Raw genomic sequence first — 144179 nt, 5'->3', positions numbered from 1 at the left:
CAGGGATTTATCCCGCTACCACCACTTAGTGGAACCGAACTCGCAGGACCTAGTGGTGAAAATCAGAACTACACACACCACCCCCGGGGGTGGCAATCACCTAGCGGCCAAAATCAGAACTCCGTCAATCTCTTACACCGCACAGCGAATTCCCACGGGATTTTTTTTCCCACCAGAGACACGCGGGACACCTAGCGGCCAAAATCAAAACTCCGTCACCCCTCTGGTGGCCAAAATCAAAACCAAACACACCTAGCGGACAAAATCAGAACTCCCATCACCCCTCTGGAGGCCAAAGTCAAAACCAGACACATTAGCTGCGGCGGCGGCGGCGGATTGAGCTACCGCGGCAGCTATCGCCTCCATATACTCCCTTACACTCTTGTCTTATTAACTGCCGTTGTAGCCGAGAGGATAGCGTACTCGCCTCTCATCCAGGCAGACCGTGTTCGATCCCCCGAGCCGCCAAGTACTTTTTATCCTATGTCCAAATATGGAGCTCCCATAAGAGCCCATGTAAGTTATATCTTCGCCCACATACTACTCATGGGCCCCACGGCACTAAGGTATCTGTAAATGTCCCATCCGAAATGTTACAGGATAATTTTGTCCCCCCTCTGTTTCCCTTCCCTTTTACGGATCTGTCACAGTTAGTACCATGATGGCCCACGTCTGCCGCACTTTCAAATAGCCGGAAACATCATTCAAGGTCTGATTTGTGCCATTACCCCGGAAAGGCTCCAGAAGGTTCGCTACCGATAAATCATACAAACGACCTGGCCTCGGTTGCTCTATTTGAACGGATTGAACGGCCGGATGTGGTTGCGTGGCAGGTCCCGCACCAGCATTTTATGCTTGAATAGCATTATTTGCTATGTTAGGAGGCAAAGGCAAGGGAGAGGTGGAGTGTTGACATTTTTTTATTCTAATATTTATTCCGGTCTATTGAGAGTAAAATGGATAAAAAAAGCACCACATTAGGCGACGATAACCACTCCACGCCACTATACTAACGACAAGCAAAATCACCGTTGCTATAACCCCATACAGGAAACAAAGTAAACTACTAAGTACCAATACACTCCATACATCTACTTACTCCACTAGTAAAACTACCAAAAAATTCTCCCTTAACTCAATTGTCCTAATTGATAATCGTGTATCACTAAATTCACTAGTCAGTAAACTTAATACATTTTTCAATGGTATTTTCCCTGGAATGACCTCTTTACGCCTCACCTCTGCGTTTCTCAACCCCAATTTTAGGTTCTCCCACAGTAACACAGTTTTTAGAGTGCCTCGTAAAATAGCTAGGAAAAGCCACGTGTTTAGAATCTTTTATGGATTAAACACTACTAGTACCTATAGAGTATAAGTATATAATTATTTGTGCAATTCATTTACAATTTATTCTTTAACCAAGAAAATATATGAAAATTTGTATAACCTTAACCCTTATGACATTAGTCACATCTGTGTAATTAATTCTACCCCCATTGATATAGTTTTCTATGATTCTTTCTACTCCAGACTTCAGCAATGTCTCGCAACCCTCCAGGATCAGATCTGGATTTAGGATGGGTAAATAATATTCTGTCCTATCTTGATACATAATTTTCAATTACACATTCCCAAAAATCGATCAAAAATTACAAAGATTCTCACGCTTCTTTGTACTGTTTCCGAAAATTCAGGATAATTTCAAAGCAATACGGAATATTCTTCTGCTAATTCAACCCTAATCTGGTCTAGATCTACCCTTCCGAATCTCTCTGCAGCTTCTAACACATCCTCTTCGGTTATAACTAAATTAACTAATTGTTTAACTAAAATATTTACAAGTATATAATTATTTGTGCAATTCATTTACAATTTATTCTTTAACCAAGAAAATCAATGACAATTTATATAACCTTAACCCTTATGACATTAGTCTCATCTGTGTAATTAATTCTACCCCATTGATATAGTTTTCTATGATCCTTTCTACTCTAGACTTCAGCAAAGTCTCGCAACCCTCCAGGATCAGATCTGAATTTAGGATGGGTAAATAATATTCTGTCCTATCTTGATACATAATTTTCAATTACACATTCCCAAAAATCGATCAAAAATTAAAAAAAATTCTCACGCTTCTTTGTACTGTTTCTGAAAATTCAGGATTATTTCGAAGCAATACGGAATATTCTTCTACTAATTCAACCCTAATCTGGTCTAGATCTACCCTTCCGAATCTCTCTGCAGCTTCTAACACATCCTCTTCGGTTATCACTAAATTAACTAATTGTTTAACTAAAATATTAACATTGGGCAAGTCATAGAACGAGGTTGCTTCTACTTCCGCTATAATTTTGCTTAGCTCATCTAACACATTCCCCGACATTTAAACCATTGGTCTGATTACTTACAAGTCAGTTAATTTACCATGTTTCGGAACATCATAAATATGTTCTACTTTATCATTAAAAAATGAGACTTGTTTCAATTTAAATGGCTCTGCTACTTTGACTATTATTTTGACTAGAACCTTGATTTACAGGATAAACATGTTCGTAACGAGCAGTTATCACAGCTGAACGTGTCCCTATCATAGTAAGTAATTCTCATTTTGTTGGTTCTTTACTGTCTATACTTGAACCACAAAAAGGTGGCTTCCCAAAAGAACGTTTTTCCATACAGGCTGACTCGTCAAATGTTTTACTTGACTTAGACCCCAGCTTATATCTTATAGTCTCTACTTAGTGTAATACAAGTACACACAGTACCCTATTACATACAAAGCTGTTACCAAAAATACAACCATTAAACATTGCTATTAAAAAATATTTAAGGCACCATCCGAATATCAATCCCACTTCTGACACGAAAATTGTCGTGCGCCAGGATTTCAGGGCAAAACGTTGTAAATTAAAACATGTCAACAAGTTTAGAGAAATATTTATTTAACACATCTTTGGAAAAATATTAAAGCTTTATATATATTTTTCAAAACTAAAAATACTTTAGATACCAGTACTGCCAGGAAATGGGATTGACATAACAGATGGTCTCAGCCCTAACAGGAGTAATTTGGAAAATACTTAGTCATCTGAGTTGGAGGAATAGGGGGCTACTTAAAAGACCATGGTGCCCTGCTCGATGTCTGATGATGGAATGAATTATGTTACTGACGAAAAGCCTGAGAATCGCAAAATCCCCGTCCTGTCAATTTGACATGACCACAATTCCATATGTGGTAAAAACCTTTAAATAAGAGCTTACTATTGCCCAGTTTATTTTGAGCACAGATAAGGACAACTCAGGATGCGCATATCTAAAGAGTGACGCTGATAGCAAACCACGATGAGCTGAATCTTCCATCCGCAGGAGTCTTATTAAGGCAAAACGCAATAAATCCATAAAATTATTATAATAGTGTTGAAAAATAAACAAATATATTATATATTAATGTCAGTTGATGGATATATTAGTGGCAGCATCACAGTTTGCTTAAGATTTCCACGTGGGGGGTGCAAGTTTTAGTTTTGTTTTTAAGGTTAAGTAGGAGTTTTATTTTTCGTTTTCACTTTTCTCGTTTCGTTTCTCACAGTCAACTTAAGCCAAATTACTTTTAGTAAACCCAGACTCTGGGGGAACTAGGCTAGGCCTATTTAAGGCTAACCCTTGTTTGTTGCATGTTATCACGAGCACCGTAACTTTGTAGGTAAGCAGGGTGAACTACTTGGTTTATTGCTTGTCTAATTAACTAGTTACAGAAGTAGCGTTTCAAGTAGTCTTTACAAACACTCCCGACTAGAGCGGTGATTACAAGTGTGGTGTCTGGTGACGACATGTATTTCAGTGTTAGATGTACACATTATTTATAAACTGTGCCTGCGTTTGACATATGGACAATAAAAAATACGTGTTTCCTGCTGGTAAGAGCTCTTCCCTCGAGCACGAACTTGCAGTCCATTCGGGGGAATACCATTCTTACCAATGATCATGTATTCCTGTATATTTCAATCTGAATAATGTGATTTTTTATTTAATATGACACTGTAGGGATGTTCTGAACTCTGATTAACCGACGCTATCGACATTGAGGCTATCGTAATCACTATGGACTCCTGGGAAAATCCCCGCAACCCGACTCGTGCGATTCCCAGGACTTCGGCTATCGTTGTCATACAAGTTTCGTCGGCAGGGAGTTTGCGTCACATTGTGCGGCAAAAAGGATCCAACCTTTTTGAAATAATGCCTAACCTAGGCAGGACTTCCCGTTCTCACGCCAAAGGCCTCAAGCCCTACCTACCTTATACACTTCTCCTTAATCCTGTCGCTCCCACGGTACTGGTCAGTAAATTTATAGTGACTAGTTATAACTTGTAACGGACAAAATTACTTTATACAAGTTTCAAAGTATTTTCTTATTTTTCAGACTGTCACGTATACTAAAAGAAGCGGATTTGGCTAATCTCAACGATGATGGGGATTTGAATGACAAGGTCATAAACCATTTCCTAGGCTTGCTTCAAGGCCGTAGCAAACGTGAGCTAGGCTCCAAACGGGTATTTGCTTATCCCAAGTGGTTAGGATTTACCATCAATTCTTTCTTAAATCATATGTTTCTAATTATTAAAAAATGTTAGTGTTTCTTTATGATCCGGCTCGAAGGACCATTAAGAAATTATAGATATTAACTCAGAAAAAGTGGACTTGGCTTTCACATTGATTTACTCACTCAACTCATATTGTATTTACATTTTTGAAAGTAAACACTAAAATTTTTTAATAAATATAAACATATGATTTAAGAAAGAATTGATGGTAAAGTCTAACTATTTTTTTTTTATTAAAGTTCCCTTCTTTCTTTATCCGCAGATATCTAGTGCAGCTATCAAAAAGGTGATGGCTTGCTCGATGCTACCGCATCCATATATCTCTCCTACAAACTTGTTTGTTTCCAAGCTGTGTCTTTGAATCACGGACCACTGTGGACCAGTGCGATTGAGAAAATCAGGCAAATCGTACCCTTTTGCCTTATAGGACTGCATATTGTCTATAATATTCTTCAGTACTTTCTTTCCTATCTTATTAATAGCAGTAGGATTGTCAACATAATACATGATGTTAGAGCCAGCTTTCTTTGCAGCTTTAATCGAGGGGTAGTCTCCGATCTCCACTTCTTGCTTCTCTTGGATTGTAACTGTTTTGATAGGGGCCATGTTGGGCAGATCTAAGCCTCTTGGAATTTTTGGAGTTGAAGACCCAGACACTGATTCCGGAAGAGTAGTGAAATCTGGAATAGATTTTGTAGGCGCTTGAGCTCCTGCTCCCACGTCTCTTCCTGTGGGTTGCAATGAAGAAAGATTTTTACGGGCTCGGTCATATCGTGAAACTTTCTTTCCTTTCCCTGATGGTTGAGCCATAGAAGGGACCACATCTCGAGCTTGGACCTCCTCCTGCTGTAGGTCTCTGGGAAGATCATGATACTTGGATCCAACATTAGGGGCAGGATGACACATATATACTCTCTGTCCCTCTTGCTTCCCAATTTTTTCCGACATCAATTCCATTTTTGTCATTAAGGAATTGACTTTTTTGTCAGTGGCTGAGACTTGTGCCAAGATCAATACAATATGAGTTGAGTGAGTAAATCAATGTGAAAACCAAGTCCGATTTTTCTGAGTTAATATCTATAATTTCTTTTCCAAGCATGTTTTCCAGCGATTGTGCTTAAATAACGTGGAGAATACTGGAATCAAATCGTGGGTTGAAGAAAATCCTCTAATTCAAGACTATTTACTATTCCCATCCACATTCAGACAGAAAATGGACATTGGGCCTTAATAGTGGTCCGACCAAAGTATAATACAAGGAAACTAATTTTTCAGTCAAAAAACAAATGTTTATAATGGGGAGATGAACTCTGAAATCTTTAAGGCTTGTTTTCAATGTTTTGATTCCAGCAATCCCTTCTTGGAGAACCACAATAATGGATAATGCGCCCCATCATTCACGCGTCAAAGACAACAATATATATATAATTATTTTAGGAAGTAATCGAAAATTAAATCCAAATGTTATATTTTAACTCATTGCGCAAGGCCACAAAAGTAAAATATTTTATTGCATTTCAAACAATAGTAGTATTCCAAACAGATTTTTCGCTGTATGCATATTATACAGTTCAACCTATTATCACAAATATAATAATCATAAAATGTCAAAGAACAACATAAACCCACATTTAAAATAGCTTTTAAATTTGATAATAACTTATTTTTGGTTTTTGTAGTCGGTTGAAGGGTGTAAAATCAAGTGATTTGAAATTATAACCATAATCAAAGCGTTTCACATTAGTAGTATATATATCTGTGTCCTACTTGGGGTGAGGGAGTTTATATGGGCTCTTATAGGAATACCTCCACAAACATCCGGAGGTTCCCACTATTTCACCATCCGGGATCCCCCCACCACCACCTTGGTGAAAAGTAATTAACGATTAATTGTTGGTGAGTTATGTAAGATAATTAAACTAACTAAATTATCTATATTAAGCTTATATATTTATTGAAAAAATAGATCAATTATGTAGGTTTTATGATGGAAAAAAATTATAATAAATATTTAAATTTAATAACTGGAAATATGATCAGTATTTTTTTGTAAGTTTTGACTAAAATAAATTTATAAGGGTTTTAGGTGAGAATAGTATCATCCAATTCAGAATCCTCTACACACTCTCAGTACACAACAGTAGTGTAATATTAGGGGTTTCTTGCCATCAGCTGTTTTGACCATATGGTATGGTAGGGGCGGAAATGACGTAGTTATAGCGGATAGGAGCTGACGTCATAATGAGGATGATCATATGATGTCCAAGGTAATTTGTTTTTGTTAAAAAAAAGGAAGCTACCCTTAACTTATAGTGTAGGATAGCTTCCTTAACTTGTAGGATAGCTTCCTTCTTTTGTTTATTCATTATTAATAGAAAACACAATGGCAATATGGAATGGCAATAAGTTATATAGGTTTACTATTACGATACAGAATACTGCAATTTATCTTTGACCGTACCATCTGTTGCAATTGAGGGTGGTAATGGTTTTATGTTACAAATAGTAATTATAAGTAGGATTGGAATTATAAGTCAAAACTGCAGACTTTAAATGTATGCTTACCCTAATACAGTGTACCAGCAGTGAAGAAGAATAGACAACAGAATCTTACACGAAAAAGTATCAAAAACACGAAGCAATTAGTTTTTCATATTACGTTGTACAGTCGGAAAATGATTATACAAGACCTGTAACATGTGTTTTGGCGAAGATGTACTCCAGTTTGAAGTCCTAATTTCTATGTGATGTAGTCCTGAGCTTGCCCGCCGTTGCTGTTTGTTGTTTATATGTAAAATGTGGTACTTTTAAATAATTTCCAAGTTCAAAATACGGCTTCCATGTCAGTTTAGTAAGTACAGTATTGAGAAATTTGACCACCTGTCGGTTTTAATTGAGGGTTATAATGGTTTTACGTCACAAGTATGACGTAGGATTGCCTCCCCCACCTGTCAGGCAGCTGTGGAGCTGAACAATGAAGTGGGGTCGAATTGATGTCCAATGAGATATACGGGAAGACAATGGAACAAGTTCAAAACAGACTCGATATAAAACTGGTGTAAGATAAAAAAGCTGAAAAATTGATTTCCAAACCAAATTTTATAGATCGAATTTTATAGGCTTCTTTACGCCTCACCTCTGCGTTTCTCAGCCCCAATTTTAAGTCCTCCCACAGTAACACAGTGTGAGACCGACTCGTAAAATAGCTAGTAAAAGCCACGTGTTTAGAATCTTTTATGGATAGACCACTACTAACATAGAGTATAAGTATATAATTATTTGTGCAATTCATTTACAATTTATTAATTGTGCATTTCTGCACAATTTGTTAGTTTAAGCCTTAATAGAATTAAGTTAAGCAGAGATCGATTTCTTAAAAATGAGGTGTTTGAACTATATGCCTAACCCATTTAATCTGTTAATGTGTAGAACCTATACTATACACCTAAGCTATTTATGCCAATATTCTTTTCTTTCTGAAAGAGAGGTTCCAGAACTCCGTTCCGCTGCGCCCCCCTCCCCCCAAATCTAGCATTGGAATTAAGCATGGGTCGATCTTGTGAAGGAAGTTTACTTTTTCATTCAAGTTTTAAAACGTTTTAATAATAATTCATTAACATATCCAACCTTAATAATGTTATTAAGTTAGTTACTGATTTGAAAAGAAAATAAAAATAAACAAAGTGTATGTATTTTAAAACTAATCAAAAAACCATTAGCCTAATAAAATTAAATCAAATTTTGTTAAAAATTCCTGAGTTTGGCTTATTTTTTTAGCTTTTTCATTACCGTACCTCTCCTAGGTTCAATGGATGCTTAATTGGAAAACTACTGTAAGTCACTTTATATTTTTGGAATAAGTTAGTATGTATGTACACAGTTTATGAGGTAGGTGTACTTTTACTAACCTTTCCAAAATAAAATCTGACTATCTACCCTTATTTAAAAGCCTATGTACTTGATTAAATTGTGTCTACTTTAGTTTTACTGAAAATATTGGTTAGCCTACATTGGATATCCAAATCTATATTATAATGAAGTCTTAAATGTTTACTAACTATTCAGAAATATTACTGTTACTGTAACTGTAATAGTCGGCCTCTTCCCACTATTGAAAACTGTAAATATATTGTTTTGGAAAATGTGAATGAAATGGTTAATTCCTTAACGAATGCTCTTGAAGTAAATACCTATGAAAATGATAAAGCGATAGAGACTATGTCCACAAATAGAGTTTTGGACAACATAAATAATATTTTTTTGCCTGAACCGAATGCTCAGGAAGTAAATTGCTTTGAGAAGGAAAATGTAACGGAGAATATTGGACATGTAATAGGTCCTATGCCTCAACAACATTTATAACTTAGATTCAACTCCACTGAATGATGCTACAGTAAATGACAGTGGAAATGAAAAATTGACAGAGGCAATGGAAAATACTGAATACCCTATGCCTACATATATTGTTTTGGAAAATGTGAATGAAATGGTTAATTCCGTAACGAATGCTCTTGAAGTAAATACCTATGAAAATGAAAAAGCGACAGAGACTACGCCCACAAATAGAGTTTTGTACAACATAAATAATATTTTTTTGTCTGTACCGAATACTCAGAAAGCACAAGGCTTTGAAATGGAAAATTTAACAGTGGCTATGCCTACAAGTCCTTCAAACAATGTTGGTAACATTATTTCACCTATACAGTATGATTCTGATATAGAGAACTTAGAAAATGAAAATGAAACAGACACTATGCCAACATGCGTTTTAGTGAAACCGGTATGTAAAACTGACGATGGTTTCATTTTGAGGAATAAAGGACATTGCTGCTTCTATTGTAATAAAGTAATGGTAAACCTACCAAAACATTTTGAAAGTATACATAAAAACGAAATAGGTGTAGCAAAACTATCAGCTATTCCTAAATGCTCCCAACAACGTCAAAGAGGATTTGTAGAGGTAGCAAGGCTCAGCGACTACTATCATAACTGTGAGGTCATTACGAAACAAAGGTGAATTAATTGTTGCAAGAAGACCAGGTAAAGATGACGAGACATCCTTTAACAAATTTGGCCAATGTCCAGACTGCTTAGGGGTTTTCAAAAAGAAAAGTTTGAGGCATCATGCCAAGTATAATTGCATCAATAAAGATGTTGATGAAACTGATATACAAAAACAAAGAAGAATGTTGAGAGAAAGTCAAATTCTATTGACATGTTCTTTAATGAATAAGCTACCAGAAGAGGTTACCAAAAACATTGTTTCAAGATTGAGAGATGATGATATATCAAAAATTTTCAGACAAGATCCGCTCATAATGAAATTGGGGGTTATGCAATTTGAGAAGTATGGATTATCACAAAATGAAATGACACGTCAATATATGTGACAAGTTGGTAGACTACTTGATACGCTTAACAAACATGTTTGTACTGAGGTGTGCAACACCGTCAAACAGTAGGCCTGGATAGTGTGGAAGAGGAAATAGGTAAACCTAAAGGATTAAATACTTGGCTGGATCCAATTTATTTTGATTGTATCATTTCAGAAGTTAAGACTGTTTGTTCAGTTGAAATTCCTGAAAAATGTTTGTCAAGACCTACTTTTAAAATTCCCTCCCTTGCACTTAAGCCAGGACACATTTTGAAAAAAAATGTGGCAATATTGAAAGAGGCATAACATTGAGAAGTTGTGACGAGGAAAAGATTGGCAAACTAAAGAACTTTATTCATTTACTAAAACCGAATGGAGTAACAAAATATCGTCAAATGCCTTGGATGCCATTTATCTCAGAAAAATGAATCAACCAAAGTTGTTACCAGTAACAGAGGAATTACTAAAGCTCAACGAGTTCCTGACAGATAAAATCAATGAGTATGTGCCTGACCTTGTTAAGAATTGGCGAGAACTGTCAGAGGTAACGTTATGTAGACTAGTTTTATTTAACAAAAGAAGGCCTGGCGAAACTTCAAAAATCTACATTAGTACTTACCAGTCCCGGGCTAATGCAAACGAATCTTCCACTCAAGAATTGAAACCTACTTTATCAGACTTAGAAAAAAACTAAGTGAACATGTTGAGCTTGTTCAGATTGTTGGCAAAAGGGATAAAATAGTACCCGTATTGTTGACCCCTGATTTGATCCACAGTATTGACTTGCTGATAGACAAAGGAATGAGGCTGGTATTGAGAAAGAAAATCCGTTTGTTTTTGCTTGTGGCAATAGTTCAATGGGACATATTAGAGGACATGATCGTTTGGCCAAAATGTCTTCGCAGGTAAATTTGAAAGCTCCTCATTTGATCAACTCAACTAACTTACGGAAGTATGTAGCAACTGTTGTTCAATTATTCAACTTAACAGAAAATGAAACGGACTGGCTGGCCAGGCACTTGGGCCATGATATAAGAATTCATAGAGAGTTTTACAGGAAACAGGAGGGGATAGTTGAGACAACAAAAATAAGCCCAATGCTATTGGCTATAGAGCAAGATAAAGCTCACCTTTTCGCTGGCAAAAAACTTGACGAAATTGATGTTGACTGTAAGTATATTGTTATTTTAGCTTACAGTTATTATAATACAAATGAAATCATTTATAGAGTTAACTTAATTGTTTCTATAACTTAACCTAACAAGCAGTATTTAAAAATCTCAAAATGCTTCCCATTTAATTGTATAACTAATTAGGCTATTGTAATAAAAAAATGTTATATATGTTATTTTATGTTTCCTTAGGGCATTTTACTTTGAAAAGGCAGCTTTCAATGCTTGCTATTGGTTGTTGGATTTGGTTAATAATTGTTTTCTGCACCAGGCTAGTAGTCTTGATAAAAAGGATGAATTTATAATAGATAACAGATAAGGGCAACTGTACGGTGATCCTCAATAGGCCCGAGTACGTCAACAAAGTATGTGAATTTATCGACACTAACAACATAGAATTATTAAGTCAAGATCCCTCTGCAACCTGTTCTAAGGGAATAAACTAACTAAATTCAACCTGCACCAATCTCCTATCTAAAGACGAAATAAAATATAGTAAAGTAACTAATCCTCAGTCACCCATCTTCAGAGGATTACCGATTATTCACAAACCCAACACACCGATTGGGCCATTAGTAAATTTTAGACCATCTCCCACTTACAAGATCGCTAAAAAGCTCGAACACATAATCAGAAAAGGAACTGTTTTAGAGAATGACCATAGTGTAAAAAACACTGTAGACTTAGTCAACAAAATACCAAAAATAAAATAAATGACTCTTATATATTAGCATCCTTTGATGTAGTGAACTTGTTTACAAACGTGCCTATTAATGAGACCATTGACATATTGCAATCTAATTTGGAGAAAAATTCGTCTTTTTCAAATGAAGCCAAACACGAATTAGTCAACTTAACCAGATGCATCCTTCAACAAAACTATTGAAAACAAATACTATCTACAGCATGACGGTTTAACCATGGGTTCGCCCCTATCCAGCATTCTCTCAGAACTGTTCGTAAACCACATTGCAAATAAATTCTTGTGGCCAGACTCCAATCGCCACAAAAACAAAATAATACATTACAGTCGATATTTGGATGGCACATTCATTATATTAAATGGAAATGAAAGACAAATCCCGTTACTAAAAACTTATCTGAACAGTGTCCACCCGAAATTAAAATTCACCCTTGAAACTGAGATAAACACGTCCTTGAAATTTTTGGATGTCACAATTACACGAACATTGCCTGGATTTTAGAATTTACTCGTACTTGACGAACCTTCCACACGCTGGTGAGAAGCAGTTGTTTGTCTCTCTTGATTACTAATTACTTCTACTTCATTTCAGTTCTGTTTTTTTAATAAAAAGGTTTTCGTAAGAATTAACGATAGTTGGTTGTTTTATGAACTGTCACAGTCTGCTTGGGTATTTTTTTTTTGCAAATTGTGCTGGCAGTTGTAACTCAAGGGACTTTCTATTTTTCCAATTACTGCCATAAGTCTGTAAGTCAACGGTATTTATCATGTTTACTCCGCGGCTCGGTTTTATTTGTAGGTTTCAGCGTGGTTTTGTGTATACACGCGTTTTTGTAAACAAAAAGCTGAAGCATGTTTTTTACGATATGGGTTTTGTGAGTTTGACTATTGTACTTTTATGATGCATGCTAAACTTTATTTGGTTTACAGACCTCTTGTTTTCTGATTTGGTTACTCTAGCTACACTACACTACTTTTGGGTTGCGAAAGTAACAATAACAGTAAACAACAGTACATTTATTTTTATTTAAATAAATCTATTATTTCATTGTCATCTAAACTGTTATATCCTGACGACGATGATAATGACGACATCAATTCGTCTAGCTCTTCTGTCAATTCATCATCGTCATCAGGTATGACAATTGGCGAGGGCATACGTGGTGGTGCTGTAGAGGTTGACGGCTCGGCAGTGTCTGGGCGTGGCTTCAGTGGGGGGTAAGTGAGTAGAGAGCAGAGCGTCGTACACTGTTTTTTTGGAGGCGGGCCCTGTATTATAATGTTATATTCACATATTATCATATGTTTAATGTATCATATGTTAGTTGGAGGTAAACAATATCAGTCATGTTTATGTTTCAGTCGTGAGTGGAATGGTAAATAAACTTCTGAGCTTTAAATGTCAAAGCTTCTAATTTTATTTATATTTTAAAAATTAAAACATGGTGTCAGGTGTATTTTGAAACCTAGAAGAAATAATGGAAGTATCTGGATTGTTTAGGTTGCCTGAACCTATGAGTTTTGAAGGAAATGTGAGTGAAAATTGGAAAAGATTTCGTCAGAAGTTTGAACTGTACTTAATAGCAACTGGTCATGGTAAGAAACTTAAAGATGAAGTTAAGATTGCGCAGCTGCTTAATCTGTTAGGCGATGATGGTCTAGATGTATATAATACTTTTAAATTTGAAGATAATGACAAAGATAGTTTTGATTGCGTACTTGATAAGTTTGAATCTTACTGTTGTCCTCTGAAAAATGTCATATTTGAGCGGTTTAAATTCTATAGAATGAAGCAGGAAGAAGGTCAAGACTTCAGTAAGTTTGTTATGCAGTTAAAAATAGCAGCTAAATCATGCGAGTTTCTTGAACCTGACAATATGATTAGAGATAGAATTGTCTTAGGTATAAGAGATAAAAGTACTCAAGAGCGTCTACTAAGAGATACAAAACTTGACTTGAAAAAATCTATTGATTTCTGTATGATTGTAGAGAGTAGCAAGGATCAATGTGGGACTATTGTAGAGCACAATGAAACCAAGCTTACGGGGATTAAGTCGGATCCATACTGTGTATGTGTTGTTAATAATGTGCCATATCAAGAACTTTCGCGGAGTGCTGCAAAAGAAAAACAGAATGATCTATGTAGCTTTTGCGGCTATAAACATGTACGGGGTAAATGTCCTGCATATGGCAAAACATGCTCGAAATGTGATGGTAAAAATCATTTTGCAAAGGTTTGTAGGAGCAAAACTATAAAATCTCATGCTGTTACAAACGAGGAACAACACGATGAAGACTCTTGTGTGAGCGATGTTAGTTTAGGCTCGGTAAGCTTAAACATTAGTGGAGTGAAAGGTCAAAGTGAAAAATCGTGGACGGAAAACTTGACTGTTGGTGGTACACAAGTTAAATTTAAACTAGATACAGGTGCAGAGATCAGTGTTTTACCTGCTAGTTATGTACGGAAAATGAACATTACACACGTAAAACGTAGTTCTTATGTACTCTCAGTTGCCTGGGGAGATGAAAAATTCAAAATCAAACCTCTAGGTCTTGTGATATTACAATGTAAAACAATTACAGGTGTAACTGCAAATGTGAATTTTGCTGTAGTGAATGTCGAACATGAACTGCCGATTTTAGGACTGAAAGATTGTGTCAATTTCGGACTCATTAAGAGAGTGTCATCGATATGTTTGAATTTTAAGGATAAGGACGATGTTTTAACCGGCTACAAGCCAGCTTTTGAAGGATTGGGACAGTTTCCAAGCACTCATCATATTCAGCTTAAGGAGGGTGCTATCCCACAACGCAGGTGTAAAACAACGATCCCGGTCACTGAGGAACTGCTGAAACCAACGCTAAATGATGGATTACAAGACAGGTTAAATACAAGACAACACCTGCAGAAAAAATATTATGATCGGTCAGCCAAAGACTTAAGGGTTGTAAGAAATAACGAAAGAGTTGTCTTCAGAAATGAAGGAAGGTGGGAGCAGGGAAAGATTGTTAATCAAGGACCAACTCCAAGAAGTTACTGGGTAGAAGGTGACAACGGGGCTACATTAAGAAGAAATCGCCGCCATCTGAAACCATCACTCACTCAACAAAACAATTCCCAGTCAGTTCCAAGGCAAGACGAGCCAGTACAACTAAGACCTCGTAGAGAAATCAAGCTACCATCAAGATTTCAGAATACAATATAATGGTCTCAAAAGAAGGGAGAAGTTTGGTTGGTTATTGTTTTTAGTTAATTCTTTCTTTTCTTTCGTAACTTTCTCTGTCACTTTCTTTGGTAGAGGTAAAGGAAGCCCACCACTAGCGGTGTCTTCCTCGTTGTCAGACCCACTCTCCTCTTCATCGCGCTCCCGAGCTTGACGAATTTCATCTCGTAAATCGGGACGTGCACGATTCAGAGCTCCTCGTCCCCGTGTGCTCGTTCCTCTACCCCTTTGACCTCCTCTCTTAAGCCGATCGAAATGCGCATCCACTTCATTACGAGACATTGGCTCGAAATCTGAATCACTGTTATCACTCTGATTCTCTTGCTGAGTTTGAACGAAAGGAGCGACATGATCTTTAGGCCTGAATAATTGCATCATCTTAGACGTACGTTTATCTTTCCCCATCATACTTCGATCACATATAACGTGTTCGTATCTACTAGCCGATTTAGCTGGACATATCGAAATAGTACATTCATCCGCCATGACCAGTATCTCTAAACGCTTCAGCAGCACCGAATTCGGAGTTTTCATTTTCAATTTCCGGATTAACATACTATCATCATACTTGAACGTTCTTGTTGAAATCCGTTCAATCCTCCCATCGTAGTAATCAATGAACACAATTCTATTCTCAGACGATTCAGCTAAAAATGATCTCTCAAGTAACAAACTTCCTCCCTTTGCGGCAGACATTATGATAAATTTGTCTCTCTGTGCGTCTCTTTGCCCCGCGGTAACGAGTCAAAGATTCGTAGCGCATAGCTGCCGCCATTCTTCCAGCTGTAACAGATTATTTTGTTGTTAAGTTTAGAGTACAGTTTGTCCCTGAGGATCGGCGTTTTTATTACTGTGGATATTTTTGAACATATTTTAAATCATTTTGTGATAATCCAACAAAATATCCGCAGTATGAGGAAAAACTTTGAAGAATTTATTCTTTATCTCCAGTCACTAGATAAACTGCCTGATATCATCATTCTTACCGAAATATGGATTTCAGATAGCGAGGTTAATCAATACAAGCTGCCTAAATATAATATGTTTTCAAAATGTAACTATTTAAATCGAGCTAGAGGAACTGTGGTATTCGTGGCCGAACAGTTCTTTTGTTCGGTGTTTCCGGACCTAGGCATTGATACGGCAGACAGCCTCTACTTACAGATTAATATAGCGGATAATGTTTATTTTGATTTTATTGCCATTTATCGTTTACAGGAATTTAGTACTGACACATTTTTAAATGAACTTGAAAATGGTTTAGCTAAAGTAAAAAATAGGAACCTTATTATAATTGGGGATATGAATTTGAATATTTTAGATAATTCTCAAATAACAGACCTATAAAAGCTTAAATTAGCGAGTTTTGGTTTAATTTCACTTGTTAACCAACCAACCAGAGTTACAATAAATTCAAGTACCTATATTGACCACGTACTTGCGAGTTGCGATATAAAACTACATTTAGAATGTGTTAGCGGGGTGGTCGATGTGGCAATAACTGACCACAGAATGTCCGTGACTGGTCTTAAATTTAATAATTTAGTAAATAAGAGCAACTCTAGTAAGCAGTGTTTAAAAATATTTGATTTCAACCTATTCAAAAGTAAAGTGGAAAATGTGTCTTGGGAAGAAGTTTATTCGGCAGATAATGTCTCTATTGCCTTTAGTAGATTTATAAAAATATTTAAAAATTGTATCATTACTTCATATAGAGATAATAATATCAAGCGAGATAAAGTTCAAATGAAACCTTGGATGGATACAAGAATGTTGGATATGATTAATTCTAAAAATAAACTATATAAACGTAGTAAAAATAGCCCTCACAACTTGGAATTAAAACGTAATTACAACCAGTATAGAAATAGACTTCTTAATATGATTAGGGAAACAAAAAATAGGTATTATAGTGAGTTATTAGTGAGGAATAGCCCCACGCCCCAAAAGCAATGGGACACTATCAAAGAGATCATAGGCGAGAAAAGTAAAGCTAACCCATGCATATCCTTAAAAGATCGAAATGGTGAACTAATCACTGATCCGATAAGTGTAGCTAATGAATTCAATACATTCTTTTGTTCAATAGCGTCTGAGCTAAGATTAGGTATTGCAGGAGATAAAATGCATTCCGATAGAGAAAACGAATATCTAGAATTATTCCGAGTTCAGCCTATTGCTAATACTATTTTCTTCTATCCTACTGTAAATCAGGAAGTGCGTGATATAGTAAAGAATTTAAGTAATCGAAAAGCTCCTGGGTATGACGATGTATCACCTTTAGTTGTTAAGTTAGTTATTGATAGTATTATTGATGTGTTAGTGTATTTAATTAATTCTAGTATGAGTTCAGGAGAGTTTCCAAACGAGTTAAAAACTGCTATAGTAAAACCTTTATTTAAAAAACTTGGTAAATTGGACCCTAGCAATTATAGACCAATATCATTGTTGTCAATATTTTCAAAAATATTTGAAAAAATTATTAAAGTTAGGCTAGTTGGCTTTCTAGAACGGAAGAATTTTTTTAGCAAGAATCAATATGGGTTCAGGCAAAAGTTAAGTACTAATTCAGCTTTGTTAAATTTTATGGGGCAAGTTTATTGTGGAATAAATGAAGGCAAGCAATGTGCTGGTATTTTTGTCGATGTTATGAAGGCCTTTGATACCGTTGACCACGAGATTTTGCTGGGCAGAATGCAAGAAGCTGGAGTTAGAGGGGTACCACTGGCTTGGTTTGCCTCATACCTAAGTGGCAGGACTCAACAAACTAGGATAGGTGAAGTAACAAGTGAGCGAGGTTCTATCAAATATGGAATCCCCCAAGGTTCAGTTCTCTCTGGACCATTGTTTTTAATATATGTAAATAGTTTGTGTAACGGTCGTTTCAGAGGGAAATTGGTAGCATTTGCCGATGATACAGCTTTGTTTTACAAGGCTGACTCAATTGATTTACTTAAAATTGATATGCAATATGATTTAGACACTCTGAGGTGGTGGTTTACCAATAATTTTATGATAATGAGTCCTAAAACTAAATACATATTATTTAATCTTACAAGGCATGTAAGTTTTCCTAGCTCGATGAAATATCATGATATGAAATGTATCATTACTAATAGTGTTTGTAGATGTTTAGATATCGAACAAGTTCAAGAAATAAAGTATTTGGGATTGGTTGTAGATGAAAAAGTTAATTGGAAAAGTCACATTGGCCACTTGGAGAATAAATTAATTAAGTATATTAGAGTTTTTTATATGTTATCTTTTGTTTGTAATAGACAGCTACTCAGAACAGTTTATTATGCATTAGTGAATTCTAAGATAGAATATGGTTTAACCATATGGGGAGGAACTTATTCCATAAACTTAAAGCCAATAATAAATATTCAAAAAACATTTGTTAGAATAATTATGCACAAGAAAAAAACCGAACACACTTGGCCATTATTCAAATCGTTAAGGATTTTACCCCTTAAAAACTTGTTCGTATTTAAAGTGTTACGTCTGTTTTTTGAAAGAAGTGGAAATAGAAATGATCAGGAAACTTATAGATCTGTGAATTTACGAAACCGTTATGACATAGCAATCCCCAGACCAAATTTAACTCATTTTAAAAAGTTTTACTTGTACTTAGCCCCGAAATTTTTTAATAGTTTGCCTACAAGACTTACAAAATGTGAAAATAAAAACAAGTTTATTGGTGATTTATGGAATTATCTTTTAGAAATAGAAAATATTGATTATTTCTTTTACTCTGTTGTGTAGGACCTAATAGAATAAATAGTTTTAATAATATGTAGTTAGAAATATTTATAAATCTTGGAAATGTTAACAATAGTGTTTATGTTTAAAAAATCAGATAATGTGCAGAAGTTTTCATGTTTTTTTTGTGTGTTTATAAAATAAATAGAATAATATTTGACCGGTGTGCCACCCACCATTACTCTTTGAGTTTATTGTATCAAAGTAGATTGTGCAAATCCACCAAATCAGGTTGATTAACCTTGGTGGTTATTGTTTCGTGTACTGTAATATTTCTGAATTGTACAGTTCTATGTAATATTGAAACAATAAAGATTTTTCTAATATATATATATTGGTGTGTCTAGGTTTACAAGTGTTGTATGAGTTTTTACATCAACTATAGCATTTCATTGACAAAATAGTTTATCTGGTTTACAAAGAATACCGTTCACTGCCTAGTTGTTAATTTACAGAGTATTTTTTACATCAAATACTTTTGTGGTTTTGGCTGGTATCGGAGTTGTTTATTGACAGTCTGTGGGAAAATATAGAGTAGTTACGCCTTGTAACATTATCCCGAGATATCAGATTTATAATATTACTACTGTCATTCGTCTGTTTAAAGTGAGTTTACCGTAGTGCTGGATCTAGGTCGCAGGCTGTATTGGTTTCTTAGGAAGGTTGTTATTTTCTCATGTTTAATTTGACTACGTTTGTTAATCTTTTAACAAATGCTCAAGTGTTATTCGGACAATACTACAAAGCTCATTTAGCATTCGTTCGTACTAGATAAATAAAAACCCGGTCTCCAAACACAAAGCAGTGGCAGGTGATACGATCGCGGCATTCACTCTAACAGGATTATATGTTTCAGAACCATGTCTGCTGATCTCCGTGCAAAACTAAACAAGCTGGAGGTTGTCGAGGGACCCTCTAGAATCGCAATGACCGAGCTTACCAACCCTGCTGGCTACATAATCACGGCGGCACGGTTACACAGCCACGCACAATACGGGATTAGCGTTATTCTAGAGATATTAGTGGACAACATTGTGAGGATGGTCTACCAAAACGGTTCGGACAAACTCTGTCCCAATCGGATGTAGATACGCTGGCTAACGGGACGTACAAAGTAAAATGTACCGGCGTCACCAACCGCTCTCCAATATTGTAATTCTTCAATGAGAAAAAATATATACACATATTAACAGACATTTGTTATTATTCCACTACCTTATTTACCTGGTGAATAGCTGGTGACGTCTTCTACCACTTCGTACGTCCTCGATGGTACGACCTCAAAGTGGCGTCGAAGCGTCGCCAGAGCTTCTCTCCCCTCGGCGATGGACTCGAACTCAAACAAGACGTTAAAGATCATGTTTGAAACTGATGTTGAGTTTTGGAGTACTTAGTCTTTATACTATCGGCTCCACTCACCGGCTATAACCCAAATTGCAGTTTTTGGTTACCTTGAACTGCACACGCCTTGGATTAATAACCGCATTGCAACTGCACTTGACATTTTACAACGGACCCGCTAACCCACTGACTACACAAGGTCGCCACACCGGTTTGCTGCCACTGCAACACACGAGATCGCCGTCTCCGCGCCAGATCACTTTTATTGCTAACATACCCTGATGTTACCTCTAGTAGGAGGAAATATTAACTACTTCTATTGGCTGAGGGAACAACATTACCGCAACGATACAGCTTGTAGCCATCGGCCTCGGTGGTCTAATGGATAAAGAACTGGTCTGAGAAGCTAAAGGTACCAGGTTCGAAACCTATCGGTGCCATTAACTTTTTATCTAAGATTTTTGTATTTTCATCAAGTTTAGTTAGTTTGGTTAGGTTATGACAGTTTAATTTTATAATAAAAAAAATTTAAATTGAATTTGAGTCATTTATAGTTTTATTTTATGAACAGAACTATTTTTTTGATAAGTAAACCTTCATTCAATTTTTTCATTATCAGCAAGTTTGGTTAGTTTGGTTAGGTTATAACATTTTAATTTTATACTTAAAAAATTAATTTTAAATTTTTTTAGTTTTATAATTTTTTGTTTATTTCTAATTTTTAAACTCTCATGTTGTCCGTATTAAAAAACTGCAGCTGAAATAAAAATTGTGCGACCCAACTCCCGACACGGGTCAGTCATGACTCATCATCTACCGGTTACGCAACTCTCGTGTTCGGACTACTTGGCCAAGTTTTTTATTGTAAATACTTAAATGTTTCGTATGTGTTTCGTGTTATGTGTCCTAAATGTGCTGACGACTCCATCCACGGATGAAAAGGCCGTGTTTTAACGTTCATAGACAACCTGAAGATGTACTCGCTTAGCAGAACGAAACGCACTTATTTCCGTAGTTATTTCATAACTTAAGGATCAATTGACGCAACAGGTAAATTAAACTTTTTATATTTTAATATAAAGAGTTATAAATGATTTATAAATTTGACGATAAAATAATATTACAGGCTCTTTTCACACCAGTAAGCAAATGCAAATGAAACTTATATAAAAAAAACTCTAATAATTATAATTCTTGCTGACACGTTCTAATATCAAAACAGGAATTTAATGGTTACTATTGTTATTCAAACAAATGATAAATGAAATCGATTATGATAAAAAATGATTAGGATTAACGTCAATCAATCAGTGACTCGAAAACGTTAGCTAACCTGGACAATCACAAAAAATATACAGTGTGAATATTAATATAGTAGTCGCCTTACAAAAAAAAAACCGATGACAGGCGAAGTGTTTCCCTGGAACAGTCTGGGACCAAGTCTCTTCCTTTCGATCAACTCCAACATCAGTCCCTCCAAAGTACAATTGCTGTGTCTACGGCTTTAATGGGTCGATCGATTGAGTAGGGTACGAGCCATCAAGAATTCATTCTACTAAATGTCAATGGTATGACACTGGTATATGAATTGTGAAATCCATTTACCAGGTCTTTGAAAACATAATGTCAAAATTTAGAAATTAATTTTTGGCGACAACTCGTCACATTTGCTTACTGATTTTAATAGTGGTAATAATAATGATGGTGCTCGTAGTGGTGGTGCTCGTAGTGGTGTTCAAATGAAGACACAGGAACCTCTACCTCCTCCTCCTCCAACATTTCAAAAACCCTTTCTATGGGTGTCTCGGTATCCACCATCATTAGGCCAAGTGCTCTATCTAAAAAATATATAAAAAATTAACATTTGTTGTTTGTTAAATAGCTAAACACCTATCCATACACAATATTTTTAACAAGATGCTACGTTATATATTTGGTAAATAGTTCAGGTTTGGAATCAACTTAAAAAAACATGGAGTTAATCCTTACCAATTTATTTGTTTCATGGTAACTGTAGAAAAAATATAATGTGCAAATCTAAAACAAAATGCAATTGTCTCACGTAATAAACCATTCCCCACTTGCCGTACAGTTAACTCCCTATGCTATACTAAACCTTATAGTTACCAGAAATGGTAACAATCGAACCCTAGGCTTGTACACAAAACAGTTAACTACAATACAACATTAAAATCACCCCGATTGGATATGATACAAGGGGTAGCTGGTGAGGATCGAACCCGTAAACCTTTGGGGATTAAGGACTCGTTCTACTCCCACTAAAATACAATACCATAACAAAAATCAACATATCACCCCAACCGGAAATGAAACGTTTAGTAATTAGTTAGGATTGAACCCGCAAACCTCTAGGATCAATGACTAATGCTATTCCCACTACGATTCAATACCATACCAAAAACACCTCAACAAGAAACCGATTTGTGATTGGTTAAAATGGAACCCATGAACCTCTGGGACCATAGGTTCATATACAAACGGATAACTATAATACAATACTATACCAACAATAACAAAAAACACCCCTTCCGGAAATTAAAAGTTTAGTAGATAGCCTAGTTAGGATTGAACCCATGAACCTCTAAGATCAAGGACTCATGCTACTACCACAATGATAGATCACCATACCAAAAAATCAGTATATCGACCCAGCCAGAAATGATACAAACAGTATCTGGTAAGGATTGAACCTGCAAACCTCTAGGATCATAGGTTTACATTCTAGACAAGTTAACTACTCCTACTTCAATACTGAAACTTAAAATATCACCCAAACCAGAAGTGAAACATTTGGTGGTTGGCAAGCATCGAACCCGTATGACTCTGAGATCAAGGACACACTACTACCACTACGACACAACACCATACTGAAACTCAAAATATCACTCTGACCACAAATTAAACGTTTAGTGATTGGTTTATAATGTAAAATATTCTTGTATTGGCCTAAGGAACAATCCTGTGATTTTTTAGAGAGTTCACAAACACCTTGTATTATATCAGGCGTAAGGTACCAGTTAAACCAACTCTTATGTAATTGAGAATATTTTTTACCCAAGTGGCTTTTGGTGTTAGTTTTAAGATCATAGACAAAGTCTAGCGCAATGATTGAAACAATAATCAGTTGCAAAAGAATTAAAAATCAGCCGATGATTAGACCTAATTTGATTAAAACACAAAATTTTCTCCAGTCCTTTGTAAATAGCTTAAAAAACAAATTATTTAGTATATTATAAAAATGTCCTTATAAAATATTTTTTTTACCATAATTTACCATCAAATGAGGTTATGTGTTTTTTTTCTAGATGGTTAATTGTATACATTTAATTTTTTTACTAACCTTTAAAGGCTGAAAGTCGAAAATGTTATTTAATAACATGTACTCCTGCCTCGCTTCTTCCCTCGTCATTAGGCGAGAAATATATGCGATGAAGTGTTGTTGTTGTGTATAGGCTGATGGCGCTTGCTGGACAAAGGGTATGATGACAAGGTTGGAGAACTATCGTCGGCAGAGCATCCTAACAGATTTGGCATGCGATGGTTCGTTGAGGCTCGGTATGGGTCTCTTCACCTCGAACGATGTTGTCGGTCCATCTGTTGTCCCGTCATCACGAGGAACCGCTCCAAGTACTCGTTCCAGATGACTGGAGCAACTTCTGCCATCTCTGTTCGGCTGGCCATTCCAATTACGGAATCTGCCAATGTCAGCACCTCCCTCAGTCCCGTCCTTGTGGTGTTGAGGTGGCCGATAGCTCTCCACGACGCTCTGTCGCCACTGTCGGCATCGATATCCTGAAAACAAATCAAGTTTTATTTTTCTGTTTAGGTATGGTTGTGAAGGGTAAGAGAAATAAAATTAGGTGATGAAAACCCACTCTTAGAAAATTTCCATCCTTTGACGTAGGATTCTATCTTCCCGTTGGCAGCTCTGGCAGAGAGGGCGGGCCTCTGGCGGTGTGCGGGGAGAAGAGGAGGTCCCTGGCGAAGGACTACGAGGTGAAGATGGTAGTACTTCGTAAGAGAGAAGCTCGCCCCCCTGTGCCTGTGACGGGTCGAAGTCATCCAAGGGCTAAAAAATGTTATTAAAATATATCAATATTCTATCTAACATATATATTATAGATACTTACTAAAGATTTATTCTAATCTTACTAAAGGGTTTATTCTATTCTTACCAAAGGATTTATCCTTCTGGATGGTCCAGCTACAGGGTCAGAAGGTCCCGGTCAAAGGCCTGAAACGGCATCCATCAGGTGCTGGTTATGCTCTTCGATCCGACTTAGAAGTCCGGGGGTCGCTCTAAATATATGGGGAATGTAGGACCCTTCACCGGTCAATCGTAGTATAACCAGCGTGTTCCTTCAGGAATTCTGCCGTCATCCTGAAAAACAAAATTAACTGTAAGTTTAGTGCAAATTATGAAATATATATTTTCATAGTTATCTATGTAATAATGAACAATGATACTAGTCTTACCTCATGTGTAATGAGTATCCAAAATGGATTGAATGGCCTTCTGTGGTAATCCTCGTACGTGGAGCTGAATTGTACAATTAAATGACGCCCACTCGCAGATCTTAATATTTAGACAAAACGGTCTGCTGCCTCTGACTGTAAAAGAAAAAAAGATAAACCAACATTTTATTATATACTTAAAGTGAAAATATACAATATTTTGCTAGTTATATTAACTTACATAGGTTATGTGATTATAACCTTGTGACGTACTTTCACGAAGGTCGTCTCAATCGTTGCCACGGATGACTCAGTCGTCGCTGGGTTGGTTATTCCAGGGGTCTATGGGAAGGAGAAGGATAAACTCAGATATATGGCTATAAGTTCTAAGACTTCAGGGGTGCCAGTATCATCACCGTTTGTGGGTGGGGAAGTAGGGATTGCTCGGATTGCTCTAGCACTGTAGTAAAGAAACAAATTATAGCTAAAACTACTCTAGCACTGGAGTCGGATGCTTAGATCACTCTAGCACTGGGATGGGATGCTAAGATTGCTCTAGCACTGGGGTCAGATGCGTAGATTGCTCTAGCACTTGTGTCGGATGCTAAGATTTCTCTAGCACTGAGTATCGGATGCTAAGATTGCTCTAGCACTGGGGTTGGATGCTAAGATTTCTCTAGCACTGGGTATCGGATGCTAAGATCGCTCTAGCACTGGGGATGAATGCATAGATCGCTCTAGCACAGGAGTCGGATGCTTAGATTGCTCTAGCGCTGGTGTCGGATGCTTAGATTGCTCTAGCACTGGTGTCGGATGCTAAGATTTCTCTAGCACTGGGTATCGGATGCTAAGATTGCTCTAGCACTGGGTTGGATGCATAGATCGCTCTAGCAAAGGAGTCGGATGCTTAGATTGCTCTAGCACTGTGGATCGGATGCTAAGATTTCTCTAGCACTGGGTATCGGATGCTAAGATTGCTCTAGCACTGGGTATCGGATGCTAAGATTGCTCTAGCCCTGGGGTTGGTTGCATAGATTGCTCTAGCACAGGAGTCGGATGCTTAGATTGCTCTAGCACTGTGGATCGGATGCTAAGATTTCTCTAGCACTGGGTATCGGATGCTAAGATTGCTCTATCACTGGGTATCGGATGCTAAGATTGCTCTAGCACTGGGGTTGGATGCATAGATTGCTCTAGCACAGGAGTCGGATGCTTAGATTGCTCTAGCACTGTGGATCGGATGCTTAGATTGCTCTAGCACTGGTGTCGGATGCTAAGATTTCTCTAGCACTGGGTATCGGATGCTAAGATTGCTCTAGCACTGGGGTTGGATGCATAGATTGCTCTAGCACAGGAGTCGGATGCTTAGATTGCTCTAGCACTGTGGATCGGATGCTTAGATTGCTCTAGCACTGGTGTCGGATGCTAAGATTGCTCTAGCACTGGGTATCGGATGCTAAGATCGCTCTAGCACTGGGGTTGGATGCATAGATTGCTCTAGCACAGAAGTCGGATGCTTAGATTGCTCTAGCACTGTGGATCGGATGCTTAGATTGCTCTAGCACTGGTGTCGGATGCTAAGATTTCTCTAGCACTGGGTATCGGATGCTAAGATTACTCTAGCACTGTTAGGGCGATGCTCACCTTACAATCGAAGTGTACTGGTCAGCTGCCCGGGAGCGAATGAGAATGATGTCCCGAGCAGCCCTCCTTTTATGCGAAAACCTGGTCAGCCTGGTGGGGGTAGTCCGCGCATGCGCAGTAGTCCTGAAATGGTTAGTCATGTCTTGGACTTTTAGGGGTGAGGATCGGACAATCTATTTGCATTGGAAAATTGATATTTGGGAACATTTTGAGGTTATGTTTGGCTGAACAGGTTTGGACAGGATTGGAAACTGTTGAATGGTATCGGTGGTATCAGGGGGCGACGTAGGGCGATAGAAGGTGACGTAGGATAGGAGAAGGAGACGTGGGGGTAGGGGGAGGTCGAGGGATGTAGCGGAAGGAGACGTGACGTGTTGGAAGGCGACGTGGGGCTACGGAAGGAGACGTGGAGTGTTGGAAGGAGACGTGGGGTAAGGGGAAGGTCACAGGATGTAGCGGAAGGAGACGCTGGGTCGGGGAAGGTGACGTGAGGCTGCGGAAGGAGACGTGGCGTGTTGGAAGGAGACGTGTGGTAAGGGGAAGGTCGGACGATGTAGCGGAAGGAGACGCTGGGTCGGGGAAGGCGACGTGGGACTGCGGAAGGAGACGTGGAGTGTTGGAAGGAGACGTGGGGTAAGGGGAAGGTCGGAAGATGTAGCGGAAGGCGACGCTGGTTCGGGGAAGGCGACGTGGGACTGCGGAAGGAGACGTGGAGTGTTGGAAGGAGACGTGGGGTAAGGGGAAGGTCGGAGGATGTAGCGGAAGGTGACGCTGGTTCGGGGAAGGCGACGTGGGACTGCGGAAGGTGACGTGGAGTGTTGGAAGGAGACGTGGGGTAAGGGGAAGGTCGGAGGATGTAGCGGAAGGTGACGCTGGGTCGGGGAAGGCGACGTGGGACTGCGGAAGGAGACGTGAAGTGTTGGAAGGAGACGTGTGGTAAGGGGAAGGTCGGACGTTGTAGCGGAAGGAGACGCTGGTTCGGGGAAGGCGACGTGGGACTGCGGAAGGTGACGTGGAGTGTTGGAAGGAGACGTGGGGTAAGGGGAAGGTCGGAGGATGTAGCGGAAGGTGACGCTGGGTCGGGGAAGGCGACGTGGGACTGCGGAAGGAGACGTGAAGTGTTGGAAGGAGACGTGGGGTAAGGGGAAGGTCGGAGGATGTAGCGGAAGGAGACGCTGGGTCGGGGAAGGCGACGTGAGGCTGCGGAAGGAGACGTGGAGTGTTGGAAGGAGACGTGGGGTAAGGGGAAGGTCGGACGATGTAGCGGAAGGAGACGCTGGGTCGGGGAAGGCGACGTGATGCTGCGGACGGAAACGTGGCGTGTTGGAAGGAGACGTGAGGTAAGGGGAAGGTCGGAGGATGTAGCGGAAGGAGATATGGGTGAGGCTAAATAGAAAACAAAAACAGTTAAAATAAAGGTCGTTACAACCTATTGGAGGCAGTGGAGCCGTTCTAGCTAAATATATGAGAATATTTCCTCTTGTGTTTGTGAAGTGGGAGTCAGTATTTATCAGAAGTGGAGGCTCAAGCTGAAATAAATTAAAAGTTATTAGTAATCGTATTAATTATTTATTAAGATGGGATGCTATTAGGAATAAATGATTATAAAAATGATTTATGATTAAGTAAATAAATGATTATATGGGTATATTAATTACCATAATGATGTGTTCCATCTGCGTTCGCCGCACTTCAGACTCTAAATATTCTGAGGTTTCAGTTACGGTATGGTTGGAGGTCATATCTCCTTGCCATAACTGAAGGTCTTCCTGGTCAATCGGTTAACCACCTCTCTGTAAATGTCTGTAAGTTATAAAAATAGTTATTTCTACTAGTAAAAGTAATTAATGTAAATACATATAGAATTTATACTGACCATCAGTGTCGTTAGAGTTCACTCAATGGAGTTAACAGTCGCAACCCTGGTACAGGGGTAAATCCCAGTTTCAGGGGTTGGATAGCTGTATCTCCTTATGTTTTGAATCTCAACGTTGGCACAGGACTGAAAAATGCATATGAATTAATACGACAAATTAACAAACATGGAAAATTGAAAAATGTTGGTTTTTTTAAACGTACTCTATTATTGTTTACCTATCTGGGAAACGTGAACAAACCCGTCCAGAGGAAATAAATTGAGGGCAGTGTTGTCATTTAACTGAAGTCTGTATGATAATACATCCCCTCTAATATTGGTGAAAAATTCGTCCCCGGCGCTATTATGGTTGAATGGAACTAAGAGGTCTATTATTTTGTTATAACCAATCAGGGACAAGCTTATTTTCAACTAATCAGAGAACACCCATATTTTTGTACAAATTAATTTCAATACCGTAAAAGATAATTCATAGGACATAGAGGAATGCCCAATAAAAAAAGTTATTAAATAACATATATAATTACAAATTACATTTATATTAACATAAGAGTACAACCACAGTCTTCAACCCCTCCAAAAAAGCAACCCTCAAACAACCCCTTACACATAAACCACCCCTAAACCAACTCCCAACACTAAAACCATCTCCAAACTCTAAATCCACCCCTAACACTAAACCACCCCTAAATCCAACCCTTAAATCCACCCCTAGGCAGCAACCAACACACCAAAACTATTCCTGCTAGATCGCTGCGACTTCTACTCCCCGATAAAGAAATCTTTCAAAATATTGGATCCATATTCTGAAAGATTTCTTTTCTTTAGCTTAGGATGTAGAGGCATGTTAAGTGTATAGAAGCATGTTGTGTGTATGAGCATGTTGGGTTTATATTTTTATTCTGTTAACTAATAGTTGTTATTTCAGGATGATCTTCTTTCAGCAATCCAACACCTACCCTTTATAGTGTGAGATTGGCAAGTCCACATTTCCCTATCGTAAGCCAAACAAGGCTACGATACCCAATACCCAACAAACATTAAGTAACGAACGAAAAACTATTCTCTTAAAGAGCTTTTGATAACACATCAAACCATATCTCTTTTCTACTCAAAGATAAAGTAACTAAAATCTATTTCTCCATATAAAGAGACTGGAAATTTTGTAATACAAAGATTAGAAACGATCTGATTTACGTATTTTTAAAACCAAACACCTATCCTTTATAGTGTGAGATTCGCAAGTCCACATTTGCCTATCGTAAGCCAGGCAAGGCTACGATATCCAATACCCAACAAACACTATATCCAATATCCTATTAACAAAACAATCATAATCACTCATAGAGACTTACAATTATAACACTACATATTACATACAATCCTTTGAACATCAATGCGCATGCGTAATTTAAACACCCTAACGCCACTCATTACCTGAGTTATATGTAGCTAGCTAGACTTCATTAACTTACAAGTAAATACAGTTCTCATCAAACTAACATCAAAGACACGGTTGCACGCTTGTGGATAATTGCGCCACCGTATCATTATTTTTAATACATACGTGACCTTGATCCATATAATTGTCTAATTCCCAATTGGTCACAATATTACTTCAGTGTATACAGACTTATGACTAAACTTTAGCTACAATAACTGTATCCAACAAATGTAGTCTTCCTCCACCCTACTTGCCTCGAGTATAACCTTGGTGAGTACTAAAAAAGAGGTGCATTCGTTTGCGAGATTCACTTTTGCTCAGTTATTCACATCACCACCAGCTAGACACCTTTACTACCGTTACTCTTTTCAACTATGGATCAGCTAAATACTTTATTACTTCTACCACTCACTGTTCTCCAAGTTGCAGATTTCTTCATCATGCTTCCATGGGTGCGAAAATCTTCTCAACCAACCAAAATGGGTGTTAGAAACCCCATGTCCAGCGAGGAAGAAACCGCTGGGGGAGTCAACGCCATTCTCTCTGTGAACGACCACTTAAACACAACAACCGCTTCACGAGACCTTGCTGGACCAAGTTTGTTAGCACCCAACACTCTTTAAGACGCTCATACACCACCACAGACTACCGACACAACCCATCACATCGAAGATCTTCCGCCATCAGAGACATTTACTACACGACCTGACGCCCTTCTACCACTAGACACATCTGTACTGGACGACACTGTACTTCCAACTACACCAAAACGTAAGTCGTCTCCGTCCGCCATGACATTTTTAAACACTTTAATTACTGGCATGATGACTATTCCTACCCTTTTGAGCCCCCTCCAAAAAACTCGGTCTGACAGCCCCGTTAAAAACACCTACAACCCCCCGTCACTGAATTCCTCTAGGTCATCAATCCCGATTTTACTTGACGATACGAAACCACTACCAAACAAAAGATAATTACGAAAACTAAAACGTGACAGGACACAGTGTACTTACATTTACAAACGTGGACAAAAGAAAAATACACGGTGTACAAAACTATCAAAAATTAACTCTACTGTGTGTTGTGTTGTTGTATTAATAGTCAAAGGTTGTATGCACGATAACAATACTGACAAAAACAAAAACCTAAATGACTCTCTGCTGACAACGTTACTTAGTACTCCACTACCAATGCCTGGTCCAAATACTTAAAAAAAACTAGCAGACACAAACCACCATCCACTAACAGTGAGAAAACACCATCCGCTAACAGTGGGAAACCACCATCAACATTGTTTCCCAGACCTACTAACACTAACATTCAGACACCTAAAACTAACGCTGGTATCATACCCTTGAAAATTAACACATCACTACCAGGTTCTAGCTCGCTGATTCCTAGACCGACTAAAACTAACAGTCCGATACCTAAAACTAATATTAAACCATTAAACATTGACAAACGTCATCTAAACGAAAAATACCACTACATTAAGAGATCAACATTCCATCACAGAGTTGTTGTACGTAACAAAGGGAAAAACTTTATACTGACAGTACCACACAATATGATCTTACCTAAAGCAAAAGGTAATTTAATTAGACGACTCACAAACAAAAGGCAGCAGAGAACGACATTTGTACCATGTAAATAGTTGTAAATAGTATATTAATAAACAATACTTTACATAACATAACGGAGTAATTATTTAAAACCGTAACCTGCCCAACTAGTATTATATGTTAACTGTGAAGTCATGGGATGAATAATAAAAAACCAAAAAAACTAATTATATTGTATTTTAGCCTCCTGATCGCATTTAAATACTATAAATTGGTGTTAAATACCAGCATTTATGCGATCTTGTTTGTAGCCGAGTTGCTACCGGTTTCAACTCACATTGGAGTCATCTTCAGGCAGTTAAGATGTCTTCTCGCTTCATTCGAAGGTCGTTAATAGATAGTAAATAAATAAACAAAAAAAAAAACACGTACACGGACATAAAAAAAGAACATTTAAGGCTATAAAATACTCAAAACGGTAGGCCTACGGGACACGACACGACGAGATCGGGCGAAAGTTAATAATTTAAATTTATTAATTTTAATTTATTAACATTAATTTTAATTATTAATGTTATTAATAATTTTTATTCATATCTTATTTTGATATTAATACAAATTATTCAGAAGAGATGCTCATAAAAAATATAAAAAAATTAGACTATTCTATATAATAATAACTACGTATTAATAATAACGAGGTGTTAGCCCGTCCTACGTACGGGAATTCAGTATTCAGTTAAAACCGTGTACAATTCAGATCAGCTAGTTTACACATATAAAGACAAAGTTTCTTGCAGTTTTAATGTGAAAAATCATCCTGTAAACAAATGTTGTGTGACTAAATATGTTTTTATTCCATTTTTGCTTTGTAAGCGTCTTTGTAGCTACTGGTAGGGCCACCCTTGCCAGACAGGTCTTCGTGAGGTAGGAGCTAGATGAAAAGTGATACCCTGGTCCTCCAGGTTGGACATAAGGCTGACAACCTTATCCCATAAAACTCTTTGGGCCACTGAGTTTATGTGGCCTATTCTGTTTAAAAATGTAAATATCTGCAGTTTAAATAATGTGTTCACCATTGAGATTTTAAAAGGTAATTCTACCATATATTATTAGGGAGATTACTATAATATAAGTGTTCAACAAATTCTTGAATCTGAAAAGAAGCTAAAAGCTATTAGCATGGTAAAGGATTATTCCTCTATATAAAATTGTGTACCTCTTAGTGAAATGTTTAACTCAATTTTAGTTCAAATTTTAAACATCAAGCTTTGTTAGTATTGGCGTACATCGGTGGTTATATATGTAAAACTGTTGGTAAATATGTTACCTGTGAAACGTGTAGGAATAACCTTATTATAAGTAACGGCATTTCATCTAATGTAAATCCACCATAATCAACGTAATATTTGTGTCTGATGTAAGCTCAATGACACTGGACAACAGCTAGTTCGGCATATAAAAAGCGACTTGCCAAGACTTCTTCAAGATTTAAACGATAGAAGGCTCCCACCAGAAACTCAAGACCATTGGTATGAACACACACCTGTGCGAACTTCGTTAATGCTCTGGGTCGACTCTGAAGTTCGTTGTTTTTGTGGCTCAAACATAACTGAATCTGTTTTGAACAATTTGAAGTATGTAGCTAAATAGTAATTATGTATTGTTGTTCAATAAAATTTAACTCTTGTAAATAAATTCACGTATGACTTTATTTTCCTTTACATAATCAATAAAAATCACCTATTTCCATAGAAGTCACCCTGGAGAGTTGTGTGGAAATAAGTTCCACAGTTTCATGTTTGATCTCCCATTGTTTCACACACTACAAGGTGATAACTTTGCCACTTTATACTTCTTTAATGCTATAACTGTGTGAAGTGAGTTAGTTTTATGTTCCCAATATCATTGACTCTGGTAAGCTTGAAATATGTACCTAGGTGGTATAGTATTAATAAAATTAGGTTTATTTTAAAAATTAACTTACCCCTTATTACTTTACTTAAGTTATTAGAGAGTATAACAAGTGTTTGCATAAACATGGTATAGCAACTCAAAATAAAAATAAAAAACCCTTGGTTATACATATTAGAACATATGAGTTATTCACCAGCTCACTGCTTTTACACAAAGAATATCACTGTGGGATTTGTTTTGTAATTACAAGTAAACATACAAGTTTTGTATCATAAATTAGCTTTTTTATAACATTACATACGTTAGCTTATTGTTAAACAGTTTAAAAACTAGAATTTTTTTAATGTAATTGATATCGATATCACTTGTGTTTATGTGTTGTCTGCACATGCTCTAAGAATCAAATATATCTAATACTTGAAAGTCTATAAAATACTCACTTAAAAATAAAACATGAATATCACAAGAGGACTAATATTGATAGTTTATTAAAATATAAATATTTAAGAAGCAAACCCTAAGAATTGTATAATCTAAAGTTTAAATAATCACTAGGTTTAAGAGACAAAAAGTTCCTCTGGTTGTTCAAGAGTAACTTATTATTTTGCATAAGCTCAAAACTTCTTCAAGTAAATGGGTACAAAAATAGGGTAGGAGTTTAAAATAAAAATACTTTTTTAATCTATACATTTACATTTATTATGACACATAAATTATCCTTTTTACACGTCTTTGTTTTTTGACACTTTTTATTTTCCACGAGACAGTTTCGGTTTCCTCTGAGTATTTTTTGGGCTTACGCCTCGCTCTTGAAGAGCGTCTACACGACTGTTCAGAGCTGTTCTCAGTACTTCCATCTAATTGAGTGTGTGCAGATAGAGAAGACAGCGGCACACTTGGCTCGTCATGTTCACTGGATGGTGGTGTAGGTAGAGTAGATAGTGCACTCTCATGTTTCTCAAAGGGAACCTTAACACAGGAGGTTTCTGCAATACAACATAAAGAATACTCATACTATGTTTATTATGAATGTTATTTTTCTAGCAACAATATAAATAACAAACAAGCAAATAACACTACACCTATCACCTACTGATAATTTTCCATGTTTGCGTATTTCAAAAGAATTACTAAAAAACACTGTTTTATTGTTTTAGCAATATAGTTATTAGAGTGTAAGGGTTTTATCTTTAGAAGGACGTTATTTTAATTCGATTTTATTTTATTTAGAAAACGATTTTATTTGATTTTGAAGAAAATGTTATTCTACTTAAGGAGATAGTTGTTATTTTTGTAAATATAAATCTAATTTGAACCCAAAGGTATGTTTATTATTTCGTCAAGTAAAAATACTTAATTTAAATCAATAGAATATTTTGTGTTTTAAAGCCGAGACGGGCTTTGTTGTCGTCGGGTCGTATCAGTTGTTAGGAGCGATAAGGCGCGGACGAGCACGTACCGTCGAGTTACCCGTCCAAGCGCGTTGCAACCTACAGAAACATACAAAAAAGATTGGAACTTCTTAACAAGTTCTAAAACTGTACAGTTTGTTCTTCTTTTCTTTACAACCTTCACAGTGATTTCTTTTTTTGTTTTACTACTTATCCTTTTTTCAGTTTCTGATATCCATTCGTTATATTCTGTTAATTCTTCTGAGTCAAAATTTGAATAACATATGTTATTATTTTTACATTTATAGCATTGGTTCTTATAGCATTTGTCTTTTCTTTCTTTCCATGAACATGTCAAGTTGTTGACTATTTCAAATGGTGTGTTTTCTTTAATGACGTTCAAGGAATGCAACTTTGAAATTAATAGTTGCATATTCTTGTGTCGTTGACACAAACAAGTGTCACGAGCATTGACATTTTTTTTGACGATCCAAAGTGGTCTTAGTTTACAAAATAGGGATAGACTCACATTTAATTTGCTTAAAACAAATTTACTATGCAGATCCCGTAGAGTACCATTTAAGTATCGCTTTTGATAACAAACACCATCTTTTTTATTACGTCTCTTTTACCTGGACAGAGTGTAGAATTAACATCACTTTCTAAAAATGTTTTAATTTGGTTTTTAACAAACTGTTGGGTACCAGATTTCATCCGCTCGTAAGAGAAAGTGGTTAGTCTATTTGCATTTGATTTTGACATTTTGTGGTGGAGAAACCCCGTACACTGGTTTACAACCCTGTATTTTTTCAAAACTTTACCTCCTACTACTTTGGAAAAAATTTGTCTTCCTTTTTGTGACCTCAAGTTTTTATATTTTTCTTTCAAATTAAATTTCATTGTAGCACTCCACAGCAATTCTTTTCTTACTTCTGTGTTCACACTTCCATTCCTTTTTATGATTTATTTCACTTTTTTCCTTGGTGTTGTATCTTCGTTTGGAGTAGCCCTACGTTTGTTTTCAGCTCTGTAAAACCTTTTCTTATACTTCTCTTTTGATTTCTTAAGTCTTTTTATCTCAATTTTTAATTTGCTTATTTCCCTGAATGCTGCTGATCTATCCCTACGAACTCTCTTTCTACCACTGTTGTTCTGTCTACTGCATTGTCCTCGTAGCTCTGGAGAATGATCTTGAATTGGCCCAGCTACCAACTTATTATTATCACGTGTAGGTTCCTGAAGGTTTATTACTACATCTGGGTTATCCTCATTGTCAGTTTCTGGAGGGGTATTCCATCCCTCAGCTTCTTGTGCAGCTTTAATTCTGGTACGTCTATTTTGTGTGTTTATATTCCAACGTTTACGTCTTTCTTTCTTCTCTCTTCTGGTCATCTGATTAATCATTTTGACTTTTCCCTGATTCTTTAATCTTACATAAATGTCATGTTTTTGTTTTTTCAACGCTTCAGTAGCTTCAGCACTTAATTTAATCCTTTCTCTTCTTCTCTTTTCACACTCTTTTTTTCTCCATAACCTCTCTTCATTACTCATAGGTTTTTTCTTCGCCATTTTTGGTAATTAAACTGAAAAATTACAAAACTGCATTAACAGCTTATAAAGGTTTTGGTTCATTTCAACACATCATCTGTGTTAGAAATCTATCTGTATTAATTTTTTTAACAAGAAGTTTCCTGATATAAAAGTGCAAAACAGACCAAAGATTTAGTGTTAAAATTATCGTAGTAATAAGCTGAAGGTATGTAGTTTTGTGGGTTTGTTTTTTTGACAGAGAATCATACGGCAATAAGTTACATGGTCTAGGCCCATTCACATTTCAGATTGTTTGTAAACCCATAGCTAGAATCTTTGTGTATTGAACCATATCCAAAACCATAGCCAAAATCTTTACTACAACCATAAGAAAATAAGTCAAGAAAAATTAATTTAAAACCACCACATAAATTGCTATAAAATCATCGATTAAATCTGGACGTTTTCTATAGACCTATATAAATGTTAAAAAATAAAATCTATTAAAATATATAAAATTATAAATAAACATATATATAGTTATTGACTAAAAATAAAAGCCAGTCATTAGCATGGACAAAATGTCATTAGCATGGATAATAAACATCCATGCTAATGTCAAATCATATCTCCATGCTAATGACAAAGCGGCCATCTTTGAATTTTTACTTACTGAAACCAAAGATTACATATGCTAACGCAAAATAGATATTGCAGCCAAGCCATTTTTGTGATATCAATTTCCATGCGAAGCCTAGCGAATGTCTTCACAACCTAAAACTTCACTGCCGACATGACCAGCTGTCATGTACGTATTTTTTGTTATTGTTTATTAATTGTTATGGTTAACCTTTATTTGTGGTTGTTTGCTTATGTAAGTAACAGGAGGTTTATTAGAAGATGGATTAGAAAGAGTGAAGAAGTGTTAGTATTATGTGTGGTGAATAACTATTGTATTATGATGTGGATATTTTCATGAACAATACCAAGACGAGTGTAGGCTATGTGATAAATGGCAAACACGGCAATAAAAAAAACGGAAATGCCTTCCCGGCACTGCTTTACATTCACGTTTAGTGTGTGAACTGCCTTTTGAACCTAACTGCTTTATAAATAATCTGAGAAGTAAAAAGGAAGCTGTACGAACATGACTAGTTATATACTTTTAACAAACTACGGATGTATACAGTACCAGTTGTCACTCAGCAGTCTGCACTCATTACTGCCTCTACAGACGATCACCATCACCGTCTCGCGGCAGCCCCTTCATCACATAGCGATACATTCACTAGTATTTCTACTGTCAATGTCTCATTATCTTAAGAGTCTGCCTAAAAACAGTTATGATGGAGTTCCGAAATATATTATTAACTACCTTCATCATACTATTATGCAATAATTGGTAATTTATTGTCAATTGAAAATAGACGTACGTTGAACGACGTGGTTTATTAACGAAGACCACTAAGAGGGAAATAAAGTATCCTAGGCTATGTATTTATGGGGTTCAATTTTGGAGAGGGGTGGTTTGCCAATTTCTGCTCCAGGGCACTCCAATCCAAACCAGACTACGCAAATACAATGTCTTAATGTTGATTCAGGAACTTACCATGAATATACTGGGAAGGCGAACGAAATGCCTGTTGTAAAAAATGTAGTTACAGGCTTCCGGTACAAAGTATTCGACCTATTGTCCTATTGTTGTTGTTTTAATGTTTAAAACAGGCCATACCAGTAAATTGGGATGTCGGGTCACTCGGGTTAGTTCACTTTCGTGTGATTGCGAGTGTGTGACTGACCTCCAATTTCCAACCTAAATATCGTTTTTACGTGGTAGATAACCTCTTTAATTTATGTACACTAAAGGTTCCACTGTTGTTAAAACTACGTGTTCTTAAATTTATTTTATATAGTCGTCAGTTGAAAGATTTGTTATATAAAACAATCCAAATCTATATTTTATATCTTATGATCTACATTTTCTTCAAAGCTCAGTTGCAAACGGCACTTACAAAACACCAATAATGTGACGAGATAATACGTAGTTTGAAAACAAATGCAGATCTGTGTAGATAAATGTTCTTCCTACAAACTATGTCTATATTGCTATGTTTAAAAAGGTCAAGTAGCCAGTGAATGGCTATGTAGTAGTTGACTAACCATACATTCCTCATCGTGAGTTATAGTAGCAAGATATTGTGTGTGAGTCTAGAAATCAAAAATTAAGGGTTCTCTATATGTAAAAAAGGTTCTCTATGTTAAAATTCAATGCAGACAAACTAGTATAACATTGTAAGCTTATTATATCACTGTGACTGCAATTTTTGAAGATTTTTATTAATTCGTGTTTATATCAGTAAACCTTTAGTATCCTTTAGCTCTTTGTTACGTGGACATTTTAATTTTAAATTAAATAACTGCCATTTTTGTAAAAAGATAATGTTATGGTACATTAATGACAGCTGTGCGCTTTCAAACTAGAGATACGATGACGACGGGTCGGCGAGCTCGTTGCGTACAGGCAAATTAATCCCGAGCACACGAACATTACCGAACCCACCCGAACTTGAATGGTAATGCAGATCGAGACTTGACACAGCGCCTCTGTTGAGGGACCACCCAACTACGTGAAGGTGGCCCCATCCAAAAACGACTTGGCACAAAACTGCCGTAAGGTGCAATATCTATTTTGCGTTAGCATATGTAATCTTTGCTGAAACTAACCCATGCAAAACTAAGACTAACACACATGAATCCTTGTAATTGATGTGATCAATGAGAGTATGTATTATAATTTTACTTATAACACGCTACGTTATGCGTAGTCCATTCTAATGACAACCAATTAACATACTGACCTCAATTTTACAATAAAACTTGATGTAACAGCACCAGGAAACAAAACATTCCACCAACAATCATTTTTACATCTGAAAGGAGGCAGTGGCAGTGCTGCCACTGCAATTCCCACTCCGGAGAAAAATTTCCCTCCTTTTAAAAACTCAGTTCAAATCAGTCCATGCTAATGTCAATTACATCTGAGGACAGCATTTTATAGCTCTTCCGTAGTATTATAAAAATAGAAAAAAATTTATTTTTCATGTAAACGTTTGTTATTAGGTTGTAAGTTAAAATATGTAAGATATTTACCATATTATATTATTTGAGGTTATGACATGCAACTAGAATTACAAAAGTGAGGTAGGGACATCCATGCTAATGACATTTCCGGTATTTTAAATTTTTTTCTTATTTACTTAGGCATATTATATATTTATTTTTCACACATTTTTGTCTAGTTACTTAAGTTTTAAATGTAAAAAATACCAAAACTATTTTTATGCACATATAACATAGAAAAAACTCTGGGACATCAAAATGGCCCCTAATTGAAGAATCACCCATATGCTCATTTGAGTACCGGAATCCATTGATACCGGGTTCATGCTGAAGATTTACATATATACCTCGCCGAACCAAACTTCCCCGAGACCGTTATCAATAGAACTGGCTGAATGACGTTCTTCTCAGTCACCAACATAGATAGAAAGCCCACCCCATACTATCCTCTGTATGAGTCATCCAACTCCATAGCTTCCCTGATAAAATCACCTATTGTGCAGTGAGGTTCTTGTTCAGTTGTTTCTTCTAGAACTGTCTGGCCAAATCCCCGCAGATGGGTAACTTAAGCAAATGGCAGGGACCAGAATACATTTTTTATCTGGTCATTATCAGCCAATATTGGGAACTGCGCCTTCATCTTCCATGTTAAGATTATGGTATTAACCATAAGGTCAGCAGTGGCTGAAACTGTCGGGTCCGTGTTCGTCCCGAACAGGACGAAGGTTGCGTAATCATTAATCTTTGCAAACTTGCCCAACATATGCATGAAATTTCCATGATGTTGGCGCAGTTTTTCTTCCAGTCTTTTTCTCTGATCTGCATATTCGGTATTTTTCCCTTGTATATGGTTGCGGGACAGTACCCGCACCTCCTCGGAAATGATCTTATTCATTTCCCTAGCCCACTGTTCAATGGTTTCCCATTGAACGGTCACTAGGGTGTCATGGAGGTGCATTGTACCATACAACGTTAGACAGAAGTCTATCGCCCGGCTTTTATTTTCATCTTCACATGATCTTAAAACCCTAATCCGTTCTCCAAGATCTCGCACTTGGTTACCAGCAACAGATACTGTTATGGATCTGATTGTATCCTTAATTATTCTGGTGTAGTTTACAGTGAAGTTTTTGTTTATCATCGATTCTTCGACAATCCTTTCAACCAATCTTTGTGTAACATCGGCTATATATTGATTTGGCCGTAGACAGTTCATCTTTGGCTGGTCTTCGATCGCACCCCTTGATTTGGCCACCCTTGAACGGATCACTGATGTTAACACCCGATGCGAACCACTCTTTCTCTACGGGTCCACACCCGTAGAGAAATCGTGGTTCACATAGGGTCATCGGCGGGCTCATTGGCGGTGTTGGTTTGAATGAGACTCTTTTTACAATTTTGGCTGAACTGCTCGAGTAAGAGTCTCTGAGAACTGGCAAGAGTCAGACCCACTCTTCAATTTTTCGCAATCTCCTCTTCCTGCACTCTTTTGCATTGTCTGTTTGCATTCTCTTGGAAGTTTAATGTTGAAAAATGGTGGTTCCATCGGGTTTGAAGGGGTGGGCGTTCTAGATGATGGTGACTGAGAAGAACGTATTTCAGCCAGTTCTATCGACAGCGGTCTCGGATGTGTTTGGTTTGGCGAGATGTTCGATTGGTTTAAGTGTAAGGTTGGGGTTTGCACAGGTAATGTGGGGGACTTGCGAATTTCCTGTCTGTTAGCTATCGTCTGTTTTGATGTTCTGTCTGTAAAATGACTAGACATAGCCTGTTTGGTGCTGCTAGATGCTGAACCCGCGTCAGACCCACTCTTCAATTTTTCGCAATCTCCTCTTCCTGCACTCTTTTGTATTGTCTGCATTGCATTCTCTTGGAAGTTTAATGTTGAAAAATGGTGGTTCCATCGGGTTTGGAGGGGTGGGCTTTCTAGATGATGGTGACTGAGAAGAACGTATTTCAGCCAGTTCTACCGACAACGGTCTCGGATGTGTTTGGTTTGGCGAGATGTTCGATTGGTTGTAGAGTAAGGTTGGGGTTTGCACAGGTAATGTGGGGGGCTTGCGAATTTCCTGTCTGTTAGCTATCGTCTGTTTTGATGTTCTGTCTGTAAAATGACTAGACATAGCCTGTTTGGTGCATAGTGGAATTAAAGGGGAATGAGTATTAAACTCTTGACATGGACTCATTGTTAAACGTTGAAGTTGCTCATCGGTGTTTGTTTCGACCATCTCATCGTCGAGTACAATTGGATGATCCGGTAATCCAACCTTCCCAGCCGAGGAATTGCTCACAGGGAAGAATGCTGATGTCTGTTCCTCGGTAGTAGAAGGGGTGGATACCTGAGGATCCAAGTAAGTCGACAGTTGTTTGGTCCATTCTGCCAAATTCTCTGACTGACGTGGTATCCGATCCTGTGAACAAAAATACATCTTAAAATCAATCTCAGGTTTTGATGTCAAGGGACTTTATTTAACAATAAATTTGACATTCTGATTGGTAAGAACCTTTAGAGGAAAAATCCCGAGGTTCTATTGTTTGAAATTCCCAATCGGTGAATATAGACCTGTTTGCAAAATGGAAGTTTCTTTTACAAACTCGAATGTAGATTTATTTTTACCATAAATATGTTAGCCAAGGCTGTTAAGAGTAAATTAAGAGTAAGAGGTTGTTAAGAGTAAATTTAACTTTTTTTGTTGGAAGTAAATTCCCAATCGGTAGATATAGACCCCTCACTAAAATGGTGGGGGGGATATGCTCATTTGAGTACCGGAATCCATTGGTACCGGACAGATACTTAAACCACTTTTTAACAACTCGTTTGTTATTACGAATGTGTGAAATATCACGTGTGGTTTTTCTCTAAAGATATTAGTATGAGTTTTTCTAGAAACTATGTGACTTTATTTAATTCACCAATCAAAATGTCTAGGTTTTCAAACTCCAACTTATTCCAAACAACACTGTATTTATTTTTAAATTTAAACATGTTGATTATTATTTTCAAACACGAACCCAGTGTAAATGCACTTATTAATATTTCCTTTTATACACACTTAAACAGTGTAATGTTTTCTTTTCAATCTTTGTCAAGTAAGTATAATGGTTTGGTAGAGATGTTAAAAAGAAAACCAAACTTGTTAGGATAGTCTTGAGGGGTTTTTAAACGTGACATATGCATACGTAAATATTCATCATCTTGTAACATTTTACAATCCTTAATGTTCCAAAACTCATATGTTTGCAGGTGTGGTCTGTGTGTGTCGAATATATGTCTGCTATGGGAAAGATTATCATAGTTTATTTGTCTTCATTGTGCATCACTCTAGTTCCAATTTTATTGATCGTATGGCCGGTAGGCATCGGATTAGTGTTTTTTTTTTCATTCACGAGTGCCGATCTATTTTGAAGCTCAATTGAATATGATACACCTAAAATTGAGTCTTGTGTAGTAATAGATAATAAAGTGAAAATAAGATCGTTCAAAAATGGAACTTCTATAAATGTCAACCAATCGCAAAAAATATAGTGAGGAATAACAAGAAATGGTCCCAGCTACTTAGTGTTTGTGTACATTTATTTTTGGATTGGTGTTTGACTTTAAATTAAGCATTCAAACCAACTTAAATGAGATTAATCTCTAATTGACGATATTGCAGACGATATGTATTTTTTTTACACATTTATTTACTTATATCTACAGTATATATTTTTTGTTTTGTTATCTAGTTAGTAATGTTTTGCTGTATCATATTTAAGTAAAGAAAAAAATACAATGTACTTATCTGTAAATAATTAATGGGAAATAAAATATTATTTCATTTCATATTATTTCATTTCATTTTTCATTTCATTTCATTTGAGGACAATAATATCAATGCCAAATTAATGTATTGCAAACAACAGTTAAAATTAGCTGTGAGCAGGAAAATATCTTACGGTTTAACGATACTTGTGTTGTTTGTATCTATATTTTTTTAATTTCCTGGTGCTTACAAGAAAATTAAACAAGCAATTTTTTACGATGTCTCATCCTGTCTACCTAAAAACATTCACTTCTAGGGTCAATCCATCTGAACTGATCCAATATAAAAATACTTGGTTGCTTGACCATTTTGTATTTTGACAATAATTTTATATGTTAAAATGTTTATAATTATGACCTCAAAACAGTTTTTAAAATATTTTTATTTAGTTCCGTTTAGAAGTTGCGGCATTTTTTCAGACCGCGCACGGCGTTTTGGGGCTTTGCATGCATCGCCGATGGATTAAATATTTTTTACAGAATAGAGCTAGAACAAGATATGGTAAAATACTTGCCTATGTCAGAATATTAAGTCTGAATTCAGTTCCCTTAACCTTTTATGAGCTATTAAAAATTTAAATTGACCAATTTTCTAAAAGTTTAATGTGCAATATTTCCGGTGAAGCGAACTCTAAAAATCCAATTTTTACATATGTTACGTGCCTATATGGTAGCAACATACAGCAAAAATTTCAATGTTGGTATTTGATCTAGACACGAGTTATAAAATTTTGAATTTAAAGGAAACTTCAACCTTTGCACCAGCTTTAATCACCAGATTTAGGTATAGAGAATCTATACACAAGCTAGTATAGTAGCTAGTATACAATAGTAAACTTGTTACGAAATTAAAGCTAGAATATGTCCAGGAAAAAAGATTAAGAACCAAAATGGTTATAAATGGAAATAAGTTATAGCCTAAAATCAAAAGCGCTTGGTTCTGTGTAACTTACATGGAATTGATTTACTTAGCGTTCAAGAAGACTCATCCAGAGTTTCAGTGTTATACATATGAAACATTATCAAAACTTTGGCAGATCAAAATTTTGTGAGCTGATGCCTAAGTGGTGCATTTTGACTTTTTGAAACAACGGTTATTGAAGTACTAGACATTGCAAAAATAAATGTTTGTAATCTTAAACTAGTAAATTCCGAATTTAAATATTTCAAAAATGTTTTAAAAGTTCAAATGTAGTACTGTATTTGTGTGCTTATAAATTGTTATTTTCAGGCAAAATTGTTTAAAATAGTTGTATTTGAAAACAAAATAATTAATTTAGTGTCTAATTATTTTGTCATTTAAATGTTCTTAAAAAACACTCGTATTTTAGTAGCATTTATTGTATTATCAAATGTTTGTATGGTTAAAAATCTGTCCATGAGTTTATGTGGCCTATTCTGTTTAAAAATGTAAATATCTGCAGTTTAAATAATGTGTTCACCATTGAGATTTTAAAAGGTAATTCTACCATATATTATTAGGGAAATTTCAAACCGATGATTTGGAACAATGGTTTGGACAATATGGATTAATGAGTGGAGATAACTATAATATAAGTGTTCAACAATTCTTGAATCTGAAAAGAAGCTAAAAGCTATTAGCATGGTAAAGGATTATTCCTCTATATACAATTGTGTACCTCTTAGTGAAATGTTTAACTCAATTTTAGTTCAAATTTTAAACATCAAGCTTTGTTAGTATTAGCGTACATCGGTGGTTATATATGTAAAACTGTTGGTAAATATGTTACCTGTGAAACGTGTAGGAATAACCTTATTATAAGTAACGGCATTTCATCTAATGTAAATCCACCATAATCAACGTAATATTTGTGTCTGATGTAAGCTCAATGACACTGGACAACAGCTAGTTCGGCATATAAAAAGCGACTTGCCAAGACTTCTTCAAGATTTAAACGATAGAAGGCTCCCACCAGAAACCCAAGACCATTGGTATGAACACACACCTGTGCGAACTTCGTTGATGCTCTGGGTCGACTCTGAAGTTCGTTGTTTTTGTGGCTCAAACATAACTGAATCTGTTTTGAACAATTTGAAGAATGTAGCTAAATAGTAATTATGTATTGTTGTTCAATAAAATTTAACTCTTGTAAATAAATTCACGTATGACTTTATTTTCCTTTACATAATCAATAAAAATCACCTATTTCCATAGAAGTCACCCTGGAGAGTTGTGTGGAAATAAGTTCCACAGTTTCATGTTTGATCTCCCATTGTTTCACACACTACAAGGTGATAACTTTGCCACTTTATACTTCTTTAATGCTATAACTGTGTGAAGTGAGTTAGTTTTATGTTCCCAATATCATTGACTCTTGCAAGCTTGAAATATGTACCTAGGTGGTATAGTATTAATAAAATTAGGTTTATTTAAAAAAATTAACTTACCCCTTATTACTTTACTTAAGTTATTAGAGAGTATAACAAGTGTTTGCATAAACATGGTATAGCAACTCAAAATAAAAATAAAAAACCCTTGGTTATACATATTAGAACATATGAGTTATTCACCAGCTCACTGCTTTTACACAAAGAATATCACTGTGGGATTTGTTTTGTAATTACAAGTAAACATACAAGTTTTGTATCATAAATTAGCTTTTTTATAACATTACATACGTTAGCTTATTGTTAAACAGTTTAAAATGTAATTGATATCGATATCACTTGTGTTTATGTGTTGTCTGCACATGCTCTAAGAATCAAAGATATCTACTACTTGAAAGTCTATAAAATACTCACTTAAAAATAAAACATAAATATCACAAGAGGACTAATATTGATAGTTTATTAAAATATAAATATTTAAGAAGCAAAACCTAAGAATTGTATAATCTAAAGTTTAAATAATCACTAGGTTTAAGACAAAAAGTTCCTCTGGTTGTTCAAGAGTAACTTATTATTTTGCATAAGCTCAAAACTTCTTCAAGTAAATGGGTACAAAAATAGGGTAGGAGTTTAAAATAAAAATACTTTTTTAATCTATACATTTACATTTATTATGACACATAAATTATCCTTTTTTACACGTCATTGTTTTTTGACACTTTTTATTTTCCACGAGACAATTTCGGTTTCCTCTGAGTATTTTTTGGGCTTACGCCTCACTCTTGAAGAGCGTCTACACGACTGTTCAGAGCTGTTCTCAGTACTTCCATCTAATTGAGTGTGTGCAGATAGAGAAGACAGCGGCACACTTGGCTCGTCATGTTCACTGGATGGTGGTGTAGGTAGAGTAGATAGTGCACTCTCATGTTTCTCAAAGGGAACCTTAACACAGGAGGTTTCTGCAATACAACATAAAGAATACTCATACTATGTTTATTATGAATGTTATTTTTCTAGCAACAATATAGATAACAAACAAGCAAATAACACTACACCTATCACCTACTGATAATTTTCCATGTTTGCGTATTTCAAAAGAATTACTAAAAAACACTGTTTTATTGTTTTAACAATATAGTTATTAGAGTGTAAGGGTTTTATCTTTAGAAGGACGTTATTTTAATTCGATTTTATTTTATTTAGAAGACGATTTTATTTGATTTTGAAGAAAATGTTATTCTACTTAAGGAGATAGTTGTTATTTTTGTAAATATAAATCTAATTTGAACCCAAAGGTATATTTATTATTTCGTCCAATAAAAATACTTAATTTAAATCAATAGAATATTTTGTGTTTAAAGCAGAGACGGGCTTTGTTGTCGTCGGGTCGTATCAGTTGTTAGGAGCGATAAGGCACGGACGAGCACGCACCGTCGAGTTACCCGTCCAAGCGCGTTGCAACCTGCCCTCGCGACCTTTGCACTGATAAATTAAATTGGATTCAAAATCTGCAGTAATACAAAAAGGGAGTTTGATCTTAGTTTCAACTTGTTGGAATTTCAAAAGGTTGTTCTCGGGAGAAGGTAGTTTGATTTCCGTCGGTTTATGTTGACCACACAAAGTCAGATGATCTCTTAACCACGCACTTGCATTTGGCTTACAGTTTCTCACTTCTTTATATTGGAGACATCTTTTACAAACTACCACTTTATTGGAGCCCTTCGCAATTTGTTTTTGTATCAGCTTTTCAAAACTTTGAATGAAACAATAATGTGAAGTATTGTTTTTTCCTCTAAGTAAGAGAAGATCACAGTGGTCTTGTAGCTCGTCAACAATCCTAAGTGGGGCGATTTTGTTTTCAGTGTTAATTTCAAAAACGTTTACCGATGCTGTTGGGTTATTTCTCTCAAAGTATTTAATTTGTTTTATATCCACTGGAAAGCTCAAGTTTTCAAAATTGTACAAATGCATCAAGTTACTGACCGATTCTTCTGTTAAAATTGAATTCGGGTGAACATTGGGGACATGTTTGGTCAAAACCGCATAGGCAATACATTTATCAACTGTATTTTGGACATTTACTACGGCTTTACGTTTAGCTATTGATTTAGGCAAAGGCACATAGCTTGAACCACTAGGTTCCTTATATGTAAATTTACTTATGCGTAAAGTTAACCATTTGATATTTAATAGAATCCAACCTGATTTTTCATCGCTGGCTTCGTCTTCCTCTTGGAGCAGCTTGGCACCATCTTGGATGTGAGGTGGATGCAGGAGGACTGTCTCCCTCGAAGACTGGAGGCGGCGATGGCAGTGCAGGCGGTTGAGATGGCTTTTCTAGTCTTTTTAGCTTTTCAGCTATTTGACTAGAATGTGAAGACGGTTTTCTTTTTGAAGGCTTGCTAGATGTAACAGGACTAGAAGAATGTAAATTGGAGGTCCTTCCGCTAGCGATTCCAGCTTCCGTAGAGGGCGTCACTGCAGCACTACGAAGTTCTTTTTGTATGTGATCAGAGTCAACGTGGATGGGTGGAGCGAGAAGTTGGCTAGAGTAAGGCAGACTGTCTGATGTTTGTCTCGAGCCTGAGTAGATAAGAAGAATGCCTCTTTGCAGACTTGACACAGGTACATTGCTGTTCCATGTGAGCAGACTGCAAGTGGGCTGGCGAACTGTGCCAGACATCTCCAAACAGCCTGCTTATATACTCGTTGGCCTCTCACTTACACAAGGCTGTACAGTGAAGGCACATGCACAATGACAACAGTGAAGGGAACTGGTGAAAGGCTGTGGTGTAATTGAGTGAAGGGAAGGCTACGGTACTCCTATAAATATGAGATGTTGCTCGCTCGCGAACCACACTACTGCTTCATCACTTCAAGAGACAGCCACCATCTCTTCAACACTGTAAGTGTTTTATAATAATATTTGATTACATTTTTTTATTACATCAACTAACTATGCAACTAATTCAGAGTTTATCTGTTTGTAGTAAATATTCAAATTGAAACAGGCTAGGGGTTTTTTTCATTAGTAAACTACAGTATATTTATATTTAATATTTGCATTTCTTTTTATCATCTATACTATCATGTTTTATAATAAAATCGGTAATGCTTTAGCACGTCATATGTTATTACTGAGTGCTGCAGGGGTTAAAATCAGAAACAGGGTTCTCCAATCTACTTCTATTTTCATATTTTGAGCATAAAATTATTTCACGTCACTACTGCTTTTTCTATACTATAAATAGTATTTTGTAAAAATACTTTTAGGGATTTTACTTTTACTGAGGACAGTCTACTGACACAACACTACTCATAGTTAAGAGATAACTAGACTATCTGGAGGGGTTGGATTTTAACTGATTATAATAAATGTTCAAAATCACTCGAGCTAGGATTTTTCTCTTTCAATATATTCCAATACAGAGTTTATATGCAATATTTGTTTGTTTACTCATCTTTCATCTGTACTCTCGTTTTCCTAATACTTTGAGTTAATAATTTTAGTATTAACATATGTCGTTATAAGGTCTTTAGGATATATATAAGAAGCAGGGTTTATCTGACTACATTTATATTTTATAGTGAATCTAACACAGTTTCAACATATTTCTCATCTCAACTTGTGTTACTGTTTGCCAAACATGCACATTTATAGCATAAAACCTATTTTGTATCCAGCTTGGTTTTATTTAAAGTTAACACGTTCTGGATTCTGTGTTTGGTACTGTGATATATACTTGTGAGTTTTATTTGGCTCTCACTTATACAAAACTAATACTAAAATATTCTTAAAATTTGGGTTTCTAGGAACATATACACAGATCATTTAAGTTTTTTATTTAACTTTAAATTTTATATTATAAATATTTTTCTTGGAAATAACCATTTGTCCAACAATTTTTTTGTGTTATTTTGGAGAGACCTCCGTTTGTTTCTCTTCGCACACCTCCTCGCCCGGGTCTGGTCTCCGGAGTACAACGGAGGCTGATCTTGCGGCCTCCTGGAGACCCTCTTCGAGCGACGAGGGCGGACACGTGGAGGTCTCTCCAACGTAGGGCAGGGCTCCTCCTCTGGTGTCTCCAACATAGGGCAAAATAAAACACTCCTCCTCCTCAAGTCTCCCCAAGACTGGGACTAATGAAGGGTTAAAGTTGGCTTCCTCATTTATGTGGTCCCAGTTTGGGTTTTTGTTATCCATGAAATGGACGACTGAAGGGGAGTCTGTAAAGTAAAAAGAAGAATATTAATTTCGCAGTATTCATAATAAGTTTAAGATTAATTAGATTTTATCAAAAACATGGTGTTTTATTTCAGAATCATGTCTAACTTGAACAAAAAGCTTCAGGCTCTCCAACACGTACCGTCTCTGCCAATTGTCTCTACTAAAGAGCTAAAACACCAAGTTGGCTATGCGATCGTAGATGCTAGAAGAGTGGAGACGAGGTTTGGCATCTCGATAGTTTGCGAAATCATAATGCCTGATAAGAGTCATGCGAACACATATCTACCGACTAGATTCAACCTAGAACTAACTGACGAGGACTTACTACAAATAAAAAACTCTGGCTATAAACTGAAAACAACAGGAATGACTGGCAGGGCTATAGACCTTATTTTCAAGGAATAAAAACCCCAATGTTCTAGAGTTTTAGAAGATACAGTACAGTAAAGATACAGTATGTATGTGTTAGAATTTAATGTTTAATATTACATTTGAATTTATACTGAAAATTGAATGTTGTTATTTTCCCGTCTTTTACACACTTGTTTTAAGTTGAGTGAACATATCACACTGTTTTTATACTAAATATATATAATTTTTGTACACATATCTTCGGTTTATAATAGCTATATGTAAATTTTCATTTACTATGATGATTTTATATTATTTGAAATAATTTATTAGATAATACTTACTGCTTTTCATGAGTTGCTCTTTGCAAGGCATTGGCCCTGCCCCATACATTAGCGCCAAGATAAATGCCGTATCTTCAGCTTCCTCCACCTTCATCGGACCAGCTGTGAATCTGATGTAGACTGATGGTGAAGTCATGCTGCTGGATTGACTGACTTAGTGTTTGGTCCAGCAGCTTTTATATTCATCGTTGAAAGGAAAAGTATTGCAGAGAACTAACATTCACTCACAGTGTTTAGCAATTTAACAGATTGATGTTGATTACTATCATAAAAGGGTGGAGTTTGTAGTCCCAGTTGCGACATGTAATCACCGGTGTCAAGTATCATTATGGCTGGAGATTGAAATCACGGTTGCAGCATTATTCTTCGCTGCAGAATGCCATTACGTGCACCTTTCACTTTTGGCAGAGAATAATACGCTAGCAACTTAAAATTGTTGGCTTGTGCAATAACTACGTAAAGGTTTACAGACTGCTAGTTTTTGATAAAGCTTGGAACTTGTGATAAGTACTCGGAGACCGATTTTGTAACGCAAGTTTTTCAATATATTGGATGTCAGCTTTCAAACCTCTTAACCCCTTGAGGAAAATATTGACATTTGTTTGTCTGTCAACGAAGGTTCCTAACGCTTCAAGATACACGTATAACTCGGCGGAAAATTTATTTTCCAGCAAATTAAACCTAGCGCTTAATTGTTGAACAGAACTCATGTTCAGAATAAAAAAAAACTACAACACGTAGAATTTTATACACGACACGGTTGTATTGTTGAACTGAATTGGTAGGGTCTGAGTGCGGTGTTTATAAACTGACCCACCTCACGATGAAACACCACACCACCCACCACCCCATGACCTTACACAAAGATGAGTGTGACGGCTTTTAAACCTGCCACTTAACACACCCTCTCTTACGCGATGTTGAATAATTACATACAGATACGAGTGACGGTTTTAATTACACCTGCCAATTAACACACACACTCCCACAGTTGTTCGCATTCGAAAACGTCATAGACATGTGACATGCGATATGTTTTAGTTGTTCGCATACGAAAACGTCATAGGCATGTGACATTTTCTTTGTATTTTTTCTCGGGTGAACTTTTCCTTCTTACTTAAACTCTTTTCTTGCGGTGGTAGCAAACGCTTTTTCCTTTCCAAAGCTTCGTCCTTTTGTAGCGTTTCAACAACTGTCCAGAACGAAGCGTTCGTATGTCCAACCAACAAATTGAACCGGTTGTTCCAGGATTCACAAAAATTGTTTGTCCTATGGTCATCCTGGAGAGCGGTTTCATGGAGTGTAGGACTTTCGGCCTGGGGTGATTAGGAGAAACAAGTATTTCCGGGAGATTCCTGGGATTTAGTGGGTAAAGTGCAAGCTCAGGTCAGATACCAACTCCCGAGAAACATACCCTTTACACCACATAATAGGGGCAGCCCAGGCCGAGTCAGGGGCAGCGCAGGCCGAAAGTCCGTTTCCCATCACGGAAACAGGTGATAACATCCATAAGTAAGGTGACGTCTAACGTCAAGTAAAAGTCATGGTACTCTCCAAAGGTTTTCATGGTTTAGTTTTTTTCCAAACTTAACATGCATGGTTGTACTCGTTGTCTGTTATTTCTGTGTCATTTAGTTGGTTATAGAATTTTTCACGAGGTGGTAAGCTGAATTCGGCAAACACTTGTAACGTAGTCGTATGGGTAGTGTCCTGTACAAGTGATTAGGTTTATATGTTCCTCTGGCACTAGTTTAGAGGATTCAATTAAATCAGGTATTGTCAGATTTGATGCAAGATTGGCTAGGCTTTCTGCCATTAGCCTGTAGGAGTCTAAGAATCTCAACCACATTCGACCTACTCTAACAGAAATCGAGATGAACTTTCCACTGTTGGCAGGGATGACTTTTATTTCACTGTCACACAGTACAGCAAGGTTTTTGATCATATATGCATGATCATATGATAATAGATTGTGAAAGTATACTGGAATGAAGTTTGGCAACTGACATCTAGTGTTACAAAGCGAGCAAAGACTTTGACGGAAATGGCCAGATACATGGTCGAGGTCACGGACCTTCCGCAATTGAATGCTAGATTTATCAAAGGCCGTTTCACAAAGATCGCAGATAGTTGCATTCCTGTGACGGATGAGCTGCTCTTCGCTTAAGGGAATCATGACTGCCTGTCTTGTATATAGCCTTTGAACACGACGTGCCAGGCTCTGCATGTGTAGCAGGAATTCTGCTCCTGGTTTTCAGAGCGATGAAGATATGGTTTTAAGCTGATTTCTGCTTCATTCATAATTTCTTGTGGTAGGCTGCTTTTTACAAGAGTTAAAAACGAGTTAGCTTCATGACGTTGGTATGCACTGTTTGTGCTTGGTATGGAGTGTAGTGTAGACTCAAAATCTGCCGCAATTATGAAAGGAACTTTAATTTGCATTTTGTAATACTGAAAGCGTTGATGATTTTTATCGGAATCAGGGAGTACCACCTCGCTAGGCTTTGATCTACCACAAAGCAACAGACGTTCCTTCAGCCAAGCCTCTGTACTAGGCCTACATCGTCTGTTTTCTTTAAAGCTTAAGCAGCATTTGCATATCGTTATCTTATTGGTACCTTTTGTCACTTGTGGCTGTATAAGTTTGACAAAATCTGTTATAAACACATAGTGACTTTCTCCTTCTTCATTCTTGATTAGTAGAAGTTCAATGTGATCTTACTGTTCCTTATCGATGCGTAGTGGTGAAATAAGACCCCTCGAATCACATTCAAACACGTTCACAGAGGTGTTATCGTTGATTACTTCAATGGTTTTTACTTCTTTTATTCCAGTAGGGAAAGTCATTCCATCAAAGTTGTATGTATAGCAGAGGTCATCAAATGAGTCTTGTGGTAGTAGCATGTCATGTTTGACTTTTGGTCAGTGTTTGGTTAGTATGGAGTATTTGAAACACTGTTCATCTGTGTTACGTACATTTACACACGCTTTTCGTTTATAAACCTTTGGAGGCAGGGGTATATAGGAGCTGACTCATGGCTCAGCATAAATAAATTTAATTAGCCTTAGGGTAAGTGTTTTTACCTCGTGTAGAGTCCAGTCACTGCCTTTGCTTTGTGCTTCAGACACTTCTCGAAGTAGCTTGACGGCATCCTTCTTCAGAACTTGTTCGAGCTCATCGATAACACTGTGTATCAATCTGGATGATGTCTTAAAGTTTTTTAACTCGCATTTAACCTTCTGGATGACAGTAGACAGCCTCTAGTACAATGTTGTATTTCAGCGACCTGCTGAGTTGTAGCTCATCCCGGATGATCTCCACTGCGACGTCATTGGTAGCTTAAAGAAACGGCGCAGTATCCTTGTAGACGTTGTCTATATTTTCGATAACGTAGTCTCTAGCTGATTGCAGACCTTTCTTCATGTAACAAGTGGGGCATGGTTTGACAGATGACTCTGAGGAAGTGGATTCTGTGGCTGTTTCTGGGGACCTCCTGTTATTGCTCAGCTTCGGTGATGATATTTTTCGTTTTATTCCACTACCTCCAAACTCTGCTGAGCTGGTTTGCTGTCTCTGTTGTAGAGACGGCTCTGGCAAAGGACGTTTATGTGGTTGCGGCTCCAGTATCACATCTGTTGGTGACGGGTTCTTGCCGCAGTGGTCAAAAAGTACGCCTCGCTGGATACAATGCACTGGCGGTATTTCATGCTAACACTCCCAAGGCATAAGGATGTAGGTTCCTGTAAATTACTGGACATTATTTTATGAATTAGGATTTTTTCAGAGGCTATATTTAGCGTTAACACAGTATAATGTTGTTATTTCAACATAAAATTCACTTTATTTTCAATAGTTGTATGGTTAGTACATTTTCATTAGAACAAACAAAGCCACATCTTACCATTAGGCCTATACTTGTTTGGAACACATTACTTTTAATTCTTATTTTATTTAGAGTTTAATCACAAAGTGAATGTTAATTAATACTTTTAATTATTTATTAAAGTTTATTTTATTTTTTACTATTATAGTATAACTATTAAACCTGTAGCTTTATTCGTAATTAGCTAACATTAGCAGTGCGGAATATCCTTAAACCCAGTAGTTAAGGCTAACAAATAGTTTTGTAATGTTTATTTGGACTACATTTTCAAAGTAGGAATAAACTCGATAACCTCTTCTCTTGTGATACTATTTTTTAATCGTGTCTATTATCTATTTATATACTACCATTAAACAACACAAACTCTAGCAGTGTGTCTATTTAGATGTGGCATGGCGGTGATGACTAATCCGTCACAAAAACTCTTTGTTTCCATAATTTTTTCCCACAACAATTATTTAGGTTTGTTAACTGAGACGCTTAACCAACGCCAGTTAAGCACCCAAGGCAGTAGAAATGAATGACTATTGCTCTATCAAACAGCAGGAGACTCAGCCTTACTCAATTGTGACCGTTGGGTTAGTTAAACTGATATTAGTCACGTTTTATGGTTTGCAATGTCTATCAAAGTAATAGATTTACTGGTGGTTTAGGGATGAATTTTATAAAATCCATCTTTTGGAATATAAGTAAATGTTATCAATCAGCCCCCCCCCCTCAAACAGACATAGCTCGTATCATAGGTGTAGGGTACAAACGGTGTTTTGATCATGTCCTTATGTATGTATGTTGTATCCTTTATTTTTATATACCTACTTGTTATCATAGTTAGTGCTTAATTAGTTCGTAGTACGTAATTAATACTAGAAATAATTCAGTTAACACTATTAAACAGCTATATTAACTATGTTTGATAAATTATTTGTTTATAAATGTTAATGTATATTTATATAGCCTTTTTGTGCTGGTTGGTAAACAATATACAATATAGACAATAAATAAAAGGCCGGAGTAGACGTAGGCCTAGCTGTGTAGGCATCACCATCAGTGTAGGTGGTGCACTGGCAGTGGTACGGCGCAGTCCCATCAGTTCAGGAGAATAATCATGGTGAAGTCTGTTAGCATTCTAATGGTGGCAGGCTTAAGATGGAGTCACCGACCCTGATACAAAGTATAGATCACTGACCTGGCCTAATTAAGACTAACATGTCCCAGAGTCCATTTGCACTAGGTCTGAATAAATCAAAAGAGTGTAAAACATTCTCTTTACCTGCAGTCAGAGACCACATTTTTACAATAGTTGTTCTGGTATGGACTAGCTTAATAAACAAGGTTTTTGGAGAATAGCAACATGAATAAAAATGCCTGAATGTGCTTGCTTACTATTCACAAGTTAAAGGACAAACAAACTGGATTTTTAAAAAGGTTATTCTCTTGGCTAGGCTACTACAATTTACCAAAGCAAATATTTAGCCTATCAAAATGGTTACTAGCACATACAAAGATAGAACTAGCTCGGAACTTTTAACATGGTTGGGTCCAGACCAGCTCACAATTGAATACAAAAAATACACAAATGATTAAAAATGACACTGAAATAATATGAACGCTTTACTAATTTGATATTTAAACCTAAAACATAGAAATCGGCTCAATTTGAATTATCACTTGTACTGACAAAGTTCACTCAACAAGGGATGCGTATTGTGTCATCTAGTGGTCTCGAAACTCTCAGAAAACCGTTCAATAAACATGAATATAACTCTGAAAAAAAATTTCTGAACAAAATGAAACAGGAAAAATGAAACAAAATCAAATAAGCGAGGACTAGGCCTGGCGAATCCTACTTATCCGTGGATGATGAAACTCTAGCCAAAGAACGTCATGTTCACCATAAAAGAAAAGGACCTCTGAGGAAAAACGGCAGAGTTCTCAAAAGGAAAACTCTGTCGGAAATTGAACCTCGTATTTGGAAAATTCTCGAACCCAGAAAATATTGAGACACGGGTGACACAGAAGTAACCACACGAAACGTCCGGCAGAAATAGCCATTGAGTACAAACTGCGCAACAATTAAACCTGTGCCGTTGAGCGTTCAGCACGTACACACGCACAGTCATTATCTATAGTTTCAATTATCTAGTATTTTATTGTGACTGAGTTCAGTAAGTGTAAGGTCATTGACATCGTGCTAGTGACATGTGCCAATTGGGATTCCTAACATTTTAATGCGGAGTACCTCGATTATTTGGACTATGTCAGGATACATCCACCTCGCATACAACCTGGTAGATATCGTAATTTTAGTCCAGTCAATGATTTCTCAGAAGAAGAATTCAGATAACGATTTATATTAACTCCGAGGCTAAGAGCTCCTGACCCCAGATGTCCTCATGGGATTCCTATCTGGAAAAAGGTATTGATAGCCTTACGGTTTTTTGCTGTAGATGCCTTCATACTGAGAAACGAGTGATTTATTTCATTTTTGAATCTACTGCTTGTCAAATAGTTCATAAAGTGGCGCTGGATATTTGCTTGGAATTAAAGAGAGAATATATTAAATTCCCCCGGGGAATTGGTCGCCACATCGACGTGTCGTGCTAGAGTGTAGTGACATCGAACGAGGGTGATCGTGCTAGAGTGTGGCCACATCGATTATGTTTTTGGTGATCGTGCTAGAGTGTGGCCACATCGAATGATGGTGGTCGTGCTGTGGTCACATCGAATCGCTGAAGGGCACTTCGAACGGTTTGTGGATGGCCTGTGATTAGGATAACTTTACCTGGGGAGAAACAACCGAGTGGTAACTGTCAGACTCGGTGTTTCTGGGTCCCCGACGGATGCAAGATCCTTGTGACTGGTTTTTGAGTATGGTCAGGGTTCCTGCCGCCTGCAGCAACCTTGACTCATCGGACCGGTTTGAGTGTTGAGCATGGTCAGGGTTTGTGTGAATGAGACAAGAGTTCTTTGTTATATGATTTATTTCAAAAGAAATTATTTAAAAATCTCAATAATCGGTGATCTATTCGTGATCCCCGTACATTTGATTTTATAACCTCCTTCCGCTATTTTTTCCACTTCTTCAGGGGTCAAGTTTATTGCAAAGCACTTTGGTAGAAATGTTATGACTCTTCTGTTACCCATATCTACCTCTGCGATAAGGGATTTTCCGTATGTAGGATGTGTGTGTGGCTTCAACCCGACGATCGGGTATCCCACCGGGTTTGTCAAGTCGAGAGCGCCAACCCTCTCCATAGTCGAGTCAATATAGGCACTTGAGATAGAACAAATTCCAACAAATGGTTTTTGGTAGTAATAGGTGTAGAAAGTACCAGGAAAAAAGTCTACCAAAATCGGACAACCGGGAGTCGGGTTTTTCCAAGATGGCCGCCGCGAGGCCCTCAAATCGACAAGATGACTGCAAATTCGTCGATTCATAGTTCCAGGATTGGCCGATTTCCACGAAAATTGGTAAACACATGTAGAACTATATTTCCAACCTTAAATATGAAAACTAGGCAGACAAAGTAACCCAAAGATGAATTTTCAGGGTATTATGTGCTAAAAAAAATAAGATTTTTTTACCTCAAATATATGTTTTTCTAATATTTTGTACAAAGTTTGTTATAATTTCAAATTTATTTTTTCACCATTAGATTCAACACAAAAAACCTAACAATTAAGTATATTGAATCTTTGTTCTGCTTCAATTTGTTAAAAGTAATATTGAAAGTAATAAATTTAGTATGTTTTCTTGCCGAGATAGCTCAATGTTAATCTTATGGAGAATAAGCATAAATATTAATATCATTTTTCATTAAACCTATATAGATAAGACTTTTTTCCTGCTTCATATTATCTGTTTTAATATTTTTTTACTAAAAATTCCTTTTTTGGCAGTTACCATTGCAGCAAACCTACGTATTCGGTTCCTCAGTTTTAATAATAAAGAGAATAAGCAAAAATCAATTTTTTTATTAGTCCGAGAAGTATAGAATATTACCTAAAAAAATTGCAAGAAAAAGTTTTATGGTTTTATGTTGTAGTTTTGGGTGTGCAGAGTCGGATTTTCCCAACATTGGACAGATTTGGAAAAAAAGATACCATAAGCATTTTCTATGCACAATTTTCTAAATATTGACTTGGGACCAACATCGATATTTATTAGGTGGTCAGTACTTCATTTCGATGGGAAACGTATTTTGGCCGCCATTTTGGATCCACCTTATTGGATATAATTTTTTGTTGTTTTAACGACAGTGTTGTGACACATTATAACTATATATACTAGATTTTCACGCATATTCCATTGCCGAAATCCGTTTTTAAATACATTTTTTTGTTTTAAACGTTTTGTACTTACTATTTATTTAGTAGATTATTTTCCTTATCTTCAGTTAGTAGTTCATTCTTAAATAATTAATGATGTAAGGGCTTACATTTGAGCTATTGATCATTAAAATCAGACGAGTTAAGGACTAGTTACCAACCCCAACAAAATATTAAATTTCACTTTTTAGAAATACATTTTTATTAAAATATTTATATCTCGGGTTCTTAATACGCCACCAAGTTCTTTCTGGTTTCAAATTACTTATTAAATGTTTGGGTTAATTTTTTTAATCATTAAATAAAATGTGACAAATTTAATATGGGTTCGTCTTATTTAACAATAATTTATTTTTTCGAGATTAGTCTTTAGCTTAAGACATATACCCCCAAATCGAAAAATAACTCCCAATACTCTTTATAATCTTAAAAGATTCATCAAAGTATTGACTTTTACTGTAGTTATGGATTATTTATTGGGAATTGTTAGAATTGGGGATATATTTACTTAACTAAAGACAAATTTCAAATGCAAATAATTTAATATTAAATTAAGGTGCATGACTCATTTTTTATTAATTAGTCAGATATTATTTAGTGACTAATAAAATAAAAAACCCAATTCTCTACTGAGTAATTTGAGACAAGAAAGAACTTGGTGACGTATTAAGAACCCGATATATAAATCATTTAAAAACTGATTTATAAAAAGTTAAATTTAATATTTTGTTGGGGTTGGTAACTAGTCTCTAACTCGTCAGATTTTAATGATCAATAGCTCAAATGAAAGCCCTTACATCATTAATTACAAGTACAAAACGTTTAAAACAAAAAAATGTATTTAAAAACGGATTTCGGCAATGGAATATGCGTGAAAATCTAGTATATATAGTTATAATGTGTCACAATACTGTCGTTAAAACAACAAAAAATTATATCCAATAAGGTGGATCCAAAATGGCGGCCAAAATACGTTTCCCATCGAAATGAAGTACTGACCACCTAATAAATATCGATGTTGGTCCCAAGTCAATATTTAGAAAAATGTGCATAGTTGCTTATGGTATCTTTTTTTCAAAATCTGTTCAATGTTGGGAAAATCCGACTCTGCACACCCAAAACTACAACATAAAACCATAAAACGTTTTCTTGCAATTTTTTTAGGTAATATTCTATACTTCTCGGACTAATAAAAAAATAGATTTTTGCTTATTCTCTTTATTATTAAAACTGAGGAACCGAATACGTAGGTTTGCTGCAATGGTAACTGCCAAAAAAGGAATTTTTAGTAAAAAAATATTAAAACAGATAATATGAAGCAGAAAAAAAGTCTTATCTATATAGGTTTAATGAAAAATGATATTAATATTTATGCTTATTCTCCATAAGATTAACATTGAGCTATCTCGGCAAGAAAACATACTAAATTTATTACTTTCAATATCTCTGTAACAAATTGAAGCAGAACAAAGATTCAATATACTTAATTGTTAGGTTTTTTGTGTTGAATCTAATGGTGAAAAAATAAATTTGAAATTATAACAAACTTTGTACAAAATATTAGAAAAACATATATTTGAGGTAAAAAAATCTTATTTTTTAGCACATAATACCCTGAAAATTCATCTTTGGGTTACTTTGTCTGCCTAGTTTTCATATTTAAGGTTTGAAATATAGTTCTACATGTGTTTACCAATTTTCGTGGAAATCGGCCAATCCTGGAACTATGAATCGACGAATTTGCAGTCATCTTGTCGATTTGAGGGCCTCGCGGCGGCCATCTTGGAAAAACCCGACTCCCGGTTGTCCGATTTTGGTAGACTTTTTTCCTGGTACTTTCTACACCTATTACTACCAAAAACCGTCGAAAAACCATTTGTTGGAATTTGTTCTATCTCAGAGGCTTTTTTGGGCTAAATCGACTCGTCTACCAGCCCCTCGACTGCCTTAAGTTGTTGCAGTTTAGCTTCCATTCTGTAAAACAAAAGAGGAACATGGATAAAGTACTTGCCAGAGAGATGATTATGATCATGCACCTTAATTACTTGGTCTGAAAAGCTGATTCACAGAACGCACACTTTTCTGATCGTTCATATACCACTTGCTCTTCCTGGCTTAACTCTTTCATAGGGATTCTTAATTTGTACAAATTCCCAATGTTTTCCCCAATTTTTTTCAATCTAGCCATTACCTTGTAGGCAGCATTATCCTCGTGACATAGTTGAATACTTGTTGGGATATCCCACTGTGCGAGGAGTGTTTCTGGTAGGTCAGATTTTACTAAAAATTCAAAACTGTTCTTTTTAATGAAGATTCACTTTTTCCGTTTTAGACTTGTAAATTAACGGATTATTTTCACACTGGCTTATTGATGAAAGAGTATACTCTATGTCGGCATAAATAGTAATTGGAACCCTATAGTGATGGTTAATGTTTTTAAAAGACATGGATGAGTTCTCAACAGTTGGGAGAACTATTTCATCTGGTTTAACCGAATTACAGAAGGATTTATGGGTTTGCAGGAGTTTCATTTTTACATCGCATGTTTCTGACGAAACTGAAACACCTCTTGCAAATACTAATTGCATGTCAGTCTTTTGTAAGTTGTTTCCTTACACATTTTTTAAAATTCTTTATATATACATAGCAGGAGAAGTGGCCTTGATCTAGCAGGGGTAGTTTTAGTGTGATGCGTGTTGCCTAGGGGTGGATTGAAGGGGTTGATTTAGGGGTGGTTTTAGGGGTGGTTTTTTGGATAAGGGGTGGTTTTAGGGGTGGATTTAGAGTTGGGGGTGGTTTAAGGGCTGGATTAAGTGTTGGGATGGGCGTTGGAGTTGGGGGTGGGGGTGGGGTTGTTGTTTTTTGAAGGGGTGAAGACTGTGTACTCTTAAGTTAAAAAATATTTAATAATTATAATATTTAATTTTTTTTTGTGTTTCTCTATGAATTATCTTGGTATTGGGTAAAAACATTTGGGTGCTCTCTGGTTGAAAATAAGCTCGTCCTCGATTGATTATAAATAAGTGACTGTGGTATTGAAATTAACGGACAAAAATATTTGAATCAGGTGCTCTCTGGTTGGCTGAAAATAAGCTCGTCCCTGATTGGTTATAAATCTCTACCTATAGGCTAGGGAATGGTAGGTTAATTGAATAGTCAATATTTATTAATATATCTTATATTTTAATAGATCTATTTTGATAAACATAAAATTGTGATTTATGGAATAAAATTATAAATATGAAGCATAAATTTAAAAAAACGTAAAATTGTGATTTATGGAATAAAATTATAAATAAGAAACAAAATGGCAAGTAGTATGTGAAAAGATACTACAATTTGACTGAAAGTTTACCCTATGTTTTAATATTTACATTTAACCATCATAAAAGAGTCTTTTCCTGCCCGTTAATGTCCTTCGACAGAACGGGCAAACGTATAGTCTAATAGCACATGCCGGACAAAGGGTATAGTGACAAGGCTGGAGAACTATCGTCGGTAGAGCATCCTGCCAGATCTGGCATGCGATGGTCCGTTGAGGTTCGGTAGGGGTTTCTTGACCTCGAATGATGTTGTCGTCCTTCTGTTGTCCCTTCGCCGGTCGAATTGTAATACAACCAGCGTGTTCCTTCAGGAATTCTGCAGATATTCTGAAAAACAAAATGATGTAAATTATGCAATAAATATTTCACATGGTACTAAATCATACTACTATACTATTTAATAGTGAACATTGATACTAGTCTTACCTCATGTGTGATGAGTACCCAAAATGGAACACGTGGCCTTCTGTGGTAATCTTCATATCTGGTGCTGAACTCTATTGTTAAATGACCCCCACTCACAGATCTTAATATTTGGACAAAACGGTCTGCTGCCTCTGACTGTAAAAGAAAAAAAGATAAACCAACATTCTATTATATACTTACAGTGAAAATGTGCAATAGCTAGTTATATTTACTTACAGGTTATCTGATGATAGCCGATTGGAGGCAGTGGAGCCGTTCTGGCTAAATATATGAGGATATTTCCTCTTGTATTTGTGAAGTGGAAGTCAGTATTTATCAGAAGTGCAGGCTCAAGCTGGAATAAATTAAAAGTTATTAGTAATTGTATTAATTACTTATTATGATGGGATGCTATTAGGAATTAATAAAAGGTAAGTAAATGAATATACTGGTAAATTACCATAATGATGTGTTCCATCTGCGTTCGCCGTACTTCGGACTCTAAATACTCTGAGGTTTCAGTTACGGTATGGTTGGATGTCACATCTCCTTGCCATAACTGAAGGTATTCCTGGTCAATTGGTTCACCACCTCTCTGTAAATGTAAGTTATAAAAATAGTTACTTCTACTAGTAAAACTAATTAATGTAAATACATATAGGATTTCTACTGACCATCAGTGTAGTTAGAGTCCACTCAATGGAGTTAACAGTCACAACCCTAACATAGGGGTAAATCCCAGTTTCAGGGGTTGGATAGCCGTACCTCCTCATGTTAGGAATTTCAACGTTGGCACGGCGCTGAAAAATACATATGAATCATATGACTGCAAATGAACAAACATGGTCGATTAACAAATGTTGGTTTTTTACGTACTCCATTACCGTTTTCTTACCTGGGAAATTTGAGCAAACCCGTCTAGAGGAAATAGATTGAGGGTAGTGTTATCATTCAAGTGCCGTCTATATGATAGCACATCCCCTCTGATGTTGGTGAAAAATACTTCCCCGGTGCTGTTGTGGTTGAATGGAACCAATAAATGTATTATTTCATTCTGAAAATAAAAACATATTTTTATAAGTAGAAACTATTTTGTTTTGATTAGTATGGCTTTTGAACAGTTTATAAGAGTAAACTTATAAATAATAACTTACACGTCTCCATTGATTAAGGTCAAGGTTTACCACAGCGGTGTCCTGAAAAAACAGTGTCAAATTAATATAATGTAGAAACGATTTTATGTCATAACAAACGTATAGTTCCTGTAAATTAAAACTGAATTATTAAAAAGGTCTTTAAAAGATAAAGAAATATGTAAAGTATAAAAAGTCTTTTTTTAAAATATAACTTACAGAATCATCATCTTGAAAGATGTCCGGACTGGGTACCTAAAAGATAAATACAAATAATGTAATATAGTTCCCGGATGTTTGCACAAGTAATTATTACGACAATATAATACTGTCCTGAAACTATACCATTTAGTTCACAAGACAAAATTGTGGTTTTAATTCCAAAATAATCTGTTGTGATTATCATCGGTTGCATGGGTTGTTGATTGCTGTGTCTAAGGATTGTGACAGGTCGTTAATAACGGCTTCAGCTGCGTCAAAGAATGTGGCGGCTTATAAGACTTCAAGATAGCGCCACAAATGCTATGCTACATGTTATACGTGGCTTAAAATATCTACACTTGGGCACTAAAAATATACAAATATAACCTGAAAAAACAATTATAAGTTGGTTATTTTAAAGTATACAAACCTAAAAAAAGCAATTTTAATATTTAAGACTTACCGAACGTGAAGGAGGATTTTCCTCGTCTGAGGAGCTGATGGCTGTAAGGCCGGCTAGCAGAAACACTGCCGAAAGAAACTTCATGGTGAAGATATTCACAGAGAGTGATGAGGCTTCAATTTCTGACTCTGATATATATACAGAGATAAAACCTAGAATCAGAGTGACCTGACCCTAAAAGTAATCGCAATGCTATCTCTTTGACAGCTTGCCAAATTTGTTCTTCTGCTAATTTATGTGGAAACAACCTCCAAATGATTTGCAATCTCCTTGATGACTTTATATGAAGAGTTGTTTATTCTGTCCTCGGCATTTCCTTAGTCTAGTTTTGTATTTTTCTTTGTATGATACTTAATGCTATTTAGCTGGCAGAACTTTGTATTTGTCAAATAAATGTTATCTTTCAAGTTGGTATGTAATTTTAAACTATCTTTGTATTTTTCTTTGCATAATAGTTAAATATTAGTTTTAAGCTGCAAATTTTATATTTCCCTTCATATAATAGTTAAATGCTCTTGGGAGTGGTAATTAATGCATTACCCTTTTACCCTTCATTTTGCAAATTACCTTCTAATTATTGGTTGTAGCAAGGAAGATATTAAAAACAATCGAAATAAAGAAATAGTACATTTATTTTTCCATATTTTTTTTTACATAAAGAATTTTACATTGGGGCTTCGCCCTGTCATCCCTGTGCATTGGATTTTGAAGCCGCCTTTGTTGAAGCGGTCAATTTGTTGGTTTGTCAGCTGGACGACAAATCTACGATGGAGAAAAGTGATGGCTGACTCTTTCATGACGATGTTCTCTGGCATGACGATTTCGACCATGATTGTAGGGCCGAATTTCGTCTCCGTTTCTCTTCATGGAGTTGATGGGGTAGCCCTCTGTTATTATCTATTTATATACTACCATTAAACAACACAAACTCTAGCAGTGTGTCTATTTAGATGTGGCATGGCGGTGATGACTTATCCGTCATAAAGATTCTCTGTTTCCATTTATTTTACAACAATTATTTAGGTTTGTTAACTGAGACGCTTAGCCAACGCCATTTAATCACCCAAGGTTGTAGAAATGAATGACTATTACTCTATCAAAAAGCAGGAGACTGAGCCTTACTCAGTTGTGACCGTTGGGTTAGTTAAACTTATATCATGCGCAGTCACGTTTTATGGACTATTTGCAATGTTTAGCAAAGTAGTAGCTTTAATGATGGTTTAGGGATGAATTTTATAAAATCCATAATTTGGAATATAAGTACTGTAAATGTTATCAATCAGCCCCCCCCCCTCAAACAGACATAGCTCGTATCATAGGTGTAGGGTACAAACGGTGTTTTGATCATGTCCTTATGTATGTATGTTGTATCCTTTATTTTTATATACCTACTTGTTATCATAGTTAGTGCTTAATTAGTTCGTAGTACGTAATTAATACTAGAAATAATTCAGTTAAAGTAACACTATTAAACAGCTATATTGACTATGTTTGATAAATTATTTGTGTATAAATGTTAAAGTATATTTTTATAGCCTTTTTGTGCTGGTTGGTAAACAATATACAATATAGACAATAAATAAAAGGCCGGAGTAGACGTAGGCCTAGCTGTGTAGGCATCACCATCAGTGTAGGTGGTGCACTGGCAGTGGTACGGCGCAGTCCCATCAGTTCAGGAGAATAATCATGGTGAAGTCTGTTAGCATTCTAATGGTGGCAGGCTTAAGATGTAGTCACCAACCCTGATACAAAGTATAGATCGCTGACCTGGCCTAATTAAGACTATGTGCCAGAGTCCATTTGCACTAGGACTGAATAAATCAAAAGAGTGTAAAACATTATCTTTACCTGCAGTCAGAGACCACATTTTTACAATAGTTGTTCTGGTATGGACTAGCTTAATAAACAAGGTTTTTGGAGAATAGCAACATGAATAAAAATGCCTGAATGTGCTTGCTTACTATTCACAAGTTAAAGGACAAACAAACTGGATTTTTAAAAAGGTTATTCTCTTGGCTAGGCTACTACAATTTACCAAAGCAAATATTTAGCCTATCAAAATGGTTACTAGCATATACAAAGATAGAACTAGCTCGGAGCTTTTAACATGGTTGGGTCCAGACCAGCTCACAATTGAATACAAAAAAATACACAAATGATTAAAAATGACACTGAAATAATATTAACGCTTTACTAACTTGATATTTAAACATAAAACATAGAAATCGGCTCAACTTGAATTATCACTTGTACTGACAAAGTTGACTCAACAAGAGATGCACATTGTGTCATCTAATGGGGTCGAAACTCTCAGAAAACCGTTCAATAAACATGAATATAACTCTGAAAAAAATTTCTAAAGAAAATTAAACAGGAAAAATGAAGCAAAATCAAATAAGCGAGGACTAGGCCTGGCGAATCCTACTTATCCGTGGATGATGAAACTCTAGCCAAAAAACGTCATTTTGACCATGAAAGAAAAGGACCTCTGAGGAAAAACGGCAGGAGGATGACACGGGTGACACAGAAGTAACCACACGAAACGTCCGGCAGAAATAGCCATTGAGTACCAACTGCGTAACAACTAAACCTGTGCCGTTGAGCGTTGAGCACGTACACACGCACAGTCATTATCTATAGTTTCAATTATCTAGTATTTTATTGTGACTGAGCTTAGTAAGTGTAAGGTCATTGACAACGTGCTAGTGACATTTGCCAATTGGGACTCCCAACATTTTAATGGGGAGTACCTCGATTATTTGGACTATGTCAGGATACATCCACCTCGCATACAACCTGGTAGATATCGTAATTTTAGTCCAGTCAATGATTTCTCAGAAGAAGAATTCAGATAACGATTTATATTAACTCCGAGGCTAAGAGCTCCTGACCCCAGATGTCCTCATGGGATTCCTATCTGGAAAAAGGTATTGATAGCCTTACGGTTTTTTGCTGTAGATGCCTTCCACAGAGAAACGGGTGATTTATTATATTTTGCCGAATCTACTGCTTGTCAAATAGTTCATAAAGTTGCGCTAGATATATGCTTGGAATTAAAGAGAGAATATATTAAATTCCCCCGGGGAATTATTCATCCGATACTATTTTTTTTTTTCAACAAGTACGGATTCCAAGGTTTATTGAGTTGCATTGATGGAACTCACATTCCAATTGTCTGCCCTCCAGGAGAGTTGTAAAGTATGGCCACACCGATCGTTGAAAAGTGTGGCCACATCGACGTCGTCCCAGAGGGTCGCCCCATCGACGTGTCGTGCTAGAGTGTGGTGACATAGAACGAGGGTGATCGTGCTAGAGGGTGGCCACATCGAATGAGGGTGGTCGTGCTATGGTCACATCGAATCGCTGAAGGGCACATCGAACGGTTTGTGGATGGCCTGTGATTAGGATAACTTTACCTGGGGAGAAATAACCGAGTGGTAACTGTCAGACTGGGTGTTTCTGGGTCACCGTTGGATGCAACATCCTTGTGACTGGTTTTTGAGTATGGTCAGGGTTCCTACCACCTGCAGCAACCTTGACTCATCGGACCGGTCTGAGTGTTGAGAATGGTCAGGGTTTGTATGAATGAGACAAGAGTTCTTTGTCATATGATTTATTTCAAAAGAAATTATTTAAAAATCTCAATAATCGGGGATCTATTCGTGATCCCCGTACATTTGATTTTATAACCTCCTTCCGATATTTTTTCCACTTCTTCATGGGTCAACTTTATTGCAAAGCGCTTTGGTAGAAATGTTATGACTCTTCTGTTACCCATATCTACCTCTGCGATAAGGGATTTTTCGTATGTCGGATGTGTGTGTGGCTTCAACCCGACGATCGGGTATCCCACCGGGTTTGTCAAGTCGAGAGCGCCAACCCTCTCCAGCCCCTCGACTGCCTTAAGTTGTTGCAGTTTAGCTTCCATTCCGTAAAACAAAAGAGAAACATAGATAAAGTACTTGCCAGAGATGATTATGATCATGCACCTTAATTACTTGGTCTGAAAAAGCTAGTTCACAGAACGCACACTTTTCTGTGTGATAATATTAATACTTATTCACGAAAATTCTCAATGAGACTAAACAAGCTAATTGATGTTAACAAAACACAAACACTTGTGTTTGTCAAAGTGTAATGTACTTGAATGAAAAAAAAAACACCCTGTATAACGTGGGTCGCCTTTCAGCCCTAGCCACGAATTTGTTAATGTGGCTTTATATCCACTGCTGTTACTTTAAAGACATAAATTTAAGAAATCAAACATATTGATACATATTGATCATGTTGTTGTAAATTTTTAATACGGTTACTGGAGCTTTCTTTTTTTAAATGGTAGTTCCTGAAGTCAATGATGACCGTATGGAAGTGTGAAAAAACTATCCTTTTGTCATCGTCAGCACTCAAAGTCATCTTCTTCATGGCAACGGTTGAAACTATATGTTTCTTCGATGAGATGATGTTGTTCATAGTATAGGTAGACCCACAAGAATACAGACACTGGACGTAGTCTAAAAATTTTATTTTGTTTTTCACAACAGAATTATTTTATTACCTCAACTTTTTTGATGGGACTGTCTCTCTTGTATATGGCGTAGACCTTACTCCGTAGTCCTACAAAGGCTTTCATGATTTTACCACTTAATTCATATTTAAACTTTCCAAGAACTTTTTTGTTTTCCTCTGAAAACAGAGGATGATCCTTGGAATATTTGCTAGTGTCAAGATGTTTTTGTAGCAATATTAAGACTTCATACAAATCTTCTGTCTCAATCTCAAGAAAATAACTATCAGTAGCAAAGTTTTACCATGTTTCCATAAGTGGCTTTAATACGTCATAGTTAAAGTCATACATGCGTACTTTGCTTAAATTTAAAATACTCATACCAATATAAATTGGTTCGTTTAATGCAACCTTTGCCTTTCTCGTGTGAATACCTACCAAGTTCTCATTCTAGACAGTTCGATCGATAAAGTTTGGTTTTGAAATCAATTTCTCGTCCTTTTTTGGATCTGACACTAACTTGATATCAAGTCTGTTTCTGACTTGTCCCATCGTCTTCCCATATACATTAGAAACCAACTTGTAAAACTCTTTCTCGAAATCGTTGCATGCGTTTTATCATTTTCTGTGTTTAGGTCAATGAAAGGTTCGAGCCAGTTTTTTTTTGTTTAAATTAAATTGCACGATGAACCTTTTTCAACTTCAACCCATGACTCAGTGCTTGTTTCAGTGGTACATAATGCATTACATATTTTTCTTTATCTTGAACCGTTGTTAAAAGTGTCTTATGCACCTCCAGGTTTTACTTTTGTCTCAGCACAGAAAGGTAGGTCAGCGTGGTCGTCGTGTAGCGTTTGTGGATATCCTAGAGTAACTTATTTATACCCCTCGTCAGCATCGTCAGCTATGGACTCAAAATCAATTTATAAATCATCACTTGAGGGATATAACGACTTTGGGCTTCTCCATATTAATTATTAGCGTCAAGATTAATTAAATACTTGCCGGGCACTATAGGATTTTTGATATATACTTGTTGTTGGCTACGGAGTGACGTTTGATACACTGTGTGATCCCACCCCGGATTCCCTTCTCAGCCATCAAAAACATGTCCATATCCTTAATAATTTCGAGTTGAATACCTGTATATTTTAACATCGCATTCCATGCCAGTCCTGGAGTAGTAGGCAGGGTCTAAGTTGTATGTCATTAGACATGTTTTGCAGAAATTTTTAAATTCATCACATAGAATCAAGACATCACATTTTACATACATTTTAGAATACTCCCCTAATGTTTTTACATTGAATGTTTTCCATACATTTCTCGCATGACTGTAGTCTTAATCACTTATCTCCTCTTCACTAAGTCCACTGTAAAATGCCGTTTTTGGCGGAAGTTGTTTTTCTTCGAGTTTGTCGAATGCAGTCATGTAGTCGTAGCGGAATATAACTTTTTTTGTTAATAGTTCAGTATTTTCAGGAAAATGTTTTTTGTTTTAAAAAAATCGTATTTTGGTAGGTGATTTGCCAGGCTGCAAAGACTATCCTGCATAAATCTATACTAATCTCAAAATCTCAATTCTGTCAAGTTATTTTTCGCACGTTTCACTTGAACCATTTTTGAAATGGATATCTATTTTTCGTTAGTGTTGGTTATCATTTTAATTTCATTTGTGCCATACCCCAATTCTCTGACGATAAAATGAGAATCATAACCCGACACGTTGTAGAAAAAAAAACAGGGCACGAAATATTGGTCTTGGTAAAAAAGATTGCAGTGTCTGTGTGCGAGATACTTGCCACTGACATGACAATGATATTTGACTTTGCAATTTTCCTGGGTAAAGTTTCTCCCTTTCTACAAACGTGGCAGTCAGTAGCAGCATCGAAGTCTTCTTGTTCCTTCTGCGTAAGCTTAGGAGGTGTGGTCGTAGGTGTTTTTAACGGGTCTGTCAGACGGAGTTTTTGGGAGTAGGCTCAAAAGGCAGGAATGGTCATCATGTCAGTAATTGTTGAGGCCAAAGAGGAAATTTAAGGCTTTTAAACAATAAAATCCTAACTCTAACCTCATATGAAATTTTATGCTCATTCCTGGGATAATTGATTGCTGCGAAAATTAATAAAAACACAATTTATGACTAAGGAAATGTGTTAAAGAAAATAACAGTCATGCTTACAAATAAAATAAAATACCCCTTAAATGAAAATAAAAGTAATACAATTAATATTTAAACATTTTTAAATGAGCAAAAATATATTGCTGCCAGGTAGATTGCGAGGTAAAATTGCGAGGTAGAGTAAAATTATTGTAAACAAATTAAATGTTGATATGTCTTCATATATGCGTGCATTAACATTTTGATAAGAGATGATGTTGACAAATATTTCCTCCAGAAAAGAAACATCCAAAGGAAGTATTATATAATCTACCTATTATATAATAGTTATCTATATTTAGATTTTGGCAAATAAAGTGGATACCATAACCACTAGAGTTATGCATTAAACCAGGTAAGAAATTATGACTTTGAAATTGTAAATTACAGCTATTATGAGCCCCACATCTGAATCTGCCAGTTAAATGGCAGTGGTCTCTAACCTTGATATCATCTTAAGTTTTTTAATCATCTAATTTTTTTAAAAAGTTTATGATTTTTTTCTATTAGTCGGCGAATTAAATTAATCGATTTGTTCGGCAGTCAAATCCTGAATTGGTAATTTCCTATCATAAATTTATTTAATTATAAATTTATTTAATTTTTAAAGCTTCGTCCTTCAATTTTTCAACTAAAACTCTGGCAGCATCAGTACCTCGATACACTACTGGTTCGTATTTTAAACCTAACGTGTTTACTATGTAATAACAAAATGACATAGGTACATGTTTAGTTTGTAAGACAGTACTTGGTTTATTTTTGCTAGCAATATTTTTTAATTCTAATGAGCAAGTTTTTGGATTTTCACAAGTTGCCTTATTACATACTGGACATTGTATTTCTTTTAGAAGCATGGCTTCAAAATCTGCATAAACAACAAAAGGAACAGATTGTTTGTTTTTAAAGTTTGTGAATCTTAGTTTACTTTCTGTCGAATCAGGCATTTCTACTTTTAAAGGTGTGTGAGAGTCACAAAGTATTTTATGTTTATCATAAACCGTTTTTTTTTTAATGAATAAGGCAACTTTTACATATGAAAATTCTACCATGATGCCTAGTAACCTGAGCAAATGAGCCGTTCAAAATTATTTATATACGAATAATGCATAGTTGTATCATTCTTTAACAAAAACAAGTCTCTATGATCTATTTTTTCATTTTTACATATCTTAATCGGGTAAACAAAATGGTTTACACATTGATAGAAATATTATTTGCTTTTTCAAATTTTGGTATACTTTTAACAGTTACAGGATATAAAATTACATCCCAATTGTATCTATTTTCCATATCTTCATTATTCAAATATTTCCCTATTCTGTGAGCATTTCCATAGGTGATGAACTTTGCATAAATTGAATATTTAAAACAGTAATTATCAGTATTTTGAACATTTATGATTGCTTTTTTAGACGCAATATCTGGTGGGAGGGATATGTGTTTACGACCCTGCAGAGGGTTATAACGGTTTATCCTAAGTTCCATACTAGTTATTTCATTTAAAGTCCATCCTGATCTACGCCCCATAAAATTACTTTCTTCTTTCACTATCTTTTGATAAACATCATTGTAATACACTTTTAAGTCAGTTGACATAAGTATAGGTTCATTTTTAGTTTTAAAGTTCAATTCACGTTTCTCAGTCTCTAAACTATTTTTTATGTACATAGATTTCACTATAACATTATACTTTATAGAATTGTACTCGTCAAATTTTTCATCAATTTTGTCAATTACAAAAGGTTTGCAATATTCAAAAAAGCTAGGGTAATCTAAATGTTCTTGTCCATTTGGAAGGTGAAATGTTTGTAATTTACACTTAGCAGCAGATTCAATCAGCACGATTGGATCATAGCCGAATACATTTATTAAGTGTCGCGAACTTTTAAAATGATTGTCTTGGTTGCGATACCATAAATCACACACGCGGCAGCGTTTGAGTGTTAGTGTAGAAATGTATTTCTGCATTGTTTTAATCTTATATTGTCACTTGCACTGCACTTGTAAAATTTAAATTTAACTTTTATGTCTTTATGGTTTTAAGTTTATAATCCACTTTTTTACTAACACCAAAATAGCTAACTAATACTACACAGTTATTTTTCTCTTTTACTGACCATTGTTGCGGCGCTGGGAAATTTTTCTCTTTAGCTCAGCGAGTCGCTTCGTCTGATCAATTGACAGATCCGCACCAGCGCTGACAACGGTGACAGCATCAGCATAGTCAGCAAACTTCGCCTGCACTGATGATATCTTCGTGCAGTATGGCAACTTCATTCTGTACGTAATTTCGTCCCGCTTGGTTATCTGAAATAAATCAAACGATTAATTAGTAAAAATAAATTATTATTAACATTCAAATTATATTTTAAAATGTTCAAATACTATACATACAAATTATAAATATAATTATATCATTGTTTTATATCATAAATATGGATATTACTAATTATCAAATTTCAACAGCAGTATTTTTGTCTGTTTATATTTTATTTGTGGTTGTTAAGATACATTTCTACTCAATTAAATGCAATCAATATCTATCAGGATAATTATTTCTGTACAATAACTCACAATATTTGTTTCAAAATAATCAGTAACTTATTCATAATATTAATATTTTTATTATTTGGCATTATTTGTTTTAACATGATTAATACTGTTCGTCTCCATTTAAATAGTATTTAGAAAATGTAATTTATTTTTATTTAGGTTTATAAGAAAGAAATACTCTCACATAAATCTCAACTTAAACAATTATTTCAGTTTACATTTATGATTATTGTTTATTCATACAAGTATATTTAAACATTTAAATCTCATATGTCATAATTAGATACTAAATCAAAAAGTTACTATTTTAACTCATTATTCACCTGAGGAAATATGATCTTAATGACGATGAAAAGGTCCTCGATGTTCTCCAGTCCTGCACCCTCCACCAGGCTGATGTCCCAAACGCTGGGAGTGGTAAGGGCTGATGATGCCATTCTGGAGATGTAGGTAGTGATGAGCAGAGAGACTAGAAGTGACGATTCGCAGTGAAGATACTGACGTTGGTATCCAGTCATGGGGTTATATACCATTCAACAATCACGGTAAAAGTCATTGATTCAGGCTATCACGGCGGGTAGGGCAATGAGTGCAACTAGCGAGGCGTGCACGTGGTGAGACCGTCACGGTCATTCACACGGACACGTCCTCTAATGACACATCGAAGGTTATGATGGCGATAAGTCGCACTCATTAGCGCGAACAAAGGCTACTGCGATAACACCTCGCTCAGTATGCAACTTCCGTCCGATATGTAAAACACAAAACGGAACTTCAATTATAGCAGCAAGTATTCTTTCATACAAATACTCATTATTAAAATTAACCAAATCTGCTTTAGCAAACAAATCAAAAATACAAATATACTAAATAACTAAAACTTAATGGAAAATATGGTCAGATTGTACGATTACTTATTTTAAGCATTATCATAAGTTAATTGTATCTTCTTTAACCTACTCACAAAACCGTAAACAATTACAATCCCCAATCTTCACAGTCCTTATGGTTGAAGATTAATTATGGTGGATTTGTTTTAGAGTAAGGGCAACGGAAATTTATGTAACTTTCTGGAGAGGGAAGGGACGGAGTGAGGGTGGTTTCTAATATTTCCGCCTTCGTTTGGCGACTTTCAACAATCGTAATTACAATGCACTGGTCCCCACCCCAACAAAAGAGGGACGGAAGAAAACACCGAGCGAACAGTCGTGTCAAACAGTCGTATTACTATATACTATTATTATTATTACTCCATATATATGGTGAAGGGACAGTTGTAAAATAATCGAACGTTTTGCACAGATTTTTTTTATCATCCTTACTGAATTTGAAACCGTTATTATTTGTAGGTGGTGTCTTGGTATAGGCTGTCACCATAATTAGTGCTATTATGTCTTTGTATTTCATCGTAAAAGATATTCTACACGAATTTGCATCGTTTGAACCGGCGGATGATGGTATCGGCCTACCTCTTACTCGACGTACTAACAGATCCGCATCTGGGAATCCCGTTCAAGTTTAAAACTATATCCTACACCTTCAGCATCAATCAATAGTGACAGTTCTACCTACTTCCAGTATTTATCAGTTTTATAAAAGTTTAAAACGTAGATTCAGATCAGAATGTTGAATGTCAGAATGACATATCAGAATGTTGATATGTCTTCATATATGCGTGCATTAACATTTTGATAAGAGATGATGTTGATAAATATTTCCTCCAGAAAAGAAACAGGCCTGCCTTTGAGTCTAAAGAAAACTTCAGATTGAAAAAAATATTTGAATCATACTCTTATTTCAAATGATTAATATTTATCCAAAGGAAGTACATTGAAAAATGTTTTAAATTAAAATTAAAAAATAATCCTGAAAATATACCTAATGCATCCTGTATGGTACATACAAAATTAGAATAAAAATTACATACTTATAAAAAACAACTAGAAACAGTTTACATTACCATATGTGCATAATAATTGTACTCTTTATTTGTGTTCATTTTCAAAGATTAAAAACCCCTAACTAAAAATATTTTTACCCAGTGAAATTAAAACTGTGCTTTACCCAAGCCCAATATACCCATTGGAATGGTATACTTTATTTAAGTTAATACAACAATGTAATAAAGACTCCTAGAATGAAATGTAGTCAATTCCATATTGTAGCTACAAAAAATTAGTACCAATGACCTTGGTGTAGGTTAGACTGTAAATTTAAAATCACAGCGTACTCTAACCCACCTAAAACCTAACCAAACACTGTATTGTATAGCAATAAACCTTATAAAGAACAAAACAAAACAGTAGAGAGTTTTGTAAGCAACACTGCTTGTGATAGGCCAGTAGGCTATAGTACTGCTTTAAATTATAACAGAGGAATATTGATACTGTAATAATCATCAACTATAGCATTGGTGTTGCCTTAGTTTTAACTTTGATAAATACTTAACAAACAGTATTTTATGAACACTGAGCACTGCCTCATATATGAATCAATTGGTGTCGTTTTAAATTACCTTTTCTTTTAAAGGATTGTTTACATTTTTCACACTTAAAAGGCCTTTCTTTTGTATGATTTAGTGTGTGTCTTCAAAATCCATTTAGTTGTAAATCCTTTTTTGCAAATTGTGCATTTGTATTGTTTTTCTTCGGTGTGAAGAAGGGTATGTATTTTCAAAGATGCATTACTAGAAAAACAATTTACACACACAGTACACGTTAAAGGTTTCTTTCCTGAATGAGTTGTCATGTGTCGCTTTAAGGTAGCTTTAGTTGCAAAGGTTTTTTTGCAATGTTCACATGTGAAAAGTGTTTCTTTAATGTGCACTAATATGACGTGTTTCTTTTTATATTCTTTAGTTGCAAAGCACTTTTTACAAATATCACACGTGTAAGGTTTTTCTTGTTGGTGTAAAAAATAATGTGTTTTTAAATATCCTTTGTTAGCAAATTTGCCACATGTAGTGCACAAATGTCTCTTCATTTCACTTTTGTTACATGTTAGGTTTTGGAGTTGAATGGATGTAGGAGACTTTCTAAATGAGTCTTTACTTGTTTTTGATGAGAAAATGTTTTTTTTTACATTTTGTACATTGGAATGGCTGCTCTCCAGTATGTGTAAACATGTGAGTCTTCATTGCAGATATAGATGAACAATTTTTTCCACATATTGTACACTTGAATCTTTTCATTAGAATAACAAGATCACTTGACCTTACCCTGTATTTACTATTGGAGAAATTCTCCATTAGCACCAGCCACTGTTCCTGTTGAATCGCTGGCCCTGCGGAGGAGGTGGAGGCTTCGCTACAGACATCTCCGCGATGATCCCCTGTACCTTGTGCACGCCGGACTCTCGATCGACCGATAGGTTCTCCACCTGGTTTGTATAGGTCGCCAAGGTCTGGGCCAGTGGATCCTCGCGGTTCAGTTGCAGCTTGCTGCGGTGGGCTGCATATTTCCACCACTCCTGCGGTGGCAAGTGCTCCACTTCCTGTCTCTTGTATAGTTCCACTTTCGCTATATACTCTCCCACGTTCTCCAGATTTTTCACAGTATAGCTTTTGTCGTCTTCCATGTGATAAAGGAAGATGCTGTAGAGGCTTTTACTGTCCAACCTGTTGACTGGTATGGCTTTTCTATAGATGATGGGATGGTTACGCCAATTGGTGATACGGGAGCAGTGGCAATTTGATGAGTTCCATGAATAAAATTAACGACGAATTACTTAGACGCAGAATACTTGTGAACCAGGAATTTGGGTAAGTTCAGGGAGGCTCCACGCGAGTGCATGGACATTCGCAGAGCCCACGAAGACTTTACAACCACGGTAGCGTCTTTATTTTTTCGGACAAATCGATAATGTCATAATCGTCATCCATCAGTAGACCGACGGTTTTCTTAGCAGCCTCTATGACCAGTTGCTCAGAGATTAAATTTTCTGTAACGTAAGACAATTCCTTAAGTCTTTTATAATAATAATGAAACCAAAAAAAATATTAGTTGCAATAGACGGGTTAGTGCAGAGAGTCAATTCATACATTTTATTCTACTACAATACCTACTTGTATATAGTATGGAGTTGATTCCTGGAATAGAGAAGAGAGAGAGAGAATCCTGGATGGTCTTGGTAGATAAAGAGAGAGTGTCTTGGAGTGGTAAGTGTCTGCTGAGTGTGATACCAATTTGGTGTTCAGTGGGGATTTTATACTGCAAAGGCTCCCCCACTACATCTGACCGTAAGGTCACTGAGCTAGTTGTTATGCAATAGCTGATTGTCTAACTGTCACTTAGTACTGATTTTTTTATCAAATATACGTTGTTTTCTCAGGATAGTGGTTCTGCAAACTGGACATCTATATAATCTACGGACACATATTTGAAAAAATACGTGTCCACAGGAGCGTAACATGACCACTTCAATGATCACTATGATCTATTTTTTTTTATTTTTACACATCTTTATTGGGGTAACAAAATGGTTATTTCCCTTAGGATTCTTTTCAAGCCCAAAAGCATTTATAGAAATGTTGTTTGCTTTTCCAAACTTTGGAATACTTTTAACAGTTGAGGGATATGAAATTACATCCCAATTGTATCTATTTTCTATACCTTCATTATTCAAATATTTTCCTATTCTGTGAGCATTTCCATCGGTAATGAACCTCACATAAATTGAATATCAAAACAGTAATCATCAGTATTTTGAACATTAAGTATAGCTTTTTTAGACGCAATATCTGGGGGGAGGGATATATGTTTGCGACCCTGCAGAGGGTAATAACGGTTATCCTATGTTCCATACTAGATATATCATTAAAAGTCCATCCTGATCCACGCCCCATAAAATTGCTTTCTTCTTTCACTATCTTTTGAAAAACATCATTATAATACATTTCTAAGTAAGTTGACATAAGTATGAGTTCATTTTTAGTTTTAAAGTTCAATTCATGTTTATCAGTCTCTAAACAATTTTTTATGTACATAGATTTCACAATAACATTACGCTTTATAGATTTGTACTCATCAACTTTTTTAACAATTTCGTCAATTACAAAAGGTTTGCAATATTAAAAAAAGCTAGGGTAATATAAATGTCCTTGTCCATTTGGGAGGTAAAGGTTTGTAATCTACACTTAGCAGCAGATTCAATCAACACGATTGGATCATAGCCGAATACGTTTATTAAGTGTCGCAAACTTTTAAAATGATTGTCTTGGTTGCGATACCATAAATCACACATGCGCAGCGTTTGAGTGTTAGTGTAGAAATGTATTTCTGCATTTTTAAGTTTATATATTCACTTGCACTGCAAAAATTAAAATTTAATTTTTATGTCTTTTTTTATATATAAGTCTATAATCCAATTTTGCTTACACCGAAATAGCTAAATACAACTACACAGTTATTTTTTTTCTGTTTTACTGACCGTTGTTGCGGCGCGGTGAGATTTTTCTCTTCAGCTCAGAGAGTCGCTTGGCCTGATCAATCGATAGGTCTGCGCCAGCGCTGACAACGGTGACGGCATCGGCGTAGTCAGAAAACATTGCCTGCACTGAAGTTATCTTCGTGCAGTATGGCAACTTCATTCTGTACCTAATTTCGTCCCGCTTGGTTATCTGAAAGAAATCAAACGATTAATTAGTAAAAATAAATTATTATTAATATTCAAATTATATTTTAAAATTTTCAAATATTATACATACGAATTATAAATATAATTATATCATTGTTTTATATCACAATTATGGATATTACTAATTATCAAATTTTAACAGCAGTATTTTTGTCTGTTTATATTTTATTTTTGGTTGTTAAGGTACATTTCTACTCAATTAAATGCAATCCATATCTATCAGGATAATTTTTTCTATACAATAACTTTACAATTTTTGTTCCAAAATCATCAGTAACATATTCATAATATTAATATTGTTATTATTTGGCATTATTTGTTTCAACATGATTAATACTGTTCGTCTCCATCCAGATAGTATTTGGAAAATGTAATTTATATTTATTTAGGTTTATAAGAAAGAAATACTCAAAAAAATCTAAACTTAAACAATTATTTCAGTTTACATTTATGATTATTGTTTATTCGTGCGACACATTCTAACCTCATATGTCAAAATTAGATACTAAATAAAATAGTTATTATAAATAAAATATATTAAAACTATCTAACCTCAACATTCGCCTGAGAAAATATAGATTTAATGACGATGTACAGGTCCTCGATGTTGTTCAGTCCAACACCCTCCACCAGGCTGATGTCCCAAACGCTGGGAGTGGTAAGGGCTGATGATGCCATGCTGGAGATGTAGATAGTGGTGAGCAAAGAGACGATTCGCAGTGAAGATACTGACGTTGGTATCCAGTCATGGGGTTATATACCATTCAACAATCGCGGTAAAAGTCATTGAATCAGGCTATCGCGGCGGGGAGGGCAATAAGTGCAACTAGCGAGGCGTGCATGTGGTGAGACTGTCACGGTTATTCACACGGACACGTCCCCTAATGACACATCGAAGGTTATGATGGCGATAAGTCGTACTCATTAGCGCGAACAAAGGCTACTGCGATAACACCTCGCTCATTATGCAACTTCCGTCCCATATGTAGAACACAAAACAAAACTTCAACTATAGCAGCAAGTATTCTTTCATACAAATACTCATTATTAAAATTAACCAAATCTGCTTTAGCAAACAAATCAAAAATACAAATATACTAAATAACTAAAACTTAATGGAAAATATGGTCAGATTGTACGATTACTTATTTCAAGCATTATCATCAGTTAATTGCATCTTCCTTAACCTACTCACAAAACCGTAAACAATTACAATCCCCAATCTTCACAGTCCTTCCTAAACACGTTACGCACCAAACCATGAAACGTTAATTATACCTTCCTACACAGTTACGCACCGAACCATGGCAAATGACACTCGACCATCTGCACGCTCCTACCGCCTGGGCTCACGGGTCGAATTGAATTTTATCTTTACAAAATGGATTTTTTCACCATTTATTTTGCATGGTGTTTCAGCTCGCCCCTTTTGTTTCTACTGTAACCATTCTTCGAGATACACAAAAGTGTATGTGCGATTTCATGGATTTTGGTTGACACATTAACAAACAGAAATAAAGTATATTCTATAAATACTTCCTCACTACAAATATCTGTGGTAAAAAAGTCAGTCACCGTCGATGTACAAGGACTGAGAAATGTCTCTCATTGTGAAGCGAAAGTGCGATATATATGGTGGATTTGTTTTAGAGTAAGGGCAACGGAAATTTATGTAACTTTCTGGAGAGGGAAGGGACGGAGTGAGGGTGGTTTCTAATATTTCCGCCTTCGTTTGGCGACTTTCAACAATCGTAATTACAATGCACTGGTCCCCAACCCAACAAAAGAGGGACGGAAGAAAACACCGGGCGAACAGTCGTGTCAATCAGTCGTATTACTATATACTATTATTATTATTACTCCATATATGGTGAAGGGACAGTTGTAAAATAATCGAACGTTTTGCACAGATTTTTTTTTTATCATCCTTACTGAATTTGAAACCGTTATTATTTGTAGGTGGTGTCTTGGTATAGGCTGTCACCATAATTAGTGCTATTATGTCTTTGTATTTCATCGTAAAAGATATTCTACACGAATTTGCATCGTTTGAACCGGCGGATGATGGTATCGGCCTACCTCTTACTCGACGTACTTTCAGATCCGCATCTGGGAATCCCGTTCAAGTTTAAAACTATATCCTACACCTTCAGCATCAATCAATAGTGACAGTTCTACCTACTTCCAGTATTTATCAGTTTTATAAAAGTTTAAAACGTACATTCAGATCAGAATGTTGAATGTCAGAATGACATATCAGAATGTTGATATGTCTTCATATATGCGTGCATTAACATTTTGAAAAGAGATGATGTTGATAAATATTTCCTCCAGAAAAGAAACAGGCCTGCCTTTGAGTCTAAAGAAAACTTCAGATTGAAAAAAATATTTGAATCATACTCTTATTTCAAATGATTAATATTTATCCAAAGGAAGTGCATTGAAAAATGTTTTAAATTAAAATTAAAAAATAATCCTGAAAATATACCTAATGCATTCTGTATGGTACATAAAAAATTAGAATAAAAATTACATACTTATAAAAAACCACTAGAAACAGTTTACATTACCATATGTGCATAATAATTGTACTCTTTATTTGTGTTCATTTTCAAAGATTAAAAACCCCTAACTAAAAATATTTTTACCCAGTGAAATTAAAACTGTGCTTTACCCAAGCCCACTATACTCATTGGAATGGTATACTTTATTTAAGTTAATACAACAATGTAATAAAGACTCCTAGAATGAAATGTAGTCAATTCCTGGGGCTACAAAAAATTAGTACCAATGACCTTGGTGTAGGTTAGACTGTAAATTTAAAATCACAGCGTACTCTAACCCACCTAAAACCTAACCAAACACTGTATTGTATAGCAATAAACCTTATAAAGAACAAAACAAAACAGTAGAGAGTTTTGTAAGCAACACTGCTTGTGATAGGCCAGTAGGCTATAGTACTGCTTTAAATTATAACAGAGGAATATTGATACTGTAATAATCACCAACTATAGCATTGGTGTTGCCTTAGTTTTTACTTTGATAAATACTTAACAAACAGTATTTTATGAACACTGAGCACTGCCTCATATATGAATCATTTGGTGTCGCTATAAATTATAAAGGATTGTTTACATTTTTCACACTTAAAAGGCCTTTCTTTTGTATGATTTAGTGTGTGTCTTCAAAATCCATTTAGTTGTACATCCTTTTTTGCAAATTGTGCATTTGTGTTGTTTTTCTTCGGTGTGAAGAAGGGTATGTATTTTCAAAGATGCATTACTAGAAAAACAATTTACACACACAGTACACGTTAAAGGTTTCTTTCCTGAATGAGTTGTCATGTGTCGCTTTAAGTTAGCTTTAGTTGCAAAGGTGTTTTTGCAATGTTCACATGTGAAAAGTGTTTCTTTAATGTGCACTAATATGATGTGTTTTTTTTTTATATTCTTTAGTTGCAAAACACTTTTTACAAATATCACACGTGTAAGGCTTCTCTTGTTGGTGTAAAAAATAATGTGTTTTTAAATATCCTTTGTTAGCAAATTTGCCACATGTAGTGCACAAATGTCTCTTCATTTCACTTTTGTTACATGTTAGATTTTGGAGTTGAATGGATGTAGGAGACTTTCTAAATGAGTCTTTACTTGTTTTTGTTGAGAAAATGTTTTTTTTACATTTTGTACATTGGAATGGCTGCTCTCCAGTATGTGTAAACATGTGAGTCTTCATTCCAGATATAGATGAACAATTTTGTCCACATATTGTACACTTGAATCTTTTCATTAGAATAACAAGATCACTTGACCTTACCCTGTATTTACTATTGGAGAAATTCTCCATTAGCACCAGCCACTGTTCCTGTTGAATCGCTGGCCCTGCGGAGGAGGTGGAGGCTTCGCTACAGACATCTCCGCGATGATCCCCTGTACCTTGTGCACGCCGGACTCTCGATCGACCGATAGGTTCTCCACCTGGTTTGTATAGGTCGCCAAGGTCTGGGCCAGTGGATCCTCGCGGTTCAGTTGCAGCTTGCTGCGGTGGGCTGCATATTTCCACCACTCCTGCGGTGGCAAGTGCTCCACTTCCTGTCTCTTGTATAGTTCCACTTTCGCTATATACTCTCCCACGTTCTCCAGATTTTTCACAGTATAGCTTTTGTCGTCTTCCATGTGATAAAGGAAGATGCTGTAGAGGCTTTTACTGTCCAACCTGTTGACTGGTATGGCTTTTCTATAGATGATGGGATGGTTACGCCAATTGGTGATACGGGAGCAGTGGCAATTTGATGAGTTCCATGAACAGTTCCATGAATAAAATTAACGACGAATTACTTCGACGAAGAATACTTGTGAACCAGGAATTTGGGTAAGTTCAGGGAGGCTCCACGCGAGTGCATGGACATTCGCAGAGCCCACGAAGACTTTACAACCACGGTAGCGTCTTTATTTTTTTCGGACAAATCGATAATGTCATAATCGTCATCCATCAGTAGACCGACGGTTTTCTTAGCAGCCTCTATGACCAGTTGCTCAGAGATGAAATTTTCTGTAACGTAAAACAATTCCTTAAGTCTTTTATAATAATAATGAAACAAAAAAAATTATTAGTTGCAATAGACGGGTTAGTGCAGAGAGTCAATTCATACATTTTATTCTACTACAATACCTACTTGTATATAGTATGGAGTTGATTCCTGGAATAGAGAAGAGAGAGAGAGAATCCTGGATGGTCTTGGTAGATAAAGAGAGAGTGTCTTGGAGTGGTAAGTGTCTGCTGAGTGTGATACCAATTTGGTGTTCAGTGGGGATTTTATACTGCAAAGGCTCCCCCACTACATCTGACCGTAAGGTCACTGAGCTAATTGTTATGCAATAGCTGATTGTCTAACTGTCACTTAGTACTGATTTTTTTATAAAATATACGTTGTTTTCCCAGGATAGTGGTTCTGCAAACTGGACATCTATATAATCTACGGACACATATTTGAAAAAATACGTGTCCACAGGAGCGTAACATGACCACTTCAATGAGTCTCTATGATCTATTTATTTTTTATTTTTACACATCTTTATCGGGGTAACAAAATGGTTATTTCCCTTAGGATTCTTTTCAAGCCCAAAAGCATTTATAGAAATGTTGTTTGCTTTTCCAAACTTTGGTATACTTTTAACAGTTGCGGGATATGGAATTACATCCCAATTGTATCTATTTTCCATATCTTCATTATTCAAATATTTCCCTATTCTGTGAACATTTCCATCGGTAATGAACTTCGCATAAATTGAATATTTAAAACAGTAATCATCAGTATTTTGAACATTAAGTATAGCTTTTTTAGACGCAATATCTGGGGGGAGGGATATATGTTTGCGACCCTGCAGAGGGTAATAACGGTTATCCTATGTTCCATACTAGATATTTCATTAAAAGTCCATCCTGATCCACGCCCCATAAAATTGCTTTCTTCTTTCACTATCTTTTGAAAAACATCATCATAACACACTTTAGTCAGTCGACATAAGTATGGGTTCATTTTACTTTTAAAGTTCAATTCACGTTTCTCAGTCTCTAAACAATTTTTTATGTACATGGATTTCACAATAACATTATAGATTTGTACTCATCAACTTTTTCAACAATTTTGTCGATTACAAAAGGTTTGCAATATTAAAAAAAGCTGGGGTAATCTAATGTCCTTGTCCATTTGGGAGGTGAAATGTTTGTAATCTACACTTAGAAGCAGATCCAATCAACACGATTGGATCATAGCCAAATACGTATATTAAGTGTCGCAAACTTTTAAAATGATTGTCTTGGTTGCGATACCATAAATCACACATGCTACAGCGTTTGAGTGTTAGTGTAGGAATGTATTTCTGCATTGTTTAAGTTTATATATTCACTTGCATTGCACTTTTAAAATTTAATGTCTTTTTTATATTTAAGTTTATAATCCAAGTTTGCTGACACCAAAATAGCTAAATAAAACTACACAGTTATTTTTTTCTGTTTTTCTGTTGCGGCGCTGTGAGATTTTTCTATTCAGCTCAGAGAGTCGCTTGGCCTGATCAATCGATAGGTCTGCGCCAGCGCTGACAACGGTGACGACATCGGCGTAGTCAGAAAACATTGCCTGCACTGAAGGTATCTTAATGCAGTATGGCAACTTCATTCTGTGCGTAATATCGTCCCGCTTGGTTATCTGAAATAATTAAACGATTAATTAGTAAAAATAAATTATTATTAATATTCAAATTGTATTTTAGAATTTTCAAATATTATACATACAAATTATAAATATAATTATATCATTGTTTTATTTCATAAATATGGATATTACTAATTATCAAATTTCAACAGCAGTATTTTTGTTTTTTTTATATATTTTATTTATGGTTGTTAAGGTACATTTCTAGTCAATTAAATGCAATCATTTTCTATCAGGATAATTATTTCTATACAATAACTTAACAATATTTGTTCCAAAATCATCAGTAACATATTCATAATATTAATATTGTTATTATTTGGCATTATTTGTTTCAACATGATTAATACTGTTCGTCTCCATCCAGATAGTATTTAGAAAAATGTAATTTATATTTTTTTTAGGTTTATAAGAAAGAAATACTCAAAAAAATCTCAACTTAAACAATTATTTCAGTTTACATTTATGATTATTATTTATTCATACAAGTATATTGAAACATTCAAAGCTCATATGTCAAAATTAGATTCTAAATCAAATAGTTATTATAAATAATAGTTATTATAAATAAAATATATTAAAACTATCTTACCTCAACATTCGCCTGAGGAAATATAGATTTAATGACGATGTACAGGTCCTCGATGTTGTCCAGTCCTGCACCCTCCACCAGGCTGATGTCCCAAACGCTGGGAGTGGTAAGGGCTGATGATGCCATTCTGGAGATGTAGGTAGTGATGAGCAGAGAGACTAGAAGTGGCGATTCCCAGTGAAGATACTGACGTTGGTATCCAGTCATGGGGTTTTATACCATTCAACAATCACGGTAAAAGTCATTGATTCAGGCTATCACGGCGGGGAGGGCAATGAGTGCAACTAGCGAGGCGTGCACGTGGTGAGACCGTCACGGTCATTCACACGGACACGTCCTCTAATGACACATCGAAGGTTATGATGGCGATAAGTCGTACTCATTAGCGCGAACAAATGCTACTGTGAAAACACCTCGCTCATTATGCAACTTCCGTCCAATATGTAAAACACAAAACAGAACTTCAACTATAGCAGCAAGTATTCTTTCTTCATACAAATACTCATCATTACAATTAACCAAATCTGCTTTAATTGTCGAATTGAAATTTATCTTTACAAAATTGGATTTTTCCACCATTTATTTTGCATGGTGTTACAGCTCGCCTCTTTTATATCCACTGTAACCATTCTTCGAAATACACAAAAGTATATGTGCGATTTCGTGTATTTCGGTTGACATATTAGCAAACAGAAATAAAGTATATTCTATAAATACTTCCTCACCACAAATATCTGTGGTAAAAAAATCAGTCACCGTCGATGTACAAGGACTGAGAAATGTCTCTTATTGTGAAGCGAAAGTGCGATATATATGGTGGATTTGTTTTAGAGTGTGGGCAACGGAAATTTATGTGATTATCTGGAGAGGGAAGGGAGGGAGTGGGGATGGTTTCCAATATTTCCGCCTTCGTTTGGCGACTTTCAACAATCATAATGACAATGTAGTGACCCCCCCGGAACCAAAGAGGGATGGAAGAAAACACCGGGCGAACAGTCGTGTCAATCAGTCGTATTACTATACTATTATTATTATATTCCATATATGGTGAAGGGGCTTCAATTGTAAAATGATCAAACGTTTTGCACAGATCCACGATATCGCATAAACGCTTAGCGCGCCCTAGCAGTGCATCATGCTGCCTGCGTCGTGTGGCATCACTAGATGCGCCTGTTGTGATCCGCTCCAGGCGCAAGTAGGTGTGCCAAATCCGCGCCACTAAAGCCTCGTTCTCACGACGCGTGACTTGCCAAGTCACAGACGTCCTTGGATCTGCCACAGATCGACGAGAAGTCTCTGGAATTGCGAGCCAACAGTTCTCACGGCGCGGGGTGGCTCGGTGGGACTCGGGGCGGCACGTCGTACCTCAAGCCCGTTCGGACGTACGCGAGCACCGTGGTCTCTGGGTCGGTGTCTAGTTGTTGTTTGAACTGTTGTGATGATAACAAATTAATAGCTTGCGCTGCAGCGTACTATGTAGTCTGCACTGGAGAATATTTGAAAAGAAAAGTGAGACGGAAAAAGCGTTGGTGGGTGGATTCCTATAATAAAAGCCGAAAAAGGTAAGTACATAAAAAACTATTGATAAAAGTATGCGGCGGCACGGGGATTCAAACCCACGATATCGCTACCTTGGATTTCAAGTCCACCGCGCTACCGTCTGCGCCACCAACTCACTAAATATATATATATATATATATGTACTGTTTTATGGACATACACATACGAGGAAAAAATAATAAAACTCTTTCTTTTGTCGTGCTGGACCACCAAAAACGACAATAATTTTCGTTCTTACAAATAATATGTTTGTTATAGGTACAATGCTACTGACATGCTGGTTGACTTAAAAAAAGAACCATCCGGAAGATTCCATAACTTTTGTCGGATGGATGCAACTGATTTTGAAAGTTTACTTAGTAGAATTGCACAAACATTAATCAAAAAAGATACAAACATGCGGAAAAGTATACCTGCTCAAGAGAGATTGGCTGTAGCTTTAAGATTTTTTGCCAGTGGAGACAGCTATGGTAGTTTATCATTCTTATTTAAGATTTCAAAACAAACCGTATCAAAATGCGTTGACGAAGTGTGCAAGGCTTTAATAGAAGAACTAAAAGAAGAAATACAGGTATTTTTTTTTATAATCTTTAATTAAACAAACAAGAAACATGTTGACCATATTACAATCTTACTGTTAATGGAGAAAAAGCACGGATGATTGTTATTATTATACTAATAAAAATTAATGTACCTCTCGTGCTGTACTTTAAAGGTTACCAGAACAGCCAAATTTTAAACTGTCTATTATAAACAGTATTATAAACAGGTTTTAAATTAATGTTCAGGAGATTATTTTATACTTGGATAAGATTGATAAGCGTAACTAATGAAAATCCTGTGAACTACGATTTGGGAAATTTGAAAATAGCCCTGCTATTGTTTGGGGAGTATCGTCCTGTAGTTCGGACGTACGCGAGCACCGTGGTCTCTGGGTCGGTTTCTAGTTGTTGTTTAAGCCTCGTTCTCACGACGCGTGACTTGCCAAGTCACAGACCTTAACCTCTGCCCCTCTGTTTCACAGTAATCCCCCTCATATTCCTGAACAGCGGCGGATAAAGATTCTACCTTGATTCCGCAGGCCCCTAGTTCCGCATCAACATCTAGGGACGCTACAACAGCATCATCCACAGGTGTATTCGCTCGAACACACCTCGTAAGCCTTTTCCGCAAATCGTCTGCAGTGCCAGTTATTGGTTGGCCCCGAATTTCAAGTTCATACTGATTTTCTTTCTTTTTCAGAAAATACGCGTTCATTGTGTAGGCCAAAACTAGGTTCCACGATTGAAAAGATCAGAACATTCACAGAAACAGCAGCCTATTTACTCTTTACTCCCTCTTAATATGTTAGGCCCTACTATTTAATTTATTAATCAGTTTATTAAATAATTTGTTAATTTATTTAATTTATTAATAGCCGTAGACCTCCAACAAAATCACCAAAGTTCACGGTCGGTCACTTAAATAAGAAGATAATTTCTTGAGTCCTAATTAATGCCTCGGCTTATCTAAACACTTAATACACCTTTAAAATATTCATAATCCCATAGGTTAACAACAAGTGACTAGAACCTGAGCCCGCATGAAAAACAAACGCGAAAAAATTTCAAGATAAAGATCAGTGATAAAACAACTGGACCGTGTATTTGAAGAGATTCCTGCTCGCGCCCATGCCGCTCCGAAGAAATTGTGCGGGATATGTTGGAAGCCAATTTCCATAAGAGCGGTCGTGGCATGCGGCAACGAGTTTTGCTTAGGATGCATTCCTAAATGGAGGAGGCAGACATGGACCTACTGCCTCGTATGCCAGAGGCCAGTATTGTAAGTGGACAGTATTCTACGTCCAGTAACAGTGTTTTGAACTTCGTCGACCTCTACAAATCCTAGACCATCTGCTCCATTTTTGCATCCCTTTGCCTTCAGCTTCTCTGTGATTGGTTCCCTCAAATTTACACTTTCAATTCCCTCCATTTTAACTGCTTCAGCTTCATCCTATGTTAGTTGGCAAGCCAAAGTTGCTCCTGAATATTTGGACTACTTTATGAAGCATCAAGTTATCAAATTTTGTAGGTAAGTATTTCTTTTATCTTTTAAGTTATTTCTAAGGGAATTAATTATTCATAAAATTGATTATATAGGCTATAATTTATAATGAGCTGCATGTTTATGAGTGCTTTATTTACTTCATAAGGTTAGATTTTGAAATGTATCACACTTGGGGTATTAAGCAACCTTGTATTTTGGGGTAATAAGCACATATTAAATTATAATTTCAAAAACTTAAACAAACTTGTTTTGCTTTTTGTTTTGTTTATTTAAAGTTGTTTTAGTGAAATTTGCATATAACTTATAGGTCCCTACATGGTAAAAGCCAAATCATTATTTAATTATGATTATATTCGTAATCATAATTCAATGTTTAAAAGTAGGCTATTCAAAGCAGTAAAATTTACAGTTATTTTGTTTCTTTACAGGTACGATGCCTCGGAAGTATGTAAAGAAGCCAATTGGTGAAGGGGGAAGAAGATCCTATGAAAACAGTGATGCTATGCTAAAAGCTTTTGACGCTGTAAAGGAAAGTAGGCTGGGAATTAGACAAGCAGCGGAAATTTTTGAAGTTGACTACCGTTCGCTCCTGAGAAGAGTCAGTGATGCTTGCCCTCTTACAGCTGGTGTGGGAAGGTCCACACTTCTCAGTGAAAAAGAAGAGGCTGACTTGGCAAAAGGTATTGCACTTTGTGCAGAGTGGGGTTGGGGACTACGTAAAGACAATGTGTGTTCGATGGTCCACCACTACTTGACTTCTAAAGGCCGAGGAGGAAATGGGCCCCCTGGTCCAGATTGGCTTCAGGGTTTTTGTCCCGACATCCTAATATTGTTTAAAAAAACACAACAGCTCTCTGATGTTAGAACTAAGAGTTTAACTGCTGATGTTGGTGAAAAATGGCTGAACTGTGTTGAAGAAACTTACCAAAAGTATCAGATTACTCGTGCCGAGCAAGTCCATAATTGTGACGAAACAGGTTTCTCCGTTGACCCTACAGCTGGTTTTGTCTTAGCTCAGAAAGGTTCTCGGGAGGTTACTAAGTTGGGAGGCTCCGGAAGGAAACAAATATCTGTCCTTGGATGTTGTTCAGCTGCTGGGAAAATGTGGCCACCCCTAATAATTTACAAGGCCAAGCGAATTAATGTGCTTTGGACATCGAATGGACGACCCGGAACCATGTTTACTGTGACTGATAGTGGTTGGATGGAGGTTGATGCTTTCACCTCCTGGTTTGAGAAAAGCTTTGTTCCAAGAGTGAGCATCATAGAAGGAAATAAAGTTCTTATTTACGACGGCCACTCGTCTCACATTTCGATACCAGTGATTCAATCTGCTATTGCCAATAATATAGTGCTTCTCCGCCTGCCGTCCCATTCTTCCCACGTTCTGCAGCCACTCGACGTTGGGGTTTTTGGCCCTATGAAGAAAGAGTGGAAAAAACTCCTGCAGGACTGGCAACGAAAAAACCGACTTGCCGAAATAAATAAAAGCAATCTTCCTTCCATTCTGAATGCCTGTTGGGTTAAAGCTTTTAAAGCATCAAACGCTGTGAGTGGGTTCAAGGCAACAGGCCTTTGGCCTTTTAGCAGGAATGTATTGGATTCACCAGAGTTCAAAAGAAGTGAACCACTGAAGGCAATACAAGCCCCTAACCAAGCACAAACACGTTGTCCCATACTGCAACAAAGAGACAGCGGGAATGAAACACACTTAGAAGACGAAGAGGCAACAGGTCTGCATCTCGAATAAGTTGAGCAGCGAAGACTTGAACAGACTCCTCAGACTCCTACAGAAGAGAACACTTTGCAAACCTCAAACAAGTCTCAAAATGGAGTGATTGCCATTGCCCACTGTTCAAAAGATGTTCCCAGACAACTTTTTACAAGTGAGAGTGTGGGAAATGCTGGTCCCTTAATCTTAGATATTCCAAGAGGTAAAGAGAATAAGGAAACCATGAAAGATGCATTTTTGGAATTCTTCAGGTCGACACCACCACCATCAAACAAGAGGAAAAGTGCGCAGATCAGGCTGTTCCAATACGGAGAATGTGTGACCGATAGCGACATGCTTGAAAGGCTGAGGGAGGGTTTTGGTTAGAAAGAAAAGGTGGAGAAAGATAAGAATAAAAGATGTAAAAAAAAGAAATGAATGCCAGGACTGTCGGCCAAGCAAAGAAGAAAAGGAAATCCTTATCAAGTGAAAACACGCCAGAAGAAGCTGATGATGTTGATGAACCTTTGCCAGAGTTGTGTGAAGTTTGTGTCACAGACGATGAAGGGGTCTGGGTGGCTTGCAACACATGTACGAAATGGTTCCATGTGGAATGATCTGGTCTAGGCGATATAAGTAAAGACCAGGCTAGCTCATTGGATTTTGTGTGTTACCAGTGCCAATAGGCTTTGCCTTTGAACTAACTTAAATTACAAGTGCAAACAAGCTTTTTTAAGTTAACCTTGAACTAACTTACCAATATGGTACTCTATGATTTATCTAAGTCTATTGGTAATTGTTGAAATTTATAATATTCCAAAATAACAAAGATTTTATGTAAGTTTACCTATGCCTTAATAAACAGATTTTTAAGTTATGCATTATTTAATTGATACTTACGAATACCCCTGGAAGCTTAACATGGAGTTGCTTATTACCCCTCAAAATTAACATTTGGTGCTTAATACCCTGACATTAGGGTAATAAGTACTTGCACGCAGACTTATCTAAAAGTATATTTGTTAATTATTTCACAATTCAAAATTAACATTTCCTTACATGAAATTATAGAACAAATATTGAAGTTCACAAGTAAATTTGGTATTTGAATGGTAAACAATAACTTCAATATCAAATTGTTATTAAAACGTCAAATTTTACATTTAGTGGTGCTTATTACCCCAGTTTAGTTATACTGTTATCATTTTGTAAACTGGTTTATGTTGTAAATAAACAGATTAAATAAAAAATTTAAAAAATAAAAAAACACGAGGCTATTTGAGTCGAATTTACACTGACTCAAATAGTCTCGTGTTTTTTTTTAATGCCCTGTTTTGAATCGGGAAACCGATTGACCACGACCGTTGTGGTTGTTTTGCCTAAATGCCTAAATAAAGTATTAAAGTATAATGTACTACTAATAACATTTCTTATGTTTGTATAAAACCTTAATGTAATAAATAATTTACAAACAACCTGCATCGTTTACTGGATTTAACCTTTTCCCAGACAAATTACAGGTTACAAAGAATAGGAGAGTAACCGAGTGAGTGTCGATTCAACAACTGCTCAGATGGGCTTGTGTTTTATTATACTCCATATTGTTTTTTGAATCAGATCGATCGTGATCGTCTTTACCTAGATGTACTCCAAAAATAGTATTTAATTATGATGTCTATTTAAACCTCAGTTCGTAAATAATTTAAAAACGGGCTGTGTTAAACAACTCAAATTGACTATTGATTAAACACTCTTCAGGATGTTGGTTAGTCCATGATTGGATCTTTTTCCGAACCGATGGTGGGTTTCAACCGAGGAAAGTGATCTGATCAAACTAATCGGGACCTCGATGAAATCGCCCACAAAACAATCGATCGGGCATACGATTGGTGGGATTGCTCCCACTCCACTTCCTCCTTCACACCCCCCCCCCCTTCCGTCTAAGAGGCCTTAAATACGGAGCGGTCGGGCACGAGGCGATCAGTCGTCAGTGAGCGTGGTCAGTGCGAGTTGTGTACGGTAGACTCCCAAGTACTATAGTTTTCTTGTGTGTGTGTTTCACTTAATATTTTAAGATTTTTATCTGATCTTATATTTTGTTGTTTAGTTATTTTACACCAATTCAGACATCATGTCTTTTTTAAATGACTCTTTCCCTAACAACCGCCACATTGACATGGGAGCTTCGTGCGACACTACCAGACCGCCCAAGGAGCAGATGGACGCGATGGTCACCCTCTGGACGAATGACAAACGTCCAGAATATATCGTTGCAGACGAAGACGTCCCACACCTCCCTGCCACATCTATATCTGTGTATAGTCCAATTAAACAGTCCTCCCCCGTCGGACTCATGGAGTGTTTTATGAAGCAGGTATTTCATGAGCTGTCTTTCCACCCTTTCGACATCTTTACAACATGTATCTGAAAAACTACTTAGCACAACTGAATGTTTAACAGAATCCAGTGGAGAGACAACAGAGATTAAACAACAATCGAAAAAACTGAAGAAAGACTGCGCGGATCTAAAAAGCAGGACTAATATGCCAGAGGAGAGGATCTGTATCTTGGAACGGTCCAACAGACAAAACAACATCATCATAACAGGAATTCCGAAGACTCCAGATGAAAATTTATACAATATCCCCTTAATGTACCGTTTGAAACAAGTTAACTAATGGTCACACACAGGATCCCTACTTCTCCTCGAGCACATTCATCAAATATACTCGTCACGTTTCTCAACTGTGAGACTAAGGATAAGTGGCTCGCGCGTTTCAAAATTATCAGAGTTTAAAATTGCCAGCGTGTGCACATCGGAGGGCACAGGGCACAGAACACCTGAAAACGAACTGTTCCTCAAATCGTTGAAGGAGAAATGCCTTCTGCTTCTTTATTATACCATATTGTCTTTTTAATTAATGTTAACTGAGTGGCACATTTCAATTTTGATTAGTTATAGGTTTTGTATAATATTTATAAATTGTATACTTTTGATATTTATAGAAATCTTATATATTATATAAAATGTATATTTATGTTTACTTTTAATTTTGTACATAAAGAATAACAGTAAGTAGTAAGGAAACATAAGTTCTGAAAAATGAATTTTCACGTGAAAACGGCATATAACATAGTTCTGGAACCGAAACCCGCCGTGAAAAAAAGTAAACGCAAAATAAAAGCAAACAATTGTGAAACCAAAACTGCGAATATGTTGCAGTGGTTAAATAATAAATTTGGCATCAATTTCACAGCGAGGCTAACCAATTGAAACGCTTAGTGAAAATATAGTGCTAATTTATTGTAACTAAATAAGTAAAACATCTTAAGTAAGATAAATAATCAATATTGCTTATAAACTGAAGGCTAAAGACTGATGAATTCTAGTGGGCGAGTAAGAAAAAGGAAATGCATTATTTAATTATTGTTTTTAATTAGTATATCTATTTTCATCTAAAAAGGAATACCCTTAAATTCTAATAACTTCTGTTGGATACTTTTGATTCCACTGATTCTTTTAAACTGTTTTTGTAGCTATACCGGCTCTAACATTTGACATGTCGCCAGCAGGATAAAAGGTAAATGAATCACTAACACATGTTATACACAATTATTTATTGAAAATTACAATCAATTTGTAGTATTGGCTCAGTTTAACGCTGCAACTGGTGCATCTAGTAAAGATCATCATTTAAAAGTTCTCTTAAATTAAAATCTATTTTCATCATCTTCACTAGATGTTACTCTCGGGTCCTGTGCTGCTCCATTAAGGGTGTTAGATGGAGCATATACCGTCTGTGCTTTGTACCAAGTGACATCATATGGTGTTCTAGAAGTTGATGATATAAATCCACTTTGGACAGTGCGCCGTGCTTTTTCAAAAAAGGCTTGATTCTTTTCAGCAATTCTTTTGATGAAATTCCAGAATCACACATTAAAGGAAGCTTGTCCTGAGATAAATCATTTGGAAAAAAATTGAATACGTTTGCGAATAGGTGGTGCGAGACTTGCGTTAAAAGAAGTTGCAAATCTAATAGCTCAGGTTGAGAAAAAAAATTATCCATGGTCTTCAATTTTGGAATTACATTTTGCCAGAGCGTGATAGAATTTAGTCCAAGAAGTATTATGTTTTGTATGATTTGCAATAGACTTATCATCCCCGGTTTTCATACATCGTGTTCATCCATGTGCTGGGTAGTGGCTGCGGTGCTCATTACTGTGAAATATATATTTATATTAGAATCTCCCTATATTTGAATTGTGAAAGAGCATTTAAAAGAATGCTTTATCTGCCTGTGGATCCTATACCACCTACCTTTCTCTGTGTATTTTGGAGGTTGAAAATTTCCACTACACATAAATACATCATAACCTCACATATTAGCTGCGCAATTTTATCTCCTACCCTAACTGTATAATCGAGATCGGAATACAAAATAACGCCTACATTCCCGGTATAATCCTGATCTACAACCCCACCCGCTACTTCAATAAAATTGTTTTAAGCTAAGCCTGATCTCGATGCTATCCTGCCATAACGGGTTTGTGGCAATTGCACTGCCAAGTCTGTCAATAGTAGAGCTTTGCCATGTTTAGGTATGATGACTTCATAAGATGACCTAAGATCAAGACCAGCTGAGTAAGGTGAGTAGTGGTGAACTGGTGGACCTATCGCGAACAGCTGTCAGCTGTCAGGGCAGATGTTGTGAATTAATTGAGTTTAAAGTGCATCAGGCGGAAATGGTGGCTTCCGGTGCTACGTCACTTTGTGACGTCATAGGTGATGGAATACGTCATGAGAGGGTGACGTATGTGGTATGACAGTGGTCACCAATTAAATGCAATGGAGGTCCATCCCAAGTTTCTAGAAGACTGTCACGGTCCGCACAAAACCCCCCAGCCAAGAGGGGGGTCCGGGAAAAATTTTCAAAATTTCAGTTAAAATGGTGTGATTTAAGCCTATTTGCGCATGCTATTTGTAAAATTTTTTTGTTGCCTAAATACCATATAAAAGTTTGAATTTATTAGAAAATAGCCTATTGTTTAGGCTTGGAAATAATCACAAATTATAAATTGTGTCATCAAATTTAATTTCACTTAGAAATTACATAAAGATACATAAAGTGCAAAAAAATACATAAAATACACATATGAGTATTCAAACTTAGTGAGAGAAATGACATTTTTTATTCTGGGCCACTTCTTTAAAGTTTGGAATGAGTCCTGTGCAGCTGATTCTCATCAGGTTGTTGAGGTGGCTGTCACTGAGGCGAGATCTATATTTATTTTTGATAAAGTTCATCCTTGAAAATGCAGACTCACATGTGTACGTTGATCCAAACATTGTACAAAGTTTGATGGCCAAGTTTTTCAGTTCAGGATATTTTTCACTGCTCACATACTTGATCCAAAATAGCTCACACGAAAGTTCTTTCGGGACTTGTCTAAATTTGTCCTTCAGAGCAATGTCTTCCTGGAAATCTATTATTTCCATTTGCAGGGCTGCTTTATTACAATTCAAAACTACTGCTGCTTCATTGGTCCACTCTCCATTAGGCTTTAGAGAAAAACAGTTATTTAGGACTTGAACCACATTCCCTATTTTGTCAAAGTCACTAAATCGAGCTTCGAACTCAGATTTGAGGTCGTTTAAAAAGTTTACAAACTGTGTCATGTCAATAACGTCGTCGGTTTCACAAACTGAGTTCAGGCTGGGAAAGTGCACACGTTCGTTACTGATATCTTCACACCAAAGAACAACCTTTCTCGTAAAGCTTCTAATTTCTGAGAGAAGTTCACACACAAGAAGTCCTTTCCCTTGAATCTTTAAGTTTAACATATTGAAATGTCTGAAGACATCTGTCAGGAAAGCTATTTTTGGGATAGTGTCTTCTGTATCAAGCAGAAAGCCCAAGTGTTCATTTGCAACTTCTTCACTACACTCCGAAAGAAATACTTTTATGTCCTCCATAACAGCAAAAAACCGTTGAAGTACAAATCCTTTGCTCAGCCACCTTACGTTGTTGTGAAGTAATAAATCGTCAAACTGTGCTTCAGTTTCCTCAAGAAGTGATTTGAATTGACGGTGCCTAAGTGAAGACTTTGATCGTATGAAGTTAATGATCTTAACTACAGTTTGCATTGTACCTTCAAGAGCAGGATTCAGTTTGCAACACAACACACTTTGATGGATAATGCAGTGGTAGGCTAGCAAACTTTCATTAAATTTAGGGTCTGTTTTCATTCGACTTACCAAGCCTTTGTTTTTTCCTGTCATCGCACGAGCACCATCTGTCGTTACTGATATAATTTTTTTCAAATCCAAGTCAGCTTTCTCAAAATAGTCCATTAAAACATTGTACAAGTCCTCTCCACGTGTTTGCCCTGATATTGGCAAGATAGTTAACAATTCTTCCACAAACTGTTCTTTTTTAATGTCCAAAAACCTCACAAAAACAATCAATTGAGCTGTATCGGTAATGTCACATGATTCGTCTAACGCTAAAGCGTATCTGTCTGTAGCTGCTAGAATCTGTTTCACGCTTTTAGAACTTTCTTCTGCTAAAACTTCAGTGTTTCGTGTGCTGGTAGATGCAGAAAGCGGCATGCGACGAATAGTGTCAACAACGTCTTGTTTATTCTCAAATAACACGTTTCCTGCCTCAATCATGCATTCTTTGACTATATCTGCATCAGTAAACGGTTTCATATGTTTAGCGAGAGTCCACGAAATACGCAAAGAAGCCTCTGCACATCTTTCTTGGGCAGTCATTGTTCGATTTAATATCTGGGTACTAGCTAAGTAGTTCGAACGTAAACTCTCAATCTTAGACTTGCGATGATCACTTCCTGTTGGGTATTTTGTATCAAACGGCTTGTGTTTAGTCTCAAAGTGTCGTTTAACGTTTGAACTCTTGACAACAGATACAGTTTGTTGACATATCAAACACACAGGCACAGCTCCACTTTTGTTTGGAAGTATAAACAAATACTGGTCCGTCCACTCTGGTAAAAACTGCCTATTTTCACTGTCTACTTTCCGCTTTTTGCTATCCATTGTAAGTAATTCGCACTACACTTTTTGCATAACTAACACACGGCAGGATGAATAATCAATGAGAGAACTAAACACCACATTAGTTAACAAACAGACGACGCGACATCGACAGTGCTGACTACAACAGCTGAGCTAGTGCGGGCGCCGGGCGGCCTGGCGATGACGACGTGACGTGGCCACTGGGTGGGCGAGTTCAATTAGCGACGGAGGGGAGGAAGCGTGAAGAAAAAGCCGGTGCATAGCATCGCTTATAACGGTTTTTATCTAGCGCGGAGCACGGCGAATTAACTATGAATTAACTATGTTTCGATAAAAATAGTTTTCTCGTATAAAATATTTTAATCTTTAATGGTTGGTACCGATATATCTTTAGGTTCAAATAAAGTTTAAATTCACTAAAAGATAAAAATACATAAAAAACACAGTTTGTGAATTCGAACTAACGGTCCGTAAAAAATCAGGCGGCGGTCCGGATCCGGACCGCGGTCCGCCATTTGGGGACCACTGTGGTATGACGTAGGATTGGGATTATAAGTCAAAACTGCAGTTGGGTTTTATGATGAACGAGTTTATTTGATTCACCCACCGTTGGTGTTTATTGTTGTTTATATCTAAAATTTGGTACTTTTAAACAATTTCCAAATTCAAACTATCCCCCTTAACTGACGTGTCTACGTACCGTACAGAGAAGTACTTGACCATCTGTCTGTATGATGTACAAACGGTTGTATTCAGTCTGTGTGATAATTAGAAAGAAAACCTGAGCTCACTGACTGTGCAACAAGTCGGTAGAGCAGTACACTACTGTTGAATGCAAAATAAAAAAGGAAGCTAGCCTACAGTTGTAATGATGGCATTAGGACTTTGACGATGGAAATAGCTGCAAAATTTATTGCTAAGCCTAACTTTATCGACCGAACCATTTACAATGAAAACTTAGTAGGCATTCATATGAGTAAAACCACAGTGATTTTAAACAAACCATTGAGCTTAATAAGATTGCATTATCAACTCATGATGATAAAAGATACATCTTATCCAATGGGATAAGTTCCTTACCATTGGGACACTCAAAAATTCCACAAGAAGAATTCGTCGAGATGGAAGAAGAACACTCGCTTTCGACAGACTAAGCTTGAAGTAATTTGCATAAGGGGGGTCTCCATAGCACAGGGTTATTTGGTCTAGACCTGTGTGAACCTCTTCCCCCCTGATTTTAAACAAACCAATCTATATTGGTATGTCCATATTAGATTTGAGCAAAGTACGAATGTATGACTTTTACAACGATATTATGAAGCCCCACCGTTGGTGTTTATTGTTGTTTATATATAAAATTTGGTACTTTTAAACAATTTCCCAGTTGAAATTACCCTCATTAGCTTATCTGCTACGATCCGTACAGAGTATAATTGACCACCTGCCTGTATGATGTACAAAAAGGTTGTATTCAGTAGAGCAGTACACTACTGTTGAATGCAAAAACTTGAACCCGCATTAATAGTTCTGTTGGTGGACACACACACACCTGCGGGCGGTGTCAGTAAAGCAGTACATGGAATTTGAACTATCCAAGTCGATAATGTAGTACTGTATGGGAAAATATTTCCAACTTAAACATCCTTGATCAAAGTTTAGTATTACTTTTAATTCTGTAGGTTAATCCTGCTCTGTAAGCGGTAGTTGTTTAATACCCGAGATCTGGAAATACACTGACGGAGACAATATTCATTCAAAGAAGCTCTCCCCCTCCTTGTATCGTAGTGGGAGTAGCGTGAGTCCTTGATCTAAGAGGTTTGCGGGTTCGATCCCTACCAATCACAAAAAAACGTTATATTTTTATTTTATTTTATACATATCTACTTGCTGTAGTTCATAACAAATGCAAAACAAATGATAATTCATATATCGAATGTTAAAAACAGTTGAAAGAAGGCTTAATTGGAACTTTACAGTTGAGTATAAAAAAATGGCCTTTGTAAAGGCCACCAATGTTGGATGTGCAAAAACTTGAACCCGCATTAATCGTTCTGTTGATGGACACACACACACACACACCTGCGGGCGGTGTTGATAAAGCAGTACTGTACTTGGAACTTGAACTATCCAAGTCGGTAATGTAGTACTGTATGAAGAAATATTTCCAATTCTAAACATCCTTGATCACAGTTTAGTATTACTTTTAATTCTGTAGGTTAATCCTGCTCTGTAAGCGGTAGTTGTTTAATACCCGAGATCTGGAAATACAATGACGGAGACAATATTCATTCAAAGAAGCTCTCTCCCTCCTTGTATCGTAGTGGGAGTAGCGTGAGTCCTTGATCTAAGAGGTTTGCGGGTTCGATCCCTACCAATCACAAAAAAACGTTATATTTTTATTTTATTTTATACATAAATCTACTTGCTGTAGTTCATAACAAATGCAAAACAAATCATAATTCATGTATCGAATGTTAAAACAGATGAAAGAAGGCTTAATTGGAACTTTACAGTTGAGTATAAAAAATGGCCTTTGTAAAGGCCACCAATGTTGGATGTTAAATTTACATTTCGTAGGTGTTATGTACTCTTAGGATGAGGGGTAATCTAAATGTTTGTTTCTAGCGGTTGGTAGTTTATGAAGCTATGTATGAACTAGAGGTTCGCGGGTTCGATCCCTACCAATCACCAAACGCTTAATTTACAGTTGAAGTAATATGTTGATTTTCGGTATAGTATCGTATCGTAGTGGGAGTTCTTGATCCAAGAGGTTTGCGGGTTCGATCCCTACCAATCACAAAAAACATTATATTTTTATTTTATTTTACACATATCTACTTGCTGTACTCCATAACAAATGCAAAACAAATGATAATTCATGTATCGAATGTTAAAAAACAGTTGAAAGAAGGTTTAATTGGAACTTTACAGTTGAGTATAAAAAATGACCTTTGTAAAGGCCACCAATGTTGACGGTAGTACAGTTAACATATATCAAATACTCTAATGATAAAAGGTAACTAAGGCTTTTCTAATCGGTGACGTAACATTATTGTATTTCAATCCTGTAATAATTAAACAAACAGCTTGTACCACAAATGTTGTTTTGTTTTTTATATGTTGGTAGAGTAAGCCCATACAAATGTGTAAGTGTTTCAATTCATGTTTCTATGTGGTTGTTAACGTATATAAGTAGATAGTAATGTACCAATCCTAGACCAAAAAAGGAAGACTTTAATAATTTAATGAAATTTGTTGTTTTTCAATACTAATATGTTAAATTTTTGCCTCTTTTAGGCCAATTTCTAACATTTTCATATTTTTCTAGAAAAAGTATATAATTTTGATGAAATTTTCATGAATATGTCTATATTTTCCATAAAATTGAGTACAAAACAAAATGTTTTTAAAAACAAGTAAAATTTTAAAATTTAATGAGTAGTTTTTATACAAATTTAACTAAAACAGTTTCTTTATCTTTGAATGTTTTAATTTCAGTAATAATTAAGTTTAAATCTTTTTTATTTAATTCTTTAATTGTTTTTTCATCAAATATATTAATAAATCTATGAGGCAAATGAACTTTACATTTTTCTAATTCAACAATAACTGTTGGTCCATATTTATCTTTAACTTTTTCAAATTTTTCTATTTTATATTTTGTATTCAATTCTAAACTTTTTATTGGTTTATATTCTTTGAATTAAATTAAATAAACTATTAAAAAACATGAAATTTATTAGAATTATTAAAGTTTTTTATATCATAAAAATCATGGTGTAGTTTAATTGATTAAAAAAACAAGTTTATAAAGGTTTATTTAAGGTTTAATTATCAAAAATATCTTTTTATATATTTCAATTGTGAAATCATAAAAATGTTAACAAAATGATAATCTTAAGATAAAAAGATAAGTATTGATTTAAATTGAAAATAAATATCACCAATGAAAAGCTTGTTAAAAATTAATGCTATTTCATATATTATACATTTCTGTACGATTAAAGATAATGTAAAAATCAACAAAAACAAATTGCGTTGTAAATATAATGTTATTGAAGGAATATTAGTCTATGGCCTAATTTGTTTGGTTGATCTTTTGATGAAAATAAGTGATTGAATAATTAATAATAACTAATAGAATGTTAGTAAAATTCAGTGTGGATTTATATGATTGTTTTGATTTATTTTAACTAATTGAAAAATGTTTTATAATATATGCTTAAAATATATAATCAATGCTAAGTCTAAATAGAAATAGAATGAAACAAACAAATGGATTGAGCTACAAAGTGTCAAGTCTACTAAGTTAGATGGCAATATAAAAGATCAGATAAATGGTACTATGATCGTCGCATTACGCAAGGTTATCCCGCTAGGTTCGCTAGTGTCAAACGCAAGCAAGTTAGCCAACACCATAAAATGAGATTTCTCTATTATTTCTTTGAATTAAAATGTTGCTATGGTAAAAATATGGTATTAAAACTTATAAGTGTTATATTTCATGTGTTTTTCAACCAATTTTGATCAATTTTGGTATACAGATATATTGAATATTAAATAATTTTTTGACTTATGTTAAGGGTAGTTTCATCCCCTATTTTTTATTTTATTTATAAAAATTCTAAAAATGATTGAATAACTCTGAAACTAAAAAATTATGAAAAATTATCAATGTTTTTAGTAAAATTTTAAAATTTAGGGTGAACTACCCTTAAACTAAAAACTTTAATAACTTTTTTGTTTTTTAAGATATTTACATGAAATTTGGTATGGTATATCTATATGATAAGTACAAATTTATTAAATAATGAAACCAAAAATATTCACATCCTGTGACCTTGAAAATCAAAAATTTTTATTTATTAATATTTTTTAATGAAACAAATTTTAAATTAACAATAGTAGTCTCATTATTCATAAAATATAATAATATTTTGAAAAATATGTCAAAAAGTAGTAAATAAATGGTGGTTTTATAATAATTTTATTTGATTTCAGTTATATCATTTTTAATTACATTATACTCTAATAATCTTTCAGACACAACAACTACATAGCAATTAGTTTTACTAGCAACAGTTATATCATAATCAAAATCCATATTTATTATTATATCATTTTTTGATCCTGAAATATTTACAGTAGTTTTTGTAGTATCAATCACATACAATGGTCTATTTTAAATGAATTCTGTTGGATCATAATACATTTTACTATTGTTATAATAAACCTTTTTATAATCTTGATACATTTGATATAAAATTCTAAATTTTCCATTATTTATATCTAGATTCATTAATTCATCAGGATAATAGTGACCATTTAATTTTACTCTGATATTTTTAATATACATACTATCAAATTTTGAAGTGTCATATAATTGATCATTAGTTCTACCTTTTTGAAAACCAATTATTATAAATTTTGGATTATAGATGTTTCGATAAATATTTGTTATATCAAAACTAACTGTTTTTCCAGTTATTGTCTTTTGTTCAATACATTGCCAATGATTAAAGTGAAATAGTATTTTTTCTTTTTTAGTTATTTCATTAATATATTGAATTTTACTTGTAGTTTTATACTCAATTATTGGAACTCTAATAAAAAAGTCATCAATAATTATTTTTCCAGCACTTGGTAATGTAGTATCATCAAAAGTTCCATCAACTTTTTTAGTTTTCCATCTAAAAATGGCATCATTATCTTCAGATCTAACAAAACATATATTGAATCCTCCTTTGTATATTGGAACATTAACATTTTCAAAGAAACCTAATCCAAAATGTGATAGATTACCCACAGCTTCAAATGTTTTTTTGAAATCTGATTGAAATCCATTACAAATGTTGGATACTGCTTCTGTTTTTGAATAAGTAACAGTACCTTTTATTGTACTTAATTGTCCAGGATATTCAATTTCCTCAATTAATTTATTATGTTTTCTAATTTCAATTTTTGAAAATAAGAATGGTACAAAATTATTAATCAACTTTACATTATCTGTAGCACCATAGTCTCTATCATCAGATTTTTTTAGTGTTCCTGAAATATAAAGTTGAAATTTAGATGTACAAAAACCATCTCCAAAATCAATATTAAATTCAGTTTTTTTGTTTGGTTCATTCAAATGTAGTTTAGATAAAGGATAAAAATTTTTATATTCAGCTCTTTCAATTTCATAAGTATTAGCCATTTATTAAGGAGAAATTTATGAAAAAAATATGGAAAGAAAAAGGTTTTTTAAAACCAGTAAAATTTTTGTAATAAAGAATAGTTTTATAAATCTTTTTGGAATAATTTAATCAATCTCGTCATAATCCATTTTTTCTTTAAACTGTTCAATATTCAGTGCATGATCTATGATGAATTTTGCTGATATATTTTGATATTGTAACACTATTTCCCAATCCAAATCATTTTTATATTTATCAATAAAATCTTCATCTAAATTTTGATACTTACAAACCAAATTAATATAAGCATTAAGTTGATAATTAATAAACTCATCAATAAATTGTATACTTAATGTTTGATATTGTGCAATTTTTTCCCAATTTAGTTTATTTTGAAACAATCTGATCATATCTTCATTCAATTCATATTTTTCTGAAATAATATTCCAATCTTCATTGGTCAACATAAATTGGTTTCTGATAATACAAAGATCAAATGAGTTATAGTTTGCCATTTATTAGGAAGAAATTTTTGCAAAACAACTTTTTTTTTAATTACATATACAACATTTTGCTTTAATCATATTTTTATTTTTTAATTTTATTGCTTGAATGTCTTTAGAATTGGTTTTTTGTTTACATTTAAGACAGTAAATTAACTCCATTTATATAGTAAAAATTATTCATCTTCTTGGTTTTCTGTATTAAGTTTATCTTCTAATGTAAAACTTGCTATTTGTGCTAATCCAGTAGTTACTAATCTTATCACTTCAGCAAGTTTACCTTCAAGTTGTTTTTCTAAATCTTCAACATATGTTTTTAGATTAAATAATGAATTAACCAATTCATTTAAATCCTGTTTAGTTTTTGAATGATTATTACCAATCTTAATAATAGAATTTAAAACTTCATTTAACTCAGATTTTATAACAACATCATAATCATTAATACTTGGTTTTACATTAACAATTCTTCTAGAATTAATACTTAAATAATTTTTAGATAAACTAATAGCATTAACCAAATTATTAGTTTTCTTAATATGGTTTTTTAAATCCTTATTAATATCATTAAAAATGGAATTTAATTTTGAATTAATATAATCATTTTTTACTTCAATTAAATCTTTTTTCTGTCTACCAAATAGATCAAATATATTTAATGAATCCATATTTATTAAGAATTAATTTATTGATTATGTTATCAAATCTTGTATTTTTATTCAACTCATTTAATACAAAAACACACAAATGACCACATATAGGTGGATCATCATAATTTTGAATTTGTGAATCATTAAAAAATATATTGTCTTTTCCTAAATATTTAACAATTTCTTTAAAAGGTTTATTAACAATTTTTCCATAAGAATCAAAGTAATATTTAATTTTATCTTTTTTATAATAACATATCCAATGAGTTCCATTACCAGAAAAAGAATCTAAATTGACTATACCACATTCAAATTTATTAACAGTTTTTGGAAGCATATCTCTCATAAAAACACCTCTAAAATTCTTAATATTTTGACATAATTTTTCTAAATCAGCTAAAGTCAATGGGTTGAAATTTTTTTCTTAACATATTTTAATGTTTTTTCATCTAATCCAGATCCTTTTACATTAGCTAATTCTTGATCTAACCAATTAATAAAGTCTCTAAATTTAGGAATAACATTGTCTTTTACTACTTTAGCTCCTCTTCTAACTTTTGGTGTTAAACTATTTATGCCAGGAATATAATCAGCAACATTTAATATTTCATTTAATAAACCACCATCTTTTATTTGTTTAAGTTGATTGTAAGAAAATTCAAGTCTTAATCCAGTATTTAATTTTTTATGTTTTTCTAATTTATTCAATTGTCTTTTAGTTAATAATAATATATCATTACCATTTTTAAATTGATCTATTTCAAATTGTATAGTCAAATTTTTATTTTTCTTAAAAGCAGATTTAATTTTAGATTTTTGATAATCAGTTAAATTTATCTTAACTTTTTCCATTTATATAGGTTAAAATTTTAATCCTATTTCTAATCCCATTCCAAATTTTCTTTTTAACCACATAGCACCTGATGTTGGTAAAGCAACTAATCTTTCACCTATATCATGATCACTAGATGTTGCTATATCCCATGCTTTATCTTGTAATATTTTATCAGCAATATCATTTCTAGATTCTGTATCTTTATGATCTCTATAAAATATATCATGTTCTTTAGCAGCTTTATCTAAATCATTTATTCCAGGATCACCTCTTTTTAATCTTTTTTGTAGCTTAGTTCCAGGTCCTAGATATTGAAAACCAGGTACATGCAATTCAAATGGTAAATTATTTATAAAATCATTTAATAATCCTGAACCTATAATTGGTGATGTTATAGTTGGTAATATTCTTTTTAAATATTTTATACCATCAGGTTTTTCAATTAATTCATCTAATTTGTTTGAAATAAAATCTTTAATAGCCTTTTTTTCATTGATAAAGTTATTATTTCCAGCTTTTTCTTGAGCATATATATAATTGATTATACTTTCTAATTTGTTTAAATCATCAATATATCTGTATTCAATTTTATTTTCTGAATATTTTCTAATACCAGATCCTTCAATATTTCCTTTAGAATCCCAAATAAATTTAATCAAATTCATATATTTATTACCTTTACTTGATTTTGGTTTTCTAGTACTTGGATCATTATTTTTATAAATTGAATCTGTTTCCCATAAAATTTTTGAGTAATTATTTAAATCATCTTGACTATATAAATTATCATCTGGTTTGTCTTTATATGTCAATAATCTCCATAAACCTTGAGTGCCAGTATATGTTTTACCATTAACAAGTAAATCATCATTATCAATTACTGTTATTTTATCACCAATCATAAATGATTTTTTATGTTTATTCCAATACAAACCAAATTTATCATCTTTTGCTCTAGGTAAATATTTTTGTGCAATTGGACCAATGATTTTATTTAATATTTGAGGTGAAACAATATTTGGATCTATAAATGTTGATTCTTCTTCAATAATTTGTTCTCTTATTGGTCTAAATGGAGTACTTGAAGGTAACATAAATTCTTCTTCAGATTGTGGTATTGATATGTTTGCAAATTGATTAACAATAGGTACTAAATCCATTAAATTTTTATTTTCATTTAAAACTTCACCAATTTTATTTTCTACTTTACCAATTGCAGATGTTATTGGTTCATATGCTTTTTGTTTAATTTGTTCATAATTTTCATCAATTTTAATTTGATTTTTAAATTCTTTTATTAATTTTTTTTCAATTTCATCTAACTTCTTAGCCTTGTCGACAGTTATGTTATCCATTTATTAAAAGAAAAAATATGTTAACATAAACATAAATGATGTTAACACAAACATAAACCATGTTAACATAAACATAAACTATGTCGATTAAGCACAATCAACACTACACTAATGATTAATATAAATAAAACAAAAATAATAAGTAAATCTAAAAATAAACACAAACACATCATTTTTTATTTTCTGTAAATTTAATAAAAAAAATAAACACTAAAGATAAGGCAAATATTATTATAACAAATATTTTATCAACAATTAAATCAAGCATACACCACATTTATTTAGAAGAAAATTTTATATTAGAAAACTTATTCATATATTTTCCTTCATTTGTTTTTAATATCAAATTCATAGTTAAAAATCCATAATTTTCTTTCCAACAATCATTACAAATATCCTTAAATTCATTAAATGACATATCAGAACCTAAAAAATGATCAAAAATTTGTTTTACATAATGATTATTTTGCTTAAAAATACATAACATATTTAAATTATTCCTTATTAATTTAATGTCAACTTTTGAATAACATTGTGAAAGATAAATACATGATATGTTTTTATGTCTACCCATTACAAAATACTCTTTTATTTTATCTTGATTTTCTAAAATACAATCATCAAAAACAATTAATGAATTTGGTTTACAATCATTTAATGAAATTATATCTTCACATGAACCAAAGAAATTTGCAACTTTTTTGTTAATGTTCATTTCAATATTTTTAAATCTATGTTGTAATTTTATATATGCAGGCTGCTCTAGTGATTTACTAAAAACATATAAATTTGTGTATGGTATCAATCTTTTATAGATGAAATTTAATAGTAATGTTGTTTTACCAGAACCACTTGATCCTATTATTAACAATCTAATTGGTTGATTATTCTTGATTTTTTCATCATATGTATCAAATTTTATCTTATTTTTTTCCTTTAAAAAATTTTCCATTTAAATAAGATGAAATTATTTAAAATTACAGGCAATTCTTCAAAGATTGAACTAAGATTAGAACATCCAATTGATTTGGATGGAAATTATAGTATTGGTCTTTGTGGATTTTATTCAGATAATTTTGTATTAAATGTACCAAATGATTATAAAAATGTATATGGTTTTACTATTAAGAATGGTGAAAAAGAAATAAATCAATATTTTAATTTAAACAAAGGATATCACACATTAGAAACTATAAAAGAAAACTTTAAAAATAGCTTAAAAGAATTTAAAAAGAAAACAGATAATTTTGATGAAAATGAGTTTTTATTAGAAAATGAGGGTTCTCTTATTGTGATAAAATCACCTGTTAAAATTATAGTAACAGCTATTATAACTGATTTATTAGGTTTAAAGGATGAAATGATTGAACCAGACACTTTAATTAAAGGAATTAAGTTACCTAAATTAAGATCTTTTGATGTTTTAGAAATCCATTGTAATTTGGTTGAACCTAGCTTTGAAAATCATAATGATCACTCGCATTTACATAAAGAATCAGAAATTCTATATACTTTTTATCCAAATGTTAAATATGGTTCAAAAATAAGTGAAAAACCAAATCAAATAGACTATGTTCCTTTAAAAAATATTAATAAAATTCAAAATATTGTAATATCTATTCAAGATAATGAAGGAAATTTGATAAATAATAAAAATGTTAAGAATATTATGTATTTAAGATTAAAACAAAATTTCTAACTTAAATTTTTTTCTATATAAATAATGACAACTATTGATTTATTTAATAATAATTTTATATTTAAAAATAAAAATATATTAATTCATGAATCAGGTTTATATTCACTAATTTTAAAATCTTAAATTAATTACATTTTGATCATTTTCCTTAAAACTTTCTTTAACATATTGTATTACTTTATATAAGAATGGTTTTATATTAAAATTAAAGGCATTGTGATAAACATAATATCCTTTATATTTAAAAAGATAAATTAAATATTTATTTGATAATTTAGTTTTAAACAAAAACAATTTTTGATCATATTCACTGTCTATTAATTCTTTTGGTATGATTATTATTTCCATTTATTTATGTTTAAATTATATTTTTATGTCCCCAAGGTAATGTATCAATTCTATTTTCACATACAAATCTTTTATTATCTTTATTACTTAAAGCTAATTTGTTAATTCTCACTGTGTATAATTCATGTTTAAAACTTCTAATACATGTCATCTCTCTATATTGTTCCACATCATCAAACAAACATTTCTTAAAATCATTCATATTAATTGACTTATTTACAACACTTTTCTTGATTCCTTTACATTTAACTGGATTTTTCTTATCAAACTCATAACTGTATAGCTTTGATCTTAATCCACAATATTCTTCTAAAATTTCACCATTTAATTCATCTTTAAATTTTCCAATTACTTTTTTATTCTTTTCATTAAAACATTCATGATCTTTCTTATAATCACTTGTATCGAAATCATTTATATTTTCTTTAATAATTTTATAAGGATCTTTCTTTAATTCCACAAAGTAACTATCAGTGTCCATATATAATAGTTTTATATTTGGATCAAATTTCTTCAATTTTTCATAATAAAATTCATACATCAATAGCTTTAAAACTGAAAATCCCACATATATTGGTTTATCAAATTTAACTTTTTCTTTAATCAAATGTGAAGCAATACAATTTTTATCAAATATACTAAACGTTTTAAAGTTTGGTTTTTTAGCTTGTTTTAATGAATATTCTTCATCACCTAATTTTATATTACATCTATTCCTTACATTTTCCATTGTTTTACCAAATACAGAATTATTCATTAACTTAAAAAAGTCTTTTTCAAAGTCTGATTTTGATTGAGCTCTTAATTTTGTGTTCAGTTTTATATATTTTTCCATATAGTTATCTTGATCAAATGCTATTACTCGATTTACTCTTTTTAATTCTAGACCTTGTTTTAGGTAATATTTTAAGTTTCTTGAATGAACCACATAGTCTTTTTTATCAAATAATGTAGTACAAAGCTTATTATTATAATGTTCAGGAGCTAATGGTAAATCCTTGTGATTATCATGTAATTCCTTTGGATATTCTAAATCAACATCTAATATATAGCCATAATCAGCATTTTCATCTAATTCTAATATAGTTTCTTTCCATTCATTAGTTGTATATACATTTGGATTCATCCATTTAATATCTTTATATGGTAGTTTTTGACTTAAGGCCCATCCATATAAATTGTTTGCATCTACATATAACATGTAATTTTCAGGTTTATTAGGATCATAATTTTTGGTATATTTGTTATTTGCTTTACAATACCTTGTAACACATTGAGAAATTCCACCTCTTATACCTTTTTCAATCATCAAATACATATCATAATCGCTTATCAATTCTAATTCTATTTTTGTTAATTTTAACATAGAGTCCCATGCTAATGATGGTGATGTTAAATAATGTGCAGGATCTAATTGATAGTTCTTTAAACAAACTGATCTAAAATTTTCAAATATATCAGCTAATAACATCACATCTTGAATATTGTACAAATCAGAATAATTTCCTAATGTTTTAACTTTTAATTTATTCCAAACTTTTAGATAGTATTTATAATCATCATCACTAATATTTTTTTTTTCAGTTAAAGAACTATAAAACTGTGCTTTATCTAATATTTTATCATAATTTAATTTTTCAATATCATCTATAAACTCATAAGGAAATATACCTTTAGAAGATAATATTTCAAATGTTTCATCATCTTTTTCAATTATATCAATGTTTTTTATAAATTTAGTCAAGTGTTTAAATTCTTTCAGATTTTTAGCTAACTTATCAATTGATGAGGCCATAAATCTAAACGTATCTACAAATGAGAATTTTACAAATTTTCTAGGTTTATCATCTTCAAATTCATAACCATATCCTGAATTAACTGAATAATTTATATATTTTTCATCAGTATTTGCTATTAAATCAATTTTACCATATTTTTTAGCTAATTCTTTAATAAACAAATGTGTATCATAGTTTGAACTATTATGACAAAACACAGGTATATTTTGTGGAAATTTTAGATTTAAATTACAACTTGAATGTGCTGCACCTCTAAATTTTCCTGTTAAATGACAGTGATCTCTTACCTTTCGTCTTGTGTCATTATCAAAACCAATAGTTTCACAAATATGACAAACACTTGCTTTATGATATTCAATTTCTTCATTTTTAGTTAAACTCATAGGCTTTTTGTTTTTCGAATTATATTTTTTAGCTATATACTTTGAAATCTCATCTAAGTATTCAAATAATTTATTTGGTACATTTTTCAACTCTTCATCTGTTTTTGCTCTATAACAAATTGGTTTATATATTTTATTAGTCACTCTAGAAACTAAAAAAATTGTGAATCCATAAGGTATATGTTTCTGAATTTTATTTGTATATGAGTTATTTGGATTATTTTCACAAGTATTAATCTTTTTCAGAATGCTTTCAAAATCCATATAAATTACAAAAGGATGTTCAAGTTTTTTATAATAATTTTCAAATTTAACAGTTTCACCAGAAAATGGCATAATTGGTCGACAAGGTTCAAGAGATTTACAAATTATTAAATGATTATTCAAATCACTATTTTTATAAAAATGTGTCAAACATCGTCTACAAATATATAGTTTATGACCATCTTTTGAAACTTGGTTAGAAACTAATTTACTTAAATCAGTTATTAATATGTAATGTCAGTTGTCACCATCTTTATAATACAACAAATCAATGTCTAATTTTGCATCATAATTTTCAGATATTTGTAATGGAACAATCTTTTCATCTTCATCAATTCTATAAACATTAATTGACATGGATGGATAGTTATATTTAGGATCAAATGATCTTTTTTCAAACAATTTTATGTCTTTTAATGTTATTGGATAATCAAAACCTTTAAAAATTTCATCATTTATATAACTCTGATACTGTTTAACCCTATCTGGATGATCTAATTTTCTATTTTTATATTTATCAATCGCACATCTAATTGCATAAATAAAGCAATATTCATCTTTATTTTTAAAATTTATACAACTCTTCTTGTTTTTGATTTTATTTGGTAGTTCAATATATGAACCAGCATTTAATGAATTAACTTTATACAATTTGAGATTTTATTCTAAACATCTACTTAATGACCAACCACTACCATTTGATGGTTGATTCAAATTTTCTCTTAATATTAATTTTTTAAACTGATCATTTATAAATTCATTAATATTTAAGATATCTGAACTCCTAAGAGCAAAATACATTGTACTGGTTTGATTTTCACCACTAACCAATTTTCTTTGATATTCACATGTTAAAGCTAATTGTCCTTTTATATTTTTAAATTTTTGTTTTTCAATTAATTTTTGAATTTCACTTCTTTGTGATTCTAAATAATCAGATATATCCAAACCATCATTTGAATTTGTTAGAATATATTCTTGAAAATAACCTTTTAATGAAGAAGCTTCTTGAATATTTATTATATTTTCTTTTAGAATTGGTTTATTTTTAAGATGATCAGTCAATAATTCAGTCAATTCCTTTCTAGTTTTATTTACAATTTTAATATTATTTTAACAGCTAAATCTCGAATAAATTTCAATGATCTATATTTTAAATTATTAGGATTTTGTTTAATTTTATTTAGTCTTTTAATCAGTTCATTTCTTACTAAATTTGTATAGTTTCTAACAGATAGTTTGTTAGCAATTTCCTTTAATTTTTCTTCTTTAAATAAAGAATAGTTTGTTGGATCATATGACTTTTTTATTTCTTTTAATTTATCTAGATTTTTGTTTTTATAATCATTAATATAATTTTGTTTACACCATATTTTTAAATTATTAGCTTCATTTTCATATTTTATTTTATTTTCTAAATGTTTCTTTGAGTTGTAATGTCTTGCATAGTTTTTAGAATATATATTTTTAATACAATAAGGACATAATATATTTTCATTTCGTCTTTCCATTTAGATGAGAAAAAATTCCTTTACTTAATAAAAATAATTTTTACTTAGAAAATATGTTTTTATAAAATATAAGTAATATACCCAAATTAATGATTAATTTATTTTTTCTAGAGTATTTTTTTTATAAAATTAGTAATCAACTAGTCAATTTATATTTTCTAGAGTATTTGTTTTCAATAAAACTTTTATAAACTAGTTTATTAATTCATCTTATTTGTTATATTTTCTTTATGAATTTTAGTTTCTAAATGTTTTGAATAGTTATTGACCCATTTAATACTTCTTCCACATTCACACATTTGTGGTTTTAAAAACATATGTCTAATACATTCAATACAAATTGCCAACTTTTTTCTTTACTATAGTAATTTTTATAAAAATTTGATATGTCTTTAATTTCTTTACAATTCAAACACTCTTTTTGATTTATTTCAATTACTTTAATATTATCAAATAATTCCTTTTTATAACTTGTATAACATTCTTTACAATAATAATATAAACCATCTTTTGCTGATTTCATTTTTGAAAATTCAGATACATCTTTATATAAATTACACCTTATACATTTTTTCTCCATTTATATAGTATAAAATTTTACAAATTAGTTTTCTTCAATTCATAATCATAAAAACTACCAATTATATCTTCATCATTCAAGTCTTTAATACTATATGTAACAGGATTTGTATTATTAATTCTAGAAACAGCAAATATTTCTCTTGACCAATTGTTTTTATATTTATTTGAAAAAGTTGATTTTTTGTTTCCTATTCTAACTCTATCATTTATTTTAAATTTAGATTTTGTAATTATTTTTGGTGGGATATATTTAAAAACTGTATCCAATAAATCATTTTCATTTTCTTTATTTACATCAATTGGTTTCATTTTAATTGTTGAATGATATGAATTATTATATTCTTTAACTATTTTTTGAAGAATATCAATCCATCTAAAATTTTTATTAATTTCAAATAGAACTTTCATTTTTTCATTTTGAGTCCTGTTATATCTTTCAATAATACTTGATTTTTCTTCATTTTCTGTATGATACAATTTAATATTATACTTTTTTAAAACTCCATTAAATTCTTTATTTATAAATTCTAGTCCTTTATCTGTATGTAATAAGTTTGGTGATTTATGACCAATTTTTATTGCATCTTTTATAATTTGTTCAAATGCTATAGATACGCATTTTGCATCTTTTTTCTTTAAAGGTTTTGACCAAACATATTTAGAAAATGTATCAATAACATTCAACATATATTTATAACCATCATTTTCTTTTTCATAACTTTTCATAATGATCAAATCAGCTGCCCATAAATCATCAATACCTAATGTAACTATCTTTCTTTTTGGACATTTTTTTCTTATTGGAGCATGAATTTCTTTAGCTTCAATTATTTGATCTTTTTTATTTAACTCCTTTTTTATTATTGGTTTAATTTCTTTTTTAATTATTTTACTTTTATTTGTTTTACATATTGAACACTTGGTAGCAATTCTAAACAAACCATTCTTCATTTCAACAATTTCTGGATTAATATTTTTAGTTTTCTTCTTACATTTATGACACTGAATAAGTTCTTCCATTTAGATATAAAAATTTTATATATAAATGTATGTATGTTATAGATGTCATAATTTTAATAACTTTACAATTATTGAAAATTGTATAGGATGTAATATATGTAAAAGAATTATTTCTGAAAAAAAGATTAATAGACGAAAGAATAAGAACAAACATCTTATAAATATTTTAAGAGAATTTAATCATTTTCAACCATATCGTACACAACAATTAATCAATGAAATCTATACATTATGTATTTTAGACAATAGTTTTGAAATAACACCTAAAAATATAAAATTATTCTTAAAACAAAGAAATTATACAAACTGGATATTTTACTATCAATTCTTAAACAAAATATTCAATATTGATTTTGAATTAAATTTTGAAGATAAAAGAAATATTACAGTAATTTTTAATGCATATTTCAGTTTTACAAAAAGAAATATATCATTTAAAAAACTATTACCAATGATTTTTAAACTTTTAGAATTGAATTTTTATATAAAACCAGAATTTGATGATATTTGTTTAAAATTCTTAAAACGTCTATCAACTTTAAATGATCCATGCATAATAAATTAACATAATGGTTTTTCTGATAACATAAGTGATACATCAGATATTATTTAAAAAAATAGAATTTTAAATATCACACAACAGTTCTAACAAACTGTTGTGTGATATTTAAAATTCTTTTCATATATATCAATTATTAACTGTTTAAAATTTCTATAATTATTTTTTGTAATAAATGGATCTATTAGAAGAGATTAATAATATTGGAGAATGTAAATTCAAAGAATATAAACCAATAAAAAGTTTAGAATTGAATACAAAATATAAAATAGAAAAATTTGAAAAAGTTAAAGATAAATATGGACCAACAGTTATTGTTGAATTAGAAAAATGTAAAGTTCATTTGCCTCATAGATTTATTAATATATTTGATGAAAAAACAATTAAAGAATTAAATAAAAAAGATTTAAACTTAATTATTACTGAAATTAAAACATTCAAAGATAAAGAAACTGTTTTAGTTAAATTTGTATAAAAACTACTCATTAAATTTTAAAATTTTACTTGTTTTTAAAAACATTTTGTTTTGTACTCAATTTTATGGAAAATATAGACATATTCATGAAAATTTCATCAAAATTATATACTTTTTCTAGAAAAATATGAAAATGTTAGAAATTGGCCTAAAAGAGGCAAAAATTTAACATATTAGTATTGAAAAACAACAAATTTCATTAAATTATTAAAGTCTTCCTTTTTTGGTCTAGGATTGGTACATTACTATCTACTTATATATATATATATATATATATATATATATATATGGAGGAAATGCAAGATTTTTTTGTCACGAGTGACTACCCCACCTAATTATCCATGTTTCAGTATCACTAATAAGAAGATCATCGGAAAATTCAAGGACAAAATAAATGGGGAAAATAAGTTTGGACACATAGCGTTAAAATAAAAAAAGGTATGCAAGTAGGTCAGAAAAAATAACAGCATCTCAAAAAAGATCGAAAAGTGTTTAAGGAGCAGTTGTAGAAAATACTATTATATTCCAAGACTACAAAGACTGTCTGAAAACCCAAATTAACAAATACTTTCCAAGTAACGTAATTAGGAGCTATAAACATGACCTATACAGTGTGGGGACTCAACAAAATTTCGTTGTCAGCTCATGATGACAAAAGATTTGTTTTTAATAATAGCATAAGGACTTTACCATGGGGACATTACAAAATACCTAAGAATTAAAATATGGAGAATGAGGTTAAGTCTGACTAAACGCGAGTGTAAATATTGTATATAGTATATTAAAGACATATTCTTTTGACGGAGAAAATATGAAGTGGACCGGACACTGGGGTAAAAATTTGGGTTTTCTCATTTATTTTTTAACTTTGAAAACACAAAATTTCCCAATTTCTCTTTAGACCTTTTTTAAAGAGTTAAAAAAAACAAATAATTGAGTATATTAAAGTATTTCTGTTCAATTATTAGTAACGGAGAAAATTAAAAAAAAAAAATCATGTTATTCTTATAGAGAATATTGTCAAGTTGTAGTTAGCTTGTTTAGGGATATATTTTTTATCAAACTGGGCAAATTCATTTATTTTGTACTAAGCTATCAATATTTTACTCAAAAACACACTTTATTAGTTTTCTTGTAGCAGCAAACCTAGGTACTCATTAAACTTGATGTTATTAAAATATATTTAACTAAAAATCAATTCGGACAAATATAAATTTGCTTAGTCGGCAGGTTTGCTGCGGCGGGGGTATTTTATACATACAAACGATCTTGATATATAATAAAAACCAATAAATGTGCTTTACAGTACTACAATCCTTATGGTATCAAACAAATTATTACATTATAGCAAACTGGTTATCTTTTAAACATTATACTGTATCAATATAAAAATTATAACCAAGAAAGAACGGGTAATATCCTGCCTAGAAATGTACTCCAAGAAAACTTTATGAAATATCTTCATAGGAAACGATAAAGCCTGTTATCACTTTTTAAATCTACAATAATTTTATGTTGTCATGATTGCGTATGGAAGACATTTAATTTGTTATCAAAACAAGTTTTCTACTCTAAGAATTATAAAACGGTAAGACACATTCATATTTTCGTTAGCAACAATATTCTCTATGTATTAATAATTACAAAAACTACATACATCGTATCTTATCTTACTAATATTATAAATCTGAAAGTTTGTGAGTTTGTGTGTATGTTTGTTGCTCAATCACGCATAAACTACTGGACGGATTGGGCTGAAATTTGGCATGATGATAGCTCACATTCCCGATTAACATTAAAGCATATTCTTATCTCAAAAACCCTTTCAGGCTCCACCCCAGTGGCTCTGTAGTTTCCCATGTTAATCTTATGATTTTTCATATTTAATTAAGATTTGTATAGTAAAAGGAAAAATGTGAGCTTGTTTTTGGTTTGACACTTCTTTCCCCCACAATAGAAATAGATATCACGCAAACCGCACAAGCATATATATATATATATTTTCTTTTTTTACAAATAAAAAATACACCCAGTATAAAAGTCGACTGCGAGTAGGTGCTCACTTAGATTCAGTACAACGAACATCAAATTTCCTAATTATTTAAATCGGTCGGAATTGGGTGTGGCTGTACAGTAGATTTTCCTTTTTAGTGGTTTCTTTCAAAGTAGAGTAACGTACTTGATAACTTATATTTAAGGTACATACCTTTACGTCGACAGTGATTTTGTTGTACTGAAGCTTGGTGAGCACCTACTTTTGTTATAGAATAATATGACAAGAATTTTATGATTTAATGTAAGGTGGAAAACGAAAAAACATGTTTAGACCCTGATAAAAATATAAATTATTATTAAGTTTATAATGTCTAGGGTTCTACTTTATGATATATTTGATATGTCGCATCAGGTAAAAGGAGGGTAGTTGGGTGGGGGCAGACTTTCAACCAGCTGTAATGTTAGAAAGTGGCAAAGCAGCTTTAAATCTCCTATATATAAGCTTACTGCTCTCAGTTTGATGTCAGACAAAAATGGCACAGCACTTCGTAGTCTACATTTCGAAGTTGATGACGAGGGAGGAGTCCGCCAGTCGTTACAGGCGGCTGGACTCGATGTTCGATTTTCAACCTCTATCGGTAGACCCGCCGAGTAAAGGTTAGTAAAATGTAGGTTTAACTAACTATTTATAAGGACATTTTTTAAAGAAGCATAGACCAATTCATAAAAATTATAAAATATTTAAAAAAATAAATATTAATCAGAATTTTATATTAAAAGTAAATAATACTAAAAACGATGCATGTTTAATATAATGAAATAAAGTTTCCCGTATATAGGAATAAGCTATTACCATAGATCTAACTGTAATACACAAACCCCTGGGACCAATTTATTATATTAACTTTTTTGATATCCCCGTACCCAATATGTTTTATTTAACGTAAAAAAGCAGTTTATTGTTTGTCTTTGTTGAAGTTCTTTCCAATATTTTAATCAGTACATAGGTTTAATTCCCAAATGAAAATACATTTTTGATAATATATCTAAGTTTATACTCCTTTTGTTAAGATTTAACAACATATAAGTAAAGACAATAACATAAAGTAAAGACATCCTAATCAATATAAAAATATCTACCCACCACAGCAGACCTGTTGACTAACCCAATTTCAAAATATTTGAATTGAGATTAAATTAAATTTATAAATAACATTAAAACAAGTACCTAGGTTTGCTACTACAAAAAAACTAATGAAGTGTGTTTTTTATTTAAATAATAATAATTATAACTTAGTATGAATAAATCTGTCAAGTTTTTTATAAAAAACTCCATAAATTTCCCGTATATATATAATAAGCTATCACCGTAGGTCGTACAGTAAGACATAATCCCGGCAATAAATCATTTTAATCACTACATAGGTTTAACTCCTAAATAAAATACATTTCTGATAATATTTTTAAGTTTATAATCCTTTTGTTAAGGTTTAAAAACATGAGTGTAAGAATACCTACCCACCACAGCAGACCTGGTGACTAAGCCAATTTCTAAATGTTTGAATTGAGTTGAAATTAAATCTATAGATAACATTAAAACAAATACCTAGGTTTGCTGCTACAGGAAAACTAATAAAGCGTGTTTTTTTATTTAAATAATAACTTAGTATAAAAAAATCTGCCAAGTTTTTTTTATAAAAAAGTGAAATAAAACGTGTAAAAATGGATTTTCCTACCCTTTCCTAAAAAAGTTGAGCAGTATAATAATTTGCATATCCTTTTTTAAGACTCGTATACATCGATGGTGTTACTTTTATCGGTAGTCTACTAATCTTACTTATTTCCTAAAAATCAATGACAAATCAGAGTAAATAAAATAACCTAATAGTTCTACAGAGCATTTTTATATTTAACCAGCTGTTAGTTAAAAGAAAAATTATATATTGCACTAAAACAAACCGAAGATTACAAAGATTTATTTAAAAAAAATGCTTTGAACATCCTAGTATTTTACCTATGTATATTTAAATAATCTGTCATCCTCTTATCAAAGGATAGAACGTATCAATGATTACCATTACACATAGTATAAATAAGTCAACCCTTAGTATGTCTTTTTAATTTTATCCAAATGCTGAATTTGTGTTACAAACGCTGAATGTTTACAGCTGTTATGTTAAGCAAATTATTTTATGCCAAAAGCTAGATTAAAATCTTAGCGTCGGCTGCTAGACTTTTTAAAAATTAAAACTTAATTTCTAAAAAAACTGGGACCCTAAACTAAAATTATGGCTTCGACATTCCCTAGTTCTCAAAATTAGCTTTCTTTCAACACAAAAAAATCATTAAAATCCGTCGAGTGATTGATTCAGAATCGTGAAATAAAAAAACACTGTTTCGTTTTAATATTATAGATGTTAAAATGTAAACAAATCTATTCTCAATAAGGAGAACATAGGAACTTTAATGGCCACTGGGGCAGAGCCCTGATGGAGTTTCTCGAAAACGCTTCTTATTGCACACCTAGGGTTATAAATCCTCAATTGAAATCTCCATTCCAATTCCTGAGTTCCTATTGCGTGTAGTGTTTGAGATATAGTGATCAGTGAGTAAGTGAGTTGCCTTTTACAAGTATAGAAGATAGATTCGTTCTCTATTAAGGTGTAACAGTTAACTTCGACAACAAAGAGGTAAACAATATGTTGCTTTTGATAAATAGACACCTTTCAGATAACCAGTGTATTGACCTCATAGATCGGGAAGTACAGAAATCACAATCTCTGTACACCAGTAAAGTCTTTTCCAGCACTATTTTTAGTTCAGCAGTGAATTGTCGCTTATATAACTCAAGGTCGGAGGCTCGACTAGCGGGGTTCGACGGCTCCACGAAACCAGTTCCCAACGTGCAATTTTATCCCGAAATTTAGGATGTAACTGTCTATGGGATTGGGATACTGTAGAAATTCGGAAAAAAGAACCCGAACAAATCTCCTAAGTCATTCTAACAGATTTAGATAAGATTTTACCGGTACGTAATAAGGTATGCTATGAGGGCCAAGAATTCTCTTTGGAAATAATTATAATGGAATTGTCTTTTGTCAAACTGATAAACATTGCAGTAGGATTTTTTAAGTTATATATAAATGTAGATATTGCTAGTGCTTCCTTTACTTCTTTAGTAAAATGCATGCGGGTTAGTGCGATTTACTTTGTCAATCTTTTGCGCATTTCAGTAGAATTTTCTTTTTTCAACTAATAGGGATACAAATCCACTTTTTTGTACAACTGTTTCGTATTGTCCTATAGTTAGATTATTTCCTGATCGAATTATGGATTTTAATGCCTTCCTTGCCAAACTCATGTGAAGTGTGAGATTTTCGGAGTAAAATCCAATGTGGACTGTTGTGGGATTTCCTTTGTAAAACTTGAATGCAGTAAATTTGCCTTTGTAAAACTATACGGCCAAATGTATTTCATGCATTCAATTGAATTCTTAAATCTCGGGATTTAACACAACACTGAACATTTTTTATCATCAAAATATAGCTCAAAGTTAATACTAAAATTTGCTATTTTGTGCATTAGTAACAAGGTCAATGTGCCGTAGGAGGAAATCACTAAATGTAACGCGGAATTGCACTATACCACAGACAATATACCATTAATTGCATTGGACCATTAATAATAATAATTGCTCTATAGTCCAATTAATCATACCTGGACCTAATCAATTTACAGACGAATCATTGTATCCTCCACATACAGTAACGAGTTGCCGCTAGTGGAATCTTCAGTTTATCAGGTTCTTTGCAATCTCATTAAACATACCGGTACTAAATCCAAAACCATTAACGGTGCTGACAGTTCGGTTTTATAGCATTTACAAGTCTTTCCTGATCGGAATCCACCAATTCGCATTCAAATAAACTTTGATTACTTGCAAATTGATTCTTTTGGCAAAAAAAAATATAACTGACTCAGGTTGTAGTCCGTTTTATGATGTTCAAGAAGAATAACTACAGTACAACGAGGATGCATTCCTAAGTGAATACAAGTAGTAGTAGGCAATCCAGATTTCATAATCCTATGAATAATTTATCGACCATCTGATTGAGGGTCTCCCGCCGAAGACTGATGTTTTTTTAGGATTAGAACGGAAATTCCACAGGTTGATAAAGGACATACGTTTTTAGGTATCGGTTTTATTCAGTTTTCAAGTTTATAACTTTTTACAAGGAATAATTTCTGTTCCAGACAATTCGTTTGGACTCATTATGACTGAAACCAGCGAGTCGGGTAGGCAGCAAGTTTTTGAAATAATAAAAGAGGAGATGGGGGCTTCTCCTTCGTTACAACAGCAACAACAGCAACAACAAGAACAACAGCAACAAGTAAACCATCATCATCATCATCAATTTAATCATCACCATTATCATCATCACATTTATTATTATCAAGTTTAATTATAATAAAAACTTACAACATGAATCAATGTGGTTTTACAGTACCTCTAACAAAATTCTATATTGTGAATTCCAACAAGCACCACTAAAAAAAAAATTAAAAATTTTATTAAGACATAGTAAATCTATATCACAGTAACAAGTTAACTAACACACTGAACAAACTGGACTGAAGTCTACAGACTATAGGATACGACTTGACTCGCTCCACATTTACATAAATTACCATAACTAGCGGTATAGATTCTCCATCCTTATGGAAACAGCTGAAGACAATTTTTAATGTTAGTTGTGAACAAATACTGGTTTATTATTAAAGTAGCTTCGGTCTTATGGTTAATACTCTCTACAAGTCAACAAAAAACAATCAAAATAAATAAAACCACTGATATTTTGGTTTGTATTTTGTCTAAAGTTGGCAATACTGGCTAAGTTGGGCAGACTGTAGACTGTAAAAAGTGGTTTTGAATAAATTTCTCATAACCTTGACAGAAGGCAATGGTGATCAAAGTGTTCAATTAGTTACGCAACATGTTAAATAACACTTCTTTATCTGTCTCAAATTCAAATAAACGGCAATCTGACACATGTTTTAGCCCCATTAGCTTGAGAACAAAACAGTTGTAACAATTCTTTAAAAAACAATGCACAATTAGGAATGTAAGTTATGCTGTGTGTAGAATCTAGTTTTTTAAATTTATTAAATGTACAGTAATATCAACATTGGTTATAGATTGTCAGCATTACCCTTTTAGCTATTTCTGTGTTTAATATTAACATTAAAAGTTGCTTAGAAATAATGGTATTAATGGGAATTACCTTTGATTTTTGTAAGTTAAAAAAATACAAAACCAAAGGAGATTAATAATTTCGGCATTGGTACTACATTAAGTGACAGGTTCTTTAAGCAAACCATTATGAGTATTTTTTTTTTAAAGCTACATATAAATGTTTTGCACGATTGGGTAACATTGAGTTTCGAAGCATTCGTTTTGGCTTGAACTTGTCAGATACTGTATTGTAATTGCGAAGGTTTATATGTATTCCTATACAGTAATAGTTTTGCCAGAATTTTTTTTACGATAATACCCAGCCAGTCCCTGCCTGCCTGCCAGTAATTAGTGGTGGATATCTTTCCTTTTGTTTGGATCAATTAGCTACAAAAGTATATTTGTTCCGTTCGCTAACGAATAATTGTTACGTACGTTTATTTGAGTTAATTCGTCGTTTTAATACTTCAAATACTCATAATCTGAGTTCTAAACCCAGGTTTTTTTGACAGATGAAAGAACCAAGGCTTGAGAGTAGGCTGATTCAAACAATCAGCTACGAATATTAATATAAAGTTTGTTTTAAACCGTATCGCGATTAATTCTCCGTTCAAGTATATTAATTGGACCCCGACGACTCTGTAGGGATTTTACTTTAGTTTTTGTTCATTCAATCGTGGCACTTTTATTTATTTTAAGGTTTAATACGGATATCCATATCACATTGGGTTAAGATTGAATACTCGTCGACTCTCCAGAGTCATTCAAAAGTTAGGCAAAATGTTTCATAACACTTTACTTTAAAACAACAAACTACAAGTCACACTTCCATAAACCATTGGGTATACTTAAATGTTCGTCATGTCGAGAAAACTTGCGCATAAACTATCTGTTATTAAAAAAAAAAAAATGCCCTTTAAAGTCGTAATTCCTTTCTAAAGGGAACTTTCCATATAACTAATGTTAAAACTACTTTGGCTGTACTTATTTGTTTGTGCGTACCTTAATATTGTAACCGTTCTTTATTATATATATATCATGGATAACACATCGGTTCTTTTAATGTGGTTTATATATAACGCCTTCAGAGTTGTACACACACTACACTCTGCAGAGATGAAATCACGACATTCGAGTTCTTTTCGAAGGGGGCTAAATAATCTTCAATAAAATACATTGGATCACAAATATATATATATATACAGGGTGACAAAAAAGTCTGGAAACGGTTTAATATCTTTTTTAACTGAATCCGTTAGAAAATTCAAACCTTTCACATCAACTTACATGTATGAAAACTACTTTTTCCAAGAATTGTAATTTTTTTACCTCTACCAGGGGACGACCCATGAGGAGTAGGTACATAATCTTTAATATAAGCATAGGTTGATATGCACACCATTTTAAAGGGTTAGTCAAGTGGAGTTCATTGCCGGAAACCGCGTTCAAAAAGGTTCATCCGTTACAAAATGGCAGCTGTCCAAAGTTCTTGTGAAATATACCTGCACAGGCCTTAGTATGGGCAAATACTCGTATTAAACATTAGCTTGAGAGCTTAGACTGTATTTTAAAGTCAACTAGCTCATAGACTAATAGTATTCAATCATCAAAACAAATTTAACCGGGTTTTAGATTTCCCTGCTAATGTTGACTATGAGTATTTACCAATACTAATAGGTATATTCCGCAAGAACTTTGAACTGCCGCCATTTTGTAACGGATGAACCTTTTTTGACGCGGTTTCCGGTAATGAACTCCACTTAACCAGACCTTTAAAATGATGTGCATATCAACCTATGCTTACATTAAAGATTATGTACCTACTCCTCGTGGGCCGTCCCCTGGTGAAGGTCAAATAATGGCAATGACTGCAAAAAGTAGTTTTCATACATATAAGTTGATGTGAAAGGTTTGAATTTTCTAACGAATTTAGTTAAAAAGATATTGAACCGTTTCCAGACTTTTTTGTCACCCTGCATATATATATATATATATATATATATATATATATATATAAGTAGATAGTAATGTACCAATCCTAGACCAAAAAAGGAAGACTTTAATAATTTAATGAAATTTGTTGTTTTTCAATACTAATATGTTAAATATTTGCCTCTTTTAGGCCAATTTCTAACATTTTCATATTTTTCTAGAAAAAGTATATAATTTTGATGAAATTTTCATGAATATGTCTATATTTTCCATAAAATTGAGTACAAAACAAAATGTTTTTAAAAACAAGTAAAATTTTAAAATTTAATGAGTAGTTTTTATACAAATTTAACTAAAACAGTTTCTTTATCTTTGAATGTTTTAATTTCAGTAATAATTAAGTTTAAATCTTTTTTATTTAATTCTTTAATTGTTTTTTCATCAAATATATTAATAAATCTATGAGGCAAATGAACTTTACATTTTTCTAATTCAACAATAACTGTTGGTCCATATTTATCTTTAACTTTTTCAAATTTTTCTATTTTATATTTTGTATTCAATTCTAAACTTTTTATTGGTTTATATTCTTTGAATTTACATTCTCCAATATTATTAATCTCTTCTAATAGATCCATTTATTACAAAAAATAATTATAGAAATTTTAAACAGTTAATAATTGATATATATGAAAAGAATTTTAAATATCACACAACAGTTTGTTAGAACTGTTGTGTGATATTTAAAATTCTATTTTTTTAAATAATATCTGATGTATCACTTATGTTATCAGAAAAACCATTATGTTAATTTATTATGCATGGATCATTTAAAGTTGATAGATGTTTTAAGAATTTTAAACAAATATCATCAAATTCTGGTTTTATATAAAAATTCAATTCTAAAAGTTTAAAAATCATTGGTAATAGTTTTTTAAATGATATATTTCTTTTTGTAAAACTGAAATATGCATTAAAAATTACTGTAATATTTCTTTTATCTTCAAAATTTAATTCAAAATCAATATTGAATATTTTGTTTAAGAATTGATAGTAAAATATCCAGTTTGTATAATTTCTTTGTTTTAAGAATAATTTTATATTTTTAGGTGTTATTTCAAAACTATTGTCTAAAATACATAATGTATAGATTTCATTGATTAATTGTTGTGTACGATATGGTTGAAAATGATTAAATTCTCTTAAAATATTTATAAGATGTTTGTTCTTATTCTTTCGTCTATTAATCTTTTTTTCAGAAATAATTCTTTTACATATATTACATCCTATACAATTTTCAATAATTGTAAAGTTATTAAAATTATGACATCTATAACATACATACATTTATATATAAAATTTTTATATCTAAATGGAAGAACTTATTCAGTGTCATAAATGTAAGAAGAAAACTAAAAATATTAATCCAGAAATTGTTGAAATGAAGAATGGTTTGTTTAGAATTGCTACCAAGTGTTCAATATGTAAAACAAATAAAAGTAAAATAATTAAAAAAGAAATTAAACCAATAATAAAAAAGGAGTTAAATAAAAAAGATCAAATAATTGAAGCTAAAGAAATTCATGCTCCAATAAGAAAAAAATGTCCAAAAAGAAAGATAGTTACATTAGGTATTGATGATTTATGGGCAGCTGATTTGATCATTATGAAAAGTTATGAAAAAGAAAATGATGGTTATAAATATATGTTGAATGTTATTGATACATTTTCTAAATATGTTTGGTCAAAACCTTTAAAGAAAAAAGATGCAAAATGCGTATCTATAGCATTTGAACAAATTATAAAAGATGCAATAAAAATTGGTCATAAATCACCAAACTTATTACATACAGATAAAGGACTAGAATTTATAAATAAAGAATTTAATGGAGTTTTAAAAAAGTATAATATTAAATTGTATCATACAGAAAATGAAGAAAAATCAAGTATTATTGAAAGATATAACAGGACTCAAAATGAAAAAATGAAAGTTCTATTTGAAATTAATAAAAATTTTAGATGGATTGATATTCTTCAAAAAATAGTTAAAGAATATAATAATTCATATCATTCAACAATTAAAATGAAACCAATTGATGTAAATAAAGAAAATGAAAATGATTTATTGGATACAGTTTTTAAATATATCCCACCAAAAATAATTACAAAATCTAAATTTAAAATAAATGATAGAGTTAGAATAGGAAACAAAAAATCAACTTTTTCAAATAAATATAAAAACAATTGGTCAAGAGAAATATTTGCTGTTTCTAGAATTAATAATACAAATCCTGTTACATATAGTATTAAAGACTTGAATGATGAAGATATAATTGGTAGTTTTTATGATTATGAATTGAAGAAAACTAATTTGTAAAATTTTATACTATATAAATGGAGAAAAAATGTATAAGGTGTAATTTATATAAAGATGTATCTGAATTTTCAAAAATGAAATCAGCAAAAGATGGTTTATATTATTATTGTAAAGAATGTTATACAAGTTATAAAAAGGAATTATTTGATAATATTAAAGTAATTGAAATAAATCAAAAAGAGTGTTTGAATTGTAAAGAAATTAAAGACATATCAAATTTTTATAAAAATTACTATAGTAAAGAAAAAAGTTGGCAATTTGTATTGAATGTATTAGACATATGTTTTTAAAACCACAAATGTGTGAATGTGGAAGAAGTATTAAATGGGTCAATAACTATTCAAAACATTTAGAAACTAAAATTCATAAAGAAAATATAACAAATAAGATGAATTAATAAACTAGTTTATAAAAGTTTTATTGAAAACAAATACTCTAGAAAATATAAATTGACTAGTTGATTACTAATTTTATAAAAAAAATACTCTAGAAAAAATAAATTAATCATTAATTTGGGTATATTACTTATATTTTATAAAAACATATTTTCTAAGTAAAAATTATTTTTATTAAGTAAAGGAATTTTTTCTCATCTAAATGGAAAGACGAAATGAAAATATATTATGTCCTTATTGTATTAAAAATATATATTCTAAAAACTATGCAAGACATTACAACTCAAAGAAACATTTAGAAAATAAAATAAAATATGAAAATGAAGCTAATAATTTAAAAATATGGTGTAAACAAAATTATATTAATGATTATAAAAACAAAAATCTAGATAAATTAAAAGAAATAAAAAAGTCATATGATCCAACAAACTATTCTTTATTTAAAGAAGAAAAATTAAAGGAAATTGCTAACAAACTATCTGTTAGAAACTATACAAATTTAGTAAGAAATGAACTGATTAAAAGACTAAATAAAATTAAACAAAATCCTAATAATTTAAAATATAGATCATTGAAATTTATTCGAGATTTAGCTGTTAAAATAATATTAAAATTGTAAATAAAACTAGAAAGGAATTGACTGAATTATTGACTGATCATCTTAAAAATAAACCAATTCTAAAAGAAAATATAATAAATATTCAAGAAGCTTCTTCATTAAAAGGTTATTTTCAAGAATATATTCTAACAAATTCAAATGATGGTTTGGATATATCTGATTATTTAGAATCACAAAGAAGTGAAATTCAAAAATTAATTGAAAAACAAAAATTTAAAAATATAAAAGGACAATTAGCTTTAACATGTGAATATCAAAGAAAATTGGTTAGTGGTGAAAATCAAACCAGTACAATGTATTTTGCTCTTAGGAGTTCAGATATCTTAAATATTAATGAATTTATAAATGATCAGTTTAAAAAATTAATATTAAGAGAAAATTTGAATCAACCATCAAATGGTAGTGGTTGGTCATTAAGTAGATGTTTAGAATAAAATCTCAAATTGTATAAAGTTAATTCATTAAATGCTGGTTCATATATTGAACTACCAAATAAAATCAAAAACAAGAAGAGTTGTATAAATTTAAAAAAAAAGATGAATATTGCTTTATTTATGCAATTAGATGTGCGATTGATAAATATAAAAATAGAAAATTAGATCATCCAGATAGGGTTAAACAGTATCAGAGTTATATAAATGATGAAATTTTTAAAGGTTTTGATTATCCAATAACATTAAAAGACATAAAATTGTTTGAAAAAAGATCATTTGATCCTAAATATAACTATCCATCCATGTCAATTAATGTTTATAGAATTGATGAAGATGAAAAGATTGTTCCATTACAAATATCTGAAAATTATGATGCAAAATTAGACATTGATTTGTTGTATTATAAAGATGGTGACAACTGACATTACATATTAATAACTGATTTAAGTAAATTAGTTTCTAACCAAGTTTCAAAAGATGGTCATAAACTATATATTTGTAGACGATGTTTGACACATTTTTATAAAAATAGTGATTTGAATAATCATTTAATAATTTGTAAATCTCTTGAACCTTGTCGACCAATTATGCCATTTTCTGGTGAAACTGTTAAATTTGAAAATTATTATAAAAAACTTGAACATCCTTTTGTAATTTATATGGATTTTGAAAGCATTCTGAAAAAGATTAATACTTGTGAAAATAATCCAAATAACTCATATACAAATAAAATTCAGAAACATATACCTTATGGATTCACAATTTATTTAGTTTCTAGAGTGACTAATAAAATATATAAACCAATTTGTTATAGAGCAAAAACAGATGAAGAGTTGAAAAATGTACCAAATAAATTATTTGAATACTTAGATGAGATTTCAAAGTATATAGCTAAAAAATATAATTCGAAAAACAAAAAGCCTATGAGTTTAACTAAAAATGAAGAAATTGAATATCATAAAGCAAGTGTTTGTCATATTTGTGAAACTATTGGTTTTGATAATGACACAAGACGAAAGGTAAGAGATCACTGTCATTTAACAGGAAAATTTAGAGGTGCAGCACATTCAAGTTGTAATTTAAATCTAAAATTTCCACAAAATATACCTGTGTTTTGTCATAATAGTTCAAACTATGATACACATTTGTTTATTAAAGAATTAGCTAAAAAATATGGTAAAATTGATTTAATAGCAAATACTGATGAAAAATATATAAATTATTCAGTTAATTCAGGATATGGTTATGAATTTGAAGATGATAAACCTAGAAAATTTGTAAAATTCTCATTTGTAGATACGTTTAGATTTATGGCCTCATCAATTGATAAGTTAGCTAAAAATCTGAAAGAATTTAAACACTTGACTAAATTTATAAAAAACATTGATATAATTGAAAAAGATGATGAAACATTTGAAATATTATCTTCTAAAGGTATATTTCCTTATGAGTTTATAGATGATATTGAAAAATTAAATTATGATAAAATATTAGATAAAGCACAGTTTTATAGTTCTTTAACTGATGAAAATATTAGTGATGATGATTATAAATACTATCTAAAAGTTTGGAATAAATTAAAAGTTAAAACATTAGGAAATTATTCTGATTTGTACAATATTCAAGATGTGATGTTATTAGCTGATATATTTGAAAATTTTAGATCAGTTTGTTTAAAGAACTATCAATTAGATCCTGCACATTATTTAACATCACCATCATTAGCATGGGACTCTATGTTAAAATTAACAAAAATAGAATTAGAATTGATAAGCGATTATGATATGTATTTGATGATTGAAAAAGGTATAAGAGGTGGAATTTCTCAATGTGTTACAAGGTATTGTAAAGCAAATAACAAATATACCAAAAATTATGATCCTAATAAACCTGAAAATTACATGTTATATGTAGATGCAAACAATTTATATGGATGGGCCTTAAGTCAAAAACTACCATATAAAGATATTAAATGGATGAATCCAAATGTATATACAACTAATGAATGGAAAGAAACTATATTAGAATTAGATGAAAATGCTGATTATGGCTATATATTAGATGTTGATTTAGAATATCCAAAGGAATTACATGATAATCACAAGGATTTACCATTAGCTCCTGAACATTATAATAATAAGCTTTGTACTACATTATTTGATAAAAAAGACTATGTGGTTCATTCAAGAAACTTAAAATATTACCTAAAACAAGGTCTAGAATTAAAAAGAGTAAATCGAGTAATAGCATTTGATCAAGATAACTATATGGAAAAATATATAAAACTGAACACAAAATTAAGAGCTCAATCAAAATCAGACTTTGAAAAAGACTTTTTTAAGTTAATGAATAATTCTGTATTTGGTAAAACAATGGAAAATGTAAGGAATAGATGTAATATAAAATTAGGTGATGAAGAATATTCATTAAAACAAGCTAAAAAACCAAACTTTAAAACGTTTAGTATATTTGATAAAAATTGTATTGCTTCACATTTGATTAAAGAAAAAGTTAAATTTGATAAACCAATATATGTGGGATTTTCAGTTTTAAAGCTATTGATGTATGAATTTTATTATGAAAAATTGAAGAAATTTGATCCAAATATAAAACTATTATATATGGACACTGATAGTTACTTTGTGGAATTAAAGAAAGATCCTTATAAAATTATTAAAGAAAATATAAATGATTTCGATACAAGTGATTATAAGAAAGATCATGAATGTTTTAATGAAAAGAATAAAAAAGTAATTGGAAAATTTAAAGATGAATTAAAAGGTGAAATTTTAGAAGAATATTGTGGATTAAGATCAAAGCTATACAGTTATGAGTTTGATAAGAAAAATCCAGTTAAATGTAAAGGAATCAAGAAAAGTGTTGTAAATAAGTCAATTAATATGAATGATTTTAAGAAATGTTTGTTTGATGATGTGGAACAATATAGAGAGATGACATGTATTAGAAGTTTTAAACATGAATTATACACAGTGAGAATTAACAAATTAGCTTTAAGTAATAAAGATAATAAAAGATTTGTATGTGAAAATAGAATTGATACATTACCTTGGGGACATAAAAATATAATTTAAACATAAATAAATGGAAATAATAATCATACCAAAAGAATTAATAGACAGTGAATATGATCAAAAATTGTTTTTGTTTAAAACTAAATTATCAAATAAATATTTAATTTATCTTTTTAAATATAAAGGATATTATGTTTATCACAATGCCTTTAATTTTAATATAAAACCATTCTTATATAAAGTAATACAATATGTTAAAGAAAGTTTTAAGGAAAATGATCAAAATGTAATTAATTTAAGATTTTAAAATTAGTGAATATAAACCTGATTCATGAATTAATATATTTTTATTTTTAAATATAAAATTATTATTAAATAAATCAATAGTTGTCATTATTTATATAGAAAAAAATTTAAGTTAGAAATTTTGTTTTAATCTTAAATACATAATATTCTTAACATTTTTATTATTTATCAAATTTCCTTCATTATCTTGAATAGATATTACAATATTTTGAATTTTATTAATATTTTTTAAAGGAACATAGTCTATTTGATTTGGTTTTTCACTTATTTTTGAACCATATTTAACATTTGGATAAAAAGTATATAGAATTTCTGATTCTTTATGTAAATGCGAGTGATCATTATGATTTTCAAAGCTAGGTTCAACCAAATTACAATGGATTTCTAAAACATCAAAAGATCTTAATTTAGGTAACTTAATTCCTTTAATTAAAGTGTCTGGTTCAATCATTTCATCCTTTAAACCTAATAAATCAGTTATAATAGCTGTTACTATAATTTTAACAGGTGATTTTATCACAATAAGAGAACCCTCATTTTCTAATAAAAACTCATTTTCATCAAAATTATCTGTTTTCTTTTTAAATTCTTTTAAGCTATTTTTAAAGTTTTCTTTTATAGTTTCTAATGTGTGATATCCTTTGTTTAAATTAAAATATTGATTTATTTCTTTTTCACCATTCTTAATAGTAAAACCATATACATTTTTATAATCATTTGGTACATTTAATACAAAATTATCTGAATAAAATCCACAAAGACCAATACTATAATTTCCATCCAAATGAATTGGATGTTCTAATCTTAGTTCAATCTTTGAAGAATTGCCTGTAATTTTAAATAATTTCATCTTATTTAAATGGAAAATTTTTTAAAGGAAAAAAATAAGATAAAATTTGATACATATGATGAAAAAATCAAGAATAATCAACCAATTAGATTGTTAATAATAGGATCAAGTGGTTCTGGTAAAACAACATTACTATTAAATTTCATCTATAAAAGATTGATACCATACACAAATTTATATGTTTTTAGTAAATCACTAGAGCAGCCTGCATATATAAAATTACAACATAGATTTAAAAATATTGAAATGAACATTAACAAAAAAGTTGCAAATTTCTTTGGTTCATGTGAAGATATAATTTCATTAAATGATTGTAAACCAAATTCATTAATTGTTTTTGATGATTGTATTTTAGAAAATCAAGATAAAATAAAAGAGTATTTTGTAATGGGTAGACATAAAAACATATCATGTATTTATCTTTCACAATGTTATTCAAAAGTTGACATTAAATTAATAAGGAATAATTTAAATATGTTATGTATTTTTAAGCAAAATAATCATTATGTAAAACAAATTTTTGATCATTTTGTAGGTTCTGATATGTCATTTAATGAATTTAAGGATATTTGTAATGATTGTTGGAAAGAAAATTATGGATTTTTAACTATGAATTTGATATTAAAAACAAATGAAGGAAAATATATGAATAAGTTTTCTAATATAAAATTTTCTTCTAAATAAATGTGGTGTATGCTTGATTTAATTGTTGATAAAATATTTGTTATAATAATATTTGCCTTATCTTTAGTGTTTATTTTTTTTATTAAATTTACAGAAAATAAAAAATGATGTGTTTGTGTTTATTTTTAGATTTACTTATTATTTTTGTTTTATTTATATTAATCATTAGTGTAGTGTTGATTGTGCTTAATCGACATAGTTTATGTTTATGTTAACATGGTTTATGTTTGTGTTAACATCATTTATGTTTATGTTAACATATTTTTTCTTTTAATAAATGGATAACATAACTGTCGACAAGGCTAAGAAGTTAGATGAAATTGAAAAAAAATTAATAAAAGAATTTAAAAATCAAATTAAAATTGATGAAAATTATGAACAAATTAAACAAAAAGCATATGAACCAATAACATCTGCAATTGGTAAAGTAGAAAATAAAATTGGTGAAGTTTTAAATGAAAATAAAAATTTAATGGATTTAGTACCTATTGTTAATCAATTTGCAAACATATCAATACCACAATCTGAAGAAGAATTTATGTTACCTTCAAGTACTCCATTTAGACCAATAAGAGAACAAATTATTGAAGAAGAATCAACATTTATAGATCCAAATATTGTTTCACCTCAAATATTAAATAAAATCATTGGTCCAATTGCACAAAAATATTTACCTAGAGCAAAAGATGATAAATTTGGTTTGTATTGGAATAAACATAAAAAATCATTTATGATTGGTGATAAAATAACAGTAATTGATAATGATGATTTACTTGTTAATGGTAAAACATATACTGGCACTCAAGGTTTATGGAGATTATTGACATATAAAGACAAACCAGATGATAATTTATATAGTCAAGATGATTTAAATAATTACTCAAAAATTTTATGGGAAACAGATTCAATTTATAAAAATAATGATCCAAGTACTAGAAAACCAAAATCAAGTAAAGGTAATAAATATATGAATTTGATTAAATTTATTTGGGATTCTAAAGGAAATATTGAAGGATCTGGTATTAGAAAATATTCAGAAAATAAAATTGAATACAGATATATTGATGATTTAAACAAATTAGAAAGTATAATCAATTATATATATGCTCAAGAAAAAGCTGGAAATAATAACTTTATCAATGAAAAAAAGGCTATTAAAGATTTTATTTCAAACAAATTAGATGAATTAATTGAAAAACCTGATGGTATAAAATATTTAAAAAGAATATTACCAACTATAACATCACCAATTATAGGTTCAGGATTATTAAATGATTTTATAAATAATTTACCATTTGAATTGCATGTACCTGGTTTTCAATATCTAGGACCTGGAACTAAGCTACAAAAAAGATTAAAAAGAGGTGATCCTGGAATAAATGATTTAGATAAAGCTGCTAAAGAACATGATATATTTTATAGAGATCATAAAGATACAGAATCTAGAAATGATATTGCTGATAAAATATTACAAGATAAAGCATGGGATATAGCAACATCTAGTGATCATGATATAGGTGAAAGATTAGTTGCTTTACCAACATCAGGTGCTATGTGGTTAAAAAGAAAATTTGGAATGGGATTAGAAATAGGATTAAAATTTTAACCTATATAAATGGAAAAAGTTAAGATAAATTTAACTGATTATCAAAAATCTAAAATTAAATCTGCTTTTAAGAAAAATAAAAATTTGACTATACAATTTGAAATAGATCAATTTAAAAATGGTAATGATATATTATTATTAACTAAAAGACAATTGAATAAATTAGAAAAACATAAAAAATTAAATACTGGATTAAGACTTGAATTTTCTTACAATCAACTTAAACAAATAAAAGATGGTGGTTTATTAAATGAAATATTAAATGTTGCTGATTATATTCCTGGCATAAATAGTTTAACACCAAAAGTTAGAAGAGGAGCTAAAGTAGTAAAAGACAATGTTATTCCTAAATTTAGAGACTTTATTAATTGGTTAGATCAAGAATTAGCTAATGTAAAAGGATCTGGATTAGATGAAAAAACATTAAAATATGTTAAGAAAAAAATTTCAACCCATTGACTTTAGCTGATTTAGAAAAATTATGTCAAAATATTAAGAATTTTAGAGGTGTTTTTATGAGAGATATGCTTCCAAAAACTGTTAATAAATTTGAATGTGGTATAGTCAATTTAGATTCTTTTTCTGGTAATGGAACTCATTGGATATGTTATTATAAAAAAGATAAAATTAAATATTACTTTGATTCTTATGGAAAAATTGTTAATAAACCTTTTAAAGAAATTGTTAAATATTTAGGAAAAGACAATATATTTTTTAATGATTCACAAATTCAAAATTATGATGATCCACCTATATGTGGTCATTTGTGTGTTTTTGTATTAAATGAGTTGAATAAAAATACAAGATTTGATAACATAATCAATAAATTAATTCTTAATAAATATGGATTCATTAAATATATTTGATCTATTTGGTAGACAGAAAAAAGATTTAATTGAAGTAAAAAATGATTATATTAATTCAAAATTAAATTCCATTTTTAATGATATTAATAAGGATTTAAAAAACCATATTAAGAAAACTAATAATTTGGTTAATGCTATTAGTTTATCTAAAAATTATTTAAGTATTAATTCTAGAAGAATTGTTAATGTAAAACCAAGTATTAATGATTATGATGTTGTTATAAAATCTGAGTTAAATGAAGTTTTAAATTCTATTATTAAGATTGGTAATGATCATTCAAAAACTAAACAGGATTTAAATGAATTGGTTAATTCATTATTTAATCTAAAAACATATGTTGAAGATTTAGAAAAACAACTTGAAGGTAAACTTGCTGAAGTGATAAGATTAGTAACTACTGGATTAGCACAAATAGCAAGTTTTACATTAGAAGATAAACTTAATACAGAAAACCAAGAAGATGAATAATTTTTACTATATAAATGGAGTTAATTTACTGTCTTAAATGTAAACAAAAAACCAATTCTAAAGACATTCAAGCAATAAAATTAAAAAATAAAAATATGATTAAAGCAAAATGTTGTATATGTAATTCAAAAAAAAGTTGTTTTGCAAAAATTTCTTCCTAATAAATGGCAAACTATAACTCATTTGATCTTTTTATTATCAGAAACCAATTTATGTTGACCAATGAAGATTGGAATATTATTTCAGAAAAATATGAATTGAATGAAGATATGATCAGATTGTTTCAAAATAAACTAAATTGGGAAAAAATTGCACAATATCAAACATTAAGTATACAATTTATTGATGAGTTTATTAATTATCAACTTAATGCTTATATTAATTTGGTTTGTAAGTATCAAAATTTAGATGAAGATTTTATTGATAAATATAAAAATGATTTGGATTGGGAAATAGTGTTACAATATCAAAATATATCAGCAAAATTCATCATAGATCATGCACTGAATATTGAACAGTTTAAAGAAAAAATGGATTATGACGAGATTGATTAAATTATTCCAAAAAGATTTATAAAACTATTCTTTATTACAAAAATTTTACTGGTTTTAAAAAACCTTTTTCTTTCCATATTTTTTTCATAAATTTCTCCTTAATAAATGGCTAATACTTATGAAATTGAAAGAGCTGAATATAAAAATTTTTATCCTTTATCTAAACTACATTTGAATGAACCAAACAAAAAAACTGAATTTAATATTGATTTTGGAGATGGTTTTTGTACATCTAAATTTCAATTTTATATTTCAGGAACACTAAAAAAATCTGATGATAGAGACTATGGTGCTACAGATAATGTAAAGTTGATTAATAATTTTGTACCATTCTTATTTTCAAAAATTGAAATTAGAAAACATAATAAATTAATTGAGGAAATTGAATATCCTGGACAATTAAGTACAATAAAAGGTACTGTTACTTATTCAAAAACAGAAGCAGTATCCAACATTTGTAATGGATTTCAATCAGATTTCAAAAAAACATTTGAAGCTGTGGGTAATCTATCACATTTTGGATTAGGTTTCTTTGAAAATGTTAATGTTCCAATATACAAAGGAGGATTCAATATATGTTTTGTTAGATCTGAAGATAATGATGCCATTTTTAGATGGAAAACTAAAAAAGTTGATGGAACTTTTGATGATACTACATTACCAAGTGCTGGAAAAATAATTATTGATGACTTTTTTATTAGAGTTCCAATAATTGAGTATAAAACTACAAGTAAAATTCAATATATTAATGAAATAACTAAAAAAGAAAAAATACTATTTCACTTTAATCATTGGCAATGTATTGAACAAAAGACAATAACTGGAAAAACAGTTAGTTTTGATATAACAAATATTTATCGAAACATCTATAATCCAAAATTTATAATAATTGGTTTTCAAAAAGGTAGAACTAATGATCAATTATATGACACTTCAAAATTTGATAGTATGTATATTAAAAATATTAGAGTAAAATTAAATGGTCACTATTATCCTGATGAATTAATGAATCTAGATATAAATAATGGAAAATTTAGAATTTTATATCAAATGTATCAAGATTATAAAAAGGTTTATTATAACAATAGTAAAATGTATTATGATCCAACAGAATTCATTGAAAATAGACCATTGTATGTGATTGATACTACAAAAACTACTGTAAATATTTCAGGATCAAAAAATGATATAATAATAAATATGGATTTTGATTATGATATAACTGTTGCTAGTAAAACTAATTGCTATGTAGTTGTTGTGTCTGAAAGATTATTAGAGTATAATGTAATTAAAAATGATATAACTGAAATCAAATAAAATTATTATAAAACCACCATTTATTTACTACTTTTTGACATATTTTTCAAAATATTATTATATTTTATGAATAATGAGACTACTATTGTTAATTTAAAATTTGTTTCATTAAAAAATATTAATAAATACAAATTTTTGATTTTCAAGGTCACAGGATGTGAATATTTTTGGTTTCATTATTTAATAAATTTGTACTTATCATATAGATATACCATACCAAATTTCATGTAAATATCTTAAAAAACAAAAAAGTTATTAAAGTTTTTAGTTTAAGGGTAGTTCACCCTAAATTTTAAAATTTTACTAAAAACATTGATAATTTTTAATAATTTTTTAGTTTCAGAGTTATTCAATCATTTTTAGAATTTTTATAAATAAAATAAAAAATAGGGGATGAAACTACCCTTAACATAAGTCAAAAAATTATTTAATATTCAATATATCTGTATACCAAAATTGATCAAAATTGGTTGAAAAACACATGAAATATAACACTTATAAGTTTTAATACCATATTTTTACCATAGCAACATTTTAATTCAAAGAAATAATAGAGAAATCTCATTTTATGGTGTTGGCTAACTTGCTTGCGTTTGACACTAGCGAACCTAGCGGGATAACCTTGCGTAATGCGACGATCATAGTACCATTTATCTGATCTTTTATATTGCCATCTAACTTAGTAGACTTGACACTTTGTAGCTCAATCCATTTGTTTGTTTCATTCTATTTCTATTTAGACTTAGCATTGATTATATATTTTAAGCATATATTATAAAACATTTTTCAATTAGTTAAAATAAATCAAAACAATCATATAAATCCACACTGAATTTTACTAACATTCTATTAGTTATTATTAATTATTCAATCACTTATTTTCATCAAAAGATCAACCAAACAAATTAGGCCATAGACTAATATTCCTTCAATAACATTATATTTACAACGCAATTTGTTTTTGTTGATTTTTACATTATCTTTAATCGTACAGAAATGTATAATATATGAAATAGCATTAATTTTTAACAAGCTTTTCATTGGTGATATTTATTTTCAATTTAAATCAATACTTATCTTTTTATCTTAAGATTATCATTTTGTTAACATTTTTATGATTTCACAATTGAAATATATAAAAAGATATTTTTGATAATTAAACCTTAAATAAACCTTTATAAACTTGTTTTTTTAATCAATTAAACTACACCATGATTTTTATGATATAAAAAACTTTAATAATTCTAATAAATTTCATGTTTTTTAATAGTTTATTTAATTTAATTCAAAGAATATAAACCAATAAAAAGTTTAGAATTGAATACAAAATATAAAATAGAAAAATTTGAAAAAGTTAAAGATAAATATGGACCAACAGTTATTGTTGAATTAGAAAAATGTAAAGTTCATTTGCCTCATAGATTTATTAATATATTTGATGAAAAAACAATTAAAGAATTAAATAAAAAAGATTTAAACTTAATTATTACTGAAATTAAAACATTCAAAGATAAAGAAACTGTTTTAGTTAAATTTGTATAAAAACTACTCATTAAATTTTAAAATTTTACTTGTTTTTAAAAACATTTTGTTTTGTACTCAATTTTATGGAAAATATAGACATATTCATGAAAATTTCATCAAAATTATATACTTTTTCTAGAAAAATATGAAAATGTTAGAAATTGGCCTAAAAGAGGCAAAAATTTAACATATTAGTATTGAAAAACAACAAATTTCATTAAATTATTAAAGTCTTCCTTTTTTGGTCTAGGATTGGTACATTACTATCTACTTATATATATATATATATACATATATATATATATATACATATATATATATATATATATATATATCAGTATATGTTATGTATGTAAGTGAGTCTGTGTACTGCAATTGAACTTGATCCCCGTATCGTGCTTTTATGACATTGTAGTGAAAGTCATACATCAATGTCTTAGACACGCCCAAAATTCTCATTCCTACATAGATAGGTTTGTTGAATACATCTCATTTGTGTTGTCTCACAACGAATGTTAGTAGCAGGTAACTAATAGCGGTAATTCAGCTAGTCACTGCTATTCCTACCTTTGTAGAAGAAGAAAAAAAACTGTTGTTTATGTTGTTTACTATGTTGCGGTTCTAACGCTCATTGTTAAAATACAGCTGTTTGATTGTAAAATGAGCTTTAAATGAACAGGTCTTGCCCTATTTGACCAAATGAAATGCATGAATAAATGAATCAAACAATCTTTCAACAAGATGGTAAACCACCTAATTTTACAAATCCTGTTAAACAATTACTAAATGACGTGAAATTGGTCATGGAAGTGATTTTTTTTTTAGATTGATCACACCGATCACCTGATTTGACTGTTTGTGACTTCTTTTTATTAGGTTATTTGAATAGGGAGTTGACATCTTTCCAGAATATTTACAAACCAGTTATTTTGCAAACCGGTTTAAGTGGAAACGTTAAAGCTAAAAGCTGAATATGTGAAAAATACTTTCACATAAACTAAGGCCGGGGGCACACTCATCTTATCTCGCAGAATTTTATTCCCACGGGCATTATCCATGGGTTTGAGAGATACATTACGGAACACGGACACGGACGATTAGTATTGCCAGTGTGGCATGCTCTATCAGTCTCGCTGGTCGAGTGTGGCCCACGGTCAAACTGTTGCACGTGCGTCGCACGTGAAAACGGAAAAACAGTCTCGCTGGTTAAATATTACAAGTGTGGCCCCGGCCTTAAGGACGAATATACATGATCAAAATGTAGAAAAATAGCTTTTTGATTATATCATAATTTTTTTCTATTAGTATTAGAAATATAATCTACTTTACAAGGTATATCATACCTAATTGTGGATTATAGATTTTGTTTAATCCACTGACCATAAAACCACTTAGAATGGTCATGATTGTACCTTGTTTGGACTTATGTAGCACGGCAAAATTCTAGATTTCATTAATTAGAGTAACACTTAAAATGGTTATGATTGTACCTTGTTTGGACTTATGTAGCACGGCAAAAAATTCTAGATTTCATTAGTTAGAGTAACAAATAAGTAAAATTTACAATTTAACACATGTGATTTTGTAGTACAAGGGGGCTAGTTGGTGATTGATAGAAAACCTCACTAACAATAGGTAGGTGTATGTATGTATGTATGTATGTATGAGTAAGGATGTCTCTCTCATCCTTTATTGTACAGGAAATGTTGGACAAACTATAAAATAAAATAAAATAAGATATAGTACAACTCTGGTCTTACGATATCAGAAATCTTTAATTTTTGGTTTAAACGCAGGTAAAGCTGACATTTGACCAATCCTGTGAGGCAGCAAAAATGTTTGCAGTTTAGTCTTTCCCCTACCTTTACTTTCCTCCCACCATACATTGCCTGTGCTAGAGTCACGAGCAATATGATCAGAATAATTACGCAAGAAACACAAGCAAGTTCGTAGCCTACAAATAGAAGGACATAGTGGGGGAAGAGTATTTTAGCAGTATAAAAGCGAGTATTACTTTGACTGTTCTCATACTCCTTCCACCTTCTGTACCTCCAAAGACCTCCTTTTTTGTTTTAAAAAAAATATGACATCCATAACTGATGAAAAGTTGCGTAAAATTAAAACATCTTTAAAGCACAAACCTGTAAGAACTAGCGGGTTTAAGAAATCTTTATCTGTTAATGATCGACTTAGGCAAAGATTTTATTACAATGTTTGTTTGTACGAAGGAACTTCAATAGGCTCATCCTTTAAGAAATCTTATTCAAAAAATCCTACACAACCTGAGAAATCTTTAGAAGTAAACGAAGATAACTTGCAATATATTTTCAAAGATACAGCCATACCAGAAATTATATTACTCGAAATTAACAAAACCAAATTCCGTCGTCTAAAAAAAGATATTAAGTATCAATTTGTTTATTCTAAAGACAAAAGAACTTATGTACTGTACAGTAATGACAAATATTTTGAAGTTTCTCTACCAAAATCCATAATGGGATCTCCAACTATGATGAAGAATAAAACAATCTTTTTATTCTGGGACAAAAACCACTGGCGATGGCAGTAAATAGCTTTGTTTATAATCCAACAAAGAAAAGCAGGATGCATTACAAAATACAAATGATACAACAATAATTTTAAAACTTTTGAAAATCTGGAAATAATTTTTCGGAACAAAATGTTACTTTTTGGTATAAACTGTCAGCAAAAAAAGGCTCTTTTAAGAGCCACCATAAAAGACATTAACTATCGATATATACTGTTAGCTGTGGAGTAATAAACGTAGGTTCTAGCTGTGCTTGTTCTTATGTTTATTCAGGACCAGATTTCCCAATAGACCCAGTAGGTTCAGACCTATAGGGGCAAAATTGTTTGGGGCTAGGGGTACCAAAAAAGCTAAATCCAGCCCTGTGTTTATTGCTACACAACTAACAGTTTATATTTATTGTTTCCACTATGTTAAAACCAACTTGCAGGTAGTGGTTTGGTCTTAACCAATACAATATCATATTATTGCTTTATTTACATTCATAAAATATTCTAAAAAAAAATGACGTTCAAACAATTTGTTAAACTATAATTATTAAAAAGACCACATTTATTGAGCGAAGCTCTTATACTACACTCCTGCTTTTGTTTTACAAATACTACTCCTGAACGGTTGAAACGATCTTCACCAAATTTAGCACAATCATAGTAACTAACCATGGGAAGGTATGAATCGGAAATAGTACAAATCGGACCACAGGGCTTTTCCCTACGTGAATTTAAAATTTTGGAAATTTAACATGAGCCTTATGGGTTAATTGGTTGTCATGGTATTTGCGAGATAATAAAAAGCGAAATAAGAGTCAAAACATATGTTAGTCAACAAATCATCAAAATAGAGGCATTACAAAATACCGTACGGAAAAAAAGGGAAGAACGATAGGATTAATAATCATTAAGCATAATTTATTACAAAATGAATAACCAATAATTAGTGCCGCCGGAATAAGGCTGATACACCATTAACTTTAATCCAAATAGCCCATTCTATTTACGTGAAACAAATATATATATAAATATATATATATATATATATATATATATATGGCTACAATTGAATTTGTATCCTGCAAGTCAACATTCCATTGACGTGAACCAGATGTACCATTGACTTATAGCAGTGGATATAGCAGTTATATGGCACTATATAGTGGCACTTCATTTATATGAATTAAATTAACCATTTTTTTTTTTGATCCTGCAAGTAAACAATTCATTTACGTGAACCAAAAAATGGCATTGAGTTTGGATACTGCAAATATACATTTCATTTAAGTAAAACCCGAAGTAAACCTACCATTGGGTTTGGATAATACA

This window comes from Macrosteles quadrilineatus, unplaced genomic scaffold (assembly GCF_028750875.1).
Source record: "Macrosteles quadrilineatus isolate MER2022 unplaced genomic scaffold, UCM_ALF_1.0 Scaffold_18__1_contigs__length_3160703, whole genome shotgun sequence".
NCBI lineage: Eukaryota > Metazoa > Arthropoda > Insecta > Hemiptera > Cicadellidae > Macrosteles > Macrosteles quadrilineatus.
This window is presented reverse-complemented; position numbering follows the sequence as displayed.